The following is a 144179-nucleotide window of genomic DNA, read 5'->3' on the forward strand; positions in this document are numbered from 1 at the left end:
GCAAAAATTCATTTCATATGCACAGGAGGTCCTCAACTACCTAGCATTTGGGTGTGAGGCAGGTCTGTTACATATTCAGAGGCCTGTGTACTTCAGTTTCATTAGTAGTACTTAGGTCCATTTTTGGCAGAGATTAAGTGGAGAGCTATGGAGGATAAATCTTACCTGACTTGATTTTTATTTAGTATTACAAAAACAGCATTAGGCATTCCTAAAGGTAGGTGCTTACCTAAATGCATCGCAGATTCATTTGAAAATAAATGTCAATCCCTAGGAGCATAAGGTGTCTATAATAAAGTCTGTAGGAAGGCTGCCACCATTGTCTTGAATTAAAAGAAATGTAGTGTCTGTTGGAGAAAAATATCACACAATAGTAAAGACGGAGGAGGAAATTAAAACTATTGCTAACCATAATAATATAATGCTTTCAAAAACACAGCTTCCTATCTGTAGGCTTTAGAAGAAAAATAAATTTTGTGCAGGACGCGTGGGGAGGTGCTTATTTTTAAGTTTTCTACCTTCATGCTTAGGAAGAAATATTTAGAAATACAGTTGGTAGAATTATGTCCAAATGCCATACTAAAAGTTAAATGCTTTCCCAAACTTTCTTTAACCATCAAATCTTCCCTGGGCAGCGGCCATCGTCAAAAATGGGATATTAAAAGATGATCTCGTTGACAGGTTCAACATAACTCAATTAATCAAGACTTCGCCGAAGAAAGAAAGATAATTCTACCCATACATTGATGAAGGGTGTCTTCTTACATTCACAGCGTAGAAGTTCCTTATTTTTTCCTGGTGTCTAAGGGGAATTCAGGCCTCCTAAATAAGTCTTCTGTGTGACAGACAAAAGACCGAAAACTGTGGCATAAAAGCATTTCTTTGTTTAATTTCTAATTGTTGTCCTCCTCTTATTCAGAAAACGAAGTCACCTTTGTCGTGGTTTCATGAACCGCTGGGTAATCAAAATTATTATGCCGCCACCTGTTGTCTGTTAATTATTCTGAGAAGATACTCATAAATCATAACACCGGACAATAAATCAAACTGTCAGTTCTCAGGTCAAAGGTTACCCATGAAAAGTTATAGGTCACCCACAGGGTGTGAAAGAGCAGGGTTTTAGAGCATCACTCATTGTCAAGCACTGTTGGGAGAAGTGCCATCGAAACAAAAGGAAAACTGAAGTACAGAAGAATTCCAGCCAGGGGACAGGAGGAGTCGATCCGACATTGCACATCCAACTACCAGCAAGACCCTCTCTCCAAGGCTCAGAGATTTGCTGCTCCTTCAGAACCTTGTTGCAAACACTGTCCCCTTTGGAAAAGCCTGAAGAGCTGTGGTATAAGAACATTATCTTTTCTTTTTCATGTTCACTGGAGAATATGCTGGAGAAGTTCACATCCTACTGCATTATTCATCAGGACAATCAGAATACGTCAAACTGGAGTTGATTGGAGGATGCTTCTGAATGTCTTACTTCCTAAATTAATTTGGTTTGGAATACGTTTTCTTTGTGGTGTGACCAGAACTTCAACTGCATTTAATATTTTCAACTCATTTATTTTCAGTCCCCTGTATTTAAAATAACATCATCACTTCAAACCAGTGTGCATTGATGGATATCCTTGATTTAAAACCTGGCTAGGGGTAAATTATTTCTGATGTGGTGGAAGCAACCTTAGGATAAAGCATAATAAAGACGTTATAATAAAGTAGGCAGGGAACAGAAATAATGTTTCAGTTTGAAGATGCATTGCCTGCTGTTTGAATTAAATTCTGTAAAATGGACATTGTGCCTTCATTAAAAATTTCTCTCCAGAATATTATTTTTTATTTTTCTTTGCATTAATTTGTTATTTTCTGCTCCAATAACCATGGCTGTCCTCATGAGGAATAGAAGTACAATCAGAGGGTCCACTTGGGTCTGATTTTTTTTAAAGGACACACCAGTTTGTGTTCAAACCATAGACCTGAGAATGCATACTCAAATAGAATATACCCCAAAACATAATCCCATCCACTTTCTTCCTTCAACCTGGCAAATCATTATCACTCCATTTTTAATTGATGAAAGTCAGTCTCAAAACATAAACGATTTGTCAGGTAGCAGTGGAGGTCAAAGCACATCCATTGATCCAACCTTAACTATGCCTTCAAATTTATACCCGTGAATCAAAGAGTTTAATTCACACGTCACAATGAAGGACATCATGGATGCTGAAGCCCACAGTGTAGTGAATTCAAGAGTTAACCACGAAAATTCTACATATGGACAATATCATAAAATAGGAAAGTCATGTTATTTGACAATTCTCTCATCACAATGGAAGTTGTTGAAGCTATTCTGATAATCTTTACATTTTTCACTGTGTTAACATTTGGGCATGTGAGTCCAGGTTGCTGAAGCAGAAATTGTGAACAGTGACTTTCCCAGTTTTCTCTCAGAGTAGAGTTGAGAGCTTTCGTCCATTTGACACGCATGCATTGAAGGCATGCTAGAAGCTGAGTAGAATAGCAGGTACCAGAGGTAGGGCCAGACTAAGACAAGCTCCTCTTGGAGCTGAGAGTCCAGTAGACCTCTCTGTCCAGCAGATCCCTTAGATCCTGTCCCTTGGGGGAAAGCTTAGGCTGATTTATTTTCCTTGGAAAGAGCTGGCTATGCCTATGCCCAAAGGGTGGAAAATCAGTCACTCTCCACAATGAGAGTGTATCCAGTCATCGGGAAAGACCACAGAAACCCTTCTACAGAAAGTTTGGATAATGGACCACTAAGCCCTGTTAGAGGCTGAACTGTGTTCCCCTAATATTCATATTTTGAAGCCCCAAACCTCAATGCCTCAGAATGTGAATTTATTTGGAGATAGGACCTTTACAGACGTGATTAAGTTAAAATTAGATCAGATAGGTGGGCTTTAATCCAATATGACTTGTGTCCTTATAAGAAGAGGAAGGGACACCAGGGCCACATACTCACAGAGAAAGGACCATGTGAAGAGCCAGCAGGAAGGGTGGCCATCTGCAGGCCAGGCAGAGAGGCCTCAGAAAGAAACAACCTTGCAGACACCTTGATCTTGGACTTCTTGCTTTCAGAACTATGAGACAATAAATTCCCTTGTTTAAGCTACCCAGTCTGTGATCCTTTGTAATGGCTGCCTGATATGGTAAGTCTGTGTCCCTACTCAAATCTCGTCTTGACTTGTAGCTCCCATAATTCCCACAGGTTGTAGGAGGGACCCGGTGGGAGATAATTGAATCATGGGGGCGGTTCCCGCATACTGTTCTCCTGGTAGTCAATAAGTCTTACAAGATCTGATTGTTTTATAAGGGGTTTCCCCTTTCACTTGGTTCTCATTCGTCCTGCCTGCCACCATGTAAGATGTCTCTTGCTCTTCTGCCATGATTGTGAGGCCTCCCCAGCTATGTGGAACTGTGAGTCAATTAAGCCTCTTTCCTTTATGAATTATCCAGCCTTGCGTATGTCTTTATTAGCAGCATGAGAACAGACTAATACACTGCCTTAGCTAACTAATACAGCTCCTTCCTGACGCAAGGGGAGATGTCCCTATATACGAGTATCTAGAGAAGCAGGAAGTTCTGAGGGCAAGAAAGCGTGCTCTGTAAGAATCCAGGAATGTCATACTCTTCAGGGGAAATCCCTGATGTAATGGATAAGCCACTGTGGGGAGAGCACCATGGAGATTCCTGCCTGGCAGCTGCTGCAGGAGCTTGGGAGGTCATCCCAAGTGCAGCTCAGACAGGGGACACTGCAATTTTCCAGCATGGGCACAGGTCGGAGTATGGCATTCACTACCTTGCCCCTGCTTACCCTGCTGTCCCTCATGCCAGGCACACTGCTAACCTAGGTTCCACACATATTTCTCCCACCACCAGGAAAGCCTTCTCCAGAGTGTCCCTGGCCTGCTCTCTCACTTCATTCAGGCTCCTGCTCAAAAAGAGACGACTTCCCTGGCTATCATCTCTAAAAGAACTCCTGCATCACTCTTTGTCTTCTTACCTTGCTTTACTTTTCTTAATACCACTTACAACTACCTGAAATTATAGGTAGTTGTACAAGAATATACTGGAGGAGAATCGGGACCTTGTCATTTTTGTTCCCTACCACATTGCAGTGCATAGAAGAGTGTTTAGCACATGAACGAAGACCTTCCAGTGTGGTGGTGGTGGTGAGCATTAAATAAGTTCCTGCAAGAGAAGTGCTTACAACAGTGCTTGACACACAGCAGGGCTGCAGGCACACAACAGGGCTGTAGAAACTTTGACTTACAACAGTGCTTGACACACAGCAGGGCTGCAGGCACACAACAGGGCTGTAGAAACTTTGACTGTCATGGATGAAGACATCATGCCAAGGGTTTCCATCCAGGAAACATGGGGTTTGTCAACAAACCCACCTGAAAAACTTGAAAGTGGTGCATATGTCTGTTGAATGATCCCTCGATCATTTGTATTCTTTTTATCCTAGTAAAACTTCAGTTTGTTGTTTTGTAGCCAGAATATGTAAAGTCAAGGGAGTTGGTGGCTGACAACAAAATACAAAAATACTGTTCCAGGATCTCTCTGCTGAGGTCTGGTGTAGGAAAGATAAATAAGACATTGTTGGGTACATGTACCACTGACCCAGGTTTCCATAACAGTCACATTCATGTGTATACACTCAGGCTTCTGGTGCAGAACTAGAGCTGTGTATGCTTTGTCCCTACCCAAATGTCACATCAGCACTTCCTACCAAAATAACTTGCTATATATTAACTGACAACTTCCACTGTAGACAGACATTGTGTGAAAGGAAAGGTATATTCTATCATTATCATTATTCCCATTTGTCCATAAGGAAACTGAGGCTTAGAGAACATTTATGAAATAAATTCTATGTTTTTAAGTATAGAAAAGTCCCTCTCATGAGGAATTATTATTAGGGCATCTTGGTGACTCTCGTGTTCTTGAATAATAGTTTTGTGACCCACCTTCATTGTATATTCAGTGAGGAATCTGAACTAGATCAGAGATAGGCAAACAATGAAACACACTGCATATATTGACCAACGTTAGGCTTTGCTAATAAAGTTTTATTAGATTATACCCATACTTATTCATGTACTTTCTAAGGTTGCTTTGGTGCTGCAACCACGTAGTTGAATGCTTGCAGATAGTACAATATTTACTAACAGGCCCTTTGCAGAAAAAGCTGAGAGTTCAGGACTAGTGAAATTCTAAATTATCTCAGCGATCTAAATTATATTGCCCTATGTCAGAAAGTTGTTGTTATGCCCTCAGAATTTAGTAAAGAGTTTTGGGCAGATTTTACTGGCCACATCTACAATTGTTATATTACAGCTTTTCAGAAGCTCTAACCAGTTACAGGTTAGGTAGCCCAGATGATGGAACTGTTTTCTTCAGTCGATATTGCTATTTTAGAGCCAATAGCTAATAGGCCAGATAGTATTAGGCTAAATTTGGTGTGGCATTGAATTCCCCTCTATTTTTAAAGCATAACTTTGTTTGGAACTGAGTTGTGACTGTTAAAATATTTTAAACAGGTCAGGAACAGGTGCTCATGCCTGTAATCCTAGCACTTTGGGAAGCCAAGGCAGGAGGACTGCTTGAGGCCAGGAGTTCAAGACCAGAGTGAGTAACAAACCTGTCTCTACAAAAGAAATAAAACAAAGAAAAACAAATTAGCTGGGCATTATGGAACATATCTGTAATCCCAGCTACTTGGGAGGCTGACGCAGGAGGATGACTTGAGCCCAGGAAGTTGAAGCTACAGTGAGCCAGTGAGCCATGCTCAAGCCACTGCACTCCAGTCTGGGTGACAGAGGAAGATCTTGTCAAAAAAAAAAAAAAAAAAAAAAAAAGAAGCAGTTTTTACTTGAGATGTCTTAAAGGAGAAAACACTGAAAATTTGATCCATTTTACTATAGTTTTTCTCAAATATAATTTTACACTAAGAATCCAATTTTGAAAATACTATTTGCAACCTTTTACTTTAATTTGCTTTTTCTCCTAGCAATTTATTTGGCAGTTGTTACATTCAACAGAAAATAATCCTTCATAGAGAGAGCTCAATATTGCAGTAGTCAAATAGCCACTAACGCATGAAGAGAATTGGCTTATATTATCAAAGTTTATAATAAAATTCCTAATAGTCCTGATTTTTTTCGGATGGTTGTAGCTGTTGTACAGTGGGTTAAAATGCTGCACACCGCCAAGACAATGTCCCTGTGTGTACTGAGGCACTACTGTGGCCTTGGAGGGGAATACACGCAAGTTATTTTTGCTTTGAGTATAGGAGGTTGCAATCAGCACCGCATTGCAGAAGAAAATGCCTGTTTTTCCTTTTTCATCCCTTCTCAACTGTGTTAGAATGGTCAATTTCTGTCTCGCAAAGCTCCTGAGCCAATCCCAACAAGTCTAGAAGTTTATTCTACGGTCCCAGTTTAAAGTATTCTAAGGTTCTAAATTCACAAGGAGAGTAGAAAAAGTAATAATTTGGATTTGATTCAAATAATTCAAAAACTTCTATGATAACCTCTGGGTAACCACTAAAAGAGAAGTAAAATAATGATGATTAACAAGATAAGAGAAGGTCGAGTGAGATAATAATATGAATAAACATTAATCCCAAAGAAGACAAAAATAAAAGGAGAAAGACAAACAAGTGGGTTAAATAGAAAAGAAGTGTTAGTATAGTAAGTATTCGCATGGTAAGATAATAGGTATAAACTCAAATATAACTGTAATTATATTAAATGTAAACTGAGTATATAATCTCAAAAGTATGTAGTCAATTGAAAGAAATAAAAACAAAAACCCACGTAGAAGCAACGTTTAAGAGAAACACCTTGAATAGAAGGATGCAGAAAGGTTGAAAATATAAGAATGGAAAAAGATATTACATATGTACACTAATCAAAATATAAATGTACTAAGACTACTATCGGACAAACTAGATTCTAAAGCAAGAAGCATTACTAGAAACAAAGAGGAAAAATTTTATAATGAAAAGTGGTCAATGTACTAGATACATATAATAGCTTTAAACATGTATATGTACAATAACATAACTTCAAAATATATAAAACTGACATAATTATGAGAAATGGACAAATCCACACATTTTATGTGTAGTAGAATTCAACACATTATATCTGATAGAACTAGCAGATAACAAATTGGCAAGGTCATAGAATATCAAGACAATTAACAAATTTGATCAACTGATATATTTAACATGTATTTTTACATGTGCAATATTACTGCATTTGCTATGGTTTGGATGTGTCCTTTCCAAAGTTCAGGTGTTTGCCGATGTGATAGTATTAAGCAGTAGGATCTTTAAGATGTGATTAGGCCAATAGGGCTTCTCCCTCCTGAATAGGATTAAGACCCTTTTAAAAAATGCTTCATGCAGCATTTGGTGAGATGCCCTTCCACCTTCCATCACCAGAGAACACTGCAGTCCTCCTTGTCAAGGGATGCAGCCCTCGCCAGACAACCTAACCTGCCAGTCCCTTGATCTTGGACTTTCCAGCCTCCACATCTATGAGAAAATAAATTTCTGTTCGTACAAATTTCCCAGTCTCAGGTATTCTGTTATAGCAGCACAAACAGACTAAGATAGCATCCAACAACTATATAAAACATTAAAGCTAAAGCCTTATCATTCTCAAGTCTACGTGGAACATGGCATGGCCCCATATTTCTCCTGTGGGTAAAACAGGTGTATCTCCCTTTATGTAGCAGATGTTTTGCCCCCTGGGAGGTTCTTCACTTTCTGTTACTTCGCTTAGCCACATCTAAACAGGATATTGAGAAGTGTGCTCTTCTTGCTAGCTAAGGAGCTTTCTAAGTCCAATTCCTGGCTGTTGAATACTAGGGGACTGAGGAGTAAATCTCCATTGGTGACTGCCCAGGTTCATAGATTCTCAAGCAACCTGACTCAAAACCTCAGTAGCTTTTGTTTCTTTGATTACAGGCAGGGTTGTGAAGCTTGAAATATTAATTTGTTTTCTTGCCCTTATCCTCATACCATGGTATAACTAGAAGGGCAGGATTGGTCTATCCCAGGAGGAATGAGGTTTTTATCACTGGCATGGCATCGAATTGCCAGTACACGGAAATGATAAAAAGTCAGGCTACTTTTTGGTAGGTTTTGCCATTGTTTTAAAATTCTCTATTGACAACGCACCTCCTTATTGTCTGGACATGGGTAAGAATGCTCCCATCACAGAGCCCCTCTCGGTTTGCTAGATCCTATTACCTCTGGTGTTCACGTTATGGGGGGCTATTGCATTAAGCCAGTCAGGCTTCTGTGGGAAAATCACACCCTCAATCTTATCTCTGTCAAGCATTATTTTAGTAAACTGAGAGGTTTTGACACTATCTTTAGGACATTTTTGTTATTGTTTTAAAATTTTTATTGTACATATTTAAGGTGTCCAAGATGATGTTTTGATACACATATAGTGAAATAGTTACTATGATTAAGTAAATTAACATACATCATCCCACATAATTTTCTTATTTTTAATCTGCCTTTTTAATCTGCCTTTGTCCCTCAGAAACTTTTAAAATTTTATGTCTTACTGTGTGGTGTCTAAATGCAAATAACTTTTTAACATTGAAAAACCCAAAATTTCTGGGATCTCGCTATTCAAATAACTGCTCTTGCAAATCTGCCAGTTTTTCTAAGCTCACCAGTTTCTCCTAATACCCTGCCAAATGTAGCTATTCACCACTGACACTAAGAACTAAGGTATGTCTTTCATTTCTTCCCCTAAAGCTACAAGTTTCCTAGGCAAGTAGTCTGCTTTCCAAGTATTCAAAAGTGTACCATGCGGTATGCTACTGTGTAATATGTATAGTCATTTCAAATCAGTTTCCTCACCACCTTCACTTTCCAGCATTTGACATAATTTCCTAACTTCCCTTCAACCAGGTCAAGCTAGGTTTCCACTGTGGTGACAGTTTCAAACCTTCAGTGAAGGTTTAAGGCATGAAATTTATGTCTCGCCTATTTAAATGTCCAGTAGTTTAGGCAAATCTCCATGTTGAACATCTGAGAAGGCACTTCTTCAATCTTGTGGCTCTATTAACAAAGGCCCCAGTTCTTTTCATCACAGAGGAGGTGGAAGTTTGCAAAGGAGTTTTCCTCTGCCTCAATGCAGTAGCAACATACGCCCCTTAGGCAGAGCCAGTCACATGGCCGTCTCACTGTGAGGAAGTAAGAGGACAATAGGAATGTCACATATGAAAGAAAGATCAAGTACCTGGGAGCACTAGTAATGTTTCTTAGAGACAGGTGATATAGTCTCCATTTTACACATGGACAAACTGAAGCTCAGGGACATTAAAAGGATTTTCCCAAGATTCTAGGTTTTAGTAATTGACAAGGCCCAAAATCAAATCCAGATCAGTCTGATAATTTACTATGTGTCACACTTCTCCAATGTATTTTTTTCTTATTTTAGATATTTTGACATCAGATTTTTGTCATATGAGTGTCACTTGAAGATTTAAATGCTAAGTAGGAAACTTTTCTCCGTAAGACCACAATGGCATGTGGGCTCTCTCTCTCTCTCTTTACCTACATACATATATACTCATACATATATATAACAATTCTGTGTATGTTTAGAATACATACATTTTCAGTAACTAATAAGTTAGAAGCTTTCATCTGAGAAATGTGTATAGTTGTCTCTCAATATCCCTGGGGGGTTGGTTCCAGGATCTCCACAGATGCCAAAATCCAAGCACACCAAAATTGGAGAATGTTCAAGTCCCTAATATAAAGTGGCTGTATACCTCAAATCACCTCTAGATTACTTATAATACTGAATAGAAGCATATACATCACTTCATTTGCTTAAATTCAGTTTTGTTTTTTGAAGTTTTGTAGAATTTTTTTCCCAAATATTCTCTGTCTCTTGTTGGTTGAATCCATGGATGGTTGAACTCATGGATCTGAGGGCTCACAATATTCATTTTATGTGTATCTTCTTTCCAAGATACACACATTGGCTTAGTATTTGCTGCCAATGGGTTAACTTGCCCAGCTCCATAAGGGATGGGACTGCTTTGTAGCGAGCATTGGTAGGCTTTGTAGCTTCATTTTTGCAACAAGAAGATGTAGGAAGAACCAATCCCTGGAGCAAAAAGCATGGCTTAGCTGGTGAGCAGAACTGTGTCATGAGACACTTAGCCAAGAAAGGCATAAGTAGGAATCACTAGATATGAAGTTACAGGAGAACAACCAGGGGGATTAGTTGACAGAATAATGGTTGAGAGGATGGAAGTTGCCAATTGATAGTAAGATGCCAGAAACCAAGGAGGTGTGTGCAGGGGGTATAATACAAGGGAGAATCAAACCATCAGAAAGTAATTGTAGTAGCTTGTTTTGACAGCGAAAATCTGCCTTTTTGTATGTGCATGCTGCCATGGCTGTTTGGGAAAACAGTGGCTGCTGCCTGAAAATTTTGCCTCTAACAAATTTTATTACTTTGAGACTGCATAAAAAGGGCCTCATGTATTGGATATATAGGTATACCATATCTGAAATTCAGGTTTTAAAAAACATTTTTAAATCCCTAGAGCATAAAGGTATTAAGCAAAAACCCAATCTTTTGTCTGAAATCTTTTTACTTTTTAAAGTTATTTTATTGTGTTTTTAAAAAGCACCTCAAGTTCCTTTTAATGATCTTATCATATTTCAAAGCACAAAAAAAGTAAAAAAAAAATGTAAATATCATCTGTTAAAAATTGCCACGATTATAGTAGGTAAATATCATTCCAAATACATTGTATTTATATGTCAATCTTCGGATACAATAATATATAGACAAATAATCTCCTAAGAAATGATTGCACATTACTTACACAGCATTAAAATAAAAATAGTTAAAGTTCATTTTTCTTGACTTTAACATAAAAAAAGAAACTAAAGAAATTGCTGGATTTTATATATATTATTCATACACCCTGTATGAAATCTCTAAGGAGAGAAAGAAAACAAAGAGAAAAGGAAATCATAGCATGTTTCAACTTTGGATAATTTTAATTAATTTCTTGCTTTGAAAGAGGGAAAATTTGTACTATAACTTTTTAAAAAAACTTATCTTTCCTCATCTCTGACTTTTTTTAGTTATAAAATAACTTTTGTGTTGTCAGGACTTTTAACATTTAGATCCTGTTCTATATTCATATTTGTTTAAAGTTAACACTCAACATAATAAGTTAATATTATATAATATGAAATATAATATTCACAGTTCTTTAAATATAATTCTATACAAAAATAAATGGGTTCAAGGCTTACTGTCTTTTTTTCTTTGAGTGGGGAGACAGAGTCTCACTCTTATTGCCCATGATGGAGCGCAGTGGCATGATCTCTGCTCACCACAACCTCTGCCTCCCGGGTTCAAGCAATTCTCCTGCCTCAGTCTCCTGAGTAGCTGGGATTACAGGCATGTGCCACCATTCCCGGCTAATTTTGTATTTTTAGTAGAGACGGGATTTCTCAATGTTGGTCAGGCTGGTCTCGAACTTCCGACCTCAGGTGATCTACCCGCTTCGGCCTTCCAAAGTGCTGGGATTACAGGCATGAGCCACCATGCCTGGTCAAGGCTTACTTGATCTTGGATTCATATCATGCTTGACTGGGCTTTATCTTCAGGTAGGTGTGATTTTTGCTGTTGTTATAAGTCTCATGGGGGCTGCTAACTCGAGGTTTTACATAATTGCAAATGTTGCTGCATTTAAAGGGCAATTTACCTGGATATACTTTTTGAAGATTTTTTTTTTCTCATCAAGATGATTTTAGGCCCTTGCTCTACTGTTTCCTGGCCTAAGAATTGCGTCTGTCCTTTTATCACAAAATTTAGTGCTTTTTAACTTACTCTTTGGTTTCCAGTGTCAAGTAATGTTTTGAAGGAGAATTAATGGGGTGATACTTTTGTAGCTAGTTCAACCTGATTGTTGCTTTGATATTTGAAAGGCAGTTATATTTGTATTTTATATTTGAAAGGCAAATTCTCCATTTCTTTTGTTTGTTTGTTTTGCTTTGTTTTTAGAGTCAGGATCTCACTCTGTCAGCAGGCTGGAGTGCAGTCGCACGATTGTGGCTCACTGCAGGCTCGAACCCCTGGGCTCAAGCGATCCCCCAACCTCAGCCTCCTGAGTAGCTAGGACTATAGGTGCACGCCACCACACCTGCCTAGTTTATACGTTTTTTTGTAGAGATGTGGTCTATATTGCCCAAGGTGGTCTCGAAGTCCTGGCCTCAAATGATCTTCCTGCCTCGGCCTCCCACATCTTAGGATTTTAGGCATGAGTGAACATGTCTAGACAAACTTTTTCTTGGGTATAAAATTCTTGGGCCAAACCTTCTGTTTCTCTCAAGACTTCGTATATATTGCTGCATTATCTTCTGGTATTGAATCTATATCTATATATCTGCTGAAAAAGTTAAAAATATGCCTTTTTGGCATATTGATTATTTTGAGTTAAAGGCACTTGAAAAACACTAAGTGCAAAAAAGATCACTCTGACTTTCCTTCTGCTTGTTAAAAAGCTGGAGATGAAATTCACATGGGAAAGATGCCCTCCGTATAACAGAAGAAAAGGAACATTCTCATCATCAAGGATAGGAAGCCAAGGCCTAGGAAACAAACCCTGCTAGATGAATCCTTACCCTGCTAGCCACTTCTCCATCCAATTAACTACTCTTGCCCAAGCCCCTTTGCCTTGCTATTTTAATTTTTTAAATTTTATTGGTTTATTTATTTATTTATTTAAGACGAAATATTGAGCTGTCACCAGGCTGGAGTGCAGTTGCGCAATCTCGGCTCACTGCAACCTCCGCCTCCTGGATTCAAGCGATTCTCCTGCCTCAGCCTCTTGAGTAGCTGGGACTACAGGTGTGCACCGCCATGTCCAGCTAGTTTTTGTATTTTTTTTAGTAGAGACGGGGTTTCACCATGTTGGCCAGGATGGTCTTGATCACTTCACCGTGTAATCTGCCTCCCTTGGCCTCCCAAAGTGCTGGGATTACAGGCGTGAGCCTCCCTTTTTATATTTTTATAGTTTACTACACTTCATCTAATTCAATATACACATGCTCATCTTGAACTCTGTCTTTGGGTCTTCGTTTCCTTATGAAGCCTCCTTTGCTACAAAAAACTTGCATTAAATAAACTGAATGCTCTTCATCTGTTGATCTATCTTATGTTAATTTAACTCTCAGTCCCAGCTAACAAACCCTGAAAGAATAGAGGTAAAACTCTGCCTCCCCTACAATGCACATATACACATGTGCATATACACACATGCGTATATGTATATACATACATAGACATATATTCATTGTCTATGTGAATATGTCTATATTCATACATATGTCTATGTATGCATATGTACAAAATGCATGAGGCAATTCTTTTCTTTTTATAAGTAATTTGCTTTCTTTGCCTCAATGTTTGAATGTCCTTAAAGTTTAATATTTAATTATGCTCTACCTTTAAGTTAATAAATTTGAATTTGGGAGAAAATGAATCTTAAAATAGGCAATTACCTTTTCCTTAAGTTCAAGAAAGACTTATTTTATGTCAGAGGTCTTACCCTTAAAGGTTTACAGGGCTGTATGGATAACAGAAATATGTAAAGTAGGTTGGGTTACTTCAACAGGGAATGACGGTGCCCATGGTGAATCGAATCATGAATTCTGTATAGTAAAACTCTTAGACGTAATTTTTTAAAAGGAGAAAATGCACAGGCCAAAAATATTTTTTCCCAGTAGTGATCCTTGGCTTATAACTTGTATAATTTTTCTGTTCTATTTTTATTTTTTTTTCCATGTTAGGGAGCATGACCCACTTACATTGGACTATATATTTATTTGTCTTGCATACTTATTATCTTATTGCTAAACTCTTAGTATCTTCTGTCTTTATTGCAGTATCCTCAACCTTTCCTTTATGCCTGCCGTTCATCAGTGTTCATTCTCTTCTTTCATTTTGAAAATTTATTCATTCATTTATTAATGGTGTGATTTTAGTCTTCAGTTAATTTTACTTGGAAGCTCTGCTTACATCTCATTGTTATTTTATTGTTTAAGTGTTGAGCTCTAGTTTAATTGAATTTATATTATTGTTGTTTTTCTATTGCATCAAGCAGTAATAGAAAATTGTCTACTGTGCATTTTGTCAACTGTTTTATAGACTGGGTTCTACATTTGCCTTCTATGTGGAAGTTTCCATTTTCTTCTCTCTCTTTTTTCAATAGAATGCATGCATATTTCCATGTCATTTCTTTTTATCATGTTGGTAGAATGACGCTCTCTCTGGATTTCTACTTGCTCTGATATAGCATGGGTGAATACCCTTCAACTCACTTCTAATCTTCTCTGATTCATGTTTATTTTCTCTGTGCTAAGTTTTCCATAGACTAATCGAGGATAGGTTCAGGGAGAAGGAAAAGCCACGTCCCTTAAGTAAAGCTGAAAGCTGGGGCTTTGCTTTCAGAATTAGGCTCTGTATTCCTTTCTGAATTTTTTTTGACTTTCTGGTACCAGGGTTATTGCAGCTAGCAAGGGGGGCTGGGATATAATTGGATATAATTCAGATCACTTCCTCAGGGAAGTGTGGAGCTCTGAGCCTATGGGTTTTTCAGAGTTAGTCCCAGTTGTTTACTTGCTTAATTTCACTCCAGGGAACTGTTTCCTGTTTTCATCCCTTCCAAGGATCTGTTTCCCCTTTTCAGGTAAATGAAATCGACATGGAAAGACATACCCACAGTCTACAGTCTCTTCTGTTTTAGCTAAAGTACAAAATTGCAAAAGTATACAATACAATGTTTTGGTAGCATTTCTGGGAGACAAATTGATAGGCGACACAGCCATCTTTCTCAAATTGCACTAGAAACTTCTCCCTCTTCTCATCACTTCACCTTTTGAGTTTTTGATAGGAGTACATTTTCCTTTCCTGATATAGTTGCTTTTGGTAGCTACACAATCATTATTATTATTACTATGTAGGTATCAGGAGAGAAAGGCCATCATTCTTCCCCATGTTGCTATCTGTTCTTAGAAATCCTGTCTCTGCCTCTACTCCATGGAAAGGAAATTTATCTTGTTGGAGGGCATGTTTCAACACGTCTGATAGTTGGAGGAAATGGAACCACTTGCGATTACTGTAAAATGGTTTCTTGATTACTAATTTGCAGATACCACACAAATGGGCAGATAAAACTGAAGAATAAAGTAATTTATTGACTTCTCTGGTGAGGTTACCTGAATAGGCTATATCCTGGGGAAAGACTCAATATCAAGGAAATCATAATGGTTTACAGTGGACGAGGATGGGGTGACATGAGTTGGGGCCATATGAGGGTCTGGGCCATCAGAAGGGAAATCTGAGGATAATGAAGGAGTAGGAACTTTTATGGATAAGATGGGGATGCCTTCTGAGATCTAAATGTTCCAGGTTGTTCATCTCCCTGTGAAAGAACTTCCAGCTTGGCAAATATTAAAATGTGAATTAGGCTGGAGGTCACAATGATTAGGAAGACTGATTGATAGGTAGGTACAAATGCTGCCAGGTTGGGAGATGTAGCATTAGGGCTCAAAAGTCTAGTGTGTTAGTTTGTTCTGCAGATGTTTAGTAAGTCTGGCTGTGGTGGGGATTATATCCCTTTTGTTCTTATTTTCTGACTTGCTTATACAGATGGTCCCCGACTTAAGATGGTTGAACTTAGAAGTTTTTGACTTTAAGATGGTTTAAAAGCAATATGTGTTCAGTAGAAACCATACTTCAAATACCCATATAACCATTGTGGTTTTAAATTTCAGTACAGTCTTCAATAAATTACATGATATACTCGACACTTCATTATAAAATAGGCTTTGTATTAAATTATTTTGCCCACCTATAGGCTAATGTAAGTGTTCTGAGCATGTTTAAGGAAGACTACGCTAAGCTATGATGTTTGGTAGGTAAGTTATATTAAATGCTTTTCGTTTCTTAGTATATTCTCAACCTACGATGGGTTTATCAGGCTGTAACCCCATCATAAGTCAAAGAATGTCTGTATCTCTCTCGCTAGATGAGTGTTTGTAAACAGTCTCAAATCCTTATTGGAAAAAAATGAGGTACAAATGGGACATATTATAATGCCTTAATGATGTTGTTGTTTATAATGTATTTTAAAAAATCAAATTCTCTAACTTGAATGAATCTCAGTGCACTTAGGTGTAATGGGGTAGACTAGACACCATCACCAACACTTCCACTGGCTAATCATTCTGAATATAGATCAACATAGTTGTATTATTTCTGGCGATCCCTTTTAAAAGTTGAAATTTGGACTCAACTTAGAAAAAGTTGTTAGCAAAATGTCATTTAATCTTGGTAGTTGGGCAATGAGGCAGAACGTTTTGCATGTTTGCAAAATAAGCTTCATTTTGATGCATTTGGTTGTACTGATTATATTAATTAACTTAACAGCAAGTGTGAAGATTATTTATGATGCATTAAAAATGATTGGACCTTAATTGCTTCCCTGGTAGAAAAAAGGACTTGAATTTCAGGGTGAGATTTGTAAAAAATTTAGCTTGCTGGTATGCAAATTCAAATTTTAGAATTGGTCCTTTGAAAACAAATGAAATCCCATAATGGGAAATAATTATGCATAATATTTCCCTCAGAAAGCAGAATTCAGATGTTTTATCTAAACAAGATTTTTTTTTTCAGTTTATGCTTAAAAAGTGTCTCTATTTTTATTGTTTAAAGATATTCATTCATTTACTTTAAGACATTCATTCATTTATTTTAGGAAATAAAAATATAATTTGGTATTTTGGTATTTGCCTGTAATATCTAAGACCTAGGCATCATGAGAAATATAAAAATGCATCACAAGTTAAGCTGTTGATTTCCAAGATTTCTTCTCTTAGAACATCCTTAGTAATTTTATATTTTTAAAACTTTAATATTTTAATTGTATTTTTCATTTGAAATTCTATTCCAACTCCTTTGAAGACTTTTTTTCTCTTCCTTTACAAACTCAGGACTGAATACTTTTCTGTAAAACACAATTCTTTCTTCTTCTGCTTCTGCTTCTTTTCTTTTTCTGTTTGGCTATTTATGTACCATGGGCACCAGGCAATTTCTGGATGAAAGTTTACGTGGATTCTTCAAGTTTAATAACTCCATAGAACTTGCATTACCTGTTACCAACAGTAAATTTATCACACAAGAAAATGCACACATCTCCAATAAGGAATAAGCCAAGTATGAATAATATTGAATATGTCACATGTAAAGTTTAGCTTACTGGTAAAAGCCAGATTCATCATTTAAAGGAGTCTTTTAAATATCACATATAATGTGTTTTGTTTCATTTTCTTTGGTTCTGAAGATTTTACTTTTCTTGGTAGGAGGCAAGTGTGTAGTAGATCAAAAGTTAGTGGGAGCAGTAGAGTAATCTACATATCTTAACCAGCATAGCTACTTCAGGCCATAATTATTACAGATACTGTGAACAGGTTCGCACCTATGTTTTCTGGTTCTTAATGCGTCTAAAATAGAGTCTGAGGCTGCATAGTTTCTATGAATGCATGTGTAATGTCTGTTTGATAAGTGTCTTCTCACACCCTGAGGACTTTTATAGGCAATTTGCATTTCACAATGAGAGAAATCAGCTGGAGAGGGTTTATTGTTTTGTATAATAGAGAGGAGTGTGAAAATATTCCAGTTCTACAGATGGCACTTCTCGTTAGCCTTGAACATATACATGTGCAAGGATTGCTTTATCTTAACTAATACAGCCACCCAAAAGGCTGTTTTTAGAGGTGAATTCACAGTTTGGTTGGATTGCAATAATTACTGGAACTTCTTTAAAGATAGACAGAGTACTTATTTGAACTCCTGGCTGTAGCGTGACTTCATAATACTGGGAAGGAAATTTCCTTTTGTGCTGGTCTCTTTTAAACAGTGGATTGCAATATGTCTATAATGCGATCAGCCTGATTTTTAAATAACTCAGAAGACAAACCAGAGACTCCAGAGCCAGTACAAATGAAATCATATGTATATGTGAACCAAAAAAACTATGGTGTTAAAACAAAAGCCTCTACTCTAAAGAGATCTTTGAAAGCAAACCACTGCATATAAAAATGCATACCGATGAACAACAAAATCTTATCAGACAACTTCAGGATTCTTGCAATTTATAAACTTAGCTTGAGTCTCACAGCATTTCATCTTCAAGTTGAATATTAACTTCTAAATTTGGCCAGGGATTAATGAAAAATGATTCCTGTGAAACCCCATCTCTACGAAAAATACAAAAATTAGTCGGGCGTGGTGGCAGGCACCTGTATCCCAGCTACTCGGGAGGCTGAGGCAGGAGAATCACTTGAAACCAGAAGGCAGAGGTTGCAGTGAGCCAAGATGGCGCCACTGCACTCCAGCCTGGGCAACAAGAGTGAAACTTTGTCTCAAAAAAAAAGAAAAGAAAAGCAATTCCTATTAATTGATGGATAGTACTACTGCCCAGTTTAAATAAGTATTTATATTTATATTGCCATGAAAAAAAAAGATCAAATAGCTCAGCAGTTCTCAAACTTTTGGTCTTGGGATCTTTCTTCCACTCTTAAAAGTCATTGAAAATTTCAGAAAGCTTTTCTTTGTTAGAGTTATCTATGTACATATATAGTGTATATATATAGTATATATGGATGTACATATATACTATATATATACTATAACATATATAGTATATATGTACATACATATATATACTATGTATGTATGTACATATATATACTATGTATGTATGTACATATATATACTATATATATACTATATATGTACATATATATACTATATATATACTATATATGTATGTACATATATATACTATACGTATACTATATATAGTATATATGTACGTACATATATAGTATATATGTATATATAGTATATATGTACGTACATATATAGTATATATGTATATATAGTATATACGTATTATATATGTATATACATATAGTATATATACTACATGTATACTATATATAGTATATATACTACATGTATACTATATATAGTATACTATATATACTGTATATATGTACATATAGTATATATGTACATGTAGTATATATACTATATATATATATATATATAACTCTAACAAAGAAAAGCTTTCTGGAATTTTCAATAACTTTTAAGAGTGGAAAAAAGATCCTGAGACCAAAAGTTTGAGAACTGCTGAGATACTTGATTGTTTTTTTTTTCATGACAATAAAAATATACTTATTTAAACTGAGTATTTAAATATAAATACTTATTTAAATACTTATTTAAACTGGGCAGTAGTACTATCCATCAATTAATAGGAATTGCTTTTCTTTTCTTTTTTTTTGAGACAAAGTTTTATCTTGTTGACCAGGCTGGAGTGCAGTGGCGCGATCTTGGCTCACTGCAACCTCTGCCTTCTGGTTTCAAGTGATTCTCCTGCCTCAGCCTCCCGAGTAGCTGGGATACAGGTGCCTGCCACCACGCCCGGCTAATAATATACATATATGTACATACATATATACACATATATATATTTACCAGATTAGAAGTTAAAACTGATAATTACTTTGTGTTTAAAAGTAACTTTAAAATAATAATATGAAACCCATTACATGTTAAAATACACAACACTTATAATGAAAAAGCAAAAATAATAACAAAAGTGGCATATTGGTAATTTTTACACATCTCCTTAATGTCTGGCTTAGTAGAAGGCAACCGGGATTTCATATCTGCCTTTAAAATCAATCTATTGTGATACATTCTTTTGTTGAACTATATGAAGAACACTTAGCGTTACACATACATTTAGCTGGATGAGGGAGAAGCATTTTAATAATTCTTTCAAATAGTAGTGGATGTTCTTCTTTGATTTTACACCAAAACTCAACAAACGGTAGTTTAAAAGATTAATTGCAAAGTAGAATCATAAACTATATTAACAAACATTAATAAGCTCTGGTTACATTAAAATTATTTGAACCTTGCACTTTGAATGGATGTTTTATCCATGTATAATTTTGTATTATGCATTGATTATTTGTAAAATATTAGTTCACTAAGTTACGTGGCTACTCTAAATGTTGACATATTTTATCACAAAATATTAAAAAACCCACATTCATTAACATTACCATTGACATCAGCAAAGTCTTTAAGTTTTGAGAAGCTGTCATGCTTGTGGAAGTGGACACAAGTTTTTCAAAGTTCTCATATTTGCTTTATAGCTCAACTTTTCTTGGAACAAAAACTGTCAATGGCTCTTCTTGAAGGGACAGGATCACACAGTTAATTTCTAAAAAATGGTTTGCCAAACACCTAAGACAAAATAACTATATTTTGTCTGTCAGTAATTATTTTAATTAAAAATAATATTTTATGAAATGCAACTCAAATGCCAGTGCATTTTCTAGTGACAACCATTTGACAGACTTCACAAGTGCTTGGTACGTACTGCCCATTCTGTTGAATAGAAATTAAAAAAAATAAATCTCTACGTGTGGGCCAAACTTTTATAAAAGTAATCATATTTACTGCTCTTTCAAGGACCTTCTTAAGTAAGATTGTCATTTCTTTTTTATCAAAGAGTGTGTGGTGGTGAAGAATATAGGCAAGTTGAGGCTGGTGGCATGGCCTTGTTTCAAGCACTAGCACCAGCAGTTTTATGCTCCACTTATTTTGCAAAACGAACGCAAATGATAACATGGTGAAAATGGCAAATAATGTCTTGGTATTATTATGAGAATAGGTGTGAACTCACAAACCCGGTGAAGATGTCTTGGAAACCATCAGGAGTTTGCAAGCCACATCTTGTAAACCACTGACATCTCCAAGCACATGTAATAAAATACTCACTCCATTTGTGTCTTACCAGTCTTTCCTAATGGATGAAGGAAATCTTCTTACTTTGAGTGTTCCAACATTTTTCACCTATTCAATTTGGGTCTATGACTTTCACCTAACCACATAACATGAGAGATTTACTAGAACAAAGAAGGGACTTCTAAAGGTAATTCTTAAATACTACTAAATATTTCTATATATACACCAAAAAACCCAAATAGCAGCATGTTTTATCTGTCATTTATGAGTCAGGATCAAATCAGAAAGAGAAAAACTACCTGAGGTATTTTAAAAGATATAAGTTAAAGATATAAGTGAATTGTTTAATACAGGGAAATATTTGAGGGCCAAAGGAACAAAAAGACAATATTTTAGCCTACTAAAAAAGATAACTACAGGCTGGGCAGGGTGGTTCAGAACTGCAATCCCAGCATTTTGGGAGGTGGAGGCAGGTGGATCACCTGAGTTCAGGAGTTTGAGACCAGCCTAGCCAACACGGTGAAATCTCGTCTCCACTAAAAATATAAAAATTAGCTGGGTATGGTGGCGGGCACTTGTAATCCCAGCTACTTGGGAGGCTGAGGCAGGAAAATCGCTTGAACCCAGGAGGCGGAGGCTGCAGTGAGCTGAGATCATGCCAGTGCACTCCAGCCTGGGCGACAGAGTGAGACTCTGTCTCAAAAAAAAAAAAAAAAAATTCACTACAGAGCAGAAGAGCTCTCTGAATATAGTGCTCGGAATATAGTGCTCAAAACTGTGCAGGGCTTACCATCCTGCTTCTGCTGCTGCTTCTACGGTGGGGAAAGAACGCTGGAGGCTGGAGCCAACCGCTGCTGCTGGGGCAAATGTCTAACTGCCAGTGCTGCAGGGATGATGATAGGAAACAGCCAAAAAGCAAAAAGAGAAGTTAAAGAAAAAAAGGGAAGGGAGAAAGTGATTTTTCTTTGGCGTCCATGTCCCATTCTTCATCTAGAGCTTCCTGTTGTCAGAACCGAGGACAAATTCATCATTAAAGGTATCAGCAAAATGTAATTTTTCCAGTCTCAGCCCTATTATCACAGCAGAATATAGGAGCTTAGATTTGTAACTGAGGGACAATAGACAAATAACTAGCATGGTCACCGCTTCGGACACTCAGGACCAATACTCACCCTTCTATATGTGTTTGAACCAGCATGCAACAGTAACAATTTTATGCTTTGCTCTAACAGGAAGACAGTCTCTCCTGCCAACAAAGGTGTTTCCATCCATGCCCCCACAAGCAGACATTCAAAATGCTAATAGTGATGGTACCTACCTCATGGAAAAGTCACTGAACTCATATCTAGAAGATGTTTTTTCCTGTTCCAATGTAGTTTTTTGTTTTGTTTGTTTGGTTTTTGAGACTGAGTCTTGCTCTGTGGCCCAGGCTGGAGTGCAGTGGCATGATCTCGGCTCACTGCAATCTACACCTCCTTGGTTCAAGCGATTCTCCTGCTTCAGTCTCCCAAGTAGCTGGAATTACAGGTGCCCGCCACCAAGCCCGGCTAATTTTTTTTTTTTTTTTTGTATTTTTGGTAGAGAAGGGGCTTCACCACGCTGGTCAGGCTGGTCTTGAACTCCTGACTTCAAGTGATCTGCCCACCTCGGTATCCCAAAGTGCTGGGATTACAGGCGTGAGACAGCACGCCCGGCCCCAGTCCAGTCTTAACTTCCTACTTGATTTGTAACTTGGAGACAGAAACTTAGAAAATGGTAAGAGAAGAGGTGGAAGGTAGAATTAGTTGACTCATATGAATATATAACATGAATATAAAATTGTACAGAAACAACTTGCCAAGCTGCTACAGTTCTTTTGCTGTAATTGGTCACAAAGCAGTCGTTAGTCTTTATAACATCATTCTTCCACTACCCATTTCATGTTGCCTTTCTCCACAGGCAGCTTCAGTGGTGGTACTGAATTTATGTAGTTGTTATAATTTTCAATTAAATTTTACTACTGGACATTGAAGTACTAAGAAGCATGTCAGAGTATTTCCTGACTTCCAGACACCCTTTGTTCCCTCATTGCATTGTTACAATTCAACTTCTTCTTGACAATCAGGGAAATCACTTCAGCCAGTAGAATTGGCCTTGTCCTTGCCTGTTTCATTGACATTAGAAACCCAAATTGGCCCAGTTACAGTCTCAAATTCCAATTCAATAAAACTGTTGTGTTGCTTACTGGGAACATACCTCTTTTAGGGACAAACACCTTTAGTTCAGCAAAGTTTAAAAGGCAGCAAAGTTTTTGTAAGTGGATTTTTTTTAGAAGTAACGGAGAAATCATTTCTGTTTTCACCTCTTGATTCTGCAATTCCTGTATTTGGGCTATGGGAGAAACTGCATCTTATATTGGTTACTATTCAAAAAGTATATTGCGTCCTATAAATGAAATCTTCTATACATCCTATACATTTTTTCAGGGTGTTGTCTCCCAACTGAGATTTCTGTAGGATACTCCACCATTTTATCAGGCCAGTTGCTTCTGAGTGATGGAGAAGATTAGCTAATGCTGTGTCCATGAGACCACTAAGGCTCTTTTTGTTGTTGTTGACAAATATGTCTCTTGGTTAGAAGCAATGTTAGGTGGAATACCATGACATTCCACAATGTTAGGTGGAATACCTAATTAACTCACCAGTATTCCTGGTGAGGAGGGTTGGCCTTTGTCCACAAAATTTTTAGTTTTTTTCTATTTGATGACTGGGAGCCTATTCTGCAAAGAATGCCATGTAGTGGAAATTCACACAAGACAAAACAATCTCTAAACTCTGTGTCCATTCTAAGAGCTTCATCTATAAGCCTCTCCCCAGACTTCCTTACTATCAATCTTTTCCCTTGCAAATTTTTGGTCATTTAGCTAATCTGATGCCCATGAATTAATGTATACCTACATCCTTGACCATTTTTCAGTCCAGATAAAGTGGATCACCAAATGCACAGTTTAAAGTTCTCTCCACTGGGAGGATTTTCTTTCAGGAACTTCCCTATTTGTACCTGCAGTACTAAAACCACTCTGGTAGGTGCAAACATGTTGTGCGGGAACATTTGTAAGTCAGACCCAAGATTTTTTCCTCCCCAGTAACACTTTGTCATGAGGTCAGAGGCACGGATTGAGTAAGAGGAGGTAATGAAGCAGGTAGAGGTGAGCTATGAGCCCGAGATCCTGACACGTAACTTTCAGATCCGCTCAAGGTATATATCTATCTTATCTACAGTTCTCACTTGATGGTGGAATGATGGTGGAATTGCTGTTGTGTACATGCAGCTTTATAGTAATACCAGGTTTTATTTGTTTGTTTGTTTGTTTTGAGACAGAGTCTCACTCTGACACACAGGCTGGAGTGCAGGGGCTCGATCTCAGCTCACTGCAACCTCTGCCTCCCAGGTTCAAGCAATTCTCCTGCCTTAGCCTCCAGAGTAGCTGGGACTATAGGCACGTGCCACCACGCCCGGCTAATTTTTGTATTTTTAGTAAAGATGGGTTTCACAATGTTGGCCAGGCTGGTCCTGAACTCCTGACCTCAGGTGATCCACCTGCCTCGGCCTGCCAAAGTGCTGGGATCATAGGTTTGAGCCACCATGCCCGGCCAAGGACACCAGTTTTTAGAACACTAGTTTTATGACAGCAATCTCAAGCTATGTCATCATTTGATGTCTCATGATTAGGCTTTCAGGCTATATAAGAGCCCAGAAAAATATAAAAGCTTTTTCTCCAAATGAGAATAGATGTCTGCCAAAGAGGGTATCATATATATTTTTTTTAGCTGCATCTCTGTTTATCTTCACTATGATCTCTATATTGTAGCTTGTAAGATGCTCCACACAACATGCCTGTTTGTCAGATACGAGGAGTACCCAAACATCTTCTGAGTCACAAGGATGAATGAACAGAGTTGCAGACTGGATGATGAAATGCTACCTTTTCCCCTGGGTCTCACTAAGCCCCGGTCACTTTATAGTTAAATTAATAAATGGGTTGTATTAGCACACCCAAATGGGCCTACATTGCCCATAAAATCCAAAGAGCCTACCATGCAGTGTGAAGCGTAGCAACTATCTTTCACTTAAAGGGATATTCTGTCATATTCCAAATCACTGGATGCCCTGAAATTAACCAAGGTGGCAGGCCTGTGAATTTTTTTGGTGTTTCATTCTTACTCTCTGACATACATGTGTCTTAATACATTGTTTAGGGTATTTGCTACTTCCTGCTCATGAGGTCCAATCAGCATGTTGCTATCAATGAAGAGGAACAGTATGATGTTTTGTGGGATATGCTTATGATCGAGACCTCTGTGAACTAGATTACGTCAAAGAGTAAGATATCTGACATAGCCTTGAGACAAGACAGGAAAGGTGTACTGTTGCTCCTAACAAGTGAAAGCAAACTGCTTCTGGTGGTCCTTACAAATTGGTATAGAGAAAAAAAAAGTGTCAGGTGTTGGGAGATGTATTGGCTTGCCCTGAGAAATAATTAATATCTGGAGCAACTGCTATAATTGGTTAACCTTATAACATTAATTAAAATCCACCATTATTCTCCAATATCCTTTTGCTCTGGCCCAGTGACACAGTTAAATAGAGATAGGGATCTCTATTTCCTGTCTCTATTTAGGAATCTAAATAGAGGTAGGAATCTATCTGCATCTTTCAAATATTTCTTAATGACAGTGTGGTAATATTTTTGCTTTACCATCATGGGGAAGAAAAGAATTCCAACCTCTCTTGGGTATTTGTACTGTAATAACTTTACTGGTTGTCTGGCCCTTACCTGAGCTGTTGCTTTACAACACAGGACTTGTTTTTTTTTTCTTGTAAACTCTTCCATGCATTTGAAAGCAGCCAACCCACCACGTAATTCTTGTGGTCATTATTACTATAATAACAGTAAGCACATCAGCTACTTGGTCTTCCAAAGCACTTGCTTCAAAAGGTGCTTCACTCTAAGCAAACAAAGATGATAATTTAATTCATCCCACTGTCACTGCATGACAGGGATCAGCAGTATCCTATTTTTCATTGGCTGTGCTCATGGGCAAAGACATAACCAAATCAATCCTAGAATATCTCCTTCGAGTGTCTTATTCATGGTACCAAGTACTGTTTTTTTCAGGGTCTTACAGGAAAAGAGAAACCAAACCAAATATTTGAATAGAGCTTATTGAAATTGGCTGTACAGGTTTTGTAGTAGGAGGAGGCAAAAAGAAAAGAAAAAGAGAAGAAAAGAACACTGAAGAAACCAAGATAACGAATGGAGCCATCAATCACTTCTAGGGCTGAGTGAACAAAGAGAAGTGTTGAACTTCAAGAACAAGGAGCTTGGACGAGGAGCCCCACTGAGCATGACTAGTTGGTGCTGATACCTTGGAGAAGGTTTGATAACACTGGTTCTGAGAACGCCTGAAGAAGCTGGAGTCTGGAAATAACTGCTGCCAGGAAGCTCAACTGGTACTACAATGGTAGCTGTCAGAAGTCCCTTCTGTCTTCTCTCTCATTCCAATTTTCCTATAGTGCCTCGTATTGACAGAATCCATCAAAAAGCCAGCTAAGAAAGGAATCTTGGAAAGGCAGTTCACAGCGTCTCAATGCCAACATTACAGGGCAAAATATAGAAGGAGCTAAGAGATCATACATGAATAATTGGCACATGTGGACATTTCTTATTTTCTCATGTTGGTGGTATGGCTCATTTATGAAGTTAACACTGGACATTGTGGGGAGGCTGTGTATGAAGTGCTAAAGGGGATCAGGGATACATTCACTTATCTTTCCCTTTGCTAGTTCTGTGGTCTTAAGCAAAGTAGCCTCAAACATCAGTTTCCTCTTTTATAAAATGAGGAAAATAATACTCATTGCCTTGCATGCATGATATGATTACATAACATAAATGTGTGTAAAGTGCTTAGTATAGGATTGATACACGGAAAGAATTCTCTTATGTGGGTTATTAATTGAGAAAACTCCTTACAATTTTCTTTTCTTTTCTTTTCTTTTTTTTGAGACTGAGTCTTGCTCAGTCGCCCAGGCTGGAGTGCAATGGCGTGATCTCGGCTCACTTCAATCTCCACCTCGTGGGTTCAAGTGATTCTCCTGTTTCAGCCTCCAGAGTAGCTGGGATTACAGGTGCCTACCACCACACCCAGCTAATTTTTTGTATTTTAGTAGAGACGGGGTTTCACTGTGTTGCCCAGGCTGGTCTTGATCTCCTGAGCTCAGGCAATACACCTGCCTCAGCCTCCCAAAGTGCTAAGATTGCAGGGGTGAGTCACCACACCTGGCCACAATTTTCTTGTTATTGGTACCCTTTCATGTTGGTAAAATTTATTTTATTTTCTCTTATCAAATAATTTGCAATGCAATGAGACATCAACTTTAAGCCCAAAGTAGACCAGTAGTAAAACTAAGGCTGAAACCATTGATTGATTATTACCATATATTGTCCTAAAATATTCGGCTTTTAAAACATTTGGTTTCATTTTTCATGATAAAAATATGTAGCATTTTTACACTTTTAATTCACTTTGTAGAGTTTTCAATCATTTCTAACACATGCTTGGCAATGACAAGCCATTTGTGAAAGAGTTTTGCTGGCTTTAAAATATATGCAAATGTAATATATTACAATCGTTACACAAGAAACTAGCCCAGTAAAGCTGGTGTTTTTTAAATCCCTGTGCATAGCAATCTCTCTTATAAAGAGGTTTAAATACACTTGTAAATTGCCTTCCAGGTATTTGCTTAAACTAACACATAATTGTAAAACTTAACAATTTTCATGTGCGAAGGCCGTGTTAGGCATCTGTGATGGAAAACCTTCACAGGACTCACTCAATTCCAAGCTGACTCTGCCTCATGCTTATCTTCCCCAAAGTTGTGGATCAATAACCTTTTCTTCTCTCTCTAGAAGAGCATCAAGAAAAGACGGTAGGCCTGAATCTGGAGTTTGGGTTGTGGTTGGCAAGGCAGTGGCTAAATAGTGCTAAGATGCAAAAAGCATTCATTGGTCATCTAACATACCTTCTGAACTGCACTATCATTTAGCTAAAGAGGAAATTAAGAGTTTATTGTGGAAATCTAGGAGTTGAGCAAGCTAACATATCTGCAGGCAGAAAAAGCTAGTTCTCAGGTGACATAAATACATTTCTAATGTCTTTAAATTGTGACAAAAATTAGTCAGGCATGGTGGTGCACACCTGTAGTCTCAGCTACTCTGGAGGCTGAAGCAGGAGGACACTTGAGCCTGGGAGGCAGAGGTTTCAGTGAACCGAAATTGTGCCACTGCACTCCAGCACTCCAGCCTGGGTGACAGAAGAGGGAGACTCCATCTGAAAAAATAAAATAAAATAAAATAAAAAGAATTCATTTAGACATATTCAGTGATCAGGAAATTAACACTTTTTGGCAGGTAGTATGTGACAGGTTGAGGTCTGATTTTCACCTTGCTAAGGAATTCAAGACAGAGAGCTTTACAGATATCTCTGAGTTTATCCACTTGACTCAAAAAAAATCCAAAATCTTTTTGAATCAACTTTCCTGGGGCAAAGGGGTGGGAGTTTTAAGGCACTATGCTGTATTATCTTCTCAACCAAAACCTGTACTGTTTCAAGGTTCAAATTCTGGTCGCATACATTATTATTTACATTTCCATACCCATATTTTGGATGAGTGCTAATATCTTTTTCTAAAATAATCTAATTTTATCCATTATTGCAGAAGAGGAAGGAAGAGAAGAAGGATTGAGCAAAACATGATCTTCTCCTGCTTAATACTATATATTTACATGAACATACATCCATGTATAAAAATCCATGCATGGATTAAGAAATCATAGCATTTGCACTCCCCAAAACATTACGTTGAATAATCCAGAGCTGTATTACATACCAAGGAGTTTGCCTGTCTTACTTTTTGTTTGTTTGCATGTGTAATCACTTTCTGCATTGAAATGAGCCGATCTACCATTAGCCCGTGACTCTATTATCTATTAACTTGGTGAAATGTTGTCATTTGTGTTTATCCCTGTAGTCAGCAAACCAGCCTGTCTGCCATCATACAGAAGAGACGTTCTAATGAGTCACCAGTTTCCTCATCAAAATGGCAGCTTGTGGAGATGTTTCTCAGAGAAGCACCCTCAGCTCATCTCACCTTTCTCTTGATTTTTGACACTTTCAACTACTTTCCCAATACTATTAAACGGAAACTACATCTATATTTGGAGGAAGAGGTGAAAAGCGATTAAAACAGGAACTGGGTTCAAGAAATGGGGCTTCTGCCTATATAGCACTCATTAGTTCCTTTCCTTAGTTCCATTTTTCCATAACATGGAATAATTTAGAATAAGGACATCATGCATTAGGAGACAGAAAGGTTATCTCTCAAATCCTTACAATGCCATTTGCCTTTACCAAATGCAAAGTTTGCTGATTTTTGAGCTTCCCGTCAACATTTGAGTACGTTCACATTTCTCCTTTAGCTGTGCCTCCGTCATTCTTTTAAGACAGCTCCTTTGTGGCCTTCTCTCTTGGAGTTAAGCCTTTATGATTTGTTCCGACTTTTCATCTCTGCCATGAAAAATTCCCACCCTCAGCCTGCAGCAGGCCTGACTCCTTTCTAGTGTCATCTGTGTATGGGGCAGATTGTAGGCCCTTCTTGTTTTTCATCTGGTAGAATAATTCAGATGTCTTTAAAGCAAAAGCACCAATAAGGCTTGCTTTTGTCAAGAAATAGCCAGAAACCCACAAAGGACTATTATTCTTTCTTACCTACTTAAAGGGAAAAATCAGTCTACTATTCCATGAACCTCACCAGACCCACCCCTGCATCAAGGCTTTTTGTGTTTGCTGTCCTCAATACCTGGACTTTCCTTCCCTTGATAACTAAATTACAAGCTAACCAATGCATGCTCCATCCTTCTTATCTTTAAAGCAATTTTATCCTTCCGAGGAACTCAAAATTTATTTACTGCGTTTATCATCTCTCTGCCTCCACTGGATTAAAAGTTTAGATGAGCTCCTTGCTGCCATTTTGGTTTTGTTTTCTGCTGTATCCCCAAGTTCCTGGAGCAGTGTTGGACACAACACAGCATTTTTCTGTAGGGGTGTTAAATGGGGGGGAGTAGCTGATCCTTTCCCTTTAGCCTGTATTCCTCTTCAGCTCCATCCTTACCATCTTGTCCTGTCTTCCTCATAGCTACCTCAGGTAGCTCAGAAAGTATTAGACATTCCAAATTTACTCCAGACCCTGTGGAGAGGTGTCGGTAGCTTTCTATAACTGCTTCTGTTAAGGATCAATGATGCCTTGCATAAATGTCTGTTGAACGCCTGTTTTACCAAAATGCTGTGGAGTCCTGAGGTGGAAGGGCAGATACACACCCACGAGCATAAGTCTCTTCTTTCAAGGAATCTAGAAACAGAGAAACAGGCACTGCGAATGGACTAGGGCCCCAACATGGTCATTGTTCCCCCCACCGCCCACATTAAATATGGTACACGGAAATGGAACATTCAAGTCAAAAAGCTCTTGAGCACATTCAGCCTGAAGTTCTAATTCATAATCAGAATGCCGATTTATCGTAACATTACAGATTAAAAGTATTGTTAATGCATCACTTTTAAAACTTTATTTATTTTTGCCTTTTTTTTGAGACGGAGTCTTGCTCTATTGCCCAGGCTGGAATGCAGTGGCACGATCTCGGCTCACTGCAAGCTCTGCCTCCCGGGTTCACGCCATTCTCCTGCCTCAGCCTCCGGAGTAGCTGGGACCACAGGCGCCCGCCACCATGCCTGGCTAATTGTTTTGTATTTTTTTAGTAGAGACGGGGTTTCACCATGTTAGCCAGGAGGATCTTGATCTCCTGACCTCGTGATCTGCCCGCCTCGGCCTCCCAAAGTGCTTCCCAGCGTGAGCCACCGCGCCCGGCCTATTTTTGCCTTTTATTTTAAAACATTTGTTTCTTGGGTATAGCATTTTCTCAGGACGTTTCCCAGCTTTCCAGTCTCTTCAAACTGTGCATTTTACCCTGTTAGGATTTTCCCTTAGGTCAATTCCTAGGCTTTATGTCACAGAATTAGATAAATCAATTAAAACCACATACTTTTTGTTATTTCACTAGTTCAACTTATGGTATTGCATGCATAATATGTTGTTATGAGAAAGTGTTAATAATTTTTCTTGCATTATGTGTGTTTTCTAACATGTACTATATTTTCTAAACGTAGGCATGGACTCATTGTTCTCTATTAAGCATTATAATTATTTCTGTATTAAATTTAATATATTTTTCTTATGTTTACTTTTGAGTTGTGTACACCACATTTACATTTGCAGTTTACATAATTGTAATAGAGTTCAACCAAATAAAGATTTAGATTTGCATTACTTTTAGGTATTCTTAGTTTAAAGCATGCATGGTTTTCTAAACTATCTTTTTCCTACCTCAGCTAGTTTCCTGCCTTGACCAAATACAGTACATTATGCGGCCAGTCATCAAAATTGAATGACCTTTTCCTTTGGAAAACTGCCTGAGAAAATATGTACACATATATTTCGGGCAAGTTATTAAACCTGACAGTAAAAACAAAATATTATTTCTAAACAAATACCTTAGCCCGCTGCCATCTATATGACACTCCAAGACACACCTATTTGTAAGACTTTCTATTTTCTACGCTTCAAATTACTCTGAAATTACAGTCTACACAACTGATTATCAGATAGAAATATTGAAACAGAGATAAAGTATTTTTCATACTCCTCCAAACCTGGTGAACCAAGAGATTTTTCCTCTGCTCTTAAGTCTATCATTTCTCTCAGATTAAACAGCTAAATTGAGCCAGCTGTGAAGAAAACAATGTGATTTATTTCCAGGAAAGGTAATTCCCATTCTGATAAGCTCAGCCTAAAAGCAGAAGCCTCTTAAGCCACTTTCTTCAGCTAAGCAATTTCTGAATGGCTTTTTATTTTCAGAATTGCACCTCACCTCTGAGTCTTGGGGATCACAGTGGATTTTCAGGGTCTACTTGGATGTTTCACATTTTTAGTTGCTGTTAAATTTCAATTAAACGGGCATTGTTCCTTTCTACTAGAAATTATCTATCAATGCCATGATAGCTGCCATGGATAGATGGCATCCATGCTCTATCCATGGTGCGCCATAGAAGAACACGATAGACTAATAGACTCAAGAGCTGAAGAAGTTAAAAATACAGGCTCTCCAAACCATGAAAAACAGGGTTAAAATTTCTTCAATTTTCAGACACATGAAATTCAGAGGGAGTTTTGATAAAGGTTATTTTATAAAATCAAATTATTTGTAAAAGATAACGATTTAGAGATAATTTATTAAATTTATTAAAATTGAGTTATCAAAACCTTTTTGAAAAGCATTTTTAATTTAACCAAAGGCTGTATTTAAATTATTTAAGATCGCTTCTGTGCTTGAATGCACTTTGGCCGATTGTAATTTGGGTTGGTTCTTTCAGATGAATCATAATACGCTATTTATTATTTTGTGGTATGTAGAATGGTTTAACAGTATTTAAATTGAAATAGTGGCAATATAGTTTTTTATAATCAACTATGTGTATGTGTGGCACATCTACATATATGCATATGATTAGAATGATAATATTTCTACTGTATTCTAGAAAGATGAGAGCATAAAAAAATGTTTGTGGTAAGGAATGTACTTCACTGAGACAAGGTTTATGACAATTTGGTTATATTTTATTGGCTAGAATGAATTTTGGTCCCCTGATTTCAACTCTGTTATTACTAATTTTTTTCTTATTCTGTCAATGTTAAATCAAAATTATATTACTTATCCTCAGATTTCAGGATGCATAAAAGTTCATGGTAGGAGGGTTAATGTCTCATAACCCTCAAAATAGCACTGGTAGGTGGGCATTAAGCATCTTTATTTCACATTATTTAAGGAACTAACACAAAACATTTCTAAAAGTTTCATGAACATAAATATTCAGTTTAATATTGTAAATAATCTAAGTGTCCAAAAATAGAAGAATGTTTAATAAATTATGCTTTAATGAGGGACTTATGTAGCTATTAAAAATGATGCTTGCAAAGAGTTTTCTGCAACATAAGTCAATGCCGTTGTTTCATTAAAAAAGAAATATACCAAATACATGTCAAGAATTGTGTCAGTCATGCCAAAACATGTACTTAAGAAACAATGGGATCTCAGCCAGGCGTGGTGGCTCCTGCCTGTAATCCTAGCACTTTGAGAGGTCGAGGTTGGGGGATTGCCTGAGCTCAGGAGTTCGAGACCAGCCTGGGCAACATGGTGAAACCCCATCTCTACTAAAATATAAAAGAAATTAATCGGGCATGGCGGCATGTGCCTGTAGTCCCAGTTACTCGGCGGGGTGCTGAGGCAGGATAATTGCTTGAACCTGGGAGGCGGAGGTTGCAGTGAGCTGAGATCGTGCCACTGCACTCCAGCCTGGGCGACAGAACGAGACTCCGTCTCTACAAAAAAAAGGAAGGAAGGAAGGAAGGAAGGAAAGGAGGAAGGAAGGAAGGAAGGAAGGAAGGAAGGAAGGAAGCTCATGTAATTGTTAATTGTGGTAACCTCTAGACAATTTCTGATTTTTTTTTTAGCTTTACTTGTGTTTTCTAAATTTTCTCCATAGTTATCCATCACTTTTATTGTTGAATAAAATCTGTGAAAATATAACTTTTATTGTCTCTTCTATAAGGAACCACTGAGCTTACAAAGATTTTGTAGTATTCAGATACCTGGGGATGGTGATGAGGGACGGGACTAGAATACTGCAGTACAAGATTATTCGTAGATCCCTTATGGCCACATCAACCTATTCCGTGACGTTTTCTAGCTGGCAGTTCATCAGCATATTGATTCTAAAGTTTTATTGACTCTTGCTAGGCAAGCTGTAAGCTCTTTCTGTAAGCCATTGGTCCCTCTGCTCTTCACTCTTTGGCTTTGATTGAGCTATTGAATGTTTCTTATGTGAGGCCAGGTCACATTGGTGAGATCTCTAGCCTCTGAAGAATTCACATGTCCAGCTATCTGCAATGTCTTAAACTTTGAAAATCCCCACACTTTTATGTAGATGTAAATTCTGCAGGCACTAACTTTTCTGAAATTGAGTCCTGCTCCTCACTCCATAACTTGGCTCATACTCTTCCCATTTGCAAAGCCCTCTCCATCTGTTCACTAAGCAGACGTTTCTTGGAGCTTCAATCATGAGTCAGGCTCTGGGCTCCCAGCTGAGGTTGCAAAGATGATAAAGCCAGTCTCATGAGGAAAATGACACAATCATGATACTGGCTGAATGGAAAAAAATGGAAAAAAAGTATTATGGGAATTAGAAGTGAGAGTAATTAATCTCTCTAAAAATGTTGAACAAGGACCAATATGGTGGTAGGGAAGATTTATAATTAGCCCTGAAAGATGAATAAGTGGGAAAGAAAGAAAGGCCTCCAATCAGAGGAAACCATGTACAAAGAGCAGGAGGTGAAAGAGGGTAGGCCATGTAGCATAAAAAGTACAGCACTGGAAATCCCCACAGTATATGGCACCAGTTATTTTGTGAAATATATATTTGGTCTTCATCCCATTTGCTGCCATGCAACTCCTAAAATCCTTGGAATTGCCAAAGTACTGTCTTGTTGTATGCTAATGTTGACTGAGAGCTTCAGGGTGGGCTTGTAAGGAGAAAGACAGAGGCATGGTTGGAGGATTGGAGCTTTCAGCCCAACCTGCCCTCAGTGTCCTTGGTGGGGAGAGGGGCTAAAGGTCAAGTTCATCACTGAGAGCCATTAAACCAATGGTTTAATCAATCATGCTTATGTAATCGGGCCTTCATAAAAACCCAAGAGGACAGGATTCAGAGAGCTTCTGGATACCTGAACACGTGGAGGTTCCTGGATGGTGGTGTACCCAAGGAGGACATGGAAGCTCAGGACCTTGCCCTATGCATCTCTTAATCTGTGTCCTTTGTAATATCCTTTGTATTAAACCAGTAAGCATAAGTAAATGTTTCCCTGAGTTCTGTGAGCTGCTCCAGCAAACTAAGTTAGGGTCATGGGAACCATAACTTTAAGCTGATCAGTCAGAAGTTCTTGAGGTCTGGACTTGTGACTGGTGTTTGAAGTCGGGGACAGTCTTGGGGACTGAGTCCTCAATGTGTGGGATCTGATGCCATCTCCAGGTAGATAACGTGGGAAGTGAACTGGAGGATGCCTAGTTCATGTCCCCTGCAGAATTGACCGCTTGCCTGCTGGTGGGAAGAAATCTCCAGATATTTTGGGGTCACGGAAGTCTTCTGTGTTGACTGTTGTTGTGTTGGTATGAAAGATTTTCCAAGATCGTGCCTGTGAAGGAGCAGAGCTCAAGGTGAAAAGGTAGGTGAGCACTCAAACTGGAGGGCTCTGAATGTCTGCTCAGCTCTCAATGTGGGGCATGTATGTGGGAGCTGGGGATTCTGAGAGCATCAATTCAACAGAGGCTGTAAAAGTGTCCACACACATGAAAAGGCACTCCACATCACTGATAATTCAGGAAATGCAAATCAAAATCACAATGAGATATCACCTCACTTCCATTAGGATGGCTACTATTAAAAAAAATCCCCAAACAAAAAACATACATGTCAGTGAGGATGTGGAGAAATTGGAACCCTCATGTACTATTGTTGTTAATGTAAAATGATGAAGTTGCTACAGAAAACAGTATGGCAGTTTCTAAAAAATTACACATAGATTTACTGTATGATCCAGCAATTCCACTTCTGAGTGTATACACAAAAGAAATGAAAGCAGTGACTTGAGAGATATTTGTATGCCAATATTCAGAGCAGTATTAATCACAGTAGCCAAAATGTGGAAGTCACTCAAGTGTCCATGGATAGGTGAATGAATAAACAAAATGTGATATATACAAGCAATAGAATATTATGCACCCTTAAAAAATGAAAAAATCTTGACACATGTTACAACATGGATAGACCTTAAGGATATTATGCTAAGTGAAATAAGCCAGAAACAAAAAGGTAAATACTATATGATTACACTTACTTGAGGTACCTAGAATAGTCAAATTGTTTTTCATAGTGGTTGTACTAGTTTACATTCCCACCAGGAATGTAAAAGTGCTCCGTTTTCACCACATCCCTGCCAACATTTATTTTTTTTTTTTTAATGGCCATTCTTGCAGGAGTAAGGTGGTATCACATTGTGGTTTTGATTTGCATTTCCCTGATTGTTTGTGATGTTGGGCATTTTTTCGTATGTTTTTGGCCATTTGTATATCTTCTTTTGAAAATTATCTGTTCACGTTCTTAGCCCATTTTTTTTTTTTTTTTTGATGGGATTGGTTTTTTTTCTTGCTAATTTGTTTGAGTTCCTTGTAGATTCTGGATATTAGTTCTTTGTTGGGTGTTTCATATGATAGCTCTGAGGCTCCTAAGATAGGCCCTGGACAGTTTTGCCTGCTTCCTGTAGCTCTTCTCCCGAAATGGTCTTTAAAAACTCCTTCTAGTTTAAGTTTCCTATAGTGCAGTTCTACTTCTAGGAAGACTTTCTTTGGAAATAGCCATGAGAATCCTTGCTAACATTATTAAATCCTTACTACTTGGCACAATTCTAAGATCTTCACATGATTTAAATGGTCAAATGCAACAACCCCATCAAGGAGATTGTAATGTTATTATCTGCAATTAAAAACGAGGAAACCTAGGCACACTTAATTTAAGTACTGGCCCAAGGTCATGCAATTTCTAAGTGTCAGAGCTAAGATTTAAGTCTGTGTGTTGTGGCTCTAGCATCATGCACCAGTCATAAATCAGCCCACCCATGTTCTGGTGATTTATGCAAAATCCTTCAATAGTTGCCCATTCCCCAACAAATTAAGTAGAGACTTCAAGAATCTTTGTACAAAGATTCCCGCCCACAATACCCACCCCCTTTTTAAGTGAACACTGCAATCTAGACAGAGTGGGCTACTTAGTGGTCCCCAAAGATGCCTCACTGCTTTGAGTAATGATCTTTACACATTCTAAGACCCACTCCTCAGCATCTGTCTCCCTATTTAATTTCTATTTATCTTTCCAAGTCAAATAAATTGCAATGGTATCTTAGATGCTTTCCCAATTTTCCCTACCATTCTTTGCCTTAGTCAAGCCCTTTTAACAAGTATTATCTTTCTAAATTATTAAAACAAACACCTTTTCCACCTTGCAGGATCTCCCTCACTATGTACTAAGATTCTTGAATTGGGGTCAGAGCGATTTTTGTTTTTGCAAACAAGGCCCAGCATGGTTCTTCCTTACACAGAGAACTATGTCTGACATTAAATGAATTCCTTGAATTTCATCCATCATGTAGATGCAGTGTGGGTCACAAATGCTCTTCCATTAATGCATGGCACTATAGTACTCTCCCCTCCTCTTCTCCCCAATGCCAACTTCAAACATATTTTTATAAAGACATACCTTCCGTGTTTATTGCAACACTATTCACAATAGCCAAGATATGGAAACAACCTGTGCCCATCAACAGATGTATGGATAAAGAAAATGTGGTACATATACACAATAGAGTACTATTCAATCATTAAACAGAATGAGATCCTGCCATTTTCAACAACATGGATGGAACTGGAGGTCATTATGTTAAGTGAAATAAGCAAGACACAGAAAGACAGACTTTGCATGTTCTCACTCATTTCTGGGAGCTAAAAATTAAAGCAATAAATTCATCGAGATGGAGAGTAGAAAGATGGTTACCAGAGGCTGGGAAGGGTGGTGGGGTAGGGGACAGGGAGTAGGAATGGTTAATGGGTACAAAAAAGTAAATAGAAGCAATAAGAACTAGCACTTGATAGCGCAACAGGGTGACTATAGTAAACAATAATTTATTCTACATTTTAAGATAACTAAATGAGTATAATGGAGTGTTTGTAACACAAAGAGTAGATAAATACCTTAGGCGATGGATACCTCATTTACCCTGATGTGATTATTAAACATAATATTCATGTATCAATGTGATGATTAAACATTGTATTCCTGCATCAAAATATCTCATGTATCCCACAAATATATATACCTACTACGTAACCATAAAAATTAAAAATTAAAAAAAGTTATTATGTAGCCTCTGAGAAAAATGATTTGAAAGAAACTATTTTGGTTTCATAAACTTTTAGGAGTCAAATGCTTTACTAAATTGGTGTGCAGATGATTGATTGTGTCAAAAATGACACCTGATATTGAGAATTATACATATTGAATGAAATACACCTGATTCTAATGAACATGAAATTATTTTCACGGTATAAATAAGCCTCCTTCCTCACCATCAAAATCTTGACCTTATGCAATAAAACAATAAGTGCTTCAAGGAGAGAACGAAATGTGAGTGATAGGAACTTTTAAAAACTTGCACTGTCTTGCTTTATACATTAAGGCTTAAAGAGTTATGAAGTGATGCAAGCAAAGAACTTGTTTGGTGAAGGGGTTCAGAATTCTGATAAATGACTTGTTGCCATGTAGAAAGGTCCTATAATTCATGAGCACATTTCAGCGCCTAATGCAGTTTGTGATACTTTATAATCCTTACACATTCCATAGCCCCAGCCCTCTGAAGGTTAGACCTAAGGGATACACTTCAGAAAAGTTACATAAACAACTGTGAACCTTAGGCAGGCAAAATGTACACTTTGAACATGTTGAAACTCTCCATATTAAGTCAGTTTAGCACTTTGATTAAAGAGTTTAATCAATCACCATCCTAAGCTGTTTATTAATCACTTTATCAAGCAGTTGATGCATTGCCGGTTTTAATAGAATCCATTTATTTTGATTTCTACCTACTTCATCTTTCCAAAGGGCTTTTCGAATCAGCTGTGATAAAAAGGAGAGGGAGAGGGAGAAGGAGAGAAAAAGGGAGAAGGAGAGGGTGGTTGCATCTAAAACCTGGCCAGAAATCTCTAACTGCACCTAAACGTACTTCATTATCAACGCCCTACGACGACTTGGCCAATTTATTACCGGTAAAAAAAATGCTCTGTGGAGTGAATGTTTGGGTGAACCACACGGTTTAGCTCAGATAAACACAGGCCATTCGTTTGCTTTCACACCTGACACCCTCATGATATACGATCCTAATAAGATTAATCTCCACCCACCCCTCCAAGCCCCTCTTTGTTCCAACCTATTTGTGATCTTCCACTTCTCTTCACAGACATTTTCCCCATCTTGGGTTATAATTTGTGGTTAGAGTTAAAGCCCTTGTTTCCTCACTACAAGGAAAACAAGATTTGTGGGAAGAAAACATTTGTTATGTGGCTTAAATTTTACTCAGAGGCTTTTACATTCCTATGCCTTTAGCATAAAAGGAAGTGAGTCTTGGAAGACATCCATGCAGCCAAACACATCAAGCCTGAAAGCTGGATCATAAACACGGTGTGAGCCTGATGGTGTCCTGAACGTCACTCCCATTCTCCCTCGGTATTCTTCTCTACCAACGCCAGGAGTTTAGAAGGGATAATGGTTATCTGCATTTCCTTTTATTCTATTCTTGTTGGCTGGGTTCATAGAGATGACAAATATCACACAGATAAACATTTTAACTGTGTATTTTATCTATCTCTAGTTAAAAACTTTTCAAAAACTTCTTCCTCCATATATTCCTCAAGAGGAAAATGATGTTACGGGGGACATTATCTTTTAATGTTAGTATCATGGGCAGGGAGAAATAATTGAACATTTGTGTGCATCTTTGTATGCCGCTGCCTATGGAAGATATTTCCTGTATGTTGTTCCACATCGTTTTGATAATAGCTCCAAGCACTATAATTTCTGTGTTTAGGAGCAGTGTTTTCCAAAATAGTAGTCCCTAGACATGTGTGGCCACTGAAGACTTGAAATGTAGCTGATTCAAATTTAGATGTGATCTCATAGAGGATTGTATTAGGTGATTCTTGCAGTGCTATAAAGAAATACCTGAGACTGGCAAAAAGAGGTTTGATTGGCTTCTGTTCCTTGGGCTGTACAGGGAGCACAGCGGCATCTGGGGAGGCCTCAGGGAGCTTCCAATCATGGCAGAAGGCAAAGAGGGAGCAGGCACATCACGTGGAGAAAGCAGGACAGAGGAAGGGGGAGGTGCCATGCACTTTAAACGGCCAGATCTTGTCCAAAGTCACTCACTATCAAGAGGACAGAGTCATGGGGATGGCACTAAACCACTCATGAGAAATCCATCTCCATGATCCAATCCTCCCAGCAGGCCCCACCTCCAATACTGGGGATTATAGCGCAACATGAGGTTTGGATGGGACGCAGATCCAAACTATATCAAAGATGAAGGATGCAGATTTGATTTAAAACCCTGGGAATGACCCCATCATACAGAAACTCTTTATGGAGGAGATTATGTAGATCATGTAAGTTCTTCCACATCATTTTTTTTTTTGTCATAAAAACTAGGAGAGTATGGTGTTCTTACTTTTATTGAGCAGACACTATACTAGGTGGCAGGGGTTTGGAGACAAGCGGAACAGTCCTTGCTTTCAAGTGGCTACAGTACAATTGAGGGGAAGACCAAAAAAAAAATTGCTATTTAAAATGATAAAGCAATACACAAGGCATAATGGTACCAGAGAAGAGGGAACTAAACTTTCTGGAGGTAGAGTATAAGAAGATGGGAAGAGGTCAAGGGTTTTCTAGTGTAGGGTATGCCTAACCCAAGGGGTAAAAGATCCATTTGAAGAATACCTTGCACATTACTCTGTAGACCCAGGGAGGGAGTTAGGGGATTGCACGTGGGACCGAATCAGGGAAGGAGACCTCTTCCAGGTAGGGGCACAGCTTAGGCAGAGACATGCAAGTAGGGAACCAGCATGGAGTATAAAGGGAATGACAGAAAACAGAGGTAGAAATTAGGAGAGGCTTCCTTATGGGAAGTTCTGAGTGTTATGTGAAGGATTTTACCCTTTATTCTGTACCTTAGGAGAAAGCATTGCCAGGTTATAAATGGAGACATGTGATCAGATTTGTATTTAAGATCTATCATTCTGGTGGTGATATATGGAGGATGGTGGCAGTTCATGTGAGAAAGGACAGGGAATTGGAAAGAGGCTCCAGATTCAAGACATAGCCAGAAAGTGAAGTCAGCAGAAACTAGCCATGGATTGGCTATGGGGATCCATAACAGGCTGTCTGGTTTGAGAGACTGAGTTTGTGATCGGGTAAGTGGAAGCAGGCTTAGGGGAAAATATTGGGGCTTTCAGTTTTTGCTGAATTTGAATTGTCTGTGGACAGCCAGTTTGGCAGAGCCAGTTGGTGGCTGGTTATTTCACTCTGCAGATTGAGGGCCAGTCTTGAGCTGGCAATGGCAATACCAGAGTCAGTCATGCACTGAAGGCTCATGAGGCTCTGGGATAGGTGGGAGCATTGCCCAAGGGGAGGAGAGGTCAAGAACCACAGCCTGGGAGAGGCTGACTAACAGTGTCCCTAGCAGCTGAGAGCTCTGGCCAGATGACAGCTAAGCTGGATGTGTTGGCTTTGGCAAGAAGGAGATCATTAAGTATTGGAACGCAGCTCACAGAACATTCATGAGTCACCGGAAGTTGGCAAGCGGAGAACTTGAAAGAAGTTCAGTTGAGAAGGTCAGAGAAGAGACTGACAGCTAGAAAGAAGCAGAGAGTCAGGGAGTTTTGTTTTTTTTTGTTTTTTTTTTTTGTTTTTTGAGACGGAATCTCACTCTGTCGCCCAGGCTGAAATGCAGTGGCACGATCTCGGCTCACTGAAAGCTCCACCTCCCAGGTTCATGCCATTCTCCTGCCTCAGCCTACCGAGTAGCTGGGACTACAGGTAGCCGCCACCACGCCCGGCTAGTTTTTTGTTTTTGTATTTTTAGTAGAGACGGGATTTCGCCGTGTTAGCCAGGATGGTCTCCATCTGCTGACCTCGTGATCCGCCTGCCCTGGCCTCCCAAAGTGCTGGGACTACAGGCATGAGCCTCCGTGAGTCAATGGAGATTTTTAAAAATATATTTATTTTTAATAAGGCAGAGGCCTAAGATAGTCTTTAAGACAAAGAGTAAGAGCCAGGAAGTGACTTCTAATAGACTTAGCCCCTGTAGGTAAAAAGTAAAAAAAAAAAAAAAGGTCGAAGTCTAAGGCCCAAGTTGGAGGTTTGATTTTGAACAGGCAGGTCCCAATGGCTCACTCTGAGCCAGAGCTAAGGGAGCTGGGGTGGATGTAGTTATAAATGTGTGTTTGTAGACAGCACAGAAGATTGTTGACAAAGGAAGTAAGATTGTCCGCTGTGAGGTGATGGGGCTTGATGATACTAGGGAAGGTCTGCACTGGCCAATAGGAGCAAAGGAGTAGTAACTGATCAAAAACAAGTTAAAGAGTTGGTGAGCAATGCTGAGTGGTTGAGTGGAGCTCAGGCAGGCAGCTATAGGAGCATGAGGACAGAATATAGCATGGCTTCAGGTCGGCATTTGGCTCACTTACTTAAGTTGAGAGTTGTGGCTGCAGGAGAATAAAAGGGGCTGGTGAAAGAGTGAGTTAAATGACCATCATGGGATCCAAGCTGGGCTGGGAAAGAGGAGGAGCCAAACAGTAATGGATTGAGGTAATTGGAGGGATTGAGGGATAGGGTGCTCCTGTGAGTTTAAAGAACAAGCATTGTTGATTTATTTAAATTCCCCTGATTGATTACTCCTAATTTTCTATAGAAGAAATTGAGGCATAAAGTGCTACATCTGAAAGAGAGTAGCACTAAGTTGTGGCCATTCTGAGTTTAGGGATTATGACATTTGCAGTTTTGTATACCTAGTAAAACAAATAGGTATTAAAGAAATATGAATGTAGCAAAATATAGACCTGTATCTTTAGCAGGCTAGCCTACAAGTTTATACTGGCCACACCGTTAGAGATAGAAATGAGAAATCTGCACAGAACGTGAAAATGCTATGGTAATTTATTATATTACCTAAATGTCACATAAATCAATTATTGTCTTCTAATACCTTAGATTTGACCTCTGCTACTTCTAGGACTTCAGTCAGGCAATTGACCTCTGAGAGCCTTTCCAGGACCCTCAGGAGGAAAGAGGCAGCTTGATTTTTATGGTCTTGCAGTGAATGGAGATGGTTACCACAGCTCCCATTGTTTTAGAGGAGTTCTTAGAGTAGACAGCACTAACTGAGTCTGGTAGACACCTGTATACCAGTAGCTACCTCTGGCTATTGTGCACAGGAGGTGTTCCATAAATACTTTTCAAACAAAAGAATGAAGGAGCATAAAAGGAAAGAATTAAAGTAGGTAATATATGAGAGTTCTTCCTGCTCAGGTGTCTCTGTTGGGTTGTCATGGATTCTTCAAATGCTTCTGTGATAGATCATAAAGATCATGTTGGTTCTCTTCAATCTGGCCACTCTAACTTGTGGATTGCTGAGAAATCCCTAAAACCCTCAGGGATGGGATGTTAACACTAGAAGTCTTGACATCTTTCTCTCCAATTTACTGTTTTTCGCTCTATTTTTTTTTTTTTTTTTTGGTAAGCCTCTAGCCCATCTCTGCCAAAATTCATTCCCTGGTCAATAAGTTTTATTCTCCTTCCCTACAAAGATCACACTTAGCCTCATACCAAGAGACACAACCCATAATCTTATCCAGTTTTGCATCCTGCATCCAATATGTCCAAGATGCACATTCTTCTCCATCAGGTCTGGAAATAGCTTCCATGGACTAGTGATACATGAATTAAAAAGAAAAGTAACCTGATCCCCTCCCCTATATGCTCACCATAAAACACAGAACAGGAAAAGCAGAGCGCAGCAATCACGAGTCCATAACATTCCTGAAATCCCACACATTGGACAAACAATGTGAGGATTCCTTAAGCTTGGGCAAAGGACTTCTTTGTTTAGGCTCGGTTCTGCTGTCTGGGAGTAGCTCCTTGGCCTCAGGAATTGATCTCATGGGTCCTGCTCCACCCTATGGGAACTTCCTATTCTCCTCCTAGGTCACATTAGGGTATTGAGGAAGTTTGCTTATTTGAGGGCAGCCGTGTTTTTGTAGTCTACTTTCAACCCAAGGATGGTTCTAGGGCTCTGTCAAACAACTCCAATCTCTTTAGGCTAGTTTTGTGGTTTCTTTGGCAACAAAATTCATTTAGAAACCCAGTAGGACTCTGATGTATTTATTTCTCATTTAGTTACGTGCATCGGTAGCCACACCCAAAGCTCTTTCTGGATTTTGTGCCATTTTTTTGCCCTAGTTCTTAAAAGTTTCTCTTAATTTACTGATGGGTTCCTTGAGTGGGAAGGCCACACCCTTCATCCGATCTGTCTTTTAAGGCTGAGACAACTGTTCAACTGGGAAATATCACCTGGTCTTTGTCCCAGTAAGACTGTCATAATTCCACAATTTACTCTTCATGGTCTAGAAATAGTCGTGTTTTCCTGCAAGTCTTCATATATTTGAACTGTATTCTAATCATTTCTGCTTATAAAGCCATCAATGAGTTCAGCTCTTTCATCAATTATCTTGCCAAATGCAGCCAGTAACAACCAACAATGTGCATCACATTTTGCTTTCCAACATCTTTCCCTAGTGGAACAAGCTCAGTAAGCATGTGGTTTACCTTCCAAGTTATAGCAGCTAGTGGTTTTACAGAATATTTTGCCACTACCTGACATGGATTTCCAGCCAATCATATCTTTTTCTTTACCAACTTACTCCTAAGCCAATGTGATAAAATTGAAATGTTTTGACAGCTCTCAAGTTCAAACTGCCATTTTCTATACTAAGGAGGGCTATAGTAGTTCCCCCTTATCCATGGTTTTGCTTTCTGAGATTTTGATTACCCACAGTCAGCTGTGGTCCAAAACTATTAAACGGGAAATTCTAGAAATAAACAACTCTTAAGTTTTAAACTGCATGCCATTTTGAGTAGTGTGATGAACTCTCACGCCATCCCACTCCATCCCACCTAGGACATGAATCATCCAGCATATCCAGGCCATATATACTTACTGCCCCTTAGTCTTCAACATTGTCTGATCCTGACATCCTACCATCAACATTGTCATGACTTGATGATCTAAGATCACCCAAAGCAGATGGTCCTCTTTCTCATCTATCAGCAGAAGGTCAATAGTAGCCTAACACTATCCACAATGCCTGTGTCATTTACCTCACTTCATCTCTTCAAATAGATCTTTATCATCTCGTGTTATTTCAAGAAGAAGGGTGAGTGCAGTACAACAAGTTATTTTGAAAGCGAGAGAGAGACCACGACCACGTTCACATAGCTTTTATTGCACCACTATATTGTTATAACTGTTCTATTTTATAAGAAAAAATTATTTTTATTTTCTTTTTTCTTTTTATTTTTATTAGAACAATTTTATTTTATTAGAACAATTTTATTTTATTTGTTCATCTCTTACTGTCCCTCATTTATAAATTAAACTTTATCATAGGTACGCATTACAGAAAAAAATAACATGTCTATGTTATTTTTTCTATGTTCTTTACTATCTGTGGTTTCAGGTATTCACTGGTGGTCTTGAAATATATCCCCCACTGATAAGCAGGACTACCATATTCAAAATCTGAAAATTCAGTAAATTCAAAGAGTAAATGTCGATTACTTGCTCATATTACTGTCTAATGTGATTAGTAGTGAAGGGGGTATTTTCTCCATGTAGTCACTCAGAGACTCTAAGTTGCTTCCATCTTGTAATTCTGCCATTGTCAAACTAATGGCTGTCAAGGCCTGTGTGGAAAAGGAAAATTCACGATGGAGCATCCCAGGTGGGTTGACATCAGGCAGTGAACATCACTTTCAGTCTAATGTCATTGGCTAGAACTCAATCACATGGTTCCAACCTAAACCCAAGGGAATCTGGTAAAAGTAGTTTAAGTTGTATGTCCAGGAAGAAGAAACCAGCTTTCTATTAATCCTTTGCCATCCAGTTTCTACTTTATCTTAAAATGAGTATACCTGGCTGGGGGCGGTGGCTCACGCCTGTAATCCCAGCACTTTGGGAGGCCAAGGTGGGTAGATCACGAGGTCAGGAGATTGAGACTCCTGGCTAACACGGTAAGACCCCATCTCTACTAAAAATACAAAAGAAATTAGCCAGGCGTGGTGGTGGGTGCCTGTAGTCCCAGCTACTTGGGAGGCTGAGGCAGCAGAATGGAGTGAACCCAGGAGGCGGAGCTTGCAGTGAGCTGAGATCGCGCCACTGCACTCCAGCCTGGGCAACAGAGCAAGACTCCATCTGAAAAAGAAAAGAAAAGAAAAGAAAAAAACAAATGGAGTGTAACTGCCACCAAAAGAACCAAAAGAAATTATACAGGTAAAAATTTCATATTATTTACTTCCTATAAGTAAATAGTACACCTGATACTTCTTATAAGGTACCAAATAATTTGGTTTCCTTCTTAAACTATCTCAAACATTATTTGGTAGCTTAGGGATTCACCAAACTTTTCCTTTTGACAATGCTGAGCTAAGAGTTGAATATTTTAAAAAGATGAACATTCTCTAATTTTGCAGTCAAGTACTTTTCTTTTTATTCGAAATCCTATAAAGATGAGAATATTGCATTGTTATAGAGACTATAACAATCTTCAGATTATTCACTCATTTCTTTACTCACTCATTTAACAAATGTTTGTCAAGTATTTAAAAATGTGACAGGCTTTATGCTAAATGCATACACTATATTCTTCTTATTCTTAGATTTGAGTTATTTAGACTGCATACATTCATTGGGCCCTAATATATGTTAGCAACTGGGGAAACAAAGATAAATGTCAAGTTCATGTCTTCAAAGGGCCCATTGTAGGCATGTGATAGTCAGGTAAGCCAGGGTTTCCATTGACTTGTAAGTGCTATGACAGAGTCATATCCTAGGGGCATAGCCTGGAAAGGGTGTGGGAGCATACAAAAGTCTGAAGTCTGTGACAAGTAAACCAAGCCTTGATAAGCAAGTAATTGTTAATTGAAGAAAGAAGGCAGGAGGATCACTTGAGGCCAGGAGTTCAAGACCACGCTGGGCAACATAGCAAGATCCCAACTCTACCAAAAATTATATATAAAAAATTAGCTAGACAAGGTGGTGTGCACCTATACTCCCAGCTACTCAGGGCACCAAGACAAGAGAATGGCTTGAGACCAGGAGTTTCAGACTGCCGGGACCTATGATCTGACCACTGCATTCCACATTCCAGCCTGGACAACAGAGCAAGATCCTAGCTGTCTCAAAAAAAAAAAAAAAAAAGAAAAAAGAAAAAGAAAGAAGGAGAAGAAAGGAATTTCAGAAAGAGAAAGCTATGTATTTAAGGCACAAAGGTGAAGCAGAGAGAAGAAAGGTGAAGCAGAGACTGACCAGAGGGCAGGACGTGAGTGACAAAGTGAGATCCCTCAAAGGGTTGCCAAATTATTAGCTGCACAGAGATGCGAGAGTCAGGTCTTGAGGATCCACAGTGTCCAGTTAAGAAATTGAGACTTGCGTCTGAAGGTCAGAGGGCTTTGAAATACCTTTAATTATGCAAATAATAAGGTCAGAGCTATAGGGAACTTTGCCATGAAAATGATATTAAGGAAGATAGCAAAGTAGCGGATATCTAGTGAGATCTCACTGCATGCCAGGCACTGATACAAGTGCATCACATAGAGTAAGCTATAGACTTTTCACAATAGCTTTTGGAAGATGGGGCCTCTCTTGTATTGATTTTGTAGATGTGGAACTGAAGTTCAAAGAGTTTCTGTGATTCAACCAAGCTCATACAGCTCACAAGAATTGGAGGTAACAGTAATGACCACGTAAGAATAACAGCAAATGATTATGAGAGCTACCACTTACATATCATGGATATGCTGGAGTGTGTGTGTGTGTGTGTGTGTGTGTGTGTGTGTGTGTGTGTGTGTCTTTCTCCTTGAGGAAACTGATGATTCATGAATTAGCTTCCCCACAGCCCCAAAGGTCTCACAACCCCAGGTGATACAGAAGAGATATCAACTAAGGCCCATGTCACTGCAAAGCTGAGTTACATGCATCTCCTCCCCCACTTCAAGCTTGTAGTGGCAGAAGAAGGGACAGACTGAAACTTGAGAGATCTTCCTCCTTCCAGTCTGTCTAAGCAGCCACTCACCGACCTGAGCACCAGCCAGTTAACCTCTCTGGGCCTCCTTCGGTCTCACTTTAAGTCAAGGGTGTTAAACAAAATCTGTTGCAAATTCCTTCCAGTTGTACACTATTCCCTACTAGCTTTGGAAGCTCCAGCTTGCAAGGAGAAAGTCTGGTAGTTGCCATGTACATACGGCCAGTGAGGAAAGGGGAAGGCCAGCCAAAAATGCCAGTGGTCATCTTACCTTTGTCCCCTCCGCAGCCTTAGAGCATGATCATCAGAGCCAGGAGGTGAAGCCACGACCATGTCTCACTTCTTTTTGCTCATTCCCTTCTCCATCACTCTCACATTACAGGCGGTGAAAGGTGACTGCCTCCGAGCTCTCTTGTCACCTTGGCCTAGGGCCTGCACAGCTGTGTCACCCATCGTCCAACAGTAAATCCACTTCCAACTGGCTAGTCCCTGGTGCAGCACAGTTACAGAAGCCTCTGAGCAGCGGTTCCAGAAATATTAATTATGTCTGAACAAGGCTGCTGAGCAGCTCGATTACAGGCTCCCTGGGTGAGGGATCTGTGGCCCAGCTATGAAAGCCATTTCCAGGCGACTATCAATTGTGAGGAAATGGCCATCCAGCAGATTTGTGGTGGATCCAAAAATGCTAATTAAGAGATGGACACCACTGTCAAGCAGCAGCTCGTGGCCTCCCTAGGAATTTGCAGCAGAAGGCTCTGAGAACTGGAAATGTGCTTCTGTTGTGTGGCTTTTTGTTTTCATTCCATATTCTGTATTCAGGAGAAACAAAGTACTTCTAGTGCTTGCCTACCTTCCTTCTTCCTTTCTTTTCTTCCTTCCCCATTTCTCCCCTCCCTTCCTTCCTCTCCCCTCTCTTCCCCTTCCTTCTTTTCTTTCGTGTTGTTTCAAGCCATCTGCTGAAGATGGCGCTCTGATAGCATTCAGGAAGCATCTGAAGTCTTGGGATTTCCTAGGAAGACACAGAGCTATGTTGGGGCTTCTGTTGAAATCCTTTAGATGCAGAGTTCTGCAGATCTGGGTTCAAACCGATTTTCAAAAGTTGGTCACTCCTGGAGCTAACACCATCTTCAAAAATACACCCAATCATGCAGAGGGAATTTGATGGCAACATTTCCTTATGTTATCTCTGTGCTATCCAAAGGATGGAATCTAATTCCATTTCTGCCTCATTGAGACTGCAGTGGAGCACTGGGGCCCTGACTTCTCTCCTAGGAGGGTTCAGCATCTCCCAGTGTCTGCTCCATTCCCACACTTGCCTTAGAAACTGGCTCTTCTTTTCCTCATTACAGTCATTTGTATGGAGCTTCTACTTCCCCAACACAAGTGCCTCTGCTGCCCAGCCTGGCTTAGTGGTTAAAAGCACGACTTGCCTGGATTCCAATCGTGTTTCTTTCACGTAATGGTTATATGACCTAGGGCAAAAGTACTTAACGTCTATAAGCCTCAGTTTGCTTACCTGTGACAGAGCGGGATAGCAACAGTACCTACTTCCTAGAGTTATGTTAGATAATCTCTATAAAGTACCTGGTATGTAGCAAGTGTCCTACAAAGGTTGCCTATCAGTGGCAAGTGCCCATTGTTATCCAGCTCAGGGGTCTCTGTGTCTCTTCTAATTCTTGACTGAGAAATATGATTGGCTCAACTTGTTCTCAGGATTGGCTCCTCTTGGGACAGTTGGGCACAGGGGCTCTGTGAGGAAACGGGAGAGTTTGCAGGGTATGTTCTCTAACAAGACAGGGAGGATTGTGGCAATGATGAACAGTTGGCACCAATATTATTGTTTTTCTTGTTTTCTACTTATTTGACTTCATTATCCCTTGACTAGCTGCCTTGATTTTTTTATTCACTTATTTGTCAATATATTCCAAAGAAGGACAGGCAAATAAAGGAACCCCAAGAAGAGAGGAAACCAGGATTTATGTTAATTGTTAGCCACCAGTACAGCTGCACTGGTTGTTATAATTTTGTATTATATTTTGTTTATTGGTACAATATACCTACTCACTGAGCCCCATGAATGATTTCTGTTGCCCCTACCACCCTTGACCTCCAAGACCACCGGAGCTCCCCAGGATCTAAAACCAAAGGATGCATGCCTGATAGAGCAGAGCCCTCTAAGATACTTCCCCAAAGCTATGGCCAGCATCTCATATGCCTGCTATAGCTTTTGCTGTAGCTCTCATTCTCCTTCCTTCCAATCCCTACCCATCCATTTGGTCCTGATTATCTGTTCTCTTCTGGTGGTTGGAAACAAGTTGGGTGAGGGAGAGAGGAAGAAGTCCATGTGGTATTTTCAACAACCAGGACCAACATGCTATATTGTCATAAGAACAATGGGCTGTAAAGTGCCAATGCCTGATTACAGGATCTTGATCCATTCTTTTTAATGTGTGCAAGTGTCTGTTTCCCTGCCTCCCTAGAAACAGTGACTATTATGGACCTTTAATATTTTTGGGCCATCTGGTGGACAAAAAGAAATGGGAGCTCATAGTTTCAAGTTGCATTTCCTGATTATTAATGAGATTAAGCATTTAAAAATATATATGTACCGGTAACTTATTTTCTAGATATTTTCCGTTAATATCCTGTGGTAATTTTTCTATGGAGTTGTCCGGAAGGGTTTATTAAAGCAAGAGAAGATAATAGGACAGTAAGTTAAAAGTATGGAGGAAGTGGTCTTTACAAAACACTGTAGAAAGAGAAGTGGGAAACTGAAGGAGAGCTGTGCTAGGAAACTTAGCCGTTCCGAAAAAAATTTCTTTTTGTTGGGAATCAAGAGAGGAGGTGCCTGTAGGCGGAATGCAAGCATTTTTCCTAGGAATAAAAAAAAAATGATGTCATATGACTACACCACTTTGAAAGGTTGCTAGGAAGTGTCAGTGTTGGGTCAGTGTATGATACATGGAGAAGTAGAATGGGGACCTCCAGAAAAATGAGTTTTCTAGCATTGGAGATTGGCTACATTTTGATCACGAGGAACATGTAAGAGGAGAAATATACTCACAGGTGCTGTAGGTGCTGTACTACTTTGAGATTCATGTGTTTCAAGGTCCTCCACAGGTAAGGCAGTTGAAAATATGGATCTGAGATTGGGAGAGAGGTTGAGATAGAAAGAATAGACAGTCAGGGGAAGCATCAGGTTAGAGACACTAGAGTGTGGCCAAGGGTGACAACACAGGCTAGAAGAAAGGTTGTGGTTCAAGGATGTAATGTCAAGAAAGTTTTGGAAGTTCTTTTATACCATTTAAGTTGCTTGAATTAAATTCTCGAAATTTGATACCAGATTTGAAACTGCATGACTACATTTTTCAGCACTGTATTGCTTCATACAGCTTATTAATTCACAAATAATAGACTCCAGGCACTTTTGCGCTGAGGATAAAACTTTCAGAGCTTATAAAGCAGCTCTTAGATCAATAGAAGACTCCACTCTCTAGAACTATTTTTTTTCTCTCTCACTCTCTAGCTCTTCCCTGGTAACTATTCTGATTATGCATTTAAATAAAAAAGATGGTAAAAAAGAATTCCCTGATACATTTAGCTGCCTTGAGGGATAGGAATATGCAGCAGGAAGTGTGATATGTAAAGTCTCTGTTCCTGTGTGGCCGCACGTGTGAAGGTATATGCGGCTGCCCTCTGCGGAGCCTTTGTACTGGGCTTCAAAGTCATGATGCTGGAGCTCAAAGGCCTGTGGGAGTGGTGGCATCTTCCTCCTTTTGACTGAAACTCAAGTGTGAAAGTGCTTTGATAGTTGAGTTGGTGTTTAAAAATGTTGGTTCTGGTAATGCACTCTTCTGAATGGATTTTCCATTTTATAGTCTCATATTCAGAATATAACTGGAAAACACTGTTTACATGAATATTAAAATGGAGAATTTGCTTTTGCTGAATCCTGAAGGCTGCTGAGGAAATGCTGAAATTGTCCACTAGGACTAGGATGTGATAATATAAATAGCTAACAGGTATCAAGCACCAACTTTTGTACTAAGCGCTTTCTATGAATTACCTCCTGCAACCCACGAAGGCATCCGATGTAGCAGATACTCTTTTTATACCTACTGAATGCACAAGAACATTGATGCTTGGATAAATCAGGTGTTACCCTGTGTTTGCTAGCCACAGTGGTAGACAACAGTCGACTGTGATTTGATAAGTAAGTGTAGATAAGAAGCAAAGACATGGCCGGGCCCGGTGGCTCACGCCTGTAATCCCAGCACTTTGGGAGGCCGAGGTGGGCAGATCACCTGAGGTTGGGAGTTCGAGACCAGCCTGACCAATATGGAGAAACCCTGTCTCTACTAGAAATACAAAATTAGCCAGGCATAATGGCGGGTGCCTATAATCCCAGCTACTCGGGAGGCTGAGGCAGGAGAATCACTTGAACCCAGGAGGTGGAGGTTGTGATGAGCCGAGATCATGCCATTGCACTCTAGCCTGGGCAACAAGAGCGAGACTCCGTCTCACAAAAAAAAAAAAAAAAAAAAAGGCAAAGCAAAGACATAAAACTTCCAAAAATAATAACAAAACAGAAGTGAAATGTCACAGGCAGGATGGGTAAATGGTAACTTGATACAGACCCTGAAACCCATGAACTGGGCAGCAACATCTGAGTTGCATTACTGTATCTAATATGGGCCATGGTTGCTTTTGCTCTTCTGTAAGAAGGCATTAAAAAGAAGATTGGTTGAGTGTCGAAGTGGAAAAAAGATCATTGTAAATTTAGAAAAAAAATTACATAATTTCCAACAATTCTCCACTTTTGTTACACAGCTCCAGTGGGAGTAAGTAATAATGATTTAAAACCAACATAGTTCTGTGTATACAACACAATTCAAAAACTGTTGCATAAAGCTTGTGAAACTTCCTTGGAAAATCTACAGTAATTATATTTTACAGAGTATTTGTAAACTCTGGTAATTACCTAAACAAAGACAAGCAAAAGACACATGAGCTATATTATGATAGAAAAGCAGGTGTGCCATTGAAATAAGGAAACTATTTGGAAAGTGTCTTAACATCCTTAGACAAATTCTCTATGCAGAGACTCTGCCTCTACTCGGGGCAATATTTTGGCTCTAGTGTTTTTGTACAATTTTGCTAAACAAATTGAATTGCTAGAATGGATTTACAATTTTTGTTTCCCCTGGGGTGAGCTGGAAAGGATTAGGGTCTAGAGTGGAAGGAGGCACATAAAAATAAAGAAAACAGAAAAAAAAAAAAAAGACTTCTTTTTATTTTTTTCTCTTCCATGTTTGACTCAAAAAAGACTGAATCACGGAACAGCCATGAAAAAACTGGCTGGATTTCATCTATATATTCTGATAATTTGTGCCTATATTTTGGGTTGATGGAAAGTCCACAAAATGCAGGGACCTAAGTTTCATTGGGGTCCTAACATTTCTGGTTCATCCTTTCAGCCATCATTTATTAAGACCTTATCACATGCCAATCCTGTGCAAAGTACTAGAGTTTGAATGACAGTGAGGAGGGAAGTACAAGGAGGCAGACGTGAATAAATAAAGTGGAACCGTAAAGAAAGGAGTCATTTATTCTACCTGGGGATATGGCGACATGTAGGTGTTCATGAAGGCAGGCTTTTTGTTTTGTTTTATTGTTGTTGTTTGTTTGTTTGTTTTAACAGGTCCACATTTCTCAGGATCATGCAGATTTCCAGAAACTACTTTATGGCCTTTTCCTAAAATACTCTGAATAAAATTATTTTTTATTTGCATTCCCTGTAAGCTTCCTGGTTTTTCTCCAGAGTTTTCTGGCTACAGATGTCAAGGGCTGGCGAATCAGTGTTCAAACCATGTTTAAAAATTCCCTTAAGTCTTTTTTTCTTTTCTGCCTGAAGTTTCACTTATTTATTTATTATTTATTTATCTTTAACTTAATTCCCTACTTTGCTCTGTTTTTTTCTCCGTTTTCTATAAAATCCTTTTTCTGTTTCAGGATCCTGCTTAGGATACCATTTACCCATCCTCTTTCCTTAGACTTCTCCTGGCTGTGACAGTTTCTCAGACTTTATTTATTTTCTTGTAAATTGACAATCTAAAATGAGGGTGCACAGACCAATGGAGTGAGTTAGTGAAAGCTGATTGAGGCCAATGTCTTTGTGCTTGCATTCTTCTCCCTGGTGCTTAGTATTCATACACAAGTCACAAAGCCAACATTTGCTACTTAGGATTTCTATTCTACTATCCCAGATAGCTCTTTCCTATTCTTGCGAAAGACATTGTGATGGAGACCTCACAGGAATGGGTGGGGAGGAGGTTCAATTCAGAAATTGTCAACAGACAGGTATATTCATTGATCTTCCACTATTCAGAAAACACGTACTTATGGGCAAAACCGCAGGCTGAGAACTGGAGTCACACCAGTGACCAAAACGGACTTGTTTTTCTCTCATAAATAAATATATGTTTTAATTATTTCTTCTTTGGTTTGGATTTGCTTGAGGTAAATGCAATTTCCCCGTCCCTTTCACAACACTTGTAATGCTTTCCAAGATGTTATAGTCCATTCTTTAGATCACAGCAATAAAACATACACTCTCAACAGCTTGCTGATACCTAGGCCCCATTAAAGAAGCTTCTACAAGTCCTATTATCCACTATGACTTGACTAGAAGCTTGCTGCAAAAAGTTTTGGGCAGAGCAAAAATAGAAGAAAAATCAAAAGGAGAAAAAGGAAAAGTCGGTCTCATGACCTCTTGGTCAAATTTGGAGTTGAAGTGTTCAGGTGTTTGGACCGTCCTAGCTGGAGGCAGGTGGGTGCATTGTGCCATCAGCACTCTTGCTCTTCCTGGTTTTATTAGTTCAATGCAAGACAAAGCAACAATGGAAAAACAAATGGATCCAAATTCTCAAATTCCACTTCTAAAACTCTCTTGCTATGACCTCAGGCAAGTTATTTTTGGACTTAACGTTCTTCATTTGTAAATAAATAAATAAAAACTGATTTGATGATTAAACTTTTGGAGTCACAGATGTCTTTAAGACTCTTGTGAAAGGTATGGACCCATACTGCCTAGGAAAATGAACAAGATTCACACACACACACACGTAACTTTGCACACAATTGCAAATAATTCATGGAGTTTCTAAAGCTATTCATAGGCCACCTGGTTAGAGGGTCTTTAAAGTTTAGCACTGCCTGGGATATTCACCGTTTTTGCATTTAAAATTATTTTTATGTTTTTTTTTTCCTCTGGATCTGAAATTGTGTCTCAAATGGTGAAAATCTGATTCTCTTGGTGATAGTAAAAATTATTTAGTGTAATTAGAAATACTTTCTAACAGAGGAATGTATCTCTACAATGTTTTGATCAATGATAAAAATCACTGATGTAAATTTTATAGTCTTTTTAAAAGACAGCATTGGAGTGAAAGATATTGGACTGAACATGTACATACATCTGTATTAACAAGTCATGTCACCATACAGTCCACAAAAAGAACAACTGCATTAAGGATTTAAAGAGTAATACAATGATGTGTGCTTGGGATGGAGAAGGAATGGGTGTTTCCCAGAAGAAGAAGGAAAAAGCTTGAACAAGGCCGATGCCATGTATTGGATGATATTAAAACAGAATTTTCAAAAGTGTGTTCAATGAAATATTAGACCCTAGAGACAGTGAGGGAAAGAAGGTTTCATGGTGAAATAATTTGAGAAGTATTGCAAATACATACTGGTAGAACACATTTCAGATTAGCATACTAAAGACTCTGAGAAGTTGTATAAGAGAGGAAAAACTATTCATTCTGTTTAACTTCCATTTTCCAAATTTATTTGACAAAGGGATAAATTTGTATCCACTGTATCAGCTATTAAAGCTAGTCTTGCTGAACACGCTTTTCAGAAACACACATTATGAGATGTCCTGGGGAATAAAAAAAGTTAAGAATTAATTTCTAACAAAAGAAATGATGAATTGAGAGAGCATCTGCCTGGGAAGCAAGTTGAACAAATGTATATGGTATGTGTGAGAAACTGGACAACCCTTCCCAGCTAGAGTAGAGGTAATTGAAGGTAAGATGAAGTAATACAAAGTTACATTCTATGAAGGGTATAAACAAAAAGCACACTAGCACTTAGATGCAGGGCATATTGCTGACAAAATCACAAAGTAGTTTTGAAATGGTATTTTCCCTGCTGATGACCTTGGAATGTGAAGAGATTTCTCAAATTTTTTTTTTTTTTTTTTTTAGACGGAGTCTCGTTCTGTCACTCAGGCTGGAGTGCAGTGGCGCAATCTCGGCTCACTGCAAGCTCTGCCTCTCGGGTTAGCACCATTCTCCTGTCTCAGCCTCCCGAGTAGCTGGGACTACAAGTGCCCACCACCAAGCCTGGCTAATTTTTTTTGCATTTTTAGTAGAGACAGGGTTTCACTGTGTTAGCCAGGATGGTCTTGATCTCCTGACCTCGTGATCCGCCCACCTCGGCCTCCCAAAGTGCTGGGATTACAGGCGTGAGCCACTGCGCCCGGCCGAGATTTCTCAATCTTTTAAGAACTTCATGTGGCTGAAAAGATCAAGAAGAGGCATAAAGTCCTACTCACTCTGAATCAGCAGCACTGATGAAACTGATTGAGAAATTCTAGTGTATCGATAGTGGAGATCCGGATCCATCAGTTTGGTAGAGACTGAAAACAGCACTACTTTTAGAACTTGGCCTGGAGCTCCATGTCCCAGTGGGAGGACACTGGGATTCCTGATGTTGGGCGTTCTATTCACTCAAAGCATCAAGAGACTTGAGCTGCCTAAGTAGGGGAGTCTGTTGATGACTTTCAGCTCTGTATTCCTGCAGACAATTAGGAAGAGGCTGTCAAACAGATATTAACAGCTTGATATAATCATAGTAATATCGATAGTGTTATGAATAGGGGACAGAGAAATTCTAGGCAGAAAAGGGTGGGTCCCTGGTGAAGCCTCACCCTCAAGCTGAAAAGCCTGAGACTGTGGCCCAAAGTGAGAACTTACATCCCTGTTTTTCCACTTGAATGTTGCCTTTTCCTAAACCACTCATGGTCTGCCCTGCTCCCCTATCCTGTGCTTATACAGACCCCAGACTCAGCTGGTAGAGGGGAGAAGCAGCTGGATGTCGGCGACTGTGGTTGGACATCGGAGAGAAGTGGCTTGACATAAGAGGGACAGCTTGACAGCCTAGCTTCAGAGATGAATCTGGCCAGAGACAGCTGGACTTAAGGGGAAGATGACCTTCCCGTCCCATCCCCTTTTCAGCTCCCCTTCCACTGAGAGCCATTTTCATAGGCAATAAATCCCCTGCATTTACCATCCTTCAATTCGTTCATGCAACCTTATTTTTCCTGGATGCCAGACAAGAGCTTGGGAGCCATGAGTGCGGATACAAAAGGCCCTTTGCCCTCACTGGCAGGAGGCAACCATCTTATGTGAAAAGGCAGAGGGCCCACTGAGCTGTTAACACTTAAGCAGTCCACAGAGAGCAGAGCTAAAAGAGCACTATAACACTCACTCTGGGGCTTCAGGGTTTGCAGGCACCCCCCTAGATGCTGCCACAGGGCCTGCATGGAGTTTGCTTCTGCCAGCACCCAAAAGCACTCACCCTGGCTCCTGCACCTGCTCACCTGCACGTTCCCTCTGCTAGGGGTGGAGCACAGTGGGTCTGAGTGAGTGGAGTTCACTCCTGCCAGCGCCAAAGCTGCTGGCTGGTTCCAGCACTCATGCACTCCATTTCCCGCCTCATTCACCTGCATACTCCCTCCCAGGAGGAGTTGAGAACTGCAGGCACCCCTGTTGTGAGTCCCGTGAAGGGGTCAAGGAAATATCCTGCTTCAATAGGTGATACTTATTGAGCTCTTAGTCTGTGTGAGGTATTGTTCTATATGTAGATTATCTCGTATTATCTTTATTATTTTTGTAGGACAGGTTCAATTGTCTTCATTTTACAGAGGCCTACAGAAATACTTGCCCAAGACCACACAACGTGTTTGTGAGAGAGCCACGATTTGAACCAGGTCTTCCGGCTCTGGCTTTGGGGTAAATTAGGGAGTTCTGAGGCGTGTGATTGTGATTTTAACTCAGTCACTTCGTAGATCGTTCAATACAGTGGGGTGCCACTTGAACCTTGGTACAGCTTTCACTTTATCTCCATGAGTAAGAGCTGATGCTAGCTCAATTGTTATGAGACCAACTCATGCTTGAAGAAAAATGGTCACAGGGATGAATGAGGCTGGAAACATACTGATCCCAGAGATTTTGCATAGTATATAGAGAATCACTAAATCAGTGAAGCAATAAATGGAAGGAAATATCTTGGTAATAGATTGAAAACCTTTAGAAAATTGATGCCTTAAGTATTTCAAAGAAAATAACAAAGGTCCCTTCTCTACTTGTGAAAGAAACATTAAAGTCAGGTTTGTGTCAGTTTCAACTATGAGGTTGTGGAGGGGGTGGAGGTTGGGATAAATAAGACCCTCACAATCTCAAAACAGATTGGACCCAAGGAGTGGGTAGAAGCTAATAGAATTTTCAACGATCCGTCTCATGTGCTGAAAATTGGAATTGGTGTGAAAGGGCCAGGCTGTACAACAGTAGCAGAAGTGAACTTCAGGGTGTGTTTGATAATTTAGATAAAACACACAATTCATCCAACAAGTTAGGGATGGTGTGTGGGATGAAGGGACGCTGTGTTGAAACCTTGATTTGGGTTTTCTACAAGGGCACAGATGAAAATGTTTACTGTGCAACCCTAAGGGCATCATCTATAATCTGCCCACTGTATAAGGTGAGCCTAGTACTGACATGGTCATAACACCATTCTGGAATGGAATGGGACCAATGAAAGATGAGTCACTTCCTTCCTCCTCTCATGTTCTCATTTGGCCATGAAAAGGACTGAGTAACAGGCATCAAGTAATTTCCAGAATCCTGTAGTATGTCAAATTATTTTAATAGCCTGCTTTAGGGGAGATCCGGTTTTTAACTGCTCACTATACTTTAGCATTATTGATTACAATAGTGTTGGAAATTCAGTCTCAATAGCATGGCATTTGATGAAATAATATTTTACAAGTGTCCTTACTGAAAATCAGAATGCTGAAAAAAAAGCCTATATCTCACAGAACTCTAGTATTAATTATGTTTTGGAAAAAAAGTATATATTCAGAAAAGAAATAATCACAAAATTATAAAATTCCCACCTTGATTGGCAAAAGTTTTATGTAGTATACACTTTATCTGAGAAGCTCTTGCTTAGAGCAAAACTGGAACTCTTTGAGAAGCATTTAAAAGACAACTCGATTTGAGTCCCCTTCTGTCTCTTTTCCCAGATTGATACATGTGGCCTCCTACATTTAAAATGAAAAGTCCTCAGACAATCCTAATCACATTGTCAGTCAGATAGTCATCTCCTGAAAGGGGCTCCTTCACCTTTAAGGGTGCATGTACAATAGTGATATGTAAGCAGCTCAAAGACTCAATACCCCTTTTTTCTGCAAAGCAAGGCTGGGTTAGGTAAAAATCAATATGTTGGAAGTAAAGGTCAGACGAGGAAAAGTGACATGAAACAGAACTAAGGGAACAATATCCTTCATGAAGACTGTTTGAAGTTTCCTTTACCCTTGTGCTAGCTTCAGTGCAAATATATTTTATCCTAGAATAGAAGGCTGTATTCTTGAGGAAAAGTCATATTTTAAATATTTATCTATTCGGCAGCGTCCTTATTGTATATTATCCTTGTCCTATTGACTAATACTCAAAAAGAATAGCACAGAGTTTAAAGTGCACATTGCATGTGAATTGGAATTGCCAGATTTTTTTTTCTTATAAGCAATGGGATTCGAACACACATATGCATTTGGCTACCTTTTTGAACAGTTCTCAATTTACTTTTTCAAGTGGGCCAGATGTACTACTATAGCCCTTAAAAGGGTCAGGACCATCTCCTTATTTCCCCACTCTCTATACTTATTGCTTGGGTATAGCTTTAAAGTAGCCCATGAACCCTTTTCACTCTTGCAACACATTTACCCACAATTAACAATCAAGCCGTCTTCCCCGCATTCAGGACTCCATTCTCCCGGGCCTCATTTTCCCTGCCTCTCTCTTGATCTGCCATTGTGCAGAGAGCTGTTTGTGCCATCTCAATCTGCCCCCCTCACCAGCCGCACAAGGATTGGGGGGGAAGAAAGCGCCCGGCATTCAGATGCTGAATAGCAAATTGCTCTTGAGTGTCCTTGCTTCCCCCAGCTCTCCCCCTTCCTCGGGAAGGACAAGGGGGGAGCTGAAAGCAACCATACATTTTGTTCAGTGCTCTTGAAAACAAGCGTTTCACACCTGAAGCCTTTCACAGCAGCCTAGAAGCACCCCTTCAAACCACTTAATTGCCAATTGCTTCAGAGCTCCTTGTAAAAGTCCATTATGTCAGCCAGCTCCATGGCGGAGACAAAGTATGCGAAATGAAAGAGTCCTCCTTCTTCCAGGGCCAGTGCGGCATTACATATCCCCAGATCACTGGTTTTCCTGTTGTTAACAGGCCGTGATTGGCTCCCGTTGGAGGTACGCACGGAAACCTTCTAGTATTATTTGAAAATGAAAATGCAATTTTCCTTGTGTTCTTTGTCAAAATAAGATACAAATAAAAAGATATCAGAGATATCCAAGAAAGTGATCTTCACACACTGGTTTGCTGTGCTGGGAGTTGGGGTGGGGGATGGGGTGAGTCACAACCTACAATAGTGCACCTATCAAAATGGAGTCGCCTTCTGCTTTTCTCATTAGGCTGAAAAAATTAAAGTGTGTGCAAATTCCCAAAGTTAAGAGGCTCTATCCTTGAAGTCCAAAGAAACTCACAATAAGATATTCCGCAAGGAAAGAATGCTGGCCCTGAACACAATGAAACTGAATGTTTATTCACTAGAGAATTGTTTCAAAGTTGCAGCTGTGGAAATTGATTTTAAAATGACTTGGCTTATTTGGAAGCCTGCCCCCGCCCTCTCCCCCCATTCTTTACTACAATTAACAACAACACAATCAATTTGATGAAGAACCACACCTGGCGGGGCATCTGAGTATTAAATGAAATATTCTTAGAGAGTATGTTTCTTGTAAGCAAGGCTGCTTCTTAACTACTAGGGAAACGGGGCTGGCCAGGTGAGGGAGCCGTATTAATAAAATATGATCCGGTCAAGAGTCATCAAGTCCAATGGTACACGAGTGGGGTTGATCTGTCAGGATATATTAGTTCAATTAATAAACATCCTGGGTTCTTATTAATAAACATCCTGGGTTACCGGACTCCCATTTTTGTTCTCCCAGCACTTTGAAAGCCATGGGCCTGATACAGGAGGAGTCTGAATAATCTGTGTGCATAGCTTCCCGTTTTCAGGTTCACCTGTGTTTCTCTGCTTTGAAAGTATTGCCATTTTCTCTGATACTTTTGAACTGAGGCTTTGAAAGTATTGCCATTTTCTCTGATACTTTTGAACTGAGGCCACTTGTAGAATTCAGTGTTTTCCTTCCTGTAAATAGCACATTGGCGTAAGAGAGGAGGAAGAGGAAATGTGTCTTTATTCTAATGAAATGGGTAAAAGCTGGCTTTTACTTTTAGCCAAAACACTCAACTGTGGCACATGAGGATTGCGTTCCTCATCTGTGTAAACGTCCTTTGCTACTGAGTGAACCGGCCCTGGACATCATGATGATTTTGTTTTCTTTATTGGCCCTACCTCTTTGTGGGGATCACCCTGCGATACCCACCGGCTGCTGTTTTGTCAGACCATTTGGGACAAACTTTGCCTTTGTGGACTTCTGGGGCTATGTCACGAGGCTTTCTATCCTGCCTGTCATGATAAGCCTTTAATTATGCCAGCCCTGCCCTGCAATGTATAGTAACTGTGGCCTTGTTATGTAGCTTTGATTTGTTTACAAAATGCTGTGTGATGTTTTAAAGTGTACTCCCCACTTCCTTTGAGAGTGATTTCTTATCACACCCCCATAAGTGAGCACTTGGAGTGAATTCCCCTTCCCCTTGGGAATGTCACCTTATCAGACACCCCATGTGTGAGCTACTGACCTCAACTAGTGGATTTCAAAACACATACACATTTAAGAGTTTGACAGGCCCTTTGAGAGATTAGTTCGTGGCAGGGCTACACTCTGTGGGCCAGTCACTTCTCAGAACACCCAGAACTCAGGCTGTGGCAGACCTAGGGGCCCTGAAGCCTTGCCTGCCAGCACCGGCACTGATCTCTGGCATGAAGCCTGTAGGGATCCCAGCTGTGGTGGTCAAGCCAGCTTCTCCTGAGAGCCACTCCTATAAAGGTACACCTCAATCTTTAATTAGAATTCACTTTCCACAGAGGCCTGTGGCCTTCCTAATTGAGCGACTAGACCTTAATAATTTTGGAACTCCCTCACTATGTTTTGGGTGTTCCTCATTTACTGAGTGTATTCCTTGTAGGATTTCTTCGTGTTATTCTCCTCCTCATTAAGCACTGTGAACCTAGAAGAAGAATCTCTTTGTTTGGGAATAAGCTGCACGATTCACGAAGTTTTCTTCATCTCTTTATTTCTACCGTAGGCAACAAGCAAGCTTCAGGCTTGCAGTGATTCAGAACCTAGAGCAGTGAAAGATGCATTGTGAGATGGGGGATGCATTCTTGTGAGCTTGTCCACCTCCAGAAATCTTTAAACAGTGAGGCCATCTCAGAGCTCCTCTACCTCATATTCCAAGAAACGTCCCTCCACTATTATATTTTACCAAGGGTCAATATGAGATCTATTCTCCAGTAAGCATTTGACCTATGAGAGGTCAGAATGATTTTTCACCTAAGCTGTTTCTCTGCTTGTCTTTCTCTCTTCCCCTTGGCTTCTTCATGTTTGCTTGCTTGGGTCCTTTCTTTTTTCTTTCTCTCACTGATCACGCTGCTCTGCAGTAAAGTCTCAGATGGAGTATTCTGTTAGCCATTCAGCAGGGCAACGTATGTTGTAGGATGTATGATGCATTTTTCATTAGAGCTTGTGAAAATTTAAATGCCAATATGAATTTTTTTGTGCATTGAAGTAGTGAATGAGAGAAAAGAAACATACTGCCCATTTTCCCTCCTTACCAAATGCCCATGAAATAGGAGAGTGTGGATAACAAATACTGGAATAGAAAGCTAGTAGATGCAGTTTTGTTGAAAGTTCCATCTTAGCAGAGAACATTTCAGGAGAGTCCCTACCTATACAGCAAAGGTCAGCAAACTATGTCTAGCAGATTAAATCTTCCTGCCTTCTACCTGTTTTTGTAAATAAAATGCTGTAGGAATGCAGCCAGACCTATAAGTTTATGCATTGTCTATGACTGCATTCACCGAAAACTGAGTAGTTGCAACAGAGACCACATGGCCTGAAACTTCTAAAATATGCACTATCTGGCTTTTTAACAGAAAATTTTTGCCAACCCTTAGAATGTAGAAAAAGAACGATTGAAGCCTCCTACGATACTTTTTTTTGCATAGGAGTAAATGAAATATTTGGAAACAACTAAATTAGATATACTCTTGTTGGGAGTCTGGTCTTTACGTGCGTGGAGTAAAACACCAAGATAAACCATGTAAGTGTATGTACGTATGTTTAATTTTATTTAAGGACCATTTGCATGATCCATATTTCTTGGTAAATTGTGATCCTGAAACACAAGGACACCATACTCTCTGTAACCTGACTGTGATCACGTCTGTCAAACACTTTCCACTCATGAATTTGTCAAATAGACATCCTTTGAATGAGTGTTCTCTGTGGAGAAAATCATTTTATAAACCTCCCATTCTTTAGGTCCAGCTCATTGGAAATGGAGATCACGAAGCAGTGCGATATGTACTCGGTAGTATTTTCAATGTGGACCCATTAAATCCCTCTACTTCTGGACACTGAACAGGGATTTTGATTTCTTAGTGAACAACTGCCTGCTTTTCAATGTGTTTGTTCCATCTTTTTGTCTTCTCTTTATTTTACCAACTCCAACTTTCTGGCATTTTTAAAAAGAAGTTAACAATTTTTCTTAAGGAATAGTTTTTGTATAATTGCTTTAGCAACCAAAGCACCTTTCATTATTTTAGAAACAATCCATTTCCCATGATAAAGCTCTGCTTCCTCTTAGTCAACATATTCAATACAGCAGCTGCTTTCCCCGCTACCCCTTGGCACAGGTGTGCCAACCTTCTTTGCCACTTACCTGGCAACATTTGTTGACACAAATAGTGGCAGATTTAACCAAAGTCTTGCCAATACCTCCCTGGTGCCAGATATGTAATCATGCATTATTTGGGGGGGCTACTCCAGCTGTTTCCAAAGGGAGAGAATAAAAGAGTTTTCTTTCTTTTTGAAAAAACAACTCTGCATTGGCAGAAAGAAGATGGCTGAATGAACTCCCACTTGCTGAATGGCATCCACACCTCTGGGAAATTTTAAACCAAGGAAGCTTAAATCAGCCAAAATTCTTTGAACCTATGTCTGCAGTCCAAGAACATTTACTTAAATATGTCTAGATTACAACATGCTTTCATACAATGTAGGGTTTGAGGAATACATGGAATTTTAGTTAGTGGAAAGAAGCGGTCCTAATATTTTTGAGTGTTCATTTTGAGTCCACTCTCTATATGTGTCATCTTATTTAACACTCATCCATATGTGTTATTTATTTACTGCTCATGATTGCCCTGGTAGGAAACCACCCTATAGGAAGTTTACACATGAGGAAACTGAGGCATACAGAGACCAATCATGTTTATAGAGGTAGAAGGAGGCCAACTCTTCTCATTAGGATCCCCAAGAAATTGTGAGTGGGAGTAAACTGGGTGCAAGTGTGCAACTCCAACAAGCTTCTATCTCCACATAAGCAACATTTTAGATGAGATACTCTCTCCCAAAGAAATTGCAAGTGTTAGCAACCTGGGTGCAAGTGTACAACAAAATTCTCTGGTTTGCTCATTTGGTGATATGTAGACTTACATATCACCATGTAAGTCTACATATCACCAAATGAGCAAACCAGAGTGTGAAGCCTGGGAATGATTTCAGGACCATCCTCCCCACTTTTGTTGACATTCAGAGAGATCTTTGACCACATGGTTAAGCCTTCATCTCACATCTCTCTCTCCTACTCCATCTCATTGTCCACACCTTAAATTGAACCTCATCAACCTCATCCCTGGATCACTGACTGCCATCACCTTCTATGGGCCTCCTTGCTCCAGCCTGGGCATCTGGAAATTCATTGCCTGCTCTGGAATAGGAATGATGTGTCTAAAGATATTCTGATTACATTCTCTCCTCTTGAAAGTTATTTGATGGCTCCCATTGACCAAGGTCTTTTTAACCCAACACACAAGGTCCTTTACAATCTGGATCCACTTCCCTGGGCTAGTTGTTTTCTTGTCTGTCTCCTGTACTAGACAGAAAGACAGCAAAGGCTGCATCCAGGCATTCTCAGCACCTGGACTGGTGCCTGACACCTAGATGATGCCCAATAAATGGTTGCTGAATACATAAGTATGTTCTTAGTCAAAAGATTCTATCAAAATTGATTACAACTTCATATTTAAGGTTTATAATGCAAAATAAACTTCGAGCTAATCTTGGTGTTAGAATCCAAATGGAATATTTTTAGAGCCTATTATTTTCCAAAATTGTTTGCAAGTTAGCACTTAAGCTATTAATACAAATATTCCTATCATTGCTCAGACTCCACTGAGCCGCACTTCTCAAACACTAAGAGAAAGTTAATTTCAAGGCACATGTCTGATATGGAAGTGAATAAATTATATCTTTTTTATTATCTAAATAAAAGCCAATGGGTTTTTTGTTTGTTTTTGTTTGTTATTGTTGTTTGCTGAAAGAGTTACACATTATCCCTGCTTTGCACAAAGTTAAGGTTGTTTATTCAGAGGCAAGATTTGGCAGTGAGGGGAGAAAATGGCTTTGGCTAACTCAGTTTAACTGACTTAAACTTGAGCACTGGCAGCTCCCACCCCTATAGAAAAACTCCCAAAGCTGTTCTTAACTGACCCCACAAATCTAATAGAAAAAGGATTTGCTGATGAAAAACATCTGCCTTAGGGTATAGTGAAGATTCCACAGAAAGTTATAGTTTCCACTCTGCGACCTTAAATGAATTTTCTCTACTAATCTTTATCTGGGGGAAAACCCTTGAAATCCTCCCTCCCAGTTTCATCATCAGCTTTTTACATACCTTCTCTCCTTGGCAGAAGCAACTACTTGTCTTGTTGGAAAGAACAGAAAAGCTATTGAAGGGTTATTCATTTAACCCCCACGCTGTCATTGCCCTATGACCTGAAAAGCTGAGTCACTTTAGAAGCAAATATAGAAAATGCCATAAAAAAGGATCTATACTCATTATAAGACTACAGAAACACATGCCAAGGTTTATTTGAATAAATATGGATGTAGCATGTTTGATAATTTTGTATTTTTTGATTTATATAGAAGAGAGATGTTTGAATGAGTTAAACTCAGTTCCCATATTCTTTCAGCCATATAACCAGTCTAACAGAAGACCACACCTATTGACATTAAAGATCAATGAAGTTGCCAAAATAAACCCATCCAATGCCAGAAAGAAAGAAATATAGACAAACATAGATAGTGAGATAGATTATTTGAATATCAGATTAAAATTTAGAATCCAAAATTTCTAAGTAAGATGGAGAATTTAGGTTTCACAAGAAATTAAGACTGAAAAACTATTAACGAAGAAAGATGAATTATGCAGTTAAGGTGGCCCACGCTATGTGCACCTATTGAAGAAGCCTCGTGTTCTTACTACATCTTGCAGAAAGGAGCGCTTCACTCTGGTGATCATATTCTACACCCCCGCTCCCTCAGTAGGGAAGAAATCTAATTTAACCGTGTGCTTAGGCATGTGGTGTTTATGGGAAAAGTTGTGTGTGTGGGTGTGCACTTAACTACTCAGGAGGGATCTGCAGTATGACTCAAATTTCAGAAGGCTTTCCTACTTCTGAATTCCAAGAAACCAAAACAGTCAACTGGATGAATCTACTTACAAGCCCAGAAAAGCAATGAGGCATTTTCATATCACAAAAGTAGGGTAAATTTTCCATTTTTGCCATGAATTATTTAAGAGATGTTTGCCATACCCTGAGAAGATGATCTAGTTCCCCTCCTAAATAGGCAGTTGCCCTTTAAAGGGAAAAAAATGAAGCAAATTTGATTAGAAATAAATGAAAACCAATCAATAAGTTTTCAGTCTGACAACTTGCCCGCTCTCCCTGCCTTCAAAGTCAGGGATAGTGAGATAGTATCTAAGTTATCCTGTACAAGTATTGTACTGCACCTAATAAACACCATGAAAGCTGAATTTTCTTTTTATTTATTTATTTTTTATTATACTTATGTTTTAGGGTACACATGCACAACGTGCAGGTTTGTTCCATATGTATACATGTGCCATGTTGGTGTGCTGCACCCATTAACTCGTCATTTAACATTAGGTATATCTCCTAATGCTATCCCTCCCCGCTCCCCCCACCCCACAACAGGCCCCAGTGTGTGATGTTCCCCTTCCCACCAATGAGTGAGAACATGCGGTGTTTGGTTTTTTGTCCTGGCGATAGTTTGCTGAGAATGATGGTTTCCAGCTTCATCCATGTTCCTACAGAGGACATGAACTCATCATTTTTTATGGCTACATAGTATTCCATGGTCATTCCTTCTGAAACTATTCCAATCAACAGAAAAAGAGGGAATCCTCCCTAACTCATTTGATGAGGCCAGCATCATGCTGATACCAAAGCCTGGCAGAGACACAACAAAAAAAGAGAATTTTAGACCAATATCCCTGAGGAACATCGATGCAAAAATCCTCAATAAAATACTGGCAAACCGAATCCAGCAGCACATCAAAAAGCTTATCCGCCATGATCAAGTGGGCTTCATCCCTGGGATGCAAGGCTGGTTCAACATACACAAATCAATAATGTAATCCAGCATATAAACAGAACCAAAACCATATGATTATCTCAATAGATGCAGAAACGGCCTTTGACAAAATTCAACAACCCTTCATGCTAAAAACTCTCAATAAATTAGGTATTGATGGGACGTATCTCAAAATAATAAGAGCTATCTGTGACAAACCCACAGCCAATATCATATTGAATGGGAAAGTTGAATTTTCTAACACAATCTCGATTATCTACATATATGAGATGTATAAGAATACGAATTTTCATAACCATTTTTTAATCATTTACTGTTTACAAAGTCCTGGTTTCTGTTGAATTTTAGAAATGTAAGATTTCCATTTGCTAGTGAGTTGGAGTCCAAAATAATTGCAGAGACAAATCCTTTGAAGTTCAGTTCTATGATAATCTTTGGCCTCAGCATTGTCCTGTTGCACTGAGATGGAATTGACAGGACAAAAGGAAGAAGGAAGAAAGACTCTAGCCCTGTGCAGTTATGGCTTCAACTCCTTGTTTTGCTAGTTGGCATGGTGAGTGAGAATTTCTTCCATGCCTTGCTATCCCTGGGGTAGAATATAGGCATGCAAAAGCTGGGATACCATTGATGAGAGTTGTTTCACAAGTTTGGCACCCACTAGCACCTTTTTCCCAGTCCAGGGACTTGGATAATTATCTTGGTTCATGGTGGGTGGTATCTCACTAACAAATTGTTCTCCTGAGAGTACCATTGTTTCAGGTTTTGCAGCTAATGGTCTGGAATTTTTGGACTAATTGATTTAAATTTGTAATAGCTTGTTTTATGTAGAAATGATTGGTCTTAGCACTGTAGGGCTATTGTAGCCTTGCAACTTTACGTGTTTAGAATAATTGGATTATATTTGTAATATTCTTTTATTTTATGTGGAAATCATTGTTCTGACCACTGAAGGATCGTTGTAGCCTTGCAGCCTCTTTCATGGAAACTAAACTCTTTGCTCTGCAGAGCTTCCCAAAAGTTAGTAAGCTTCACGAAGACAGGAAGCAAGTCTGTTTCCTAGCTTTGCTTCATCCTCTGAGGTCTAGCCAGTATTTTCCATACGATTCCATAAGAGTTTGTTGAATTGAATCCTATATATATGTCCTTGAGTCTGATGCATAAACATGGGTAACTGTTCGCAATCATGGAAGAAAAGTAGAAATGAGAGTCTGCCAATCATTTCTGTAGCTCTGTCTTTGCTGCTTATTAGTGATGTGATCTTCAACAAATCACTGAAGCCATCTAAGCTTCACCTTTTGCACTTGTACAATGGGAGTAGTAGAAGATACTGATCTTAACAAGTTATCATAACAATCAAGGGTGAAAACATGTATGAGAAAGTGTGTGCTTTATAAACATACTGTACTACAGATATCCGAAGTATAATTCTTATTAAATCTCACTTTGCTACCTGATTTTCTGATTAGTAACACTGTGGGGTCTGAGTTTCTGAGTCAGCAGCTCCCCTGACACTCATGCTGCATTAGGACTCATTTTTCTCACCTGTCCTTGACCTCCTTATCTCTAGGTTTCTAATGTAAAGACATGGTTTCTTGATTTGTATAAATGAAAGATCACGAATTTTACATTGGATTATATATTTAAATGTTATATAAAGATTTCTTATACTAAAAGCATAATAATTAGATGCATAGAAAGTAAACAAAGAGACTGAACATACAACTTAAATTCTAGGTGTTTTTGTTCTATTCCAGTGAGTGCTCTAATTTCTGTACTCATTGTGCACAGATTCTTACCTACGGGCCTAAAATTTGATAGGATCCAAATAATATGTGATTAGAGGGATACTGTAGCACTATGGCAGTGGGGATCAACTTGCCTAAAATGTTTCAGAGGGAGATAGTCTATATAATTGTTTCTATGTCAAGATGGGAAAAACCTACCAATGCTTCCTCACCCACATCAAGTGACCCTTTCTCCAATGGTCACTTAACCCTCTCTCCAATAAGCCATTGAAGTGACCACTCCCCATTTGTATTCACAGCTTTATGTCCCGCAGAAAGTTCGCTCATACCTCATTTAATGATTCACCGCACCACTTGGTTTCTGCGCCTACTTCCCTTTCTCTAACTCACCCTCTAGAACAAGATTGTGTCACATGGCGATGCTCAACAAGGTGCAATGGTTAAATGAAGGAAGACAACAAGAGGACTTTGGCATAAGATGCACAGCAAAGAAGAAATATGTATGCTGGGCTTGCTGAAGAAGCTGTAAAAGCGAAAACACAGCCCCAAAGGCAAGTTCGGAAGATGCTATAGAACAAGCTGTATATTGTGTGACCTCACGGCAGCTTGATTGAGGGCTTGTGGTGGTGGGCAGATAAAAATGGCTAAGATGGCCAAGTCAATACCAAGGTAGCTTCTGTAGGCACCTGGAAATTTTGAAAGGAGACAGTTGGTAGGACAAGATGATTTATACTATTCAATGTTATGTTCTTATCCTAGCTGATGACAACAGGTGCAAGTGTGACATGGAGCAACATGAATTCAACCAGGGCAACAAAGGTGGCTTTGGAAATTGTTTGGCATTACAAAAAGCAGTAGGGCTGTGAAATGAGACAGATCTTGTTTGAGCCCTGATCCACTGTAGCTGTGTGGCTTAGGACAAGGTACTTAAACCTCTTCAGTCTTATTTTTCTTATTTTAAAATTTGGTTGACAATATTGGTAACTACTGCAAAGTGTTGTCAACTTTAAGCAATACAAGAAGTTTAAAGCATTTAGTCATAGTAGAGACCAATACCTGGTCATAGTAGAGACTTACACATTAAAAAATGATTAATTTTTGTGCACCTGAAACATAGAAAACTCTGTAAGAACAGGGATGAAGTAGTCATACCTTGAGCCGTTGGGTGCTTGCGTGGGAAACCGCAACCATAAAAAGTTGCCTGCTTTTAGCCGGGCGCCGTGGCTCACGCCTGTAATCCCAGCACTTTGGGAGGCCGAGGCGGGCGGATCACGAGGTCAGGAGATCAAGACCATGTTGGGTAACACGGTGAAACCCCGTCTCTACTAAAAATACAAAAAATTAGCCGGGCGCCGTGGCGGGTGCCTGTAGTCCCAGCTACTCGGGGGGCTGAGGCAGGAGAATGGCGTGAACCCGGGAGGCAGAGCTTGCAGTGAGCCGAGATGGCGCCACTGCACTCAGGCCTGGGCGACAGAGTTTTGCGACTCCATCGCAAAAAAAAAAAAAAGTTGCCTGCTTTTCTTTCTCTTTTTATTCAAAACATTTATTGACTATTGCAAGGCATTGGACTAGTTTGTGTGCGATATACAAGTATGTGTTTAAGACAACATCCATATGTTTCGGAGTCTTGTAATTGAGTGAAGGAAGAGAAAATTTGTATATAAAACAATGAAATTTTTAAAAAATCATATAGTAAACTGCGAAGTAGAAAGAAGGAACTGGTGTGGGAGATCAGAGAGCTGGATGTAAGTCCTGGGCTCTTGTTGGTTCTGTGGCCTTGGATTGGTATTATACACTTTCTAACCTTTGATTTCCTCATCTGGAAAGTGAAAATTGGTTTCCAAGATCTCAAGTTTTCTACGGGGCCTGAAGATTCTAAGTCCAGTAGCGTTATTACTGCCATTCAGACTGATGCCATTCAGACTGATGCCATTCAGACTGAGTCATCAGGGACTCAAGAAATGATTTATGGAGAGAAAGTACATTCAGGCCTGCTCTTGAGATTTCTCTAGGCAGAGAAGGGAGAGTGGTTTTAGAGAATATCAGAGCAAAAGCTCAGAAATAGACAATGACAGAATGTATTTGTAGTTATCCATACAACTCACATCAGAAGATGGATGTAGTCAAGTAAAACAGTTTTACATTGAACTGAATTTTATTGAAAATCTCTTCTGTAACAAGCACTAGCCTGGGACTTCTCCTTATATTACCTAATTAAATCTACCACCAATATGGTGTGATAGGCATCAATATCCCTTTTTTGGAGATGAGGCAGGGATCTACATGCCACTGACCACGGAACCACACAGATAATCCCAAAGGGCGAAATAAATTCTCTGGAGCAAACAACACACCTGGGTCCACATCTGGCCTGTAGACCACCAGTTGTCAATGTTTGGTATGTGGAAACTAAAGTTCAGAGAGACTAGATGACTTAAATGGTACAGAGTGTTCGTATAATAAATTATGTTCAAATTTAAGTGTCCTGAATCTATGTCTGGTGTCTTTTCCACTACATGATCTTCTTATTAGAAAAACTGGAAAAGAAATCTGGATAGATAGGTAGGCTTAGATCATGAACAGCCTTGAAAATCAGCCCGAGATTTGGATTGTATTCAGTGACCAACCACAGACTTTGAGTAGGATTTTGCTAGAATCAAAGTGGTTCCATGGGGTGGTTAATATAAAGATGAAAGAATATGGTTAAAAGGGTAAATTTAAGAATGGGATTCTAAGGATAGAAGTGGCAGAGTAGATTCAGAATGAGACGAAAAAAGATGAAATGTGAAAAAAGACATGACTGGATATTGATAAAACCAAGGAAGGGAATTAATCAAATGAGAAGTTCCAGGCCTAGTTAGCTCTTTCTTAGGCCACCCTCCCTGTTTTATGTGAAGAAACTGACATGTACAGAGAGTAGTTGAAACCATGTGAGTGATTCAAGGAAAAACATTAAAATCCTCTGATGAAATCCTTGTTTATGAGCACAATTCACCAAATCACAAACTGCCTTTGGGGCTTTCCTTTGCCTGTCTCCATAACTAGAGTCCCACTGCTGATTCAGAAACGTATCTGCTGTTAAGATGGGGTAGGATTCAAAGTTTTTACCAAGAAAATTAACCAACCCAGTTGTGGTGAAAATTTTGCTTTGATAAGTGAGCATAACTTTATGTGAAGGACTTAGCTAGGTTAGGTGGAAGGATAAACTATTTTTGTGTGTGTGTGTTTGGATTTCATCAGTTTTTCTGTTTTAATGGTCTCTTTTTTGCCATTGTTTATCTGCCAATACCCTGATTATGCAGTTGCCCTTTATAACCAAAAATGGATACTTTTTTTTCTTCCTGCAGTAGAACTTCAACAAATGCTGCCTTGAATCGGAAACTGGCAGAACTGATGGAAAGACAAGTACCAAATGCTCAAGTATATCTGACATGATTCATTTGAAGCATTTTGTATCTTAGTAATGAAATAAAAAATTGTAAACTTGAGTAAATTATATTTAATTACAAAAAGCCTATAGAATATAGAGGTAAATTGAGAGGATAAAGTAGCCAACTGTTTCTGTTAACTTTAAGTAGTGTCAATTCAAACACTATGTCGGGCAAATATTGAAAAAACTGAAATAATCAGTGTAGATTTTAGTTCAATTTGAAAAATATTTATTTAACTGCCAATCTTATTAAAAGAAGAAACCTTTTAAAGTATATTGGAAATAAGTTGACTGCTCTCTTACCTAAAGTGATCTTAATTATAAATGACTCATACATAATAAAATTAAAATGTAGCAAAGCAATACTGAAGGTAATATAATATAAATATGATATAAAATTCAAATATATCTAGTATATTGCATTCTTCAAAAATAATCTGAGCTGGAATTACTTTTTATGTGGCACAGACCTCTCCTGTTCCCAGCAATTCCAGAAAGTCCAGAAGTCACGTGGGAAAATATTGTAACATGGGAAATTATACTTAATATTAAGTATGCAATGAATCAACATACAATGGTTTGTCTAAATGTTGACAGAAATCATGTGAACCATATTTTTTATTGTGTAGCTATTGTAAGATAGAAAATTGTTTGGTGTTCTTTTCCAAAAGGAATCGTTCGTCAGAATGTTTGCGGGCTTTATTTTTTTTTTCTTCTCTCTCTCTCTCTCTCTTTCTCTTTCACTTTCTCTTTCTCTTTTAAGGTAATACACTTTGCTCTCTGCGAAGCCCTTTGACTTGAAGAAATTGTGATCTAAGATAATGTCCTGCCATCCAGAAGAATTGCGGGCACGGGAGAGATTGAAATTGGTGTGTAATGTTATTGCTTCCTTCATTTCATAACTGTAAAGCAATGTGCTAATCAAAGAGCCAGTCTGTGTGCACATGCGAGCTCTCTGTCTGGGAGGCAGACCTGATGCAGACCAGAACCCCTGCTTTCCAGGTGGGCTACAGTCTATGAGGCTCCTTCTGTGTTCTGTACTTTGACTTGCTTAGACTTTCAGATAAAACTTAAAGTTATAGCAATATCTTTTTTTTTTTTTTGCCAGAGTTAAGTCAGATAAACTTGAATATTCAAGTTAATGTTTATTTACTGATTTACTTCAATATAGAATATTTCTTTTTTTCTTTAAAAAGAGTGCTAAGACTCTTTCCGAGCTTTGCACGATGCATCTCATTTGGGTCTCTTTTTTCTTACGGGGGCAAAGTAAATATACTAAATGAACCCCACACCATTTATATCAGAGTAAGAAACACAATCTTTAGATGTGATTTTAATATAATGCATGTGGGGAAAGGATCCCACAGCAACTACTTAGTACCATCTTTCATTTTTTTTTTTTGCCTAGAATCCTGGACAGGGTGGGTCATTTTCTTCACGCATTGCTCCTGTTCACATTTTTTTTCTTTCTTTAAAATTGCCGAGGCTTGGCTGTTGCTATTTGGTGTTGCTTGACCCTTCTGGTCTAGCAATGACTCCCGGGGGTGAAGGAGAGCTTCCTAAAGTTCTGAAGGAGAAAATTTAATCAGCAAAGTAATCATTTCTGCTGTGATGGAAAAAAGGAGGCCGGTATGAATGACAAAACAGCTGTGGACCACCAAAAAAGTCAACTGGAATTGGAAGGAGGTAGACCTAAAAAAAAAAAAAAAAAAAAAATTGCTTCGAAGGCATAGCATTAAAGGGAAAATGAATCAGAAAAGAGATCTGAAGTGCTAGAATGCACTGCCTAATAACTTTAAATAGTCCATTGAGTCTTCCGGAATTTTTTTTGTTCTTCTTCAAGAATAATCTGCTTACATCGTTAAGACCTCAGCTAAGCTCAGTAACACAAATTACCAGATGTTGTATCCCCTAGTTTTTCCATCAAAAGACCAACCACCAAGCTTGTTGAAAGAGAAAGGTCATTGTCCCTCCCTGGCTATAAAACTATTTTTGCAACTCCTAACAAATGAAATGAGAATACCTTTCAGCTGTAGAAGGAACCTATCTCCCGCTCCTTCGAAGTCCCCCTGTTTGGCTTTGTTATTTTCTAATAATGCACTCATGTGTAAGCTAATAACGTGAACAGAGGGAAAATGAAGAGACTTAAAAAAAAAAAAAAAGGAAAAAAGCAGAATGAATTAGGGCAATTGAGGTCGCTCTGTTTCATTTTTGCTGGAAGGATTTTAGCCCTAGTTTTTACCTTATCGCTTATTACACAATTTACGATAAAATGAGATGTGATTCCATTCTTATTGTTGTGCTATAGTCTATTGAACATGCATATATAGAATTCATTTCAGATTTAAACACTATCTTAATTATAAACTGAATAAAATGGACAACCTATCGGGTTTTCTAAATTGCATTCTAACAAATAGTTTCATTTTTTATCACATTTCTACCGTTGACATATTGGGTATAATAATGTTCAGGGAATATTCCCTTTTAATGCAGTGTCTTAATTGTGCCAAAGTATTTCCCATGTGACAACTAATAGTTTATTTCTGACTTACAAGTTTGAGAACTTTAACCGTATGTCATGCCTTGCAATATTTTTCATGATGATCTGCTTAAATAACACTATCAGGAAATTTTTTTGTTTTAAAATCACCTACAAATGATATATATTTTGCATATTGAAAAGACATCATAAGTATATTACATGCAACTTTCTATTTTCTTTAATAAATAATGTGATTGTTTGTATTTAGGATTCATTTACAGACACTTTTCCAACAAAAGACATATGTACGTTAAGTTGAAAATATTGAAAGAAATATTTCAATTGTGATTAACAATGAAATACCCAGTTAATGGAATATAGAATGCAATTTTTAAAGAAAAACATATGTGCCAGAACCTAAAAAGTTAAGTCTTATTTTTATATTTACTCACTACAAACTGTGAACGTTGCTTTAAATGAAAAATACGTACATGATTAAACATATAGTTTTAAAATAGTCCTAAATATAGTATATTTAATGTAATCCTTCAAAGTAATTCTGAGTTAATAACATGGGTCTTAATCCTCAGAATGTAATGCTATGTATGCTTTAAAAACACTGATTTATATTAGTATGATATTTTAAAATGTAAAAGAATAATCATGCTGAGAAAAATCTGACATTGGAAACTGAAGACAACATATAATTTTGTAAATAAAGGTAAATTTTTAATATATGCAGCATTTGTTGAAGAATTTCTAACTTAAAAAACACTTAAATTTAATTTTACATATCAAATACATAACTATTTCACTGACACAGGGGAAAGAATTTAATTAGCACTTTAATGTTAATTGTTTATTAATGTGTTAAGCTTATCAAACTGCCTCATTTAACTTAATAGATATTGCTATACTTTCGTATATTATTCTAATAAAGTATACAATTTGGATTTTTTTCCCTTCTTTTTCAAGTTCCCATGCAACACCTACATGTAAACCTGGCCAGCTGGTCTGTTAGAACGGAGCGGGGCGTTTCCTGAAGTTTGAACCTAAACTATTAAATAAAACAGTTATCCTGCAAGACCCAAGAGCTATTACTGCCTACTAATGTCATCTTGCAGATACTTTCCTTGAACAGTACACAAGAAAGTTGATTCATTTCTCTCTCTCTTTTACCATAAGTAGGGGGTTGTCCAACACACGCGCGCACACACACACACACACACACACAATTTTTAGTCATTTTTTTCAATTTAAATGATTTGCTATCACAGTTACTCCATCTTTTATCTCTAAAATAGTTTCAACCCTGTTAATGTGTGCATGTACTTTTTTCTTATCAGCCTCTCAGCAGCATTTGTGATTCATAGCAGCCATCAAAGTGATAATAAACTCATTCACAATACTAACAAACACGGGGCTCCCAGTTATTTACGAGGCAAATTCACTGCAAGGCTGGGCTGTGGAACAGGGGAGAATCAAGATGGTGTTGATTGATAAATTGACAGGTTAATTTACAAGTGGATAATAGGAGTTAGACCCAGAGGGAAAGAAGGAAGGTCTGAATTCTAGCTTGGTTGCACTGCCATCTGTCTTATGCCCAGAAAGCTGCAGGACTGCTGGCTGGCAGGATCAAATACATACACATTCTTCATAACTTAAAGACAAAGACCTCCATTTACTGCTTTTTGATGGGTTTGTTGCCTTGGTTCTTCACACAATTGACCCGCAATATGTCACAAACAGTGCCATGTCTCAGTGTTTTTTATAAGTGCCACTTAGAACATGATTTAGAATAAGTTATTCTGTCAGTTTCACAAAAATAAACAATGAACAAAATTGTTTTCAAGACTATATTTCACAAATATTAATTGTCATTGGATTGTTGATGAGTGAATGCATTCTTTCAAATTTCCAAAGCTTCTGATATGTCCTTGTTCTAGGATGTACATCGCCCCCCGCCACCCCCACAAAAAACACACATATACCTTTTCTTTTTCGTCCTTGGTATTTAGATGCTAGCTGGTCTAGCTATTTACAAGATACGGTAAAGCAAATTGTATGAATCTCATGTTAAACATTTGCATCACTGTTTTTCCTAGAGTTTTATTGTTGTAAATTTGAACATATTTCAGAATTTTAAAAAATAAGTTTACAAAGTTCTTTTCAAAATGAAGTACTAGTACATTTGTTTATGTTTCATTTCTAGTGAAATATTTTATTGTACGGGCCAGCCATTTTTATTTTAGTTTTGTAGGAAAAAATCCGAAACAGGCCATTAAAAATCTTTTAGGTCTTGTATAACAAGGACATATTATCATAAGTTCTCAGGAAATTGCCTCGATTGGGCTAGTGCCACTGTGAGTTAGATGGCAAATTTGCAACTACTGTCACTTTGGGAAAAAACCTAGTCTTTGGTCTTTTAAAATTGGTTGGTTAGCAGCAGTGGCCGTGCTGGGGGCCTCCAAAATTGCCGGGCTGTGGTTCTTACTTGCCAGCACTTATAATTCTGAAAGTCTCCGGTCTCAACCCAAACCTTTTCTCCCCATATCGCTACATTGTAGGAGAACACCCTTCTCAGATTCCAAATCCATTTAATGCTTAGCTCATGTTAAAACTTGGTAGGTTTGAACAAATACTGAGGAGTTCAACACATTTTCAAAGGAAATTGAAAAAGGCACAAAAGAGCATGTCTGCTCAGCTCCTGCAATTCATTACAAAATGCCAACACTAATATTATTTTTAAACAGATTGCTCCTATTAATCAAAGTATTAAAATAAACTATTAAAATTATGCCTCTAGTTGAGTAACATGAGAAAGCCCATGGAAAATGTCTGGTCAAAAATGAATGTCAGAAAAATAAAAACAGATAACTTTGCAAGCATGGAATTTTATGGTGTCACAAGGTTAAAAATGTCCCCTTAAAGGGTAAATATCCTTTGAAAAGAAAATGCATTTATGTGTGAATGGAAAGCTGAATGGCCTTTACTGCTTTGTTTAAACATAGACAATCATCTTTGTAACTTTTTTTGGCAAGTTGTATATTTTTCAAAAGAGACTCATAAAAGATCGCATGTTTAAGATTGCTAATTTTTCTTGATGTGGTGACTTTTTTATTAAAAGGGAGTCTTTTCTTCAGTAAAGTGTTTAAGTAGTTTTTAAATTTCATAATCTACAGATTGAAAACCTAAATTCTTTCCTCAGACTGTGAAGCAAGGCATTTTCTTTCTGAGGACTACTTAAACTTTGCATTATATATTTTCTATTTAAAGTCTCAGTGACAAGTGTTATGCAAAATAGGAAAATAATTGATAAGCCAGCTTATAGAAATGTATGCTTTTATACATATTTATATAGGGAATCTAATAGAAGAAAAATGTGCTCAAAATTTAGTTTGATACTTATATCCTGTCTCTAAATTCCAATTGTAAAACCGTTAGATTCATAGAGGTATAATTTCTAATATATTATACTTTTGTAACTTAAAATATGTTGACTTCCTAGAGATTTGTTTTCAATGAATAATTCTAAAACCTCATGACTCCACTAAGATGTAGCAGAACTCATTTTCATCAGAAGCATGTTGACATGGAGGAGAATAAACGCCCAATGCAAGAATGGGCAGTCACTGATCATTTTATTTGTTTAAAATGGTGAATTATTTTTAATAAGTGGACTTCTCTCCCATGCACAATTAAGAAGAGGCTTTCTGTCTTTTTTTCTCCTCAGGTACTAAAATAAATTCTGAAGCCAAGATAACAACAGCAACCACAGCAAACAACAACAACAACAACAAAGATATCAGATCTAATATCCCACCCAATCTCTGAGTTAAGCCAGTGACAGGTATATTTCGAAGCAAGACTATTTAGACACATTGATTTTTGTTGTCACTTTCTTCTTATTTCATATGTCACATCAAGGCTTGGAAATTAGATGAATGTAAGAAGGGTCTGCTGATCACTGTTCCTCAGGAGGAATTTTCAAAGTCAGCTAGCTGTGCTTGATGAAAGTGGTCCTGCATAGAGCTCCACTCTGCCTGCAGGGAAGTTTAGGCAAACTACACTTTACCAGTTCACTCCTATTACTAGGATTCTTGGTTGTCAAGGAGGCATCTATTTAACTGAAGTCTGGTAAATCTCAAAAGTAAAGTATTAGGGTGGAAAAAAAGCTTAAATCATCTTCTTTCCTCTTACTTCAAAGTCCTTTTAAATGAACATGCAACTCCAATTCTGGTAAACAAATTTTATGAAGTAAGTCGTGCAGGTAATGTGTTCTTCAATTGTATGCTTCCAGGATAACATGTTGACATCCAATCTTTGTGTTTTGAAGAGTTTGTAATAATAAATAGAAATCAATGCTGGAGACTGAAGGGTGCATCAATTATATTTCTTTTATCTCAAAGATTCTTTCCATGTTGTATCTATCCTTCCTCGTGAATTTTTTTTTCGTATTGTAAAGTGTACTGTAGCTTAATTGGCAACATAGATGCTGAGTGCTGATCAAGTCTAAATTATATTTGACAGAAATGAAACTGGCTTTATGTGAAATATAAAATATTATCATGGTCCTTGAGTTTGAAAAGGGAGATTGTGCATGTGTGTGTGTGTATGTGTATCATATTTAAAAGGCAATTTCTGAATAGGTATAAATTTTTAAAAAATAAGTTAGGAAAAATACTGAATAGCTTTTTAGTCCTGAAAAATAAGCGAACAAGATAGTTGAAAAATATTAAGTGCAGTTCGACTTTAAACTTTGCATAATATATCGTCTATTTAAAAGCTTAGTGACAAAAAGTTATGTAAAATAGAAAAATAATTGATAGCCAGTTTTGAGAAATGTATGCTTTTATATCACATTTATACAGAGAGTCTAATAGAAGAAAAATGTGTTCAAAATTCAGGCTAATATTAGTCTCCTATCTCTAAATTCCAATTGTAAAACTATTAGAGTTACAGGGGCATAATTTAAGTAAGTGATAAAATGTTTCAAACTAATGTTATTTAGAAAAAATGTGGCTTATTTCTACCACTTAGAAAAAGGGGAAGTCTAAAACGGACTGATAAAGTCTCAAGAGGACGCGGTTTGGGCACTTTGAGGGAGGCACCCTGCTTAGTTCTGAAGCCGACTGGGACTCAGGGCTCCTGGACAGGCCCTACAGTTTTAATGGTCATAGTCTCAAGTCTAAAACATTGCAGGGACATTTGGGGAGGAGAGAAGGATCATGGATGCCATTCTAGTGTAACAGAGGGATTTCCTTTTCAGAGCACTTACAGTGCCTTCCCGGCCTGTGGTTGAGCTAGATTTCCTTTAGGAAATTTTATTTGAGCCCACAGGGAGAGAGCACTTGCTAAGTTGTAATTTCCTCTGATTTGAGATATGGCATCTGCAGGCCTCCTGTGTAGGATCACTCAGTAAAAAAACAAAAACAAAAAACCAAACCAACATCCCCCACCCCACCAGCGTTTATCTTTTAAACTTGGCTGAATACCCAGTCATTTTTAACTCAAATTTTCCCTTAACAATGTACTTTCTTTAAAAATACATCCAAGTAATTGTGTGGACATTTTTGGACAGTGGTGTATCGGACTGTGTTAACTGCTTATTCACGTGATATTTTTAGCCTAAATGAAAGTTTATCTTAGGCACGTTATTTGAACTATTGAATTAAGCTAATTAAAAGAGTAGAATGTTAATATATTAACATAAATGAGCATTTATGAAAAACTGGGATTGAAGTCAAAACGCTAAATCAGAGAACAGATTATAAAAGAAGTTATAAAGAATATTCTGGAGGAGAAAACTGTATAATTTCTAAAGTTCTCAACCTGTGTGATCTTGTATTCCAGCCTTTCCAGTTCCACCTTCTCCTCCTTTGAAAAGAAGGAAGCTAAGATCCAGAAGGCTGAAATAAGGTTCTGCGTTCCCATGGATAGTTCATACCAAAGCAGTGTCCAGGATCCCGTTCTGTGGATTCTTCTACCGGCTTGTTTCCTAGATTAGCACGCTGCGGACAGTTCCCATGACTGGACAATGATAGTAGCTACAGAGATCAAAGAAAGTCAGCTTGCCACTGAGCCTCAGTTTTTACATCCTAAAAATGGAGATGGGCCAGACGCAGTGGCTCATGCCTGTAATCCCAGCACTTTGGGAGGCCGAGGCAGGCGGATCATGAGATCAGGAGATGGAGACCATCCTGGCTAACACAGTGAAACCCTGTCTCTACTAAAAAAAAAATAAAAAAAAAATAAAAATAAAAATAATAATAATGATACAAAAAAATTAGCCAGGCGTGGTGGCAGGCTCCTGTAATCCCAGCTACTCGGGAGGCTGAGGCAGGAGAATGGTGTGAACCAACGAGGCGGAGCTTGCAGTGAGCAGAGATCGCGCCACTGCACTCCAGCCTGGGCGACAGAGCAAGACCCCATCAAAAAAAAAGGAGATTATGGCACTGTCTTCTATTTCCAAGCATTGAAAACAATCTTTTAGAATTTTAACTGAATGCTGAATTGAAAAGAAAAAACCAAGAGAAGAATAGCTACGGCATTATTTATTATCAATGTAGATTCTTTCACCATCAATAGAGAATACAATGAAACACAACGCAGGTGTTTGTGTGAATGTATATTTGTGTATGCATATGTATATGTGTGCATGTGTGTATGCGTATGTGTTGGGGAACGCAGGCTGCCGGCCATGGCAATGACTATCCTAGAACATACCACTGCAGAGTTATGGCGTCATGAAGGCCTATCAGCTCACCTATGAACACACACAGACATAAACATGCAGATTATTTTGCATAGATATGCTTCTGACATATAATTATTTTGAATTTCATTAAACAAGACTGGAGTTTGGGGAGTAAAAGCCAGTCTCCTCTGATAAGAAGAGTAAAGTCCAAAACCATCCTTGGTGTATTCTCAGGATGTTTTGATCTGCTTAGAGAGTTAAGCAGTATGTGTATGTGTATGTGTATATGGGTGTGTGTGTAAGTGTGTACATGTGTTTATGTATATGCATGTGTATGTGTGTATATGTGTGCTTTTACATGGATGTGCATGTGTGTATATGTGTATACTTGTGTCTGTGTGTGTATGTGTATACGTGTATAATGTATTTATGTGTGGATGTGGATATGTGTATATGTGCGTGTATTTGCGCATTTGTGTTGATGTGTTGATGTGTATGTGAGTGCATATGTATGTGTATATGTGTGTTGTGTTCGTGGATGTTTGCATGTGTCTGCATGTGTATGCATGTGTATGTGGATACGTGCTGTGTGTGTACATGTGTGTATGTGTATATATGTGTACACAGATGTGCATGCATGTGTATGTGTGTGGACGTGTGTACATGTACATGTGTAATATGTGGATGTGTGTGTGGATGTGTGTGCATGTGTAAATGTATTGTGTGTGGATGTGTGTGCATGTGTATATGTATTTGTGTGTGTGTGTGTGTCCATGTGTTAGGGGAGAATCGTGGTTGGGATGGCCACTGGGTATGTGAGAGAGGAGGAGCCAGCAAGAAGAAACACAATGAGAGGAGATGTAGAATAGTTTTACACAACTTTTGAAAATACTTTGTAAATTGACCACAGGTTGGTCTTCGATAGGGATCATAGTCAAAATCCTGGGAAATCAAGATTAATTTTAGGTCATATGTGGTCCCAAGGCAACTGGAAGACAGAAACTTCTGTGTATGTTTCAGCTGCATCAGCAGGACTAGGATGGTCCCTTGATTCAAGAAACAAATGAATTTCACTAAAATGTTATCATACTGCAGTGAAAGTTATTCACTAATTTTATTTAATGTGCTTTTCCATAGCTCTGATTGGCGACAGTGATGGTGAGGATGAAGATGAGGATGGTGATGAGGAAGACCATAGTGTTTATGCAGTGCTTGCTATGTTCTATTACTATGGCTATTTCATAAATGTGGACACAGAAATTGGAGGCATTGGATACGCTGTCCAAAGGCACCAAATAAGTAGGTGATGGCAGTGAGATTTAAACCCAGAGAGGCTGGTCCAGAGACAAACGCTTAATCACTACATAGTACTCTCTCTTGCCAGAGGAATAGAGATATATTCTTATCTTTGAGGATTAGCAGTGAGAACTATGTATTTAGTAAATTGCCAGGAAAACCCCTTTTTTAATTGGCATAACCTCAATTCAAATATATAATATTCCGAGAAGTGTTCATCTGACACCTCTTTCTTGCCTGTATCCCACAACCATCCATAGCGTTTGCTCACATTTTCATACAGTCTGCCCCCCATCCCGCCCTTTGGTCCATAATAAAGTCAGGGCAGAAAACAGTTCATGTTTCTTGAGTTAGTATGTTTCTGGATATGATGAGAGTCTTATAGCACAGCACATTTCTCTCTTTGTTGTCACCGCTAGAAAACTCAGAAGTAGGTTTTGCGTCCATTTCTTTTATTTTTTTCCTCATACAGCTCTTGGGAAATTATGATGTTTTTTGGGAGAGAGATTTTAATGCTTATGTGAATTCTTTTTCTAAGGAAGTCATAGGGTTGAAGAAATATTTAAATAAATGAATCTCAAATATACATAAAAATTATCCAAGAAGTGAATTGTGAAAGTGGCTGTATTTTTACACTACTAATTCTGAGTATAGCTAGCTCGTTAATCTATAAAATATAAATATCACATTATGTTTTCTAATCATAAGAATAATAAATATCCAAAGTAGCAAATCTCACCACACAAAGAGAATGACCACCAACATATAAATATTTTTATGAATCTATAACTAATTAATGGCTACAACTATATATAATATGTGTCTGTGTGTGTGTACACGTGTGTGTGTATGCAACCTATATTCTGGCCAATTTGGGATTATACAATGATACTGTCTTATAACCTGTTTTTTCCCACATCATAATTTTGAGTATTCTCCACATCACTATTTCTTCTCCCAGTTGTTTAAAACAACTCACAAAGGGATTCAACTTACTGCTGGCCTCCCATAAGTAAGAGTTCACATCAGCTATTGAAATGTCTATTTATAGGTAGCACCATAATCCACATAATCTTGCATAAATTCCCCTATGTAATTAAATTTATAGACTATTATTGAGGAGATTATTTTTCTTTCCCAGCAGACCTGAGAATATATATATATATTATATATATTTATATAAATATATATAATATAATTATATAGTATATAATTATATTATATATTATATAAATTTTATATATATATATATATAAATTTTTTTTGAGACGGAGTCTCGCTCTGTTGCCAGGCTGGAGTGTAGTGGCAGGATCTCGGCTCACTGCAATTTCCACCTCCTGGGTTCAAGCAATTCCCCTGCCTCGGCCTCCTGAGTAGTTAAGACTACACATGCCACCATGCCTGGCTAATTTTTTTTTTTATATTTTAATAGAGACAGAGTTTTACCATGTTGGCCAGGATGGTCTCGATCTCCTGACCTCGTGATCCACCTGCCTCGGCATCCCAAAGTGCTGGGAGGCATGAGCCACTGCGCCCTGCCGAGAATATCTTGAATATGGAACATGCATTCTTATAAGAAAACTCTAATGTCAAGCACAGTCTACAACACTCCTCCTCCTTTCCTGAAGCTACTATCACCCTTTTGGCCATGGGGCACCTAACACAAGAGCTGTGCTTTTCTTCGGCTTTCACAGGACTCCAGAAAAAAATGAAATCTCAGAGAGGAGGAGAAACCGGTTAGGTGATTTGCAGCCTAACGCTACCTCCCCCCTTCACCCCGCATGCCAGTTCTAAAGGCTTGCGTTCCAATGTCCTCACTTCTCGGCCTTCAGAGAACTGCCATATGCATACTAATGGTCACCTGCCCAGGCTGTCCTCCCACCCAAGTGATAAAAGCATCTCAGGGGCCCATTTTAACATTCCTGGGGCAGGAGGACTTCTATTCACTTCACTGTCAGTTTCCTTTAGGACCAATCTCCTTCTACTGCTCCTCCTTGTATTGCTATAAAATTTCTTCCTATTTCCATTGAGTTCTCCAACGGTCTCTTTCCATTCAGATCTCTAGTGCCACTCCTCTCTGGATTAAATTATTGTTCTTCAGTCTCCTCACTTTTGATCATACTTCATTAGAAGGTGTGTATGTTGGGAAGATAGGTTGAAAGAGTTTTTTCAATACCAGCTGGTGAAGATGAATCAGAATTGCGGTAAGCACATACATAACTGAAATTTCACTGAGAACAATTGAGTAATATGATTAAACTAAAACAAGATGATCGGTGCACAATATTTCTGTAACACAGCTATTACCGCAGACTGTGTACATCTGTCGGATACAGACAACAATAGTCTAAGAAGCTCAGAGTAGATGTTATGGCATTTTTTTGAGAGCACTGTTTATAATCAGAAGTGTGTGGAAAGTCCATATTTGATTTGCAAGGAATGGTAATGTTAGGATGAAGGATACAGCCTCATAGTGAGACAGCCAAGTATAAAGTGGTCCCTGGAGAACCTCCGACCGCCCTGGCACCGGGAGAATGGGGTGGAGCCGTGGGAAGTTCACACCCTTTGCAACGGGGAGGAGCCTGGCCTCTCCTGTTCGGGGTGGTAACCTGGGATTCAATCTGTGAGGCAGGAAACCGATTAGCAGGACTCTCACTCTGCTGAGTCCATGTTTCCCTTCTTTTCCTTCCCACCCAATAAATTCCATTTTTTCTCACCCTTCAAAGTGTCTGGGATCCTAATCTTTCTTGGTCATGTGACAAGGACCCTACGGAGAAAGTCCTAGAACAATAGAAACTTAAAGAAAATTTGGGATGCTGCAATGATTGCCTTTCAGATAAGTAAAATAAAAGATGTGCTGAGTGTATTTAATACTTAGTTCACAGCTTGGTATCCAAGAAACTTCCCTACCCTACATCATTTCTTCCTTAATGTTTTCTAATTCAGATTGGAATCTGTCAACATTTAAAGATACTTCTGACTCCTTGTGTCCGCTTACATGGTCCTGGTTTTCACAGACCTTTCCAATTAAATGGCGTTGTTCTTGAAAAGCAGGACAGTCTCATCTCTCTTAACCACATGTCTGCTGGAGTGTACCCACTACTATGCCTATAACCTGAAGGTGCCAGGACCACAGCATTTTAGTCCTCAAACATCATCTAATTCAGGCTAAAAAAAAAAAATTGTTAGGACTAGAATCCAATTCTCAGATGGAATCTAATACCAAACCACAATATAAATTCTAGTTAAAAAAAAAGGTCTATGAGGGATTTTTCAACTCATGCCTACTCAGCCTCCATCTTGAGAAGGGGATGCCCTTCTCTCTGCCAACCCTGAAGGCACAGGAATGGAACTATATGATCCTGTGAATAACTGTTTGAAAATGACTGACCTTGTATAACCTCTGAATTTTTCTTTGGAAACGGAGGGTCAGAGAGATTAAGCAGCATAGCCAGTGCGAAACAGCAAGTATTACACAAAGCTGGGCCTAGGAACTGTCTCCTGACAGTTCCTATTATGGATTTCCTTTTAACAGGGGCAAAAAATAAGACTCAACAGAAAAAATAGAAAACATTTCCCCAAGATGTGATGTTGAAAAGAGTTTATGTTTGAAAGATCTGTGTACACTTAGGAATGTTTATTGCTGAGGGTTTTATTCATGACTCCATGCTTCTTCTTCATTTCTTTTTTGTTTTGTTTTGTTTTACTTTGAGATGGAGTCTCACTCTGTCACCCAGGCTGGTGTACAGTGGCGCAATCTTGGCTTACGGCAACCTCTGCCTCGTGGGTTCAAGTGATTCTTCTGCCTCAGCCTCCTGAGTGGCTCAGATTACAGGCATGTGCCACCACACATGCCTGGCTAATTTTTGTATTTTTAGTAGAGATGGGGTTTCACCATGTTGGCCAGGCTGGTTTCAAACTCCTGACCTCGTGATCCGCCCGCCTTGGTCTCTCAAAGTGTTGGGATTACAGGCGTGAAGCACCGCACCTGGCCCAGCATCTTCATTTCTCTAGAATGTAGATGGATCAAAGTGATTCAATTTTTTTTTAAAAAAAAGGCATCATAAAAATGAGAATGAAGACCAAGCGCAGTGGCTCACACCTATAATCTCAGAACTTTGAGAGGACGAGATGGGAGGATTGCTTGAAGACAGGGTTGGCTGAGACCAACCCTGGTGTGGGCAACAGCAAGTAGACCAGGCCAGGAGTTTGAGACCAGCCTATCTCTCTAAAAACTAAAACAAACAAACAAACAAAAAACTTAGCTGGGTGTGGTGGCACGTGTCTGTAGCTACTAGGGAGGTTGAGGTGAGAGGATTGCTTGAGCCCATGAGTTTAAGGCTGCAGTGAGCTATGATTGCGCTGCTGCACTCCAGCCTAGGTGACAGAGTGAGATCTCAACTCTAAAAAATGAAATGAGAATGATATCAAAATCTCATAGCAGAGAGAACCAAACTGGAGAAAGGCAGCCTGTATTCTGAGATTTTGAAAGGAGAGTTAACAGTTTGAACTTTAATAGGGCTGATGATCAGAAGCCTGTCAGAGTTAAATGCTACCTCTATTTGGGGAAAACTCTCGAGTTAATGAAGATTTCTGGAGTTACTCATCATGACTCTGTGTCTTTTGGAGACTGGATGATTAATAATAGCAAGTAGTAGAATGAGGGTGGCAGGCTGTCTTCTAGCCCTGGCTGCCTGATATTACTGCAGGAGGTCGAAATTGGTAGACTATTCTTTGATTGTTCTATTCAAAGCTAGTTGTAATCTACTCAGGTTTCATGTGGGCAGGAAAAAACATGTCAGAGACAGACACATAATCAAAATATTGAATCACAAAAATACTGCACGTGGGCTAGCTCTGGGGCCACCAGTTTTAGATTACAAGGGGAAATTGGTGAATGGAGTTAGCATAGAGGGCAGCTGCCTGGCTATAGTTTGGGATTTCTTCTGAGCTGAAGCAGAAGGGAAGATTTAGCAACTGTTTGTTGTGGCAGAAAATCATCTCTGATTGTTTGTGGGGCAGAGGATTGGAGTCAAGAAGATATAGACAATTTCAAACGACAAATCCTGACCTGTGTCGTGTGGAGCTGTGTTTGCCTGATGAACCTGTTACAACTCCATCCACCTTCACTCCAAGGTAAAAATCTTTTTAAATCAAGAAAACAAAAGTAAAAATTAGAACCTAGTCCTAGCAAGTTGGAACGCAGTTCAACCCCCACATACACCTGTAGCAATTGTCTTATCTTACAATTTTTCTTAAAATTTGCTGTAGATACCTTGATTTCTTCCTGTCTCATCTTTTCCCCTAAGATGAGCTGGGAGTCAACTCTTGTCAGTCCAAAGGCATGATATTCAGCCCAGTGCAAATCCTTGGACTCTGTGATGCTGTGGACACAGCCTTCAATGGCATTGACCTCACATGACTTGGGTCCAGATTCGTTTTTGCCTCTCACAGTTGTGTGAACTTAGGCATGTTACTTGATCTCTTTTTTCTTTTATTTATTTTTTTTTTTTGGTTTCACTTCTTTATCTGAAAGCCAGAATAATTATATCAGCCTCATGAATCTGGCGTGGGGATTTAAAGACTTTGAGAAAAATATATGTCCAGCTGTCAGCCACGGTTACCATGTTGTGTGTTCCCCATACTATTTCTCTTGTGATGGCTTCCTGGATGTAGCCCACGTTTCTAATTTACCTAAGGTTTACACGTTTGGAATCACTTTGTTTCTTTAGTCAACTATTTTGGGATTTTTTTTTTTTTCTGTCCAGTAGAACGAAGTGGAGAATAACCTAGAACACCTGCATGAAGTACAAGTTCTCGTCTCATATCTGTTTTGATGATTCCCAGGTTCTGTGCAAGGCATCATTTGAAAAGCAAAGAAGCAGTGCCCTCTGTGGGCTCACCTAACAGCTGAGAGCTCGTGGCACTCTGTAGCTTACTGAGACTTTAGGCATTACTAATCTGCAAAATGAGAAAGCTCCACGGTATAACCCCTAAGCTAAAATCCTCAGTTACACATCAAGAAAATTTAATAAGCAATCTGTCAACATGTTACCTTGTCTATGTGGAATCGAGTTTTCTCCTCTTTAAGTTGTTTCTTAATGTGGTACATTCTTGTACCTTCGGGTAGTCTGAATTTTTAGAATACTGTGAACATGTTCTTTTGCTTGGCATTCCCACATCTGTTAGCAAGTCGTTCTGAGGTGGAAGAATTCCCTTCACCCCCTCGTGGGATTGCAAAAGGGGTGTGGCTCGTTTACCTGGCCGCCATGCCCTCGAACCCCTGCTGGGAGGGGGAGGACACAGGTGAGCAGGTGTGGCGCTGGGCCCAGCGCTTTTGGGTTCCCGCCTCACAGCAGCATCTAAGGGTGTGTTAACAATTAATGCTCTTTTAGCAGTTGCCATCCATTGACGGCTAAGTGTTAAGCAGCTCGGTGGGGAGACGAGGCGACAGCCTTTTACACCTTGCCCTCTTGGTTTTACACCGTGCCTTCTTGGTACCCGGGTTCTTGTTCGGCGTCCAGGAAGAATTAGGTCGAATGATTGGTTTGAAAGGTGATGAATGCGGAGGATTTTAGTAAGCGGTGGAAATGGCTCTCAGTGGAAGGGGAGCTGGAAAGGCTATGGTGTGGGAAGAAGGTGATCTTTCCCTGAAGCCCGACCTTCTCGGGCCAGGCTCCATTCTGAAGTTGTGCCATCTGAAGCTAAGTTGAGACTGTCTGTAGTTTCCAATGCTCAGCTGCTGCTTCTTTCTATGTCAGCCGCTTGTCTCTTTGCCAGCTGATGTCTGGGCACAGGATGGAAGGGGGCCGGGGTAGGGGGAAGGCCAGAAAAGTAACACTTGGGCAGGAAAACAGGGATAAGTCTTCTCCTTTAGGGACGCGGATTCCAGGCTTGAGGGTGGGGCCTTTGTCGTGAACCGCCCTCTTCCACCCAGTATTTCCCTACCTCCCGTCCATATCAATTCCTGTCAAGACTTCCTTCAAAATATATCCCGAATCTACTCACTTTTCCTCAGCGTCATAGGCAGTGTCCCTCTGGATTGGCAGAATTGCCTTTCGCCTGAGTTTTGCATTTTCACTCATGCCTCTCTGCAGCCTTACCCTCCCCAAAGCAGAAGAGAGTGATTATCTAAAATCGGGATTACATTTTGTGACTTCCAGATATAAAGCCTTTGGATGAATTCTTGTTGCTTTTCATGAGGTCTAAACTTCTTACTGTGTCTAGAGAGCTTTGCGTTACCTTTCTTTTTACTCATCTTTATCTCCAGTTCCTCTCCGCTGAGCCTTTTCTCTGGCCATATTGAACTCTTTGATTTCACTCACATGCCAAGCTCTGTTTGGCTTCAGAACTTTGTCTTGTAACTCTTTGTCTGGAGAAGGCTTGCTCATTGTCATCTCTCTAAATATCACATCCCAAGAGACTTGTTTCTGGAATATCCTATGAAAATGAGCACCCTATTACTCTGTTTTGGTTTCTTGATATGATTTATCACTTTTTCAATTATATTAAAATGATTTTTTAAAAACCGCTTGAATAAGTCATTGAAATGATTTTTTAAAAAACACTTGAATAAGTCATTAACTATTAAAGAAACTAAGTTAGTAACCAAAACCTTTAGATTCAGATTATTTTATAGGTAACTTTTATAAAATCAGGCTATAGATAATTTCTAGCCTACACAATCTTCTTCAGACAATAAAAAGGAAAAGCTACAATTATTTTTATGAAGCTAGTACAAAATAAATATCTTAAGCAGAGGATAAGAAAAAATTAAAAGCCGATCTCATATACTGAACATAAAAGTAAAAATCCTAAGAACAGACTAGCAAGACTGGAATCCAACTGTGTATGTATTTACACAAACATATCTATCTATTTATCTATCTATCTATCTTCTAACTTTTTTTCTGTCTAATTTTAGGGGTCTGACTTTATAATAATGTAGTCCAAAAATAGTTTTATAAGATAAAAAGATATTGTCGTGGGGTGGGGGGAGGAGGGAGGGATAGCATTAGGAGATATATCTAATGTAAATGACGAGTTATGGGTGCAGCACACCAACATGGCACATGTATACACATGTAAGAAACCTGCACGTTGTGCACATGTACCCTAGAACTTAAAGTATGATAATAAAATAATAAAAAATAAATAAAATAAAATAAATAAAATGAGTTTGAAAAAAAGATACAAATATAAAGATTAAAATGGGTACATTGGAGTATAATAAAATTTAAAAAACCCTACTTATCTTCAATGAAAATGCTTTATACAAAGTTAAGTAACACAGTCCACAGTTCAGGAAAGCACATATAATCATTAGTGCCAGTAATTTATAAAGAACACCTACAGTTCAATAAGAAAAAACAAGCAGCCAAATAAACAGTTGAGCAAAAGACATAAACATATAATTCACATAAAATAACACATACATGCCCAATAGCTATCAGAATAAATATTTAAGCTTACTAACAAATAGAAAATGCAAAATAAAATTATGAGATGATATTCCAGTGATTGGGAAAATCTTAAAGTCTGATAATAAAAATAACAAGAGCTGTGGGGAAATAAACTCAGATTTTCAGTGAATGTGTAAATTGGTCCTACTACTTTCAAAGTAATAGGACAATATCTATTGAAATTGAAGATGTCTATACACTTTGGTTCAATATTTCCAATTCTACTAGAAACTGTTGCATTTATATGAAAGGAGATGGGTACAAGAACATTACAAATAAATTTTGGAAAGTACCTAGATGTCCATCAAAAGTGATTGGGTAAACAAATTTCTAACTAGGAATGCTACACAGCAGTTATAATAAATGATTTAGAACTAAATTTATAAACATGGACTTTGGAAAAATAAACTATAATATTAAGCCAAAAAAGCAAATTACACAATAATGTCAATATTGTTGTACCTTTGATAAAAATGTTAATAAACATACAATAAAATAGTATTTACATTTTATAAATATGTGTATACATGTGGCATAAGGACTTGCCTGAGAATTACAAGCACGGAATTCAGGAGAGCAGTTAGCATCCCAAGTAAGGGAAAATGGGAGGATGTGATTAGAAGGAAAACATAGGAAGTTCCAACTTTATCGGCAATGTTTTATAACTTAACATCAGAAGCAAATGTAGTGAAATGTTAATACTTTATAAATTAAAAAAGCTATGAGGTAGGCACACAGACTTTCATTATATTAGTCTTTATAACATTCTGTATAAAGTATTTTCTAATAAAAATATATAAAGCTTTTCTTTATATCTTTGTTAAAATATGCATTTGTTTCCACCCCAACTCCTCCACATTTTCATCTAATTTTAAATTAAATATAAACTGTTTATTTCTGGAAAAAGGAAAAATAATATTAACAAAATCAAATTTAAAAAGTAGCATCCACATTTCTTTGAAACAGTGCACATATAGTTTCTCCCAAAAGTTATGCCATATGTCTATATTTTTTAATCTGACATTCTTTTTGGATACTAACTGTTTCACCCTGTTGTTGATTTCATAACTTTTTTCTTGATTGGGTGTTTGTCATTTTGCTCAAATATTCATGTTAAGGCTTCTTCTTATTTACTTCAGTATCCAAAATATCCATCCATGAGTTAGAATGTGGTAGAATCAAGCTTAGAGCACAAAACCAACTCCATAAATGTTTGCTGAATCCCTCGTTGGTTGACCGTCTTAACTTGGTGGTAATTATACAAGTATGATGAATACTATTTTGTAAAACATGTGGTTCTCTTAACCTATTGATGATATATTTATTTTCAGCTTTTTAAATATACACGCATGGAAATATAACAAATAAAATTATAGTATTATTAGCTAAATTTGAATTTCAGATATTCAATTAATTTTTCAAAATATAAGTATGTCCCATGGAATATTTGGGACCTATTTACACTAAAAATTATTTGTTATGGTTGACAATTCAGACTAGGCTGGGCACCTTGTATTTTATGTAGCAACCCTGTCAAGGGCCAACCCATAGTATTAAATTGACCTTGAATTTCTTACCTCCCTCAGGGCCTTTAACCACTTTTATGGACTAGTGAATGACCAAGACTGAAGGCAAGTAGGACTTGCACATCTCTATTTCAAGGAGTTAGAATAAAAGCTGACATAAAACAAAATGGTCTTAGAAGAGAATATGTGGAGGAACCAGTGTAAATTTATGAAAATTCTTTGGGAAAATAAAAGTTTCACCAGACTTCCTAATATATAGTGATGATCTGAATATTTGTCCTTTCCAAAATTAATGTTGAAATTTAATCCCAATTTGGCAGCATGGAGAACTTTTAAGAAGTAAACCCATTAATGGATTAATCTATTCATGGATTAATGGCATAATGGGTTAATGGACTAATGAGTTATCACAGGAGTGGGACTGGTGACTTTATAAGAAGAGAAAGAGAGCCGGGCACGGTGGCTCACGCCTGTAATTCCAGCACTTTGGGAGGCTGAGGCGGGTGGATCAGAAGGTCAGGAGATCGAGACCATCCTGGCTAACAAGGTGAAACTCCGTCTCTACTAAAAATACAAAAATTAGCCAGGCGTGGTGGCAGGCGCCTGTAGTCCCAGCTACTCGGGAAGCTGAGGCAGGAGAATGGCATGAACCTGGGAGGCAGAGCTTGCAGTGAGCCGAGATTGCACCACTGCACTTCAGCCTGGGCAACAGAGTAAGACTCCATCTCAAAAAAAAAAAAAAAAAAAAAAGAAGAGAGAGACCTGGGCAAGCACACTCTGTCCCCTCACCATGTGACTGTACACTGTGCCACCTTGGGACTCTGCAGAGGATCCCCAGCAGCACAAAGGTCCTCATCCTCTACCTTGGAATTCCCAGCCTCCAGAACTGTAAGAAATAAATCTTGTTACCTTATAAAGCATCCAGTTTCAGGTATTCTGTTATAAGCAACAGAAAACAGAGTAAAACATACATGAAAGCCATAACATTTTTCTGCTGAGTGGGCTTGGGTTCATGATCTCAAAATTTTAAAATATTTACATAAATTTTAACTATTGCAAGTAGAGTATCTAAAAACCACTTTTAGATCTTCCCCAACCAACAGATCCTAGAGATGGAGGGCTAGCTTACTGATTACTTGCATAGGCTCTGGTCTCAGTGTTCCTCCTTAAGGCTTTACTCAGCAGATATGGCCAGCTGATGGCTTCAGTTATCAACATTCACTGGGCTTCTTGGAAAGTAGTTTGTCACACAACATCACTGAAACTTGGAAGAAGGACAATTTGTATTCAAAACCCACCCAATGTAAATAACTTCTCAAATTCTCACTTCTATTCCAAGCTATCCCCTCATACGGGCAAAGAAGCAGTCTGTTAGGCTAGGGTGCAGAGTGGAAAACAACATGCCATAACTCCATAGTCATGTTTTTCTTCACTCATCTGCCTTGACCTGAAAATATATATATGCCACAAAGTGTAATTTTCCTTTCAATAAATAACAGAAGGCCCCTTAGACTCTTGAAGGAGGAGGTTATATTTTACTGAAGTAGTCAAGCTATAGTTTTAGCCAAATCAGGTGCCCTGATACACATATAGTATTTACTATTCCCAAAGTGAGACGGTTACTGGTAAAGCCAGATTAATGGTAGGGTTTCCTGACTTTTGCCCTAGGTCTCAATTTCCTTAGCATTGCAGTCTCATCAACGAGGCAGAAATTATATACCAAAACCACAGCAAATGTGGGAGAAAACAAACAAGAGAAAGTACAACGTTCCTCAATGGAGGGTGCATTGTCAACAGAGAGGACCACATGGTTGTCATATCACATCACATCACACAGACCCTTGATTAGGGTCAACCCATCAACCAATTTTCTCTTTAGTTGCCCAAGCAATAGCCACCAGAACCTCTGCTGGCACATCTCATTCTTGCATTCACAGCCTGCAGAAACTAAAATGGCACCTTCCTTTAGAGGATGAGGAGAGCAGTAGAGAAAAGTGTGGCAGGAAAGAATCACATGCTAATTTTCCTTAATTTTTTATTGAGATTTGATTGCAGAGAATCTTACCTTGCATGAACTAATAGGATAATTCAGTATCGTAATTTTGCTTCTCAGGAAACATCTTCAACAAACATACCACAATTCGTGAGATTTTTTTCATGAGATTATTGGGGAAAATGCACATATACGTTGCCACAGGGACATTTAATATCTTAGAAGCTGAGGATTACTCATCTTTCAATCTGCTCTACCATTGTATAGCTCTATGATCTGTCTGTAATATCATTTTTTCCCCAGAAATATACTTTAGTATCTTAAACATTCTAAAACCCATTTGATGTCCAGACATTCTTTTTCAATCATCAAATAACGAGTCTCTGGGGAAAAGACTTTTCCTCCTGATGTACCCAATAGGTTGTTCTTGACTGACTGGTTTCTGCACCAGCAGTGCTCTTGATCTCACCTGCACTTTAAAAGACTTCTCAAAGTCACATCTAATTAACACTGGCTCTGTATATAAAAAGGCTTTGTTATGACTTCTTATACTCAAAGCAGGTATTTTTTCCAGATCTTTCCAATCTATTAAATATATTGTAAAAATGACAAGGCCTGCTATCTAAAATATGCATATTACTTTAGCCCCTTAACTGTCCCTTCACCTTTTTTTTTTTTTTTGGTATTTTTCTCCACTTACTTGTAGTTCATGCTATTCCTAACCAGTTTTCCCTGATTCAAAAATCAAATAGTTTTGCAATGTGAATTTTTATTACAGCAAAGCAGACTTTTACATCCATCAGAATCCAATTTTAAGGAGCCAGATTATATCAGTTGTTTAATATCTTTCTCAGAATTCCCGTTGAAATGTTGTATTTATGTATCTGAAAACGTCATCATAGTTTTTAAGAAAACTCTATAGTTGCTTGAATTTGAGTAAGAGCCTGAGGAAAAGTAAAACTTGGGGAAATAAAATGAGAAAAAAAAAAACATTTAAAAGCTTCTTATGAGGAACTCCTTATCCACTAGATCACATGAGTAAACCTGGATTCCTTAAGTATCTTACCAGCTATTCCTCGTTAACCAGATCTTCAAATCTGTCATTCACATGGCTGCCCCAGTTATCTTCCTAAAACCTAGGTCAATTGACATTTCTTCCCTCCATCACAGTCTTCAGGGGCTGACAGCCTGCTGCATAAAGTTACAATGCATTAAAATGACACTTAAGACCTCTGTGATCTAGTCCCAAAACGTTCTGGCCTCACTTTCCACCCCATTTTATTAATTTCACCACTAGCATTCTCTCTCCTCACTGAGGAGCATGCACATTCATACTTCTGTGCCTTTCCCCATGATGTTTCTGAAATTCCCATGTGCAAACGCCACTGATTTATGGAGACTTTTGGCTGCTGTGGTCAGAACCAGTTCCTCCTTATTCTGCTTCAACTGTAAGATGTTTGACATCTTTTGATACAGATTTTGTTTTACCTTCTGCTGTAGTACTGATTTGTGGTTTCCTCATTGCAAAGTAAATGATCTGAGAAAAATTAGTATCATATTCAGCTTTGTGTTCTCCCAATACCTGGGACAGTGCCATTCAGAGAATAGGTCCCCAATGCTTGTCTGTTGCATGATTCAGAAATGAGAGCCCTTACTCAGAGCTCTTCAGTTCTATTGGAATTAGTGATATTTTCTGTTTTCATGTTCATGTTCATTCTTCCTTCATGTTAAAGAATTCTTAATAATGAACTATTCAGTTATCGGTAAAGCTATGTGGACATCATAGGGCCCTACCAAAACTATGGTGACATTCAGTGGCTGGAGCACAGAGATGGGTTTAATAGAAGGAAATGAGTGTTGAATAAGTGTATTAAATATATAGTTGAATGGCTGGGTGCAGTGGCTCACAGTTGTAATCCCAGCACTTTCAGAGACTAAAGCGGGAGGATTGCTTGAGGCCAGGAGTTTGACATCAGCCTGGGCAACAAAGCGAGACCCTGTCTCTATTTAATTTAAAATAAATTAATAAAATAATCATAAAATAAATACAGAGTTTAATTCTGATCTGCAGACCAACAGGTATGACAAAGTAAAAATGTCCTTCAATTTTTAAGAAACTAGGGGCTAGCTAGTTATCCCTTTGGTTTTCTTCAAAAAAAACTAACACTCATAGTCTTACTTTCAAAAAATCGAATCCCAACATTACCACTAAGGGTTACATATGACCTTTTCACAGTGTCACAACCTCCTCATCACCAGGAGAAACCAATGATCCCACTTCAGTCCCTTAAAGAATAAGCAGTTGAGTTTAGAAAACCAAGTCCTCTCTGTGAGGGTTTCCATCAATTGGTTGGAGATTCACGTACGATTGGCAGAGGAAGATGCTGTTTGTCATTCCCCTCCCCAAGAAACAATGTATTCATAATTAGGCCAGCCTTCTCCTTTTGTTTGGGGATACCTGATTAATATTATCAAGAAGGTTTATTTTCCTTTCTCTTTAGAAGGTGGACATTTATTTGGATAAAATAAATTGAGATGGTGAGAAAATGAATTCAGAGGTGCTAAAGTGCCTCTACGTGTATATACCTAGGCACAGAATCTGGGCTATAAGCCATGCAAATATCCAAGTTTTAAGAGATTAGTGCAAACTCTGTCAAAATGATGGTACCTTTTATCATCCCACAAGCAGAGTATAAAAGTTACCATTTCTTGGTATCCTTGACAACATTTGGCACTTTCAGATTTTTAAACATATGCCAATAAAGTGAGTAAAGTGATATTTAATTATGGTTTTAATTTGCATTTCTCTGATTGTTAATGAGATTGAATATGAAATAACTATTCATATCCTTTGCCCTTTGTCTCTTGGGAGATATATATATATATATATATATATATATATAAAATAAACTGTACTGTATATGACACTTTTCCTTTGATATTTGTGAGTAATTTTAATGCCTTATGACTTGGTAGTAATTTCTAAGTTTTGTGTATGATAAAAAGTATTGTGTATTTCCAACATTTTGGAGCATAATTGATATGTTTATCAGACTATTGTTTTTAAAAATCTTTTATCTCCTTGCTGAATTTTTCATCTACTTGAACTATCAGTTATTGAGGGTGTTATATTACAAGTAATAATTACTATGGTAAAATTGTTAAATTATCATTATGAGTCTCTCATTTTTTCCTCATATCTTTAAGTGATAGTGTCTGGCACCTATGTCAAATTCTCTTGGTGAATATATTATTATATTATTATTACTATTTCTTGAATTTTACTTCTTAAAATATTATTTCACTGGATTTAACGATTACAGATGTCAATATTTACCTCTAGCTCTCTAAAAATGTTATTCTGCACTCTTCAGTCTTTCATTTTTGCCATTGAGAAATCGTCAGCACAAATGGCATTCCTTTGACAGCAATATATTTAAATATTGTTCTTCCAGAATGATATTAAATTTGCCCCTTCCCTGTGGGGTTTGTAGTTTATTGCAATGTTTCTCCATGTCGGTTTCTATTTATCTTGCTTGGGACTCACTGGGCTTCTAGACTGAGGATTCATATATTTAAGGAAATATATTTATTCAGACATGATCTCTTCAAATATTTCCTTTTGCCCATTCTCTGTATTTTCTTTCTAGAACTATGATCACACCTATATTTTTGATTAGACATATGTATGATTAGACTCTATCCTCCATATGTCTTTAGTATCATTTTGTATTTTCTGTCTCTTTGAGCAGAATTACTGGTAATTTCTTCAGATCAATCTTCCAGGTCAATAATTCTCTCTTTCATTGTGTCTTAACTAATATGTAAATCAATCATTGATTTTCTCATTTTAATTATTATATTTGTCATTTCTGGAAACTGTGTTTCCTTCCTTTTTATTTCATTAGTTATTCTCTGATAGTCATTTGCTCCAAATTCATGATTTCTTTTTGCATTTTAAAAATGTATTAAACGTTCTTGTTTCAAATTATATATCCAGTAATTTCAATAATGAAGTTGTTACAGATCTAACTTTGTTTATTGTTGTTTCCATTGGCTCTTACTTATGGTGGCTTATTTTCTATTGTGTATTGGGATTTAATCATGAGTCCAGGTTTTGTTGAACTCACTATATGAGGTTTTTGACACCTGTTTTGAGGATGCCTTCCTCCTGTGGGGAAGATTTATATTTGTTTCTGACAGACATACAAGGACACTAGAGATCTCATCCATTTTAAATAATGATGTTTTGTTGGCAGTTTTTAAGGCCGTAAAATATTGTAAATTCAGTCCTCAATCTTATATGAAGGCAGGCCATTTGTCATTGTGTTTATATTTTCTTTTATCTTCTAACTGGAAGCAAAAAATCATTGTCTTGTTGACTGTCTTACATGGTTGTTTTTCCCTAAGTTTAACCTTTCTCTGAAGTTGAGACCTATCTGAGGGTCCATCTTTATGCAGGATCTCTCAGTCAATAATTTCAGTGTATCATCTGTTTTTTTGTTGTCGTTGTGTTGTGTTTTTTTTTTTTTTTTTTTGAGATGTAGTCTCTCCCTATCACCCAGGCTGGAGTGCAATAGCGCAATCTTGGCTCACTGCAACCTCCGCCTTCCAGGTTCAAGCAATTCTCCTGCCTCAGCCTCCCTAGTAGCTGGGACTACAGGTGCACTCCACTGCACCCAGCTAATTTTTGTATTTTTAGTTGAGACAGAGTTTTCACCATGTTGGCCAGACTGGTCTCAAAATCCTGACCTCATGATTCACCCACCTCAGCCTCCCAAAGTGCTGGGATTACAGGCGTGAGCTGCCACACCCGGCCTAGTGTATCATCTTTAGTCACCCATTGCCACTGATACTCTAGCATCTTTGTGTGCCCCTAGTATAACAAATTGCCTAATTGCTAGCTTCTCTTACCAGCCTCTGTTCCTTTCTTACTTGTGACTTCATATCTCCCATCTTTCTCTCAGGTACATCCAATTCTTTAAAAACTGTTTAAAATATTTTGTTGAACATTTAGTGGATTTTTAAAAGTGTAAATGTGTTGGTATCAGTATCTCTTCTGATTCCACTCCATTCGGAAAATGGAAGCCTGACTTTTCTCCCCAGTTGTAATGTGGATAATACCAAACCTAGATTCTTTTTCTTTTTTCTTTCCTCTTTTTTTTTTTTGCTGTTTTTTTTTCCAGGCAGAAAAGTTTTTAAAGAGTTTCGATCAAGAGAAGAACTCATTTTGTTAGCTTCTAAAATTATGAGAATTAAATGGCACAGTAAAATGCAATTACTCAAGTCATCTGGAAAATTTGAAATTTCAGTGGTTGTTCTCAAAAGAGAAGATTCCCTGAAGTTTGTCTAGAAACTCAGAGCAGGATATAATGCAGATTGATAAGAGAAAATGTTTACTTTTAGAAATTAAAGTAAAGATAGAGCTGGCATAAGTCATATCCAGTTTAGAGAATGAGAGAAGCGTGGTAGAAAGGGCAAGACTGGATTCTGTATCACGCACACTTGAACATGAATGATGCACTCCTGAATAGTTGCATGTATCTGGTCAAATCATTTAGCCTCTTTAAAATGCAAAGTCTTTATCAATATAATGGAGATAGTAATGTTTTGGTCATAACCTTAAAATAATTCATCTATATGAAGTGGCAAGTAGCGTGTCTGGCACAAACTAGGCCCCTGACAATTGGTATTTACTACAGTATTCTTACTAGCATAAAAACTTCACCAGTGCTCTGCCTATGAGGAGTTGGAGGTGAACACCAGAGTCAATCTTAGGTTATTCATATATTTTATTTCTTTTGCTTAAATAAACCACTATCAACTAAATATTTTGTTTGCCCCATATTATTAGTTAAGCCACTTCAACAAACACTTTTAAATTAAGGTATAATTCACATAACATAAAATTCACTATTTTAAGGTGTAAATTCAATGACTTTTAGTACATTCATGAATTTTATGTTACCATCATCACCATCTAATTCCAGAACCTTGGATTCACCCCAAAGACAAAGCCTTGTACTCATTAGCCATTATTTCCTTTTCATTTCCCATTTTCCCCTTCCTGATTTCTTGGCAATCACTAATCTACTTTCTATCTGTATGACTTTGTATATCCTTGCCAATTCATAGAAACTCATACAAATAGAATCACGTTAAATGTGGCCTTTTGTCTCGTTTCTTTCACTTAACATAATGTTTTCAAGATTCATTTATGTTGTACCATGTGTCATTACTTAATTTCTTTTCATAGCTGCATAATGTTCCACTGCATGGATATACCACTTTTGTTTAACGGTTTGTCCATGGTTTATCCATTTATCCATGTCCAACTCAATGATGGACTTCCAGGTTTTCCCCACTTTTTGGCTACTATGAATAATTCTTCAATGTACAAGTTGTTGAATAAACATCTATTTTTAATTATTTTAAGTGTATACCTTGGAGTGGAATTTCAGGATCATATAGGAATTATGTGTTTAACTTTGTGAGAAAATGTCCAACTATTTTCCACAGTAACTGCACCATTTTAAAACACATTCCTATTAACAATGCACAAAAGTTCCAATTTCTCCATATTCTCACTGTCACTTTTTACTTTCCTTTTTTTTTCTTAGAAAGAAAGTATACTCATCCTTGTGGGTGAAGTTAACTTTTGTGGTTTTGATTTCCATTTTCCTAATGTCTAATGTTGTTGGGCATCTTTTCATGTATTTATTGGCCATGTCCATATCTTCTTTGGAGAAACATCTTTTCGAGTCCTCTGTTCATTTTTTAATTGTAATGATTGTCTTTTTTGAATTTGTAAGTGTCCTTCATGTATTCTGTGTAATAAACTATTATCAGATACATGATTTTCAAATATTTTCTCTCATTGTATGGGCTATGTTTTCACTTTTTTGATAGTGTCTTTTGAAATGAAAAAAAGTTTAATTTTGTTGAAGTTCAATTTATCTTTATCCTTTAATTTCTTGTGTTTTAGAGGTCATAACAACAGCAACAGCAACAAAAATTGCCTAATTCAAGGTTTTGAAGAATATATTTATATTTTCTTCTTAGAGTTTTATAGCTTTAGCTCCTACACTTGAGACCTTGATCCATTTTGAGTTAATTTTTGCGTACGGTGTGAAGTAAGAGGCAAAGTTTATTATTTTGCATGTGGATATCTAGTTTTCTAAGCATCATTTGTTGAAAATTCTATTTTTCCCCATTAGATAGGTTTGATACCCTTGTTGAAAATAAACTGACCATAGATGTTGATTCCTGAACTCTCAATTCTATGCCATGGATCAACATGTCTACTCTTATGCTAGAAGCACACTGTTTTGATTACTGTAGCCTTGTAGTAATTTCTGAAATTGAAGTGTGACTCCTCCAATTTTGTTCTCTTTTTCAGATTGTTTTAGCCATTTTAATATTCTTTGAAATTCCAAATGAAATTTAGAATTAGCTTGTTCATCTCTACCACAGCACAGTTGATTGAAATTTTGATAGAGATTGCATTAAATCTGTAGATCACTTTAGAAAATATTGCCATCTTAGTAGTAGTATGTCTTCCAATGCATAAACATGGGATGGATTTTCTTTTGTCTTCTTTAATTTCTTTCAGAAATGTTTTGTGGATTTTCAGTATATAAGTCTTTCACATCCTTGGTTAAATTTTTTCCTAGCTATTTGATTCTCTTAGATGCTTCTGTAAATGGCATTGGTTTCTTAATTTTGTTTTCAGATTGTTCGTTGCTGTCATATAGAAACACAGTTGATTTTTACGGGTTGATCTAACATCCTGAACCTTTGATTAATACATTTGTTAGCTCTTGTAACTTTTCTGTGTATTCTTTGGAATTTTCTATGTGGAAGATCATTTCATCTGCAAATAGAGATAGTTTTACTTCTTTTCCAATTTAGATACCTTTTATTTCTTTTTTATCACCTCATTTAATTTTTAAAAAAAATTTTTTTGAGATGGAGTCTCGCTCTGTCACCCAGGCTGGAGTGCAGTGATGCAATCTTGGCTCACTGCAACCTCTGCCTCCCAGATTCAAGCGATTTTCCTGCCTCAGCCTCCCAAGTAGCTGGGATTACAGGTGTGTGCCACCATGCCCAGCTCATTTTTGTATGTTTAGTAGAGATGGGGTTTCACCATGTTGGCCAGGGTGATCTCAAACTCCTGACATCAAGTGATCCGCCCACCTCCCAAATAGTGGCCTCCAAAAATGCTGGGATTACAGGCATGAGCCACCGTGCCCGGCCTCACCTAATTTAATTTTCAAGTTACAACTTCCAGTGCAATGTTGAATAAATGGTGAAAGCAGACATTCTTGTCCTGTTCTTTATCTTAGGTGGAAATGTTTCATTGCTTTACCATTAAACATGTTAGCTGTCAATTTTTCACAGATACCTTTTGTATCAAATTGATGAAGTTCCTTCTTATTTCTAATTTTGAATTTTTTAAGTAAAAGGGTTTTAAATGCTTTTTCTACAGGAATTGCAATGATCATATTATCTATTTTCTTCATTCTATTAAGAAAGTTTATTACATTGATTTTTTGTATATTAAACCATTTTTACATTCCTGGTATCAGTCATACTTGGTTGTGGGGTAGAATCCTTTAAGTGAGCTGTTAGATTTATTTTGCTGATTTATAAGGGATATTGCCATGTAGCTTCTTTTCTTGTGATACTTTTACCTGTTTTTTCAGAGTAATACAGATCTCATAGAATGAGTTATAAAGTATTCTTTCCTCTTCTGCCTTTTTTTGAAATAGTTTGAGAGCAACCACTAGACAGAAGACATTTATAGGACTTGTTCCTATTTAGAAGCACTCAATTCATACTGCCTCTCTCTTCAACTTGAGAAATAAACATCAATTACATAACTTTTATTTGGCAACCAAGTATCTAATGTAACTATCCTAATAAAGAAAAAAGTGATTGTGTATTTGTCATACTTTGTTGAGTTTACCTGTTTAAGTGAGTGCACTTGATAAGAATTTTCTATCAAATAAATTGCAATATGTTCTAATAATTATTGTCCTAGAGGGCCTTACAATTGTATCATGTGTTTATGTATCATTAAATCAATAGCAAGTATGGAAAACCCACCAAATTTTTATGATTCAGGCTTTCATTTTTCTTTAAGAAACATTTAAGTGATAAATTATTCATTGAAAATGGTTATTTGGGGAACCAAGTGCTAATTAGGAGACTTCACAAATTGTTCCTCAGTTAGTTGATTAGCGTGAATAGAAGTATGTTTGAATGATGTAAATTTAATGGTTTAATTTTACTAAGATGGTAAAAATAATAAATGTACCAAGTCAAAGAACAAAGGAAATTTTGCTTCCAATAGTGGACATTGTTTCATTTGTGGAGGGTCACTCAGTATCTTATCCTACATGTTTCTTTGATTGATAAACCCATTGTGTTTGAATAGGTACAAGATAAAGCCTCGGCCAGGTGTGGTGGCTCATGCCGGTAATCCCAGCACTTTGGGAGGCCGAAGTGGGTGGATCACCTGAGGTCAGGAGTTCGAGACCAGCCTGGACAACATGGTGAAACCCCGTCTCTACTAAAAATACAAAAAATTAGCTGGGCATCGTGGTGCATGCTTATAATCCCAGCTACTTGGGAGGCTGAGGCAGGAAAATTGCTTGAACCTGGGAAGTGTAGGTTGTGGTGAGCCATGATCGCACCATTGCACTCCAGTCGTAGCAACAAGAGCAAAACTCCGACCAAAAAAAAAAAAAAAAAGCCTCGCTTCAGACTATAGAGGTCCAAACTTCTAGATCCTGTATCTGCTCACTATTAGCTAGTGAAGGTTATGGCATGTGATGTTTTGTCTTGCTCAGTTGTATGCTCTAATTAGGGTTTTAACATGTGGAAGTGTGGTAAGCAGAATTCTAAAGGTGCACTCCAAGATTTCCATCTTTTGGTTATTGGAACAAACATTAATTTAGGAACTAATGTAAGGAACTTTGCACATGGAACTAAGACTATTCATCAGCTAACTTTAAAGTAGGGAGATCATCTTGTGTTATCTGGATGGGCTAAATGAAATCAAAGGAATCATTAAAAACAGAAAAGGAAGGCAGAACCATCAATCAATGGAGCTGAGGTGGAAAAAAGGTGGAGAGACAAGGTGAGGGAGATATAGAGAATGGTTTATAAGCAATAGAACCCATGATTAATATAGGTATTTGGAAAGACCTATCTTACCTATTTTGAGCTAAAATAGTATTTTAGGTTGGAAGCCTGGTAGCTCAGGATGTGTAATGAAATATCACTCTGATTGCCTAAGATTACTTTGAATGAAATATTTTTCTGAAGAAAAATTTTTGAGTGGCCATTTTGCCACTTCCATGAATTAAAGACAAAAGGGAGTCAAGACAGCTGCTGAAAGACCATGGCAGGCTAAAACGCTGAAGACGTTGTTAAAGATACCAGTTGAAATCTAGAGACTATCTTGATCTCATTTCATGCTTCCCTAGAGTGGAAACAGCCAAAGTCTATGCTTAACGTTTGAGCTAAATTATAATATCTACTGAATTCAAAGCTTCTCCCCATCTTTTATGTCTAAGTTAGGAAAATGATTGGGAAAGACTAGAACTCCACATATTAAAATGAGATTACATAAGAAATCAAAGGTCTTAAACTTCTTCTGGAGGCCAGAAGAACCTCTTGTCTCTTGTTTGGTTTTATGCTTACAGGAAGATGGGGTAGTTATAACCTAAACTTAGCATTTGAGTTGCAGGACACTAAATGATAATATTAAATAAATTCAAAGCTTCACCAGATCTTAGATCAATAGCATAATGATGGAAAAGAATACAATTAAATGAGGATGTATAGGGGGACAATCAGAGCCTTGCAACTCCCATGGCAGCCAGAACAGTCCTTTTCTCTTTGTTGATGAAACTCTTTCATACTTGCATGAAAGAATTTTGAATAAATCTCTTACCTAAGCTATTTACCTTAAAAGCAGATCATTCTTCTTAGCCATCCTCTCTGCTCTTTTCTAGACCCTTCTTGCCTCCCCAAATGTAATTAGCATTATAATTCAGAATGCTCCTGGAGAAAATTACAAAGTCCAGCCTTAAGAAGAATGCTTTCACCTAAAAAATAGTTATATGGCTTTACTAATTCATGTTGATCAAAATCTGGGAAATGTGTGTAGGAATGAATCTGAGCTTATTTATAAAATGAGGAACAGTCATCATTTTTGATTTGGCCAATTTAATTGATATGGTTTCAGTATGCTTGCTGGATTCCCTGGGAGTGAGTTTAATTGTTTGTTTGGATGGATGCCTAAATCTGCAACCTGGAACTAAGGGTGGCCTGCAGTTAAAAGAAAGGAAAAAGTTGAAATGACAGAAAACTCTTGGTATAGTACAGAGAGAACACTGCAAAGACTTAGAGGTTAGAAGGTGGGAGTCCATTCACCATGTGTTACTTCAGATAATTTCCTAACTTTATCCCCTGAGAAACACCAGAAGACACTCTTTACCAAGACTTCGAGAAAAACATTGTGTAATGAGAGCAGATGCTTAGTGATAATTTGCTTAGGGTTCAAGATGCTTATGAGAGATTGCGCTTGAAGTAGGTTCCTGGTTTCAGTGAGTAGGAGGATTGCAGAGGAGCAGAAGCAAAGTAACAGTTGACCCTCTACAGAGGATTGGGACAAAGGCTCCCTGCAGATATCAAAATCTGGGGTTGTTCAAGTTTCTGACATAAAATAGTATAGTATTTTTGTCTAACATATGCACATCCTCCCATATACTTGAAAGGATCTCTAGATTACTTATAATACCTAATACAATGTAAATACTGTGAAAATAGTTGTTATGCTGTGTTGTTTTTAAAAAAATCCGTATTATTTTTAATTTTATTGTTATCTCCCCTCAATATTTTCAATCAGTGGTTGTTTGACAATGAGAATGCAGAACCCACAGATAAAGAGAGTTGACTGTAGTTCCATTTAAACTCCAGAATCAAAAGGCCAACCTGGCAAACGGAACTTCAGGAATATTTGACCTTAGTTAATATCATGTCATTCCTTGGGACAAAGCAGATTTAAAATTGCTACAAGTTTCCTAAATGTTATGTACGATTGGTTGGGTACTTTGGGGTAGGAAAGAGCTTTATATTTGGTGAACTTAGACCAGACCTGAAAAATCATAATGTATATTTGCTATCCTAAACCTATATTGCTATCCTAATGCCTGAGTCAGTTCCTAGACCTAGTGCTCCTAGAATGAAATGAAGGGAGATAATATTGCGATTGGATGCTGTAGTAATATCAAAGTGTATATTATGATATTTTCTCCAAGTCTATTTCAAAGATATATGGCACAACTTATCACTAGGAAAAGGAAAATATTCACATCTTTTGTGGATTGGTGTATACAACTCAATGCTACACTATTGATCCAAAATCTGGAATACCACTATAGTCCATAGGTTATAGTTCACAGGTGTCAGATAATAAATAAATTTTTGGCTCAATAGACCCCAAAGTTATTCTATTTCCCTTTCCTAATTATATAGTATGTATTTAAAATTTAAGATTCTATATTTAAAATACACATACACACACACACACACACACACACACTCTCACACACTTAGGTACTAGAAAAACCCCTACTAGATTTTGTGACCCATAAAGTAAAAGTTATTATGGTCCTATTATGTCCCCTAGAACTTCTTGTCTTTAATGAAATAGTAAATTAAAAGCAATATCCGATCCCTAGGGGAATCTTCCTCCAGAGAGAGATTAGTGCTACCATCAAAGACTTGAGAAAAGCAGGCGTGGTGATTCCTAATATAACTCTACTTATCTCTGTAGCTGCGGAAGTGAAGAAAATGAAGGACCTTGTAGAATGAGAATGAGTTATCTTCAAAAGAAATAGATTTGACTTACACTGTAACTGCTGTTCCAGATGTGGTTTCTCTGCTGGAGAAACTCAGTGCATTCATTGGCACCTGGAATGCATCTGTGGATTTGAAAATGCTTTTCTTCTCTCTCTCAATAAATAAAAATATCAGCAGAAATTTGACTGAAGAAGAGGGGTAGCAATATATCTTCTCTGTCTTGCCTTATGGCTTTAACAGTGTCCAAATTCATTTCTAGGGCCCTTGACTATCGCTTAATTCCAAAGGATATCTTGCTAGTCTGCTACATGAATATTATCATATTGATAGCACCTAGAGAGAAAGAATGAACTTGTATTTTAAATGCCTTGGCAAGACACATGCAGGGTATAGATTTGGAGATGAGTTCCACAAAAATGTGCAGGCATACCACCTCAGTGAATTTTCTGGTGATCCATTGATCTGGAACCTCAAAGTGAAGGTTGATGAACATTTGTCACCTAACACTAAGGAGAAAAATGCTTAGTGGGGCTTTTTGTTTTTAGAAGCAAATTATATCCTAAGTGAGAGTTCTACTCCCTCCCATTTATGTGAGCTTCCAAATATAAATGGAACCCAGAACAAATTACTTCTCCCCAGTGATCTGGGCTTCAAGACAAATAGCTATGGTTCTTGGTCTTTACAAAGTTCCAGGTTCAATAATGCTGGACATATTTGTGGTCATTGAGGATGAAGTCCTAGTTTCGGGGACAAAACCACCTTCTTTAAACAAATAAACATGCCACTTCTAAGAACAAGTTCTTGGTTTGCTATTCATTTCTCATGGTGACTAAGTTTCTGATCATAAGAGCCATATAATCATGACACTTGAGTCAAATTTCCCATTATGATGGAGTTTTACATGATCTACCCATTTATAAAGTGAACACACCAACTTCCCTCCATCATAAAATAGAAGTCGTTCAAATAGGATTGGGACCAAGCAGGTCCTAAGGACACAAGACAAATAAGTAGCATCTGACTTTCTTACTCCTTAAAAACTATATGTATTAACTAGCTATGAGCAAGTTTTCTATGACTTTTCATATATGGCATCAGGAGAGTTGGTCCCTAAAAAAAAGGTAGAGAATAATTTTAAGTCCTGTATGTTGTTCCTCCACTTCATGGCAAAGTGTGTCTAGATGAAGAGATGTCTTAAAATCAGGATGTATTGTATGTATAGCAGTCCATGGGGAATGGCCAATGGCTTGTCCATGTGACCAGGGGGTTGAAGGGACAAGTTTGAAAAATTATAACAAGAGGGTTTAGGGATAGGGTATATACTTTTCAGAAAAATTGCAGTTTGAGATTATTTTGGAATGTTTACCTAAGATCATACCCACAGCAGAGGAGGCTCTTAGTAATCAGTGGTGGTTTTCTGGAAGTGTCTCTCCCTTATGTTAGTTACATAAATGCTTCATGTGTTATGAAACAAGGTGAGATGTTCAAGATGGGCTTATAAACATGGACTTCCCCTTCACCAAGACTATTCAGGCCACTTCTACTAATGGATGTCCAATTTGCCATCCAGTGAGTGACACAAAAATCCACATATATATTACACCTGAGATTAGCAGTCAGGTGTCTGGTAGCAGGATAATAACTCTGAAATCCGTCTAAGATAGAGGTTGCAAATATTTCTACACTGGAATAGATACTTAACGTGAATTTGGATTTGTTGTCCTTGGCCATCAAGCATCTGCAAGCAGTACTATTAGGGGACTTCCTTATTGCTCTACCCTTGGTACAGATTTTCACATAAGGTTATTTCTAATGAAAACGGTCAAGAGAAAAAAGGACAGGGGAAAGACTGCCATGTTTTGATTCATTATCCTCAGCATATTTGCCATAACTCAGAAGCATCTATCATTATAGGATATTGGAAATGGCCTACTGAAGTTTCAGTTACAGTATTGGTATGACTTTAAAAATTTTTTGCATCTTGTTCCAATAAATTGGGGTCTGCTGGTTAGAGGTATTAATCCACAAGGAAGAATGTTTCCACTAAGAGAGACAACAATATTTCCATTGAATTGGAAGCTCATATTGCCATCTGGCCATACTCAGCTTCTTATGACTCCAGGAAAAGAGGAAATGATATGGATTTTAGTGCTGGCTGGTGTAATTGATCCTAACCATGAAGGACAAAGTGCGTTACTACTTTACAATGGAGCAGGAGAATTGTGGGTGGAACCCAGGTAGTCTCCCGCGGTACCTTCTTATCCTACTATTTATAGTAGTAAAAGTAGAGGGTAGAAAAGAATCACAAACTGGAAAGGCTTTCAAAGACTTGGAATCAACAACAATAAAGGCTGGGGTAACTCATTAGGTTAAATGTCAACACCTAACCAGTCAGCTGGGGTGCTGGTTGAAGGCAGAGCATGCAGAATGGACAAGAAAGGATAAAAGTCATAACTATGAGTTATGCTTTCACATGCTGCTATAGAAATTTGATTACTATCCTCTAGACTTTCTATTTTTACAGAGTGATGAATACATTTATATATCTTAGCTCCTAATTCATTTTCTTTTTCTTTTAGTACTGCATTTCGGGTATGCTACTAAACACTTGTTCATGAAAGCAGAATTTAAACATGGGATTGTGATTTTATAGGAAGAATGAACATCATCCAGTTTGGACTTGGAGTTGTGTGAAATCACTGATAAGTTGCTGAAGTGTCTCCATTTGGGGGAAAGAGTGAGTATGTTTATTGTTGCATAGGTGCATGATGTCCCAAGTATCCATTTCTTTTTTCCTTTCTGGCAGGATAAATTTAGGAAGAGACATTTATAAGTATACCTCAATGATATTGTGGGTTCAGTTCTAGACCACTACAATAAAGTGACTATCACAATAAAATGAGTCACATGAATTTTTTGCTTTCCAAGTGCATATAAAAATTATGTTTGCACTATACTGTAGTCTGTTAAGTGTGCAATAGCACTAGGTCTAAAAATGTACACACCTTAATAAAAAATAATTTATTGCTAAAACACACTAACAATCACCTGAGCCTTTAGTGAGCAGTGGTCTTTTTGCTGGAGGAGGGTCTTACCTTGATGCATAGGGCTGCTGACTGATCAGGCTGGTGGCTGCTGAAGGTTGGGCTGGCTGTGGCTGCGGCAATTATTTTTTTATTGAGACAACAATGAAGTTTGTCACATTGATTATGTGATTGACTCTTCCTTTCATAAAAGATTTCTTTGTAGCATGCAGTGCAATTTTATAGCATTTTACCCATGTAGAACTTCTTTCAAAATTAGAGTCAATCCTCCCCAAGTTGCTGCTATTTTATTAACTAAATTTGTGTAATATTTTAAGTCCTTTGTTGCCGTTTCAACAATGTCCATAGCATCTTCCCCAGGAGTGGATTCCATCGCAAGAAACCAGTTTCTTTGCTTATCTATACGAAGCAACTCCTCATCTGTTAGTTTTATCATGAGATTGCAGTGTTAGCCCCATCTTCAGGCTCCACTTCTAATTCTAGTTCCCTTGGTATTTCCACCACATCTACAGTTATTTCTTCACTGAAGCCTTGAACCCCTCAAAGTCATTCACAAGGATTGGAATCAACTTCTTTCAAACTCCTGTGAATGTGGATATTTTGACATTCTCCCATCAATCACAAATGCTCTTAATGGCATCTACAATGGTGAATCTTTTCCAGATGATTTTCAATTTTCTTTACCCAGATCCATCAGAGAAATCACTATCTATGACAGGTACAGACTTCCAAAATGTATTTGTTAACTATTAAGACTGAAAGTTGAAATACTCCTTGGTCCCTGGACTGCAGAATGGATATTGTGTTAGCAGGCATGAAAACAACATTAATCTCTTTGTATACCTTCATTAGAGCTCTTGGATGACCAGCTGCTTTGTTAATGAGCAGTAATATTTTGAAAGGAATCTTTCTTTTTCTCCTGAGAAGTAAGTTTGCTTAAAATATTCAGTAAACCATCTTGTGACAGAGCTACTGTCATCCAGGCTTTGTTTTTCATTTCCAGAGCACAGGCTGAGCAGACTCGGCCTAATTCTTAAAAATCTTACGATTTTCTGAATCGTGAATGAGCACTGATTTCAACTTAAAGTCATCAGCTGCATTAGTTCCTAACAAGAGAGTCAGCCTGTCTTTTGAAGCTTTGAAGCCAGGCATTGACTTATCTTCTCTAGCTATGAAAGTCCTAGATGGCATCATCTTCCCGTAGAAGGCTGGCTGTTTCATCTACATTGAAAATATGTTGTTTAATGTAGCCACCTTCATCAGTGATCTTAATTAGACCTGGATAACTTGCTGCAGTTTCTACAACAGCAGTTGCTGCTTCACCTTGCACTTTTGTGTTATCAAGATGGCTTCTTTTCTTAAGCCTCATGAATCAGTAGTTTCAAACTTTTATTCTGCAGTTTTCTCATCTCTCTCAGACATCATGAATTTGAGAAGGGTTAGGACCTTGCTCTGGATTAGGTTTTGGCTTAAGGGAATGTTGCTAATCACAAGATTGCCAGAAATCTTCAATATGAAAAAATTTGCAACTAAGCGAAGCACAAACAAGGTAGGCCTGATACTCAGATGACAGACAGGTTCCTTTTCGTATTCTCTTGGCTACTCAGCATCTGTATGCTTTCTGTGGTTTGGGCAAGTTCACCGCTGTGTCAGTTTTGGGAAGATTCCATTTCAGAAATGGAAAGGACCATGTCTTCTCTCTTCTCAGTTGGAGGAGGCTCAACTATCTGGGACTTTATGTTGAAGGAGAGATGGAAAGGCACAGGAGCATTTTAGAAACAACTTAATTTGGTCTGAGAGGTGTTAATGATGAGTGGTGGAGATGTTGTGGTTTCAGAAACTAAGCAGCAGGTGTGTTAGGGTAGTGGCTCTGGAGTAGTTTCCTTCAAGAGTCCTCCTGTCTGGAGTCCTTGTCTATGTTTCTTACCAGCAGCCCCCCACTGCACCCTGACTCCTGCTGTTTTCTTATGCCTGTCCATGTGCCTTCCTTTAAAGGTTCTGAGCTCTTTGATATTCTCTGTGGTCAAGTGAAACAGAATGAGAATCTGTGGCCTCCAACTCTAGCTAATACAATATGTTTTGTTAACATTTGTATAGTGTTATATAACACTATATTCTAATTTTTAAATATTCTCAAAACTATTTCGATTTTATAAATACATCCATTATAAATATATCGAGTTATTGCTAAGTCATCATATATTTTTAAAATTTTCTTTTCATTCTCTAACTTGTCATTCATTGTCAGTATTCATGAGATGTAATGGTAAAATTACATTTTTCCTGTAACGATGTTCTTCGCCTGAATGAGGAGCCACTGCTTAGTTAACTTAAACAGGTATAAAATTCATTTTAATTTTTCCTCTTACAATTAGATTCCTGATAACAATCACAAAGCACCTTTTCATGTGACACTCTGTTAAGTGTGATGTAGAGACTGAATAAACAGACACAGAGACCTTCTCCCAAAGGCAGCTTGCAGCCCAAGAGAACCATGATTATAAATAAACATGAACATTCATAGACTAGGACAGACATGGGGGAAATTAATATTTTTATCTATTTATTTGATATGGAGTACAATGGTTGGGTGTCAGGAGAAAGATTGGTTGAAAAATAATGTTTTTGTATGAAAAAGGAACATGGAAAATTTAAGAGCTTTTTTTTTTCCAATTGTCAGTGTAATTATTCAACTTGGTGGTAAACTTTACAGATTAAAAATGAGTTCTTCCTCTATTCATTAAGATAGCATCAAGAATGCTTAGCATAGACAGCATATGTCTGTACAGGACAATGCGCTATGTCTGACTGCTAACAAATCCCTCATGAAGTTGAGTCTTCTGTCTTTTTGACATTTGAGCTTCTGGCATGCTAATTTCACCTAACACAATACAGTCAGATCCTCCGGATGTGTCTTCATATTGATCAGTTTCATATAAATAGTTGGTCTTTGTTCCTTTTAAGACAGAATCCCAGAAGTAGCTGCTGGGCTAATAATGACAAAAAAACCAACCAAACCAAACAAACAAACAACAACAATAAAAAACCCCGTGCATTTATTTTCATTTTATTTAGCAGATAGAGTTGAAGTTCTGAATAATTAATGTTCGATCTTAGAAAATGTTTAGCAATTTGATGTATTGTACTAGCAATTAAGACATCACAGGGAAGTTAAAATATTATTAAAGCTTTTTATAAAATTTGACAGAAGTCAAAAATACTTAACATTTCCCCTATCAAATCTCAGCTAGGCAATCATCTTTTCTTAAAAAAAAGTCTAAAATAAATATGACAAGCATTGTTCATTACCTACTGGCATCAGCTGGTCGACCTTTGCCCCCTTTTTGAGCTATCCACTTCACGAGAAACTGTCCTTCTCCAAAGCAAGAAAAAAATGCTGATTTGTCTAGGTTAACCGTGGTGATTTAATGACTCTGTTTATAGCATTTGGTTCAGAAGTGAGCTTCTGACACAGTTCTGGCCAGTGGGGCTTAGGTAGAGATTGTGAGAAAGTTTCTCCTGCTGTTAAAATGGGAAACTTTTTTTCCTTTTTTAGGATATGGTGCTTGGGACTACTGCAGTCACATTACAACCAAGAAAAATAAGTCGTGAGGACAAGGGCCAGTGTGCAAATATTTGCAAAGCAGGAAGACCAAAAGAACCTGGCTCACGGATGACATCATTAAGTCAGTGGATTATCCTTGGAATTGACTTACCTCTGGGCTATGCGTGACATATGAAACTCATTATTATGGAAAACACTTTTTGCTAGGTTTTGTGTACTTGCAGGTAAAACACTCTAATGATTTAATAAACGTCTTCATTACAAAAAAAACCCTGAAATTGCTATTCAAGTGTATGTTAGAATGACACTGTTTTAAAGATACATTGATTTGATTCTACTAGGAAAGCAAATCCTCTACAAACTTGAGTTCTTGATCGTTGGCATGATCAGTTACCACCACTGAGTTGTTGCACGATTGCTGAGAATCATAGAGAACATTTGGAGTAGATAGGAGGGATTCTGCGTTGTGGACTAGTCTGTCATTGACTGAGATGGCTTGCATTTTGCCATTATTATTATCATCATCATTAATATCAACTTTTTGCTAATCACTGGTGCTCTCTGGTTCTCAGTTTTCTTATGAGTGAGGTGATATGATTACATAGCTTGGTTTCTAAAAATTTCTTCCAGCTCGAAATTTCTGTCTAGCTTTATTTACATTAAAATCAGAACATGTTTCTTGTAAGAAGTAATTTACAAAATGTCTTGAGTCCTGGGAAGGTTTTTGCATTGGTTTCCTTTCCTTTCTATGAAGTTAAAGGTTATGGACTTTGACATAAACCCTGCAGCAGGCACTGGGCATAAAACACTGGACAACACAGATGTGATCCATGCCCTCACTGACCAATGGAAGAGAATCATTAAACAAATAATTACAAATCTGATAACAAGGACATTCAATGTGATCCGGAGTGTCTGAGATTATATCCCCAGGGAAACGGACTTGAAGCTGGGGCTTTATGGATGTGTACAACTTATCCATTTAAGTGGGGGATTCAGGGCTTAAAAAAGAGAAGAGTATGGGTAAGTTTGCATAATAGAGTAAACCTTGAATATATTTGAGAAACAGAAAGGAATTCAATGGTGTTGGGGCAATGGACAAAGAAGTGTGAGATGAGGCTGAATAACAAGACAGGGAGTTGTCATGAAACACATGTGTATTGTGTAGTTTGTTGATGGACAATGGACATTGCATTTTGGGGGCATAACAGGCAGGCAAAGTTGGAGGGATTCATGCTTTTTTCTCCCTAGACATGCCTGCTTTTCTCTCTCTTCCTGAATATGTGTCAACATTCTTTGAATATAGCCTATCTACCTCTGTGAATGCTTCATTGTAAGACCTTCACTTCTGGTGCAAGGTGACCTTACATATGAGGTTCACCAATTCAGCAGAAGGTGACCTTACATATGAGGTTCACCAATTCAGCAGAACAAATCAAAGTGGAATGAATCATAGGAATAGTTTAGAAATGGTTTGGTGAGCAGATAAATATTTTCTAGGCTATTGAGTGCCAAAATGGATGATTTTACCATGTAGACTGGTATGAAAATAAATGAAAGGGAAAGTCTAGCATTGAAAAATAAAATAACTAAAATTAATTATTGAATAAATGGGTTTCACAGCTGATTAAACAGAAGAATATAAGACCTGTTAACTGAAAGATACTCCACTAGAAGAGATCCATATTAAGCACAGAGACCAAATCTGTGAAAAATTACATATAAGAGCACAAGCGTATTTGTAATGCAATGAAAATTCAAATTCCTTGAAATTTGAAAGCACCTTAAAGATAGGGGAGAAAGAATGGTGCAGAAGCTACATTTTGAAATCGTATTGGTCAAGAATTTTCTAAAACTGGTGAAAAGCATCAAGCCGTAGTTTGCAAGAGGCTATAAACATATATCAAGATAAATACAAAGAAAACTACATGAAAGCATATCACAGGTAAAAAGAATAAAAATCAAAAATACAGAAAAAATTTAAAAGCAGCTGAAGAACTATAATGAAACACTACTTTAAAATATCAACAGTAAAGTTGACAGTTGACTTTATATTACAAATGATGGGAAAGAGAAGAAAATTGAATGATACTTTTAAAGCACTTAAAATAACTATTAACCTCAAATTCTATATCCACCAAAACCAGTCTTTTTTTTTTTTTAATTATACTTTAAGTTCTAGGATACATGTGCACAACGTGCAGGTTTGTTACATATGTACACATGTGCTATGTTGGTGTGCTGCACCCATTAACTCATCTTTTACATTAGGTATATCTCCTAATGCTTTCCCTTCCCCCCTCCATCCACCCCATGACAGGCCCTGGTGTGTGATGTTCCCCTTCCTGTGTCCAAGTGTTCTCATTGTTCAATTCCCACCTATGAGTGAGAACATGCAGTGTTTGGTTTTTTTGTCCTTGTGACAGTTTGCTGAGAATGATGGTTTCCAGCTTCATCCATGTCCCTACAAAGGACATGAACTCATCATTTTTTATGGCTGCATAGTATTCCATGGTGTATATGTGCCACATTTTCTTAATACAGTCTATCATTGATGGACATTTGGGTTGGTTCCAAGTCTTTGCTATTGTGAATAGTGCTGCAATAAACATATGTGTGCATGTGTCTTTATAGCAGCATCATTTATAATCATTTGGGTATATACCCAGTAATAGGATGGCTGGGTCAAATGGTATTTCTAGTTCTAGATCCCTGAGGAATTGCCACATGGTCTTCCACAATGGTTGAACTAGTTTACAGTCCCACCGACAGTGTAAAAGTGTTCCTATTTCTCCACATCCTCTCCAGCACCTGTTGTTTCCTGACTTTTTAATGATCACCATTGTAACTGGTGTGAGATGGTATCTCATTGTGGTTTTGATTTGCATTTCTCTGATGGCCAGTGATGATGAGCATTTTTTCATGTGTCTTTTGGCTGCATAAATGTCTTCTTTTGAGAAATGTCAGTTCATATCCTTTGCCCACTTTTTGATGGGGTTGTTTGTTTTTTTCTTGTAAATTTGTTTGTGTTCTTTGTAGATTCTGGATATGAGCCCTTTGTCAGATGAGTAGATTGTAAAAAGTTTTTCCCATTCTGTAGGTTGCCTGTTTGCTCTGATGGTAGTTTCTTTTGCTGTGCAGAAGCTCTTTAGTTTAATTAGATCCCATTTGTCAATTTTGGCTTTTGTTGCCACTGATTTTGGTGTTCTAGAAATGAAGTCCTTGCCCATGCCTATATCCTGAATGGTATTGCCTAGGTTTTCTTCTAGGGATTTTATGGTTTTAGGTCTAACATTTAAGTCTTTAACCCATGTTGAATTAATTTTTGTATAAGGTGTAAGGAAGGGATCCAGTTTCAGCTTTCTCCATATGGCTAGCCAGTTTTCCCAGCACCATTTATTAAATAGGGGGGAATCCTTTCCCCATTTCTTGTTTTTGTCATGTTTGTCAAAGCTCAGATGCAAAACCAGTCTTTTTAAAAAAAGAAGGTTACACACATCTTGACACATATACATGATGGAGATAATTTATTTCAAGGAACATATATTAAAAGAACTATTAAAGAGAGGTGTTTGGGAAGAAGAAACTGTAACTTTAAGACAAGGAAGTGAAGAAAGAACTGAAGAGCCAAAAAATTAAATATCAATAGCATAAAATAAGTGTATGTATTCGAATAGATTTTGAATATGTAAAGTAACACTGCATTATTTGAATTACTAATATATAAAGGACTTAAACTCTCTAAGATGTGGTAAGTATTAATTTATATTAGCTTTTAAATCAAGGATGAATTTGGTTATCTCTAGGGTAATAAAATGAAAGAAAGGAAATAATATGTAACTAAAATTATAATAGAGGAGAAAAGTAGAATGATAAAAAATGCTTGCTTCACCCAAACCGTGGTAGAAACAGAAGAAAAAAAAATACATTGACAAATAGGAAAAACAGTAAGATGGAGAATTTAATTACAAGTATATCAATAGTAACATTAAATTACATTAAATATAAATACAGGCTCTAATTAAAACATTGTATACATTTCTGACAATGATCATCAAACTGGGCAAAATGAACTATTATACATATATATCTACACATGAAAAATATAAATGGTATATATGAACTTTATATCATATATGTGTAGGATTTAGAAGATATATGTATAAACACACACACCCACAAATACAGTTTAAAAAATTAAAAAAGAAAATTTAGCCACACAAAGACTAAACAAAAGAATGCCAATGTAGCTATCATAATAGAAAACAATGTAGATTTTATGGCAAAAAAAATTCATAATAAGAGAAAAGGTTCAATCTACCTGGATGATACAAAAATTATATATATTTATGCATTTAAAATGGTAGCCTCAAGAAAAAGAAATGGAAATTTATAAAACTAAAAGGAGAAATAGATAATTTACAATTAGCATATAATTTTATTTAAATTTAAATTTAAATTTTTATGGGTACATAGTAGGTATATATGTTTTTGGAGTACATGAGATGCTTTGATAAAGGCGTGCAATATCATGATGTAATAATCACATCAAGGAAAATTGGGTATCCATCCCCTCAAATATTTATCCTTCATGTTGCACACAATCCAATTATATATATGCTTTTAGTTATTTTCAAAGTAATATAATTGTCACCCTGCTGTGCTATAGTCACCCTGTTGTGCTATCAAATACTAGGTCTTATTTATTCTTTCTATTTTTGTGTATCTATTAACCATCCCCTCATCCCCTTCACCACCACCACTATCCTTCTCAGCCTCTGGTAACCATCTTTCTACTCTCTATCTCCATGAGTTCAATTATTTAACTATTTAGCTCCCACAAATAAGTGAAAACATGCCAAGTTTATCTTTCTGTAACTGGCTTATTATTCTTCAGTTCCATCCCTGTTGTTGAAAATTACTGAATCTCATTATTTTTATGGCAGAATAGTACTCCATTGTGTATATGTATCACATTTTCTTCATCAATTCATCTGTTGATGGACACTCAGGTTGCTTCTAAACTTTGCCTATTGTGAATAGTGTTGCAATAAACATGGGAGTCCAGATACCACTTAGATATCTTGATTTTCTTTCTTTTGGGTATGTACCTAGTACTTTGCATGGTAGCTTTATTTTTGGTTCTTTGAGGAACCTCCAAACTGTTCTTCATAGTGGTTGTATTAATTTACATTCCCACCGATAGTGTATGAGGGTCTTTTCTCCATACCCTCTCTAGCATTTGTTATTGCCTATCTTTTGGATAAAAGCCATTTTAACTGGGGTGAGATGATATCTCATTGTAGTTTCAATTTGCATTTCATTGATGATCGATGATGTTCAGTTACTTTTCATATGCCTGTTTGCCATTTGTATGTCTTCTTTTGAGAAACGTCTATTTGGATCTTTTGCCCATTTTTAAAATCAGATTATTAGAATTTTTTGCTATATAGTTGTTTGAGCTTCTTATATATTCTTATTCTCAATCCCTTGTCAGATGTGCAGTTTGCAAATATTTTCTTCCATTCTATGGGTTGGCCACTTTGCTAATTTATTCCTTTGCTGAGCAGAAGCTTTTTAACTTAATGCGATCCCATTAGTCCATTTTTACTCTGGTTGACTGTTCTTGTGGGGTGTCACTCAAGATATCTTTGCCCACTTCTTGGAGAGTTTTCCCAAAGTTTTCATTTAGTAGTTTCATAGTTTGAGGTCTTAGATTTAAGTCTTTAATCAAGTCTTTAATTCATTTTTATTTGTTTTTTGTATATGGAGATAGATAAGGGTCTAGTTTCATTCTTCTGCATATGGATATTCAATTTTTCCCAGCACCATTTATTGAAGAGACTGTTTTTTTTTTGTTCCCCAACATATGTTCTTGAAGCCTTTGTTGAAAATGAGATCACTCTATATGTATGAATTTGTTTCTAGGTTCTCTATTTTGTTTTATTGGTATGTATGTCTGTTTTGATTTCAGTACCATACTGTTTTGTTTACTATGGCTATGGCTCTGTAGTATAATTTGAAGTCAGGAAATGGGATTCCTTGAGTTTTGTTCTTTTTGCTCAGGATGGCTTTGGCCTTTGGCTATTCTGGGTCTTTTGTGGTTCCATATAAATTTTTGGATTCTTTTTAATTTTTTTTGAAGAATGCCATTGGTATTTTGATAAGTATTGTATTGAATCTGTAGATAGCTTTGGGTAGTATCGACATTTAACAGTATTGACTCTACAAATCCATAAACATGGAATATCTTTCAATTTTTTGTGTCCTTTTCAATTTCTTTCATCAGTGTTTTCTAGTTTTATAGTTTTCTTTGTAGAAATCTTTCACTTCTTTGGTTAAGATTAAATCATAGGTATTTAATTTCATTTGTGGCTACTGTAAATGAGATTACTTTTTATTTCTTTTTCAGATTGTTCACTGTAGGCATAAAGAAATGTTACTGATTTTTGAATGTTGATTTTGTATCCTGCAACTTTACTAAATTTGTTTATCAGTTCTAATAGTTTCTTGGTGGAGTTTTTAGGTTTTTCCAAGTATAAGATCATTATTAATTGCAAACAAGGATAATTTGGATTCTTCTTTTACAATTTGGATGGTCTTTATGTCTTTCTCTTGTCTGATTGCTCTAGCTAGGACTTCCAATACTATATTGAATAACAGTGGTGAAAGTGAGCATCCTTTTCTTGTTCTAGATCTTAGAGGAAAGATTTTCACTTTTTCCCTATTCATTATGATACTGTCTGTGGGTCTGTCATATGTGGCTTTTATTATGTTGAGGTACTTTCCTTCTATACCCAGTATTTTGAGTGTTTTTATAATATTATGGAGGGATGTTGAATTTTATCAAATATTTTTTAGCATCAATTGAAATGATCATATGGTTTTTGTTCTTCATTCTGTCGATATGATGTATCACATTGATTGATTTGCATATATTGAACCATCTTTGCATCCCTGAGATAAATTCCACTTGGTCACAATGAATAACCTTGTTAATGTATTGTTGAATTAAATTTGCTAGTATTTTGGGGGGATTTTTGTATCAACATTCATCAAGAACATTGTTCAATAGTTTTCTTTTTTGATGTATTTTCATCTGGTTTTGGTATCAGGGTAACACTGGCCTTGTGGAATGATTTTGGAAGTCTTCTTCTCTATTCTTTAGACTTGTTTGAGTAGGATTGATATTAGTTCTTCTTTAAATGTTTTATAGAATTCAGCAGTGAAGCTATCCAATCTCAGGTTTTCTTTACTGGGAGACTTTTTATTATGGCTTCAATCTCGTTATTTGATATTAGCCTGTTCAAGTTTTGAATTTCTTTATGGCTCAATCTTGATAGGTTGTATGTGTCTAGGAAAGTATCCTTTTCCTCTAGATTTTCCAATTTAATGGCATGTAGTAGCTCATAGTAGCCACTAATGATCCTTTGAATTTCTGTAGTAACAGTTGTGATGTTGCCCTTTCATCTCTGATTTTATTTGTTTGGGCCTTCTCTTTTTCCTCATTAGTCTGGCTAAAGGTTTGTCAATGTTGTTTATTTTTTCAAAAAACCAACTTTTTGCTTCATTGATCTTTTGGGGTTTTTTTCTTCTTTTCAATTTCATTTATTTATGCTCTGGTCTTTATTATTTCTTTTCTTCTACTAATTCTGGGTTTGGTTTGTTCTTGCTTTTTTGGTTCTTTAAGATGCATCATTAGGTTATTTATTTGAGGTTTTCTTTTTTGATGTAGGTGCTAATAGCTATAAATTTTCCTGTTAGTACTGCTTTAGCTGTATCCCATAGGTTTGATATGTTGTGTGTGTTTCCATCACGATTTGTTGCAAGAAAGTTTTCAATTTCCTTCTTTATTTCCTCATTGACTTGCTTGTCATTCAGGAGCATATTGTTTAATTTCCATGTGTATAGTTTCCAGAATTTCTCTTATTGATTTCTAGTTTTATTCCATTATGGTCAGAGAAGATGCTAGACATTATTTCCGTTTTCTTAAATGTTTTAAGACTTGTTTTGTGACCTAACATATGGTCTATCCTTGAGAATGATCCATATGCTGCAAAGAAGAATGTATATTCTGCAGCAATTGGATGAAATGTTCTGTAAATACCTATTAGGTCATCTGTTCTATAGTGAAGATTAAGTTTAATGTTTCTTTGCCAATTTTCTGTCTGGAAGATCTGTCCAATGCTGAAGTCTTCAGCTATTATTGTACTCAGGTCTTTCTCTCTTTTTAGCTCTAATAACATTTGCTTTATATATTTGGTTGTTCCAGTGTTGGGTGCAAAAATATTTACAATTGTCATATCTTTTTGCTGAATTGACCACCTTATTATTAATAATGACTTTCTTGGTCTCTTCTTACAGTTTTTTATCTTGAAATCTATTTTGTCTGGTATAAGTATAGCTAATCCTGCTCTTCCTTAGTTTCCACTGGCACGGAGTATCTTTTTCTATCCCTTTATTTTGTCTACGTGTGTCTTTATAGGTGAAGTATGTTTCTTGTAGGCCATAGATCATTGATTTTTTTTTGTAAATCAATTCAGCCAATCTATGACTTTCATTTGGAGAATTTAGTCCATTTACATTCAACATTATTACTGATAAGTAAGGACTTACTCCTTTCATTTTGTTAATTTTTTTTCTGGTTGTTTTGTGGTCTTCACTTCCTTGTTTTCTTCCCTCCTGTCTTCTTAGTGAAGGTGATTTTCTCTGGTGGTGTGATTTACTTTCTTGATTTTTATTTTTTGGGTGTCCATTGTATGATTTTTCTTTTTTTAATTTGAGGTTACCATGAGGCTTGCAAATACTATTTTATAACTCATTATTTTAAACTGATGACAACACTGATTGCATAAACAAACAAAAGGCAAACAAAAAGAAAGTGTATGATTTTATACATCTCACTGAGCAACTGTTAGAAAAAATAGACAAAAAATTAATACGAATATAGATCATTTGGATTATGATTTTCAGACTTAACTTTATTTACATAGAAATCTGCATTCAATACCTTATGCATATATAATATTTTCAAATACACATAAGACATTTACCAAAATCACCATATGCTAAGCCATAAAATAACTCAACAAATTTCTAAGTATTGAAATTTCAGAAAGTATATTCTGTACTCATAGTGTAATTATGCTAAAAATCAATAGAGAAAGAAAAGAGGAAAAGCTCTAATATTTGCATATTCATCAGTATACCTCTAAAGAATCTGTGAGTCAAAGAATTTATGATGCATATGAGTGAATATTTTCTGCTGAGTGACAATAAAAATGCAACTTTTCAAAAGGAGGGATTCAGGTGAGGTGCGGTGGCTCATGCCTGTAATCCCAGCACTTTGGGAGGCTGAAGTGGATGGATCATTTGATGTCAGGAGTTTGAGACTAGCCTGGCAAATGTGGTGAAACCCTGTCTCTACTAAAAATACAAAAATTAGCCAGGCGTGGTGGTACACACCTGTAATCCCAGCTACTCAGGAGGCTGAGGCAGGAGAATTGCTTGAACCCAAGAGGTGGAGGTTGCAGTGAGCCGAGATCACACCACTGCACTCCAGCCTGGGCGACAGAACAAGACTCCGTCTCAAAAAAAAAAAAAAAGAAACAGAAAAAGAGAAAGGAGGGATTCAACTTAAACAGTAGATAAAGGTAAATGATAGTTTTAAAATTATATATTAGAAAAAAAAGAGTAGCTGAAAATTGTTCATCTAAGTGTCCTCTGAAGAAGTTATAATCAGAAGACTAAATTTCCAAAAAAGTGAAAAGAAGAAAGCAATATTAAGAACATAACCATATTAACAAAATAGGAAAAAATAGAGAAAAATATCAAAGTTAAACATCTCAATTTTTTAGATTGCTGGAATAAAAAGTAAGAAAAAGCTAATTACCAAAATCAGGAATGGGAGAAAGATATTAATGTTAGTAAATATTGAGATATTTATGCCAATGATATTGATCAGTTATAATTCTTAGTAAATGCCTAGGAAAACATACACAGCTTTGCAAATCTGTTGAAAGAGGAATTACAAGCACTTATATTTAAATATTTATTAAATATATCAAATATGTTATTGAAAGCTATCCGTCAATTAAAACTCTAGGACAAGGTAGCTTCACCATTAATTTCTGTCAAACATTCAAGGAAAAAATAATATCTTATGCAAACTCCTTTAAATAATATAAAACCATGAAAGGGAGACTACTTGTTTTAAAAAACTAACTTAACCCTGATGCAAAAACAGTAGAACTGAAAAACAATTAATGCTATGGTCATGCAGCAAGATACTACATGGCAACTAAAATAAACTACAATGGAAGAATACCACCAACATAATATTTAACTAAAGGCAGTCAGAAAACTTAGAACACATGTTTTGTATTATTCAAAAGGATACATCAAGTATGAGTCTATTTATGTAAAATTTAAAAATAAACAGGCCAGGTGCAGTGGCTCATGCCTGCAATCCCAGTTCTTTGGGGTGCCAGGGTGGCAGAATCACTTAAATCCAAGAATTTGAGACCAGACTGGGCAACCAAGCAAGATCCCCCACCTCTACACACACACACACACACACACACACACACACACACACAGCAGCAGCAACAGCAGCAGCAGCAGCAGCAGCAGCAACAGCAACAGCATGAATCTATGGTGTTAGTCATTATGATACTGGTGCTTTTGGCTAGGAGAGTGAGTTAGTGACAAGGAAAGAAAGTGAGGAAGCTCTCTCAGGGTATTAATAAAACTTCAATTTTTTATCTGGGTGGTGGTTTCTTGGAGGCACTCCCCTTTTGAAAAGTCATCCAGCTGCACTGTTATGCTTTCTGCAATTTTCTATATGTAGGTTGCACTTCAATAAATATATTTATTTTTATTATTATTACTAGTTTTTTGAGACAGAGTCTCACTATGTTGCCAGGCTGGAGTGCAGTGGCCCAGCAGTCTCAGCCCACTGCAACCTCCACCTCTGGGGCTCAAGCGATTCTCCTGCCTCAGCCTCCCGAGTAGCTGGGATTACAGGTGCCCACCAGCATGCCTGGCTAATTTTTGTGTTTTTAGTAGAGACGGGGTTTCACCATGTTGGCCAGGATGGTCTTGATCTCTTGACCTCATGATCTGCCCTCCTTGGCCTCCCAAAGTGCTGGGATTACAGGCATGAGCCACCGCGCCCGGCCTAATAAATATATTTATTTTAAAGTTTACATATACCAATTTATGAAGCTGAAGGATACTTTTCCCATCTATCAGTAGAAAGAGAAAACTTCAGTCAACCATGGTAGAGGAAAAATGACTCTACTAGCTCTATGGAAAATTAGATGACAAGTTTTGACACATGAAAACCAGTCAATGATAAGCAACCAAATATATAGGAAAACAGCGTTAGAGGAGCATGTCAGTTTATTTTTTTAGAAACTTAAAAACTTTGTTTGTTTGTTGTTTATTTTTTGAGAAAAGTTCTCACTCTGTCACCCAGGCTGGAGTGCAGTGGTATGACCATGGCTCACTGGAGCCTAGACCTGCTATGCTCAAGTGATCCTCCCACCTGAGCCTGCCTAGTAGCCGGGACCACAGGTGTGTGCCACCATGCCATGCTAATTTCTGTATTTTATTTGTAGAGGTGAGATTTTGCCACGTTTCCCAGGCTAGTCTTGAACTTCTGAGCTCTGGTGATACACCTGTCTCAGCATCCCACAGAGTCTTAATTAATAAAGCTATTAGGCAATTTTTCTGGAATAGCTCAGCATGCATCATTTAGGATGCTTTTAATTATGCCTACAGAAAAACAGCTCACACTGGTTGAAACAGTAAAAAATGGAAACTATAAGCTCACTTAAGAGGAGGTTCAAGGTGAGAAGACTTAATGTTGTCTGGACCCAGAATCTTCCCTTTTCACTGCTTTGCTCTACAAAGAGTTTAATTTTGCCCTAAACCTATATACTGTGATGGCTTGTGATAATAGTTATCAGCCTTGCACATGATTTTTTGTATATGTTGGTGATGGAGAGAGGTGAACTAGTCTCCCTTAACTTCTCTAAGAGTGAGGAAGAACTTCTCTCCAGCTTCCAGCAACTCATTATCCAGAATTGAATCAAATGTTCAATTTTTAGCTGATTTGGAAATGGAATTAAAATGTCCTTGGAGCAAACAGCCCCACAGCTGAAGGGCTCAGCCTTCCTAAAGTAAGAGGCTGTACGAGGGTGGGCTGGGTATTTAAAAACAAAAATGAAGACGTGTTAAGTGGTGAGATGGGGTAAGGAACAGTGTGCTCCTTGGTAGTCATTGGTGCTCTCTAGAAATATGAATGCAAGATCCACTCAACAATCGCAATCTCAACAATCTCCTCATATTTATGGCTTCTTTGCTAGGATATTTTTGTTTATTTCTTATCTATTAGGAATTGTGCCTTTAATATCCTCTGCAATTAAGTATCTTTGACTTAGATTTGTCTAGAATTCCTTTTTAAATGCTTTAATACCTGCATAAGTATACTGGAATTGTCATTTTAAATTTTCACATGAAACACACTCATTTTTTTCTAGTATGCCAGCTTCAATTATGTTTATAGTTTTCATTGCTGGCCTTTGGTTTCTTAATGCCATTTCATTGCAAAATTGAGTACTTTAGCATAAGTCCTCTCCTCTAGATCAGGTTTACCCAATCCTGGGTAAACCATGTGTTTCATTGGTGGGGTTGAGAGCAACACTCAGAGGAGAGACTCGGGATAAAAGTGCCTTGAAAACAGAGACGACAGTAGCAGATAAAGAGGATGTGGATTGAGCCTACCTTGTGAACTCAGGATCCTGGTACTTTACATCAACAGGGGTTCATATTCCAAAGCGTGCCTTAGGACTTTGGGAAACCTTCCTAACTATAGACCAAGTATCAGTAGGACACAGTTTCTTTAATGTCATCAGTTTGGGAAACCTCATTTGGGCGTTTGGCTGAAAGAAATGGATATGTGTTAAAAACCTTGTTACACAACCAGCAGCAGTATAAAGTACACTGATTTTATTTCTTATTTGCAATAGATAGGAAATACCCAAACTTACTTACTTTCCTCCTGTTACAGACTGTTGTCATCATTCTGTCAATTTTCAGTAATCAAAGCTATATGTACACACACACTAATACATAGGCACATATAAATGCACACATACACACACACACAAAGGAAATTGGAGATATTAAACCAAGGTTTAAAACAGATGTATTTTGTCTCAAAATGTCCATTTTTATAAAATAATTCACAACATTGTTTAAATTATAAATTTCTCTATGAATCTGAAATAGAATTTTATTTACATGTAAAATCAGTATTTATGGAATTAATGTTCCATACCAAAAAAATTAACATTTTCACAATAGGATAAAAGCAGACAAACAAATTATTCTAGAAATGGTTCTCATTTGGCCTTGTCTGAAAATTGTTGAAGAAAACAGATTTTATTTTTGAACTATTGTTTCCAATACACACTGTGCTGTCTGGGAATGTGATGTTGAGTCACTTGTAAAGGTTCAAAGAGATCTCTAAATTTCCACACACATAAAAATGGCAGAGACTATATTATATAAACTTTTTCATGAACTAATAAAGATTGCTAAGGCTAGATCTGCTCATACAAAGTGTGGAATTTCAGCCTGAAGTCAGATGACAACTTTTAAAGTCAGAACCTGTTGCCTTCCTGAGCTGCAGTGGAGACGGGCGGCATAGACACCAGGACTGGGTAAACGTGATCTAGAGCTTGGATCTGCCAATGTATTCACTGTGTGAGTCCGGAAAAGTTACTTCACCTCTCTTTGCTTCCGTTTTCTCTTTCAGTGAATGGAGATCATTTGGCGAATTGAATCAGGTCCTCAAGTTTCATCGCCATTGACTACTGAAGTTGTGATTTGCAGCAAGCTCCTTTACTTTCCCTACGGTTTTCCCTGCTACAAAATGCGGCAATGCTTAACTCACAGAGTTCTTGAGATGATTAAATAGGATATGTATGGTTCTGAGTGCAGAATATGGAACACAGAGGCCTTTGATAGTAACAAGAGGCTTCTACTCTGTGTTAGGAACTATTTCACGGACTGGCAATACCTAGATGAATAAAAAACAGCACAGTCTCTGACTTCAAAGAACCCACTAAAGTTGAGATGCCCTAGGGATTTAATAAGACAGTGTCCCTAAAGCTATCTAGCATATGTGAGCACTCAGTACACGTTATTAATACTTTTTCCTTTTATGATTGATTTTATGGACGTGGAGTCCTGACTCTCAAAGGCTCCAGTTGGAGATGTTTAATGAGTAAGAGACCTAAATATGTAATTTTCACATCTTAAGATTTGTCATCAATTTTTAAAATTGTTGCAGCGTGTGTAGTTCTTACTTTTAATACTAATAATCTTTTTCTGGGTATCTATTAATAGGTAGAAAGCTTCACTTCCACCACATCGAATAATGCTTTCCACCACCTTATGAGGGTATAATATTCCCATTTTCCTAATGACTTAAAGTGGCTCAAAGAGGTTAGGTGACATGCCTAAGGCCAGGTAAGCATGAGTGCGCGCGCACACACACACACACACACACACACACACACAGAGTGCTTGGAGCTGTGCCCCTTCCATGTCCAGGTGGGAGCTGCCTGGTGCACCCCACCTTAGGAGAAGCCGAATTTGGTGGCACTTCATTCTGTCAGACAATTAAGGCGACAGAGAGGAGCAGCCCGAAAACTGTAATGCCACGGTTAAGGAAGGGGACAGCTGCTTCACCTGCCCATCTAGCAGCTGGGTTTGGGAGTGACTCGGTGTAAGGTAGTGACCGCGCTGCCCAGAGATTAGAAAGAGCAATGCTCTCCAAGGCTTCCCATGCGCATAATTGTATTAGAAGAGCTGGCATGTTAATGGTGGATGTAGTGATAATAACAATAACAGCAGCAACAACAATAATAATACTGTACTTTTTTTTTTTTTTTTTTCAGAAAAGATAGCCTAAAAGGGTTAAGAATCCCAGCAAGACACAACATAGTTGGGCTGAAAACTCGTGGCAGGATGGAAGGATATAAAGACGCCGGGGAAGTGGCTGGGGAATAATAAAATAAGAGGGAAGCTAAACCAGTGACCCTTGTCGGCAGTGAAAAGCGGGAGATTAGAAAATGTTTCATGCTAATTTCCATGGAGATTTCTTTAATTTAGCGAAGATTGCTTCCCGGGCTCCGCCTGGCCCGCGCCGGCCCGCGTCCTCGGTGGTCTGGGCGCCCCGGCTGAGCCGCTAGCGGGTCACTCGGGCGGCTCCGACGTCTCTATCAGCCGCGCCCGCGCCGCCCGCCTCCCCGCGCTCCTGCCCGGCTCTCGATTTTTTTTTTTTTTTCTTTCCGCGGCAGTCTTAGGATTCTTGTCACATGACGGCTTCATCGGGCCCTTCTCCTCCTGATCCTTTCAAGCTCTTTCTCCTGCCTGGTGTATCAAAGGAGATTTGTGGGTCACCGAGCCGGGACGCAGCGTATAAAGTCATCAGCCTGGCCGGCACCACCTCGATCATTTGCCTCATTGTTCTTGCAAGGAGCCCAGGATGGCTGTGGCTCTTTAATAACTAGCTTAGTAGTTAGCCGAAAAATCTCAGTTTTTAAAAATACAAAACAAAAAAAAAAGAGACAGTCTAATAGTTTATTCGTTTTTCCATACACTCTTAATTGAAACTCAGTCGCAGCCTAAGATAAAGCAACACATCAGATGAATTAAAATGTTTCACAGAATTTTTATTACTTAGCGTTATTATTGTTCTAAAATGAAATTAACAATTTAAATACGGAACCCGCTTGCTAATTCAACAACGAGGTTACAAACTGCACTTTTTAAATACATATTGTACGCATATGTGAGCACAAGCCTTTTAGAGAATAACTGTTTTAAGTTTACCGCTTAACTGAAATTCCAACAACTTTACCATCATAGGGAAGTACGTTTTAAATGGAAGATTTCTGCAGTGTATATGGAGGTGGATGCATGCATGGTTATGTATGTATATACAGTATAACATAGTCTCCAAAATCAGCCCCAGAGATAGGCTTTGTATTTCAACTCGTTTCCAGGTAAAGATTGCTCTTGTTTGCAGAATTATGTAGGACAGATCAGAAGACTGCCTCTTCCCGCTTCCTCACTGAGTTTCCACCTGCTTCATCTACTTTTCTTAATTCCCACCGAAGCTGCAACTAAGGCCTGAGGCACTGGCTTCAGTGAAAATTTTATTGGAGTAAAACTCTTCTGCCAAGCCATTTTTGATCAAAGACATTTCCGTAGCTGTTCCTGCTCCTACAGTCTGAATTCTCTTCTCTGCTTTTTCTCTTGTGCTTTATTTTAGACCTTCTGGCTGCATTTCCAGAGCATTAATATTATGTTGCCTTACCTTTTTACAGGCATAACTTTTATTAATTTGCTTTAGTTAGTTACAGCCTGAAAGGTCAGGGCAAGTTTCTTTGGCATTAGTTATCTAGCATAAAATTTGCCTATAAAAAAGGAAGTGTCCCCTTGAAACCTTGCCTCATGATAAGACATAAATTCCTAATCACTGTGATGTGTTTGGGGAAGGAATATGGGAGTCCTGAATTAAAATTTAAAATAAGTTTTTGTCTTCAATCCTTACAATTCATGTGACCAACTGAGTGTAGCAAATACATAAATTGTATGCATTACACAATATCAAAAATATAACATGGTTTATGTACATAAGTAAATTCACAAGTACTCTATTTAGCTAAAGAAAAGTTATTGAGGCCCTTTTCTAGAACTTTACCATTTCAATAATTAGAAATAATTCAGAGTCGACATGGCTATTATATGTTCATTCCACTGTTTCCTACTTCCATACCCATAACAGACATTGAAGAAAAATCCTACTCTAGGTCATACTTAGCCTCAACAGTTCATCCCACCCACCCGTCAGAGGGCCTCTGCCAATCTACTGTACAAATGCTATTGACCATCCCTGATCAAGAGTAGCAAGCATATTTTGTGGCTGTGAACTACTAAAGTCACCTCTTACGACTAGTTCTTGAATATTTAGAATGTAAAATTTTTATTCAGTGTCCCCTATGACAGGTTCGTTTTACATTTTTTTTCCAACCCGAGTAATATTGGACAGATGTTTGACTCTTATTTTGATATTCCATTGTGAGAATATACTGGACTTCATTCATGAAATATAGAGATCTTTTTGATCACTCATTGAATACTATCAACTGAAGTTCAATTTTGAAAATGAGAAAAAAACATATAATATTTACAAATAGCTGCCATGTTCATTAGCTGATGATAATTGATAAAGTTATCATACCTATATATCTCCACAGTGAAAATCTGTGATCCATAATCAATTAAAATATTTTTATGAGTATATAAAAATCCTTTTTAGCTAACAGAACATGGACAGGCTATTAAGGAGTTTTTCTTTCTTTTCTGTTTCTAATATACATACATTTTGTATGTCAGATTTTTACAGTGGGGCACAGAGTCTGTGGTAGATGTATTCATCTGGAGATGAAACATACTTAGATTGACAGGATTTGGGATTTGGTAATCCCTCAATCATATAAGTGAGCATGGGTCACTTCTGTAAAAATAAAACCTTAGCTGGCATATTGGGGAAAAATACCTGGCTTATTTTCTTATTTGTTTTACTTTGTTCTCATTAAGCTCCTATATTTAATATAAAATGTAGTCTCTCATATTCATCTTTCTTTGTCACCTCCTCAAAATTTGAGATTATTCTTGCATTTAATTCTGGGCTTAATGACAATGCATTCCCACAGGATCAAATACCATCATCCAGAGTTAAAGTTAGGAGGGATGGTAAGCATTATATTATTAATTTCATAAATATGCAATAGTAAAATGAAGTGTTACCCGGTGCTGTCAGCATTCAGCAAATTCCTTCGTGTATGCTCAAATATATTAACTGACCATGTGCCTGGGATATTAGATATTCACACTTTGTAAGAAGATTTTCCAAAAGTGATTTTGCCCCCTTTGTTTAAGGGTTGTATGGATTGTCAAGATAGGAAATGAGAAAGGGGGATTTTATATCACATCTTAGTGTCCAAACCAGACATGTCACTGCTTTTCACTGTCGGTGTTTCCCAAGAAATGTTCTTAGTGGACTCAGAATCCTTATGACACACTTTTATTCTTATATTAATACTGATGAGAGCTGAAGTATAAGCCAGGGCCTATTTATGAGCGTCTTAACACAGATAATATGACCAAAATAATCTCAGTATTCAAATGAAATGTTAGGATCTTTACCCGACTTGCCTTATTTGGCTAATCCTATTTTTAACTATTTTAATAATCTGTAAAGTTGTCATTGATCAACTTTGATTGTATCTGAAGTCTTCCTTGCTTATGTGTGTTTTTTTTTTTTTAAAAAAAAAAGATTAAAAGCAATAAATAGCTTGGCCTAAGATGCCGGAGGTACCGGGAGAAACAACGGTAGAAAGTACAAAACAAAGAGTAGAGACATTGCTATTTGAAAGAATTTTGCAAATCTCAGTACCTGCATGTGTTTTTTTTACCCCCTTCTCTCATTACTAATTTCCCCTGGCTCTACCTCCTCATCCACTGAAAAAAATTTCCTGAAAATTGAGTGAGAATGATACACCAATACCCAGAAATGTCACAAGGAACTCACATTTTAACTTCTTTCAGAACCCAAGAATGGGTAGTCATTTATTTTATTTAGGGTTCTGAGAAGAGATCCTGCCCCAAATCTTGTTTCTAGGCCAGGGTTTCTTGGCCTTGGCACTATCGACCTCTGTTCTGGGCAATTCTTTGTGGTGGGGCTGTCCTGGGCATCTTAGGATATTTAGCTGCATCTCTGGCTTTTACCCACTCCTGTTAAGACGACCAAAAATATCCCTCCAAATTGCAAGATTTTGCAATGAAACCATGGGGTAGGGGGAGCACAAAAATATCCCTCTAATGAGAACCACTGCTCTGGGACACCTCTTTTTTTAATACTCCTTGACATTTTCCCCATCTCTTTTTCTCATCTCCATCCATCCTTCTCTCCTAATGCCATTCCTGGTTTCCTCCTTCTAAACTGTCTAGTCTTAGTTGAGTAGGCAGCCCCGTCTGGAAGGTCCTCCTTGATTTGGAAAGATTTAGGTGTCTTCCCTGTTCTCCCAGACCTAGCATGCATTGCTCTTTATGACCTTTCACCCCAAGCCCCCAGGATTGTTAGCCCCATTGAGGACTGGGGCTAAATCTGTTTCCCATGTGGCCTCAGCACCTAGCACAGTGCCCTGCACAGGAGAGTCTGTGCCATAAGTGAATAAAGGTTGAAGACTGACTACTGAATTATGGGTGCACTTTGCCTATGTTATATTCCCCCCCTTTTTTTTTTGACCTGGGCAGATGCAAAAGCAATCTTCCCATTCTTAGTAAATTCGGGACCCCTTCACTGTCACTTTCCATAACCTGTTCTACAGAGGCAGAATGCAGAATGCAATTTCAGAGGTGACTGCCAGCTTTATTCGGTGGCTATCTTCCTGACAAACTCATTTAGAAATTTGGGTGGATAAAAATGTCAGCCCTGCCTGGTGCTTTTCATTTCAATATGGTATATTTCCCTGGTTCCCAAACCTTGGGGAAAACACTGGGCTCCGGAGCAGGAGGAGGCAAAGGCAAGACCTCTCCTGGTGCCAGTGTTTTCTGCATTGTTCTCTATTGGATCTGCTTGTAGAGAAAGCAGACTTGGCAGGCAGTGAGGCCTTTCCGTGGGCACGTGCAGGACAGTCTCAATCACAATAGCAAGCTCGCACCTTGGGTCTGGCTCCTCTCCTGCTTCATTAAGATTTTTCTATTCTGTTCCCTCTCCCATTCTTCTTGGGAAGTGGGCCATTTCGAAAAGAGCGAGATGAGTCTAATTTTGTGCTTTTAAAAAGCACACAGAGGAAATTTGGATACATATGGATGCATGGACTTATCATGTCAGCAGCGCTGACCCAAAAACGCTGAAGGGAATGGTATCTGAGCAGACTGCTTCCTCCCTTCAAGCCCAGGAGTCTCTGCTGCTCTCTTTGGCCATGTAAACATCTCAGCAGGATATATAGCTTTAAAAACTGGCACAACAGAAGATAGAAATTTAGGGTAAACAAAGCATGAGATGGTGAGAAAAAGGTTTTTCTCTCTTCCTTATGTGTACCCCTCGTACCTTGCCTGCTTACAAAAAAAAAAAAAAAAAGTCAAGTAGCACAACTTCAGGGGAGTACAGAAGGAAAGGAGGCTGAAAGCGAAGGTTCTCAGCACTGTCTTGAGTTAGCTAGTAGCCCCCTCTTTTTGTGCTTCTATCTCCTTCCATATCAAAAATACAATGAGATTTAAAATAATGAATGATTTCCAAATTGCAACCAACCCACTATGGCCCTGTGTTCATTTACTTACTCACATGGTTGCATTAGAAAAGGAGCTAAACAACAAAGGCCCCATTTACTTTTGAGATCAAGCATAGGCATGTGAATTCTTTTGTTTCGCTTAATGGTAGATCACATTTATTGAATATACACTATGTGCAAGTCACTGAGCTAAGGACATTATAAGCAGCATCTCATTTCATCACCACAATCACCTATGATTATCGTCCATCCAGAGTTAGAATAGCAGAGTGAAATAGAGTGGAAAATTACAAGAACCAGGCAAATGGAGTTCAACTAGGTTCTTTAATTGTTTTAATTTTTTAATTTAACTTTTAATTTTGAGATAATTGTAGATTCACATGTAGTTGTAAGAAAGAAAACTTAGATGCGATGTACCCTTTACCTGGTTTCTCCCAATGGTAACATCTTGCAAAATTAGAGTATAATATCACAACCAATGAATCAATTTTGATACAATCCATCAATCTTATCCAGATTTTCCAGGCTTACATGTACTCATTTCTGTGTTTTATGTGTGTGTGTGCATATTTAGTTCTTTGGAATTTAATCACATTTATGTATCCAATACCACAGTCAAGATATAGAACATTTCAATGAGGGTCCCCCTAACTGTCCCTTCACAGCCATATCTATTTCTCCTCTGCTTCTTCTCCCTCCTTAGCTCATAGCAACCACTAATCTGTTCTCCATTTCTAAAATTTTGCCATTCCAAGAATGCTATATAAATGGAGTCATACAGGACATAATCTTGTGAGATCAGCTGTGTTAAGTCAACAACATTCACTTGTGAGTCATCCAGTTGCTGCATATGTCTATAGTTTGTTCCTTTTCGTTGCTGAGTAGTATTCCATGGCATGGGTGTACTACAGTTTGTTTAACCACTCATCCACTGAAGGACATTTGGGTTTCCAGTTTTTATCTAATATGAAGAAAGCTGCTATCAACATTTGTGTATAGGTTTTTTATATGAACATATGTTTTTATTTCTCTGGGATAAATGCCCAGGAGTACAATCACTGCGTCATATGATAACTTCACGTTGAATTTTATAAGAAGCTGCCAATCTGTTTTCCAGAGTGGCTGTACCATTTTACATTTCTACCAGAAATGTGTGAGTAATGTGATTTCTTTGCATCCTCCCCAGCATTTGGTATTCCACTATTTTTAACTTTAGCCATTCTGATAAGTGTGTAGTTATATATCATTGTGGTTTTAATTTGACCTCCCCAATGGCTAATGATGTCAAACATCTTTTCATGTTATTTAACTATTTTGGTATGTGACTTTCTATTTGTAAATTTCTGTATCTTCCTCCAAAATTGGAGCTTTTCATAGATATCCATGTGAATGAATCAAGATGTAAGGGGATCTATAATTTGTTACTTGGCATATGGCACTCAGAGGAAGATGAATAAGTTGCGGTCAAAAAAGATTCATAGAAGTTAATACAACATGGTGGCTTTTTTCCCTGATCTGTTTGCTATGCCCAAGCAGTAGTTTAGCCAGTGGGAAAAATCAGCCAAGATGAAAACAAATACAAACCCAAGAACATTTAGGATGCCATTTATAGTAAAAAGAAGTTTCCGAAAGTATTTAGCTTTTCATTTGGTTTGGTTTTAATAAAAAGCTGCTTCTAAATGCCTGCCCTCTTATGCTGATCCACCATCCAATTTGAGAGTTGTTTCTTTGTGTTCACTGTCGAATGATCCCTGTTCTTTTACCCATGTCTGGATGGTCAGAGAACTTAGAGGTATGGTGAATAGATCGTAGCAAAAAGTGTGTCTCTTGATACTGAGGTCCTCATTATCTGCTGGAAACTCCTACCATTTTCCTTTCATTCAGAACAGCTCTACATACTTGGTGTTTTGGTCAACCCTCTAATAGTATTCCATAGAAGTAGGGCAATATTCTTTTCCAGGCCATCAAGAGATAAAAATAGCATATACTTTGGTATAAAATAAGTCTCAGTTTGAATGCTGACACTGACATTCACTGACAGTGTGACTTCAAGCTGGCTACTTAACATCTCTGAGCCTATTTTTCCTCAACTGTGACATGAAGATGATCCTAGGGACTTCATGGTATTATGAAGATTATGTACAGTGTTTGGCACCCAGTTTTGTTGATGGTAGTCACATCCTCCCCAATGATATTTCTGTTTTTACTTTTCTTTGCTCATCCTTCTAGCTTCATTTACTGTGAGTCTCAATTTCTTACCAGTATCATCAGCACTTATTGGGTGCAGTCTCTTCCTACTAAAGTCACCCAGTTACCCAGGGATAATGAGATAAATCTCCTGCTTCTATAACAACCTTTTTTTTCTGAGTATTCGGGCTGACTTCAGCAAGTCAGAGGTCATAGAACCATTATCTTGAAAGAGTGACCCATCTATTCCAACACTTTTGATACTTTTCTTAAAAGAATAAAACAAAACTTTAAAATTGCTGTCTCTACTTGAATGTTTCCAGTGGCAAAAAGCCTCACTCATTCACCAAATAATCCAAGGTAATTCTGGGTAGCTCTAATGACCATAAAATTGTCCCTCTGTTGGCATGAAATTTGTCTCTTCTGAATGTTTAACGGCTCTCCTTTTGAGCCACGTAGGACATCTTTCACATGTCTGTGTTTAAACATCCAAATTTTGGTATCACATTTTCCTTCAGCCCCTGTTCTCCTAAATGAAACAATTCCTCTTTTGGGGGGCCAATGACTCTTGTACGGCAAGCATTTCCAGGCCAGACCTCTTCCTCAGTCTTCTTTGTTTATATCCTACTTAATTAATATTCCTGTTAAAACATTCTTATTAAAACAGCTGCTTGGAACTGACCACCATTCACCAGAGATGAATGTATAATAACCTCCTTGTTTTTGGATGCTATGCTTCATTTAATGCACCCAATTTGGCATTCCACTTTTAAAAATTCATGGCAAAGTTTGATCTCAGTGATAACTGCCATGTGGCATCGATGAGATTCTCATCTCATGAATTGCCAACCTCTAGGTCCAGAGTCTGTCTGCTGATTCTTTGTTCATTTGTTCCCTCCTCCAACAATGGCATAAACCCTCTCCTTGTGCCAGGTTGGGCACTGGAGCTGCTGTGCCTGATATTGGCTGTCAGGAGCTCACAGTCTGTTGTGAGTTATGAGCTATGTGGAGGGGCAATGGGTAGTAGGCAAAATGATACTGATAATGAGCAGGCAAGGGAAAGGGGCAACGAGGGACTGTGGACCACTCAGGGCTAGTGTAGAAGAGACAAATGGCTGATTATGACAGAAGGAGGCTTAGGTTAGGATTCCTAGAGGGGAGGCCTGGCAAGGGACTAAGATAATGTTCTTGTCCTGTTTGCTTAATCCTTCAGAGGATGACCCCAATGTAAATGGAACTCACCTCTTTCTCCCTTCTCTCTTAACTCCATGGACCTGGCATACTTTGAAAGAAGAGAATGACCCAGGTATGGCTAAATATAGCCAATGATGCAATTCCCCTCACTATCTTTTGTCTAATCTGACTTCTGATGCCACACTTTTCTGTCTGGCCTTTCTCTCACCCTGGACCGGCGCTGGCCACTCATCTTTAAGAACAGGAAGATTGTTTCCATTTGGACATCTTCAGGTACCTAGTGGGTGTGCAGAAAATGCCCGTGGAATGCGTGAACAAGTGACAGAATGAACAACACCTGCCAATTCATGGTGATCTTGGGGGGCATATCTGATCTGATTCTGGTGTCTCGGTCTTGGCTTTAGGGAGCTACTGGGCAAGATAAGTGTGTGTCTCCAGCATTTATAAACCATTGTTGAATTTGAATCTGAATCTTAACTAGAAAACTGAAAGCTGATGGTGCTTAGATTCTATTTGATAACAAATCAAAACTTGAACCTATATGTTTCACAGGCTGGCCAGTGCCAAAAAAATAATAAAGCAAGCTGGACATGGAGGGTAGAGTTGGGCTGAGCAGGTTGCAGAGGCTTCCTGCTGTTGGTTGGGAAACTCCCCAGAGAGTGACCTGTGAGGAGAAAGGTAAACAAAATCTCTGAAGACCTGACAGAACAATTTTAGAAAGAACAATTTACAGACCTGTAAAATTTCTTTTAGCTTTCACCAAATCATTTTTTATAATCATACAAAATTTCAGAAAATAACCATCATTGTGCTTACAGAAAAATGCAAATGGATGCGCCAAAATGAAGAAAAATAGCCAAACCTAGAGAAAAACGTGTTTTCTTGTTATTCATTATAAAGCACTATGCAATTGGGAGGGATCTTTCCTTTCTCTTTATTTTCCAAATTTTTCTTTAATGTTTTTATAATAAACAAGAATTATACACTTTTTTTAAAAAAGTAAATACATTCTACAAAGTGAAGTTTCCCTCGGCAGAGAAATTTAAGCTTCACAAGCTTGGATTTTAGGGGATCGACAAGCAAACAGCGGTGGACTGTACAGCAGAGTCAGCCTAATGGGACAGTGCTGTCCTTCTGCCCCAGATGGGTGTAAGAAAGTCCACGTAGCCTTGGGAAAAACTCAGAACTGAAAGTAGGCCCCACATTCATTGAGCTTCTCTGGAAACTTCTCGTTAGTCTTTATCCAAGCCCTGACACAGGGGATCAACAAAATCATTTAAAATGTAATGGAGAATTGAGCAATAGTCAGCTAGCCTTCTGAGGCTGATTCTCTAGAAATGCTAGAGAGACATTGAGAGAGAGAGGAAGGGAGAGAGACAGACAGACAGAAAGAGAAAATATAATTTCATTGTTTTCAGATTAAGCAAAGGAGGACACAGTCCCTTCCACTCTCAAGTCATTCTCTCGAAGCCCATTCACAAAGTTACCTTTGATAGAGAGACTGAGGTAAAACAATTCTCCTTAAGTGTTCTTCACATGCTTGAGTTTTACAGTTTAGCTGGAAATTTCACAGAGAACATGCAGCTCTGGCATTCCAAGCCTAATAGCAATGTGTAAAGAAGTGCTGTAGCCTTGAAGGAGCTTCTTTTCTCTTGACATTTGCAGAGCACCTCTGAAGACTCAAGGGCTGCTTAGCGCTCAGATAAAAATCTGATCTTCGAGATATTTATCTGCACCAGTTTTAATCTAAACCTTTTGCATCACCCATCCCTGCAGAGGGGTCATGGGCCTTCATTGAGTTTTCTTTAGCTATTGGGCTGCTATGATGATTTTGGAGTTTTACAGCTAGAGTAAATTTCATTTCATATTTTGTTTGAATATAGCAAAAAACAGATATTGAATTTTTTTCTTTCTTTTAGGCTTTTAGCTGTCCAATAGACCTTTTCTTTTCTTTTTTTTTTTTTTCCTGTGCAGTGAGATCCTCCAAGTTAATACACACACTCAGAAATGTTAAGTGTAAAGCAACAGCATGTCAATTAGCCTTAGGGGTGTTTTTCGAGAATCATTTAGTAGGTGCAGTTTTCCTTTTGGTTCAATACTCGTGTTTCCCTGTTGCATGGGAGCTGATTTTCCTCAGGAATCCAAGTATACCACTTTTCTTTGAAAACTCAGGAATATTTGAATGTAGAACACTGGCTTTTTACCTGGTTCCAGTTATTCAGCTTGTGCAACATTGTAAGACACATAATGGTACCCTGTATGGATAAAGACAGGATATGGCTTTTCCTTACTTTTAGCAAGTGGCACTTAAAGTTTTGTAGATGGAGCTGGAGCCAGGGAGTCTAGAACACCATGCTTTCTGACAGCCTAGCTTTTAAGTGCAGCAATTGGCTTTTCATAGCTGGCGACCCTTGGGACCAGTGCACTAACAGCATTGTCTGACGTTGGTGCTGTACGTTAGGAATGTCACAGGAAGTCTAAATTAAATGGCAAGTGCCCTCATGCCTTAGGTCTGCTTTCGGGTTTCTGCACAGAGATGGGCCCTCCCTGAAGGAGGAGAAAAAACTCCCATGTGTAGCCAAAAGTCAATAAAGTACAGGATCTCTACCAAATTGATTATACCCATAGAAAGGCACTGGCTACAGATAATATCAATTAAGATTTTTATTAACAGGTACAGTTTGGAAGCTTAGATTGACATTAATTTTGATGAGAAATTTATCAATCAAAAATTAGCACATGGTCTTTTACTATTGATTCCAGAATAGGCACCTTTAATGAATTACGATAGCAAACTGGACTTTGATACCTTAAAAGAAAGTTAGTGGCTTTTCAAGTAAGACACATTTTTTTTTTCTTGTATAATTTGATATTGGCATACTTTCTTGTTATTTGTTTTTTGGGGTTTTTTTGCTCATAAGTTTGAGAGAATTAGATATGTAGCCATTTGGGAAAATCACCTCTTCCTTCTTGCTGATTTCAGTATTATGTCACAAATGTATACCATAAATATGTTTACCATATTATGCGATGCATTCCCTAGAGACTTATGGGGAAATGCATTTTTATAAATGACTTACCACATAAATATAGAAGGAAGCTGACTTACTATACAAAGAAATCCCATGAGGAATCTACTTGCAATGTGAAGCAATTGCTTGTAATGTTAAATATCTCCAGTGTTACAGTCAGCAGACTTGAAAGCTCAGAGCCTGCCTCTAAGGATTTCTCCCAAGACAGTGCACAACAACGCCCTAACCCGCACAAATGTCTCTCTTCCCTCTCTATGTGGGTGTGTCATTTTGATTTGTGCATGCTCTTCTGAGGAAATATGGTCAGAGGAGGTGATCCAGGATCACACCATTTAAAAAGAGAAGTTCCGTATCCCGTTTTATCACTTTCTGTATCCTTACTCCATTTTATTTTCTTATACTTACCACTATAAGACATTGCACTATATATTAACCCGTTTGTGCCCCCTTTCCCTTGAATTAAAATCAACTGGAATGGCAAGTCTAGGAGTCAGGAACTTGGTCGGTTTTGTTCATGGTTGTAGTCCCATTGCTTGGGACATAGCATACACTCAATACGTATTTTTTGAATGAATTAAGGGGTGCTTTGCTAAGGTTAAATAGGTGGAGGCACCACTCAAGCACCGACCTGAAGTGTGTCATATTTAACACACACCAATAGACCAAGAGTCTTTATTAGCTGTAAGCAAGGTGCTTCAACCAGGCCACTCTGATGGCGACAGTGAAATGGTTGAGAATGAGAGGCTGGAACTCTGGTTCTCACGCTCGTCAGTTTTGGGGCCCTGGGTAAGTTGCTTCATCTTTCTCAGCCTCATTTTCTTCATCCATTCAAATGGGTTTATTGCTGGCAATAGCTCTAGGGGTTTTTTGATGATTTAATGAACAAATACCTGCCAAGTATTCACTATGGTGCTTGGCGCAGAGTAGGAGTACCATAAATGTCAGCTGTTATTATTATTATTTTTCCTGTTGAGTCATGTCATTATTGATATTTTAGGCTTTTTACTCCATTGTTCCATGCTAAAAATGCAAATCAAAGCAATTGTTGAAGCTAAGATGGAGGTAATTAATTACTGCTTTTGCCCGTGAAATGTTTAATGACCACCAGTTAAGAGATCTGCCTTCTATATGCATGGCTTCCCATGCTTCATTTACAAAATAGTGCTTACATACACAAGATTTCCTTTTAAAAGTACTTCCCAGCTCAGCTGCCGTTCTTCTGATTAACCAACCTTCTTTTTAAAGACTTGAAGTCGTGAAGTTTATTTTTTGTGACATCCACTCCAGGATAGAGACAAGGATTGCCAATGGTTTTCCAGCATGCTCTTATTTCAGTTTCATCATGCAAACTTACAGATGTTGTTTACATGAAAGACACATTTGTAGAAAGAAGGTAATATTGACAGACAACATCTGCTGTAAGGGACGATTCTGAAAAGTGTTGTTATGCCAATTCCATTATTTTGCTATCATTTGCCACAATTGTTAGTGCCTTTGTTACGAGTGTTTAACTAAAAATTAAAATATAACTTTTGGTAAATTTTATTCTGTTAAACTTTTTTTCTGAGGCTTATGTGCATAACCATTCAAGCAATCAATACATTTTAAAATCGAGTACCTTCTAGGTACCTAAAACCTTTCAAAGACTTCGAATTATACCTGGACTAAAACCCAAACTCTATGTTCTACAAGTCTCTATGTGATCTCATACTTCCTACTGCTCTCATTTCTTCTTGCTTTCGCTGCCCTGCCTTTTTGGTCTGCTTTTGTCATAGATGATTTCCCATCCTAGAGATCTGCATTTAGTGTTTATCTATCTAGACCTCCTAACATCAGATGTTTGCATGGTGTGCTCCTTCTTATCGTCCGTGTCTCATCTTTTTTCTTGTTTTTTCTTTTTCTTTTTTTCTTTTCTTTTTTTTTTTTTTTTTTTTTGAGATGGAGTGTCACTGTTGTCATCTGGGCTGGTGTGCAATGGCGCAATCTCAGCTCACTGCAACCTCCGCCTCCCAGGCTCAAAGATTCTCCTGTCTCAGCCTCCCGAGTAGCTGGGGTTACAGGCATGGACCACCATGCCAGGCTAATTTTTATATTTTCAGTAGAGACAGGGTTTCATCATGCTGGCCAGGCTGGTCTTGAATTCTTGACCTCATGATCCACCCACCTCATCCTCCCAAAATCC

The sequence above is a fragment of the Pongo pygmaeus genome, chromosome 16 (assembly GCF_028885625.2).
Source record: "Pongo pygmaeus isolate AG05252 chromosome 16, NHGRI_mPonPyg2-v2.0_pri, whole genome shotgun sequence".
Classification (NCBI taxonomy): domain Eukaryota; kingdom Metazoa; phylum Chordata; class Mammalia; order Primates; family Hominidae; genus Pongo; species Pongo pygmaeus.